The sequence below is a fragment of the Eubalaena glacialis genome, chromosome X, assembly GCF_028564815.1.
Source record: "Eubalaena glacialis isolate mEubGla1 chromosome X, mEubGla1.1.hap2.+ XY, whole genome shotgun sequence".
In the NCBI taxonomy this organism is placed as follows: domain Eukaryota; kingdom Metazoa; phylum Chordata; class Mammalia; order Artiodactyla; family Balaenidae; genus Eubalaena; species Eubalaena glacialis.
Window position 1 is genome coordinate 106,178,249 of NC_083736.1, and position 144,179 is coordinate 106,322,427.

The 144,179-nt window shown below is 38.6% G+C and overlaps 2 protein-coding genes, 1 long non-coding RNA gene and 1 pseudogene across 8 annotated transcripts in view; 2 read left to right on the plus strand and 2 right to left on the minus strand.

Annotated features, from left to right (window-relative positions):
• The first annotated feature begins 6,169 nt into the window (after positions 1-6,169).
• Positions 6,170-96,768, plus strand: PLS3 (plastin 3). 6 transcript variants are annotated; one of them, XM_061177689.1, is made up of 17 exons: positions 6,195-6,277; positions 10,693-10,738; positions 51,180-51,260; positions 68,542-68,705; positions 75,611-75,740; positions 76,543-76,675; positions 78,891-78,972; positions 80,007-80,172; positions 82,042-82,184; positions 84,648-84,743; positions 90,391-90,586; positions 91,663-91,741; positions 92,550-92,664; positions 92,853-92,986; positions 93,638-93,761; positions 93,982-94,106; positions 95,535-96,768. In XM_061177689.1, the coding sequence occupies exons 3-17, from the start codon at positions 51,188-51,190 to the stop codon at positions 95,665-95,667; spliced, it is 1,893 nt and encodes a 630-aa protein (XP_061033672.1). In that variant the 5' UTR covers positions 6,195-6,277; positions 10,693-10,738; positions 51,180-51,187; the 3' UTR covers positions 95,668-96,768. The 6 variants fall into 6 exon arrangements, with proteins under 6 accessions (XP_061033669.1, XP_061033672.1, XP_061033673.1 ...); XM_061177686.1 differs by lacking the exon at positions 10,693-10,738 and having other exon boundaries at positions 6,170-6,277; XM_061177690.1 differs by lacking the exons at positions 6,195-6,277; positions 10,693-10,738 and adding an exon at positions 6,810-6,933.
• LOC133081882 (ferritin light chain-like) lies at positions 30,951-31,377 on the minus strand (annotated as a pseudogene).
• Positions 96,769-128,827: 32,059 nt separating the features above from the next.
• LOC133082526 (uncharacterized) lies at positions 128,828-143,869 on the minus strand. The gene is made up of 3 exons (XR_009698961.1): positions 143,686-143,869; positions 138,196-138,311; positions 128,828-129,034 (listed from the first exon to the last, which is right to left on the minus strand). It is a non-coding gene; the product is annotated as an uncharacterized LOC133082526 (long non-coding RNA).
• An 18-nt stretch (positions 143,870-143,887) lies between these two features.
• LOC133081883 (uncharacterized) overlaps positions 143,888-144,179 on the plus strand; it is a 16,405-nt gene continuing 16,113 nt past the window's right edge. The window contains exon 1 of the mRNA XM_061178207.1: positions 143,888-144,172. Within this exon, the coding sequence (XP_061034190.1) occupies positions 143,888-144,172 (285 nt within the window). The remainder of the gene's footprint in view (positions 144,173-144,179) is intronic.

Genomic DNA, 144,179 nt, shown 5'->3' on the forward strand with positions numbered 1-144,179 from the left:
AGGTGACCCTATGACATTGACGAAGAAACAAACCAGTGGATGCATTCTTGGTTCTAAATTATCAAAGAGATGTTTGTTGGTTCAAAATGAAACTTCTTGTCCTCAGCCCTTCTGTGACATTTTATAAGGAAACTCTTGGTTATTTAGACCAAATGTCCAATTATCTTTCTGACTGCAATTAGTTATGAAAATATTGGCATGATATAATCCCTAAACCAGTATAGTCACATGATTACTTAAACCTTTCTAAAAGTATCAGAGAAGAAATATATCTTTTTTTTTTTTTTTTTTTTTTTTTGCTATCCAGCTTCTGTTTCTGGCTTATTTGATTTGTTGAAATCAAATGTTTTTGCAATGTTGAAATCTCTTTTGTGGTAAATTGAAGCACTTTGTCCTTCTTGCAATGACAGTGGCAAACAAGGGATCATGCTGAAAAAGAGGTAGATGACTTCATCTTCCAAGGCCCTTTTGATTTCTGAGTTTAGTTTGTCTCTTGCAATACAGATCCTTTCTATACTTGTTTCCTGCCGTCACATGCCATATCTTCACTAGTGTGGTTTTCCTGTGCTTAAGCAGCCTAATTGTGTCAATCTCTTTTTTAATACCAGCTTTATTGAGATATAATTCACAACACCATACAATTCACCTGCTTAAATGGTACAATTCAATGGTTTTTAGTGTATTTACAGAGTTGTGCAACCATCAGTTTATTTTAGAACATTTTCATGGCCCCAAAAGGGAACCCCATCAGCAGTAACTCCCCATTTTCCTTCAAATCCACCCCTTCCCACCCCAGCTCCGAGCAACAATGAATCTACTTTCTGTCTCTATGGATTTTCCCTTTTTGTACATTTCAGATAAATAGAATCATACAATATGTGGTCTTTTGTAACTGGCTCCTTTCACTTAGCATAATATTTTCAAAGTTCATCTATGTTATAACTCTGTCAACCTCTTTTTAAAGTCACATTTTGTTTGTTTAGTAGACACAGACTCAAATATTTATGGTAGTTAACCAATGACCTATGTGGTGAAAGCTCCTTTTTCAGTCTCTTGATCCATCCATCTGCCTTCAAATACTTACAGCATTTAAAAATCATATTATATTCTCTCTCTCTCTCTCTCTCTCTCTCACACACACACACACACACACACACACTCTTATGCACACAGACACTTTTAAATACACTAAAATCTGGCCTAACATATTTGAGAATCAAACAATCAAGAATAATAGGCTAAATATTATTCACCATAGTTTTGGAAGTTTTAGCCACAGCAATCAGAGAAGAAAAAGAAATAAAAGGAATCCAAATCAGAAAAGAAGAAGTAAAACTATCACCGTTTGCAGATGACATGATACTATACATAGAGAATTCTAAAGATGCTACCAGAAAACTGCTAGACCTAATCAATGAATTTGGTAGAGTAGCAGGATACAAAATTAATGCACAGAAATCTCTTGCATTCCTATACACTAATGATGAAAAATCTGAAAGAGAAATTGAGGAAACACTCCCATTTACCATTGCAAGAAAAAGAATAAAATACCTAGGAATAAACCTACCTAAGGAGACAAAAGACCTGGACGCAGAAAACTATAAGACACTGATGAAAGAAATTAAAGATGATACAAACAGATGGAGAGATATACCATGTTCTTGGATGGGAAGAATCAACATTGTGAAAATGACTAACTATACTACCCAAAGCAATCTACAGATTCAATGCAATCCTTATCAAACTACCAATGGCATTTTTCACAGAACTAGAACAAAAAATTTCACAGTTTGTATGGAAACACAAAAGACCCCAAATAGCCAAAACAATCTTGAGAAAGAAAAACGGAGCTGGAGTAATCTGGCTCCTGGACTTCAGACTATACTACAAAGCTATAGTAATCAAAACAATATGGTACTGGCACAAAAACAGAAATATAGATCAATGGAACAGGGTAGAAAGCCCAGAGATAAACCCACACACATATGGTCACCTTATCTTTGATAAAGGAGGCAAGAATATACAATGGAGAAAAGACAGCCTCTTCAATAAGTGGTGCTGGGAAAACTGGACAGCTACATGTAAAAGAATGAAATTAGAACACTCCCTAACACCATACATAAAAATAAACTCAAAATGGATTAAAGACCTAAATGTAAAGCCAGACACTATAAAACTCTTAGAGGAAAACATAGAACACTCTATGACATAAATCACAGCAAGATCCTTTTTGACCCACCTCCCACAGAAATGGAAATAAAAACAAAAATAAACAAATGGGACCTAATGAAACTTAAAAGCTTTTGCACAGCTAAGGAAACCATAAAAAAGATGAAAAGACAACCCTCAGAATGGGAGAAAATAATTGCAAATGAAGCAACTGGCAAAGGATTAATCTCCAAAATATACAAGCAGCTCATGCAGCTCAATATCAAAAAAACAAACAACCCAATACAAAAATGAGCAGAAGACCTAAATAGACATTTCTCCAAAGAAGATATACAGATTGCCAACAAACACATGAAAGGATGCTCAACATCACTAATCATTAGAGAAATGCAAATCAAAACTACAATGAGGTATCACCTCACAGGGTCAGAATGGGCATCATCAGAACATCTACAAACAACAAGTGCTGGAAAGGGTGTGGAGAAAAGGGAACCCTCTTGCACTGTTGGTGGGAATGTAAATTGATACAGCCACTATGGAGAACAATATGGAGGTGCCTCAAAAAACTAAAAATAGAACTAACATACAATCCAGCAATTCCACTTCTGGGTATTTATTCAAAGAAAACAAAAACACTAATTTGAAAAGATATATGCATTCCTATGTTTACTGCAGCATTATTTACAATAGCCAAGATATGGAAGCAACCCAAGTACCCATTAATAGAGGGATGGATAAAGAAGATGTGATGTACATACATACAGTGGAATATTACTCAGCCATAAAAAAATAATGAAATCTTGCCATCTGTGGCAACATGGATGGACCTGGAGGGTATTATGCTAAGAGAAATAAGCCAGATAGAGAAAAACAAATACCGTATGATTTCGCTTATATGTGGAATCTAAAAAGCAGAACAAACGAACAAACAAAACAAAACAGAAACAGACTCAGAGATACAGAGAACAAACTGGTGGTTGCCAGAATGGAGGGGGCATGGGGGAATGAGTGAAATAGGCGAAGGGGAATAAAAGGTACAAACTTCCAGCTATAAAATAAATGTCACAGGGATGTAATGTACACGTACGGAATATAGTCAATAATATTATAACAACTTGTATGGTGATTGATGGTAACTGGACTTATTGTGGTGATCATCTCATATAAAAATATCAAATCAACATGTTGTACACCTGAAACTAACATAATATTGTATGTTAATTATAACTCAATTTTTAAAAGATGAATTAGGCCCTATGATCTGCCTTTGAGCTTCTGAAAGGGACCCTGAAGACCAGCTGTGCAAGCCTCTTTTTTTAAAAAATATTTATTTATTTATTTTAGCTGCGCTGGGTCTTAGTTGCGGCATGCGGGATCTTTTAGTTCTGGCATACAGGATCTTTTAGTTGCCGCATGCAGCCTTCTTAGTTGCGGCATGTAAACTCCTAGCTGTGGCATGCATGCAGGATCCAGTTCCCCCACCAGGGATCGAACCCGGGTCCCCTGCATTGGGAGCGCAGAGTCCTACCCACTGGACCACCAGGGAAGTCCCTGCAAGCCTCTTTATATAGATAGGAAAACTACCAACTTTGGGTTACTTTGTGAATGATCCTATATGGCTTAAATTGATGGTGTGAAAGATCAGAAAGAAATGCAGTTTGAATAGAGCTTTGAGTCTGAGGCTCCTTTCTTAGAGCAAAATGTTAGCCTCTGAAAAGGACTTTTAGATTTTGGGTAACACAGAAGTAGCTTAGTTACATCAAGATGGCTATCATAGCAGTATTCATTAAAATGGAGTTCTACCTTGTTGAGCTTGTTAAACAGGAATCTCAACCAGCATCCAAATAGGGCAAGTTTTATCCGTTGGAAACTACCGAGGCACTGAGACACAGTGCCATTACCTGGGCACCCTGTGGCTTTGAAACTGTGACCACTGTACTTCCATTAAAGTGACATTTCTTGACCACAAACTCTTACTGAATTCTGACATCCTCAGTGTTAGTAAATAAAGTAAAGCTTCCAGGTAAGCTTTTTTGAAAAAAAAAAAAAAACAACAGGAAAGTGTAAATAGCATATGCATAGGATTCTTAATATTTTGACTTATTCTAAATTCTAACACTTGAAAAATAAACTAAAATAGAATACTAAGTTAAGTAATTGAGACAAATATATCCATACTCGAAAATTTAGCTTGCACAGTCCCTTCATACAGACATTCTAAGTCTGTAAATTTAAGTTTTAAAGCAGGTGGAAGCTCTTCAGTGGCGACTTAACAGACGCCATAAAATGTAGAAAACTGAAGTACTGTATTAGTGTATCTAGAAATTTTGTGTAAAGAATTCCAGAAACCATACCAAACCTTGGGCCAATTACTGAAAGCCAGAAATCTCACTGTGGATCCTCTTGTAAATGTGTGTGGCGGTACACTTCACAGTCCACACAACACGAACATGTTGAAATCAGTATTTTTGTGCTGACCCAAACCTGACCCAGTACAAAATCTCTCATACCAGAAATTTAATATTTCCGATAGCCAGATTGCTCTCTCATTTCTTTTTCACCTTTCTGTGCCTTTCATATGTTCTTCCAGTTGGTTAATCATTAATTAATATTTAATGAGCCTTTTTCCCCGTGCCAATTCCTTCTCTGCTAGTGTAGCCTTTAGGCAGTATATGAACTCCCCTCTTCTGCCCATTCAAGAAGCGCCGGCACTCAATATAGGTTAATTTCTCTAAGGAAATTCATAATAGCAGATGAAGTGAGGGTTCCTTGACAAGATCATTCGATTTTCAGACCACTCTTTTTTTTGGCCGCGCCCTGAGGCATGCGGGATCTTAGTTCCCTGACCAGGGATGGAACTCGTGCCTCCTGCATTGGGAGCGCTGAGTCTTAACCACTGGACTGCCAGGGAAGTCCCAGGCCACTCTTAATTTAGCAATTTTCGTAGTGCATATAAAATGAGAAGTAATTGAACCAATTTTTAATTCTTAAAAAACTTTCCAAGCACACATTTCCTGAACAAAACGGTTGTGACTGAAACAGGAAAGGGCTTAGCCTTTCTCTTCTACAGCTGTGCCACAAGCCAGTCTCTTGACCTGACCCTGGAGAATCCGTCAAACTCTGGTCCTTGGAGCTGATTTTGGACCTGGAGTGAGCCAAAGGATTGGAATGCACAATAAGGAGGGGAAACCTCCGCGCGTATTAAAGAAAGAGGTCAATTATGACACAGAGGCCAAGAAGAAGAAAGGGTCCTCTGGGAAGCAGGAGCATGTCTCCAAGTTTTCTCTGGTGAAAGGAGACTGATGAAAATTGACATCCATTTCCAGTCAAACGAATGGGAACCACGTTATTTCCACCTTCCCTTCCCACCTCCACCTCTCATTCCTTTCCGCATGGACAAACAGACCAGACAGGTGATTTTGGTCAACAATTTACTTGGGCACGAAGCCAAAAACATGAGAGCCTCGTCCTGTCCATATATCTGCTCCCTAGACCTCGTTGGAAAGGGAAGATTGCTGAGGTTTTCCCTCTGCGTTGTTCCGCACGCAGGCTGATTGGAGCAGAAGAAACCAAGTACTAGTATTACTAGTCCCTTCCCATGCCGAGATTCTCTTTACGATTCTGGGTTGAAACTGTACTCTCCAGAGTCTTAAATAGGGGCTTGGTGACGTTCAAACTCTCGCTCCAACATTCTCATCTCTTCGTTTATTCCACACGATTTTTTGGAACGTGGTCCCCGAGCCAGGCTCTGAGGACTTCTAATCTCTTCATAGCCAGGGAGGGGAAGAAACAAGAGCGGAGGACCAATCTCCGCTCCCAGCCGCAGACTTACAGTCCCCATCCCTCCAGGGCGCCCGTCCCGGTGCCTATTCTCCCAACTCCCCACCCAGTTGATGTGACAGGCTCGTGGCCCAATCCCCTTCCTGGTTCCCAGCCGACTGCTAGCACCACCGGAGCCAATGGCGGCGGCCGAGGGGCGGAGGGGGCTGGCAGGAGGGGCGGGAGCGCTGGCTTTAGAACCACAGCCGCAAAAATTCCGAGCGGCAGAAGTTGTCTGAGTGCGTCGGTTGGAGGCTGTCTGGCCAGATCCGGTACTCTGCGACTTTATGTAAGTGCTCTGCAGGCGCGGGAGGGCACGAGGGGAGCGGGATCCCTGGGCGTGGGCATGAGTGGGTCCAGGAGAGAGCATCTCCGGGAACCTCGGCAGGAACGTGCCTGGCACGGGAGGCGGGGGACTGAGAGGGAGGCTGCAGAAATTTCTGTCCTAGACCTTGGGCGCCAAAGCGATCGTTCGCATCAAGGACGGGTGGGAGTGACCGAGTGTTCCCCACGACCACCGCCCGCCGCAAACACGTTTTCTGCTCTTCACTGGAGAGATGGTGCTTTCTCACTAGTTGCTCTTAACTTGTTGCCAGACTTGGGCTGGAGTCCTTGACGCCAGCCCTTGCCCTTCTCCCCTTCCGTGGCGGCGGCCCCGAAGTGGAAACCAAGCGCCTAACTTCCCTCTGTCGTCCTTCTTCAGCTACTGCCACCCTCCTCCCCCCCTCCTCCGCCGGCTCCGGACTCAGGAAATCCCGGAGCCGGTCGCCGGCGACGCCTCCAGCCCCGCTCGCCCTCCTCGGGTGACCTCACGGGCTCACCCCGGCCCCCGGGCTCCACGGGGTGCGGTGGCCCAGGGAAGGAACGAGGCTCCGGTTGCCTGCCTGCCGCCTGCTTCCCTTGCCATTAGCGAGCGAATCGCTATCGCACCGCGTCTCCCTATGAGTAAGCACTTTTTTCCTTTCTGTAGCAGGACATCTCCGGGCCATTAGGGCAGTACCTTTCCGTTCTCCTCTCCCCAGATCCCGCGCCGCCCGTCTTCTCCCTTCTCAGCTCCTCTGGCTCTGCAGCCTCGAGCGCGCGGTCGGGGCAGCGGCCGCCCGGCACCTCCCGGGGCTCCTCGGGAGGCAGAGCCGAAGGGGCGGGGGGCGAGGGCAACATCCCCCTCCTCCCACAGAGCTGCACTTGCCGGTGTTTACTTTTCCCCACTCGCAGTACTTAGCGGTCTAATGAGAGGCCGGGGGACGCCGACCACCCCCGCCCGGGCTTCTCGCCAGTCCCAGAGTTGCCGCCGCCGCTGCTGCTACTTGCTCTAATGTGCTGGCGGCTCCAACGGCCAGGCTCCAGGGCAGAAGATCCCAACCTGGGAGGTGGAGTGGGCTTAATGCATTCTGACATTTCCTGTACGCGACGCAAATTCTTGCTCCACACCCAATCTGCACAACGTGCCGGGTGGTACTCAAGGTTGAGTTTAGAACTAACTGGGTTGGAGAGCCTCGCCGTTTAGGATCAGATAGACGGGATGCTCTGGGTGCCCGACCTGTCACCAGGGATGGGGGGTGGGGAAGAGAGCCTGGCTGGCTGCACAGTAGGTAGAAAACCTAGGTGAAATTAAAAACTACTGAGAGGTAAGCGCACACTCCGCTTTACAAGATGTCACAGTGTATTTGGGAGCTTAAACTTGATCCTGAAGATCCAATTTACAGTGAATTCCAACATAGTGGCCGAAGCCCCACATATGTCAATTGGCATCACGTGCCCCAAGTCTCTGATGCCCCTAGGGTAATGGTCACATGACTTCTTTTGACTTTAAAACTGGAATGTAATGGCTGAAGTTCATTTTCCCAAAACTACCGTGACAAAAAAGGGGAGGGGGCGGTGTGAACTAGCCTCTACTCAAGGGAGTTCTACTTGGATTTGGATGAGGGGAACAGAAAGGGAATTTGGTGCTCAGATTTTATCCAAAATAAAAAACAGAAGCTGTTTTTAAAATAAGGGCTTGAAATATGTTTGTGCTGGGATATATATCTCCCCTGTGGCCCTTCAATCTAGTTATGGCTTTTCTAAATTTTAAAAATATCTTACTAATTATTTTCTAGAAAAATCGTCCATTTATTCATGCCCTATTTCATTCCTAAATGATAGATTTAAAGCCATATCCCATAAGATAGTGTTTTTAAAAAATTAGGCTTTGTCCATGTCCCTGGGTCTGGCCTATATTCCAGTTGAACTGTTCTCTATATTAGGCATCTGCTTGAAGGTGGTGGATAATCTCTTGGCTAAAATTAACCATCAGTTATTGTGGTTTGGAATTAATTGGATCAGAAATCAGGCAGGAAAACAGTGGACACTAAATTTAAGAAACCGAGCTAGTTGGGTTTTTACCTGCCAGTACTTTAGTAGAATGAGAGGCCACAGAAACAACTCCCATAATGACCAATACCCACCCAAGTGGCCCAAGTTAAGGTTGCTGTTGGAAAAACGTGGCAGTTTTTGCTATTCAGATTATATATTGCAGAGTGTAGAAATGGGCAGAGGAATCTCTGAGGTTGAGAGTTTAAAAGCTTTACTTATTTACAAAAATGGATCCAGTTGATACGTATTCAGTCTTGAAAACAGCTAGGGCAGCTAAAAAGGAAACTGGGAATATTTAAGAGATTTTGGCTTTTGTATGCTTCAGCCAAAAATCCTTGTCTACTTACTGCAGCAACCTCTGAATGACTTGAGCACGACATTTTCATGCTGTGCATGGGTTTCTGAGCCTAAAAACTAGAACAACTTTAAAGCACATAGTTCTGACCACAAGGCTAGCCTTGCGGCACAGATTAGCTGGAAGTGGACTCGAACTGCACCTGAGTTAATTGGAGTTAACTACACTGGTAGATAGACCCCCCTAGTGGAAGAGAGGTGATAATATAATTTTAGATGGAACTCCTAACAAATATTTAACCTTAAAAAAAGAAGAGCACAACTATCCAACTAGGTTAAAGTGGTAGGGAGATAAGTTCTTTTTAAGATAGTATTAACTCATGTCAAAACAGGATCCTCGCTAGGCTCTCCAACCACAGTCTTTCATTGTCTCGGTGTGTCCACTCATTTACAACTACTGACTTCATTTTTTAGTCATATGATCTAATGAACCCAGGCTTTCATTAAAATTAGAGGATTATGAGTCTACTTCTTAATTTCTACAATTAGATCTAGAAAGTTATCAAGCTCTTTACCTGGGGTGGGAGAGCCAAATAAATTATGCTCTGCCTTGATTTAACACAGACAATCAACACTGAGGTCCAAGGTCTCTAGTCTAGTCTGAGGCCATCATTTAGAGTCAATTGCTAAAAATGTCTAGGCTTAATGCATTTTGGGTAGAAGGATTAATTATAACTAGTGAGTAATATTTGGGTTGAGATTAAGTCTCTTCTACAAATGGTTACAAGCACATTAGACTTGACTGTGACTGTTTATACTGGCAGAATGTCTATATCCAGGGCACTATTAGGAACCCCATGAAATTTTGCTCCTAGGCAAACAATGTGACTGTTACAGAAAAGAAGGGGGTAGAAACTTGCCCGTGGTGCTTGAGCACTAAGGAGATTCTTTATGGTGAAACTGATGACAAAAGGAAGAAAATTCACTTGCAATTTTTCCATATTCTGTTTTAAGCATTTCTACTTACCTTTCCAAGAAATTTACTGACATAATATTCTTAGCACATATGATAAATTCATGAATTTGCTATTGCTATAATCTAGGTGGAATGAATATGCCAAACTGTTTGTTTTTGCTGTTTAGTACAGATTCCAAAAGTAGCTGGTATAAAATTGAAAACGAACATCTATCAATACATGAAAACTTGGGTAACTGTTTTTGGAATCATTTTGTACTTGCTTATGCTCTTTTGGTGAAAAGTAATCCAGAGGGGGAAAGTTTAATCTGTGAAAATAATAAAACTCAGTTTAGAAGAAAACAGCTAGATCATGTTTTGAGTCTATAATTATTCTAGAGAGTGATGCACCATATGATGTATGTTCATTGTGTTGGAGGTTTCAAAAGTTTTTTGGATACATTATACTGTTGGAAGGTCTTTTAGATACCAGTGGTCACGACTAGCTGTTTTTAGTGATGAGAGAGCTTTGGTTAAAATTATGACCTAGAAATATAAAAAACTGTCTGATCATGAAATGTCAGTCTCAGGAGAAGATCTGATAATACTTGGGCCAATGGTAGTTATGGAGGTGAGACAGTTTCCAAAAATTCAATATGCTTAATTAATAACATTGAATTTGCCCTATTCTTAGCACTTGAAAGACAAATATTGGTGAGTATAAACTGTTTTAGGGATGAAAAAGCATTGCTGTTAAATGAAAATTACAATGCTAAGGGGGACATATGTTGGACTTGCTTCAGAAGAACTAGATTCTAGACATGGCTCTGCCACTGACTCATAGTTTGACCTTGAGAAAGTCACTTAAGATTATTATATTGATAACTAACATTGAGTACATACATGTGCCAGACACCACGCATTTTCTTATTTATAAAATGAGGGCATGGCTCAAGGATTTTGGTCTGCTGGGATTTTTTTTTCTTTTACAAGATATATCTTTTATATAGATATAGTCTGGCTTATTTCAGTTATATTTATCAGTTGATTTTTTTCCAATTTTAATGCAACTATATTGAACCAAGCTAAATACCTTGTAGGCAAATTGGTGACTATCCAGGAAGATGATCACCAGTGGCTTATTCCGTGAGTAATGTTATTTCTTTAAAATATAGAGGTACCATTTATATCATTCTTTATCAAGGATTTTTGGTGCATTAAACTTACTGATTTTATATTATGACAAAGCTTAATTTCTCTTAACAGTCTAGAAATTTGTTTGATGATAAGGAGGTAGTGTTGTTTATTGGAAAAGGCATTGAGTGTGGACTCCAGGATCTTTTAGGCCTCTACAGTTTGCACAGACAGGCCATCTTCAGTAAATCATGGAAGTTCTCTGTTTTCATATCTGGATTTTACTTTATTTGTAAGCCATCTGTTTTCAATCTGTATATTTCACAGGCATGCTGAAAGGATAAATGAGCTATGTAAGCCTTGGCTCTTCAGCAGACAGGTGCTATATAAATTCAAAGTACTGTAGTAGTATATCATAGAAACACTAAAGCTTTAATAAGAGTTTACAGAAATGGTAGAATTCTCATCACTTAAGTCTTGCCACATTTTTACTTGTCTGTAAATGTTCTCCAGCCATCCACTTTTACAAGCTAAGAAGAAATAAAGCCAGACATAATGTAATGAAAAATAAGAGAAATGGTTGATAACAAGAGAATAAAAACCTATATGTGTAATACTTTCTTATATTTTTTTCCCTCAAATATTGTGCCAAGTAGCCTGTAAAAGCCATTAATGTGGTGGTGGTTTTTTTTTTAACCTTTCCCAAGTAACTACTGAGCGGTATTTTGGCGTTCATTGGTAATGGTTACAAAATACTTTGGCTTATCATACTTCATTCTTAGTTTTGTGATTGCCTGTAATAGGAGGTTTTGTGTAAAATTACGCATGAAAAATCAAATGTTTCTCCTTATAATTGCACTCTAAATTGCATATGCAGGTATGGAAAAGTGCATAATGGAGGAGATAAACTTATGTTTAAGTGGTGTGCCATCATTAACACAGAAAAGGTGAGAAGTTAATGCAGGTCTTCATCTGAAAAACAAACATGTTGGGCTAGATGACTTCTGAGGGGTCATTTACTTTTTTTTCTTTTTTTTTTTTTTGGCTGCATCGGGTCTTCGTTGCTGTGCGCAGGCTTTCTCTAGTTGCAGCGAGCAGGGGCTACTCTTCGTTGCAGTGCGCAGGCTTCAGTAGTTGTGGCACGCAGGCTCAGTAGTGGTGGCTCGCAGGCTCTAGAGCGCAGGCTCAGTAGTTGTGGCGCACGGGCTCAGTTGCTCCGTGGCATGTGGGATCTTCCCGGACCAGGGCTCGAACCCGTGTCCTCTGCATTGGCAGGCGGATTCTTAACCACTGCGCCACCAGGGAAGCCCCTGAGGGTCATTTTCAACCCCCACCCTCAAAACTATTAACCTGGAATTAATTTTCACTGTCTGTTGTCATCTTGACAGTTACATGATAGTTCTTTAACTCTGTCATTCTTTGTGTTATTATGTATTTTTATTTTGTTAAAATTATGTTTGCTAACATTTGTTAAAATAGCATTTGTGAAGTGAGAGTACTTAATGAAAATGGAATAAGCAGAAAGCCTTGAGTTAAAGGACTTTTGAAATAACCTGATATCCTATGACTAGTTCTGAAGAGAAGTTTCTCTTTGCTAAAATCATTTTCTTTTATAAAATCTGATCTCTTATTTCTACCATCTCTGTTTTAAAAGATTAAATAGCAAATCATTTTTTTGTAATCTTGTAACCCATATATTGAAAATACAACTCTGATTCTCTTAAGCTGTTTTAAATTTATATGTATATATAATACTTGTTTACATAAAAAGTATATATATAAAATTTTTACTTTCTATAAAATAGAATTTGAAAGGGCAGCATAATAGCTTTGAATATTCATATTATTGCATTCTACATTATATGCTCTAATTACATAGTGTTGCTCTCAGATTGACATTCTGCTATTGACACTGAATAATACATTGTCCTTTATAGACGAATGTAATTTTTAAGCTTTTTTTCCTGTATTTCTTTACTTGCTTGCATATTCCCATTTTTGCCATTTCTTATTGTTGTTTTTGACATCTTGGTGCTTGTATTTCAGGTGAGGGAGAATTACCATTTAAGATTGTTTTCTCAGAGGTGAAAATGATAAGACATAATTCCTAGGGTATATCCTATTGCTATAATAGTCAATAGGTATATTTAGTTAATCTGCTGGAAAAGTGTCTTAAGTAGTGTGTACTTAGGATATTTTTTAATCAGTTTACTTTGGAATAAAAAAATACAAGACCACTTTAAAAATATGAGAAGAAAACAAAAGGGTTTATAAAGAAGAAAAATAAAAATTACTCATAATTGTACCACCTGTTCATATTTTTTCATGTTTCCTGTGTAGAACATTAGATATTTTTAAAATTGGGATCATACTGTATATACTGTTTGTATCCCATTCTTCTAACTTATATTATGAACATGTTTTCGTGTAATCAGGTATTTTTGAAAATATTTAAAATTACTGCATGATATTCTATATAATGGATATTTCATAATTTATTTCACTAATTCCAGGTTGTTGGAAGTTTTTGTTCTTTCCATATCTTATAGATAATGCTTCAGTGAACACCCTGGGGCAAAAACCATTTCATGACTGATTATTTCTTTGAGATAAATATTTAGAAGAGAAATTGCAAAGATTTTTGTTTTAAAGATGAATTCCTTTGACAATCTCTGAAATTTAAACATTGGTGTAAGCAAAAAGAGCCTTGACTTCAAACAGCGGCACTCAAAAAAAAAAAAAAAGCCGTTCTTTATATAGTGTTTCGTATGGAGCTGGTTTAGGTAAAGTATATGTCTTGGAAATATTTTGGTTTCCTCTGATCTAGTTAGCAGGTGCAAAGGAGGATGAAGTAGAATCCTGTGGGGTGTACAATCATAGGAAGTTCTATTTTTTGAAACAGAACTGTTAATTGGGGAAGGGAGACAGGTTTGTATTTAATTAGCCTTTAGATTTCAGATTGCTGTAAAACTCAGTTCAAGTACAGAAAGCTTACTTGTGACCATAAACTTTCAGTATCATGAAGAGACTTTTAATCCTGAAGTTGGTTAAATGGCTGTATATATATAAAGATATATATTTATATATTCTTTTTCAGCTTCTTTGCCATTATAGGTTATTACAAGATATTGAGTGTAGTTCCCTGTGCTATACAGTAGGTCCTTGTTGGTTATCTATTTTATATATAGAGTGTGTATATGTTAATCCCAAGCTTCTAATTTAACCCCCCTTCCCCTTTGGTAACCATAAGTTTTTTTTCTATATCTGTGGAGTTACCATATTACCCAGCAATCCCACTCCTGGGCATATATCCGGAAAAGATGAAAACCCTAATTTGAAAAGATACATGCACCCCAATGTTCATAGCAGCTCTATATACAATAGCCAAGGCATGGAAGCTACCTAAATGTCCATCGACAGATGAATGGATAAAGAAGATGTGGTACATATACACAAGGGAATATTACTCAGCCATAAAAAAGAATGAAATAATGCCATTTGCAGCAATATGGATGGACCTAGAGGTTATCATACTGAGTGAAGTAAGTCAGACAAAGACAAATGTCATATATCACTTATATGTGCAATCTAAAAAAATGATACAAATGAATTTATTTACAAAACAGAAATAGACTCACGGACATAGAAATGGCTGTGTTTGTTGATAGGCTTTTTTATCTCAGGCTGTCAGTCTCTTGAAGTACAGCCACGCCTCGGAGATATACTTCAGTTGGTTCCAGACTATCGCAATAAAGTAAGTCACATCAATTTTTTTGGCTTCCCAGTGCATATAAAAGTTATGTTTACACTATACTGTAGTCTATTAAGTGTGTGATAGCATTACATCTAAAAAAATGTACATAATTAAAAATACTTTATTGTTTAAAAAATGCCAATTATCATCTGAGGCTCCAGTGTGTCCTAGTAACGTCGAAGATCACTGATCACCAATCATTATAACAAATATAATGATAATGAAAAAGTTTGAAATGTGGTGAGAATTACCAAAATGTGACACAGACACAAAGTGAGAAAATGCTATTGGAAAATGGTGCCAGTAGACTCACTTGATGCAGCGTTAGCACAAACCTTCAATTTGTAGAAAGTGCAATATCTGGAAAGCGCAATAAAATGATGTGTGCCTGTATGTTGACAATGCTCAATAAACTCAAAGTTTTATGTTTCATTCAGGTTGCTTAAATAACTAAACGGAGATCCAGTAGTGGTAAAACTGGTGCCACCAGTTAATTTGTGCCTGGTTTCAGTATATGGTGAATCCCCAAATTACAACACTTGACTTAACAAATATTTTGTATATTTAAATGGCTCATTGTACACTGCATATCTCTCTCTAAACTTATCCCATGCTGCTTCACAGACCCTTCCTGGATGTCCATCTCCTTACCCCAGTTCACTGGTGGCACTAAGGACCATGTTGGTCCGGGCATCCCATGATGACGCGGAAGTGATGTGGAAAGTTTTGTCTGACTGGACAACTCGTTCTTACCACCTCCTTTTTCTGTTCTCAGAGGGATCATGTACATGCTATATTTCATAGTCAGAATGGATTTTAGCATAAAATATGGGTTCCCATGGTTTTGCTATTTTATATCTCCGTGACATTGGGGAAGTTCCTTAATTCCTCTAAACCTCAATTTCACTATCTATAAAATGGGGATAATATCACTTGTTTTCAGTGTTGTCTTTAAAATTAAAGGAGAACATTTATAAAGAAACTGGCGTATATTAGGTGCTCAATCAGTGTTCCCATTTACAGGTCAATTAATGTTGCCTTAGGTGATCTTTATCAGGTATCTGTAGCTACCTCTTCATTTTCCTCTAATTTAAACTTTTTTTTCCTTAAGTATCACCATTGAAGATAAATAAGATAGTTTATTTTTTCTGTTTTATTTAATGGTATTGTGAAAATATGACTTTCCAATGCTTTTCATTATGAATGTGGAGGATTTTAACAATGTTCCAGGTTGAAGAAGCCTCTTGGCTTAGCTAAGAAACCCCTTTACCATTAATGTATCCTTTTATGAGGATATGCCATCCAACAGTCTAAATTCACCCTCAAAGGAAAATTGGAAACGTGACTCTTTTAATACATGACAGACACCTTTATAAAGTCATTGCCACTAACAAATTTAGCTTAGAGCAGGGTGAAAGGTAATAGGTAATGTTGATGCCTGTTTTTGGGGGGAGGAAAAAAAAGCTTCAAGTTCTTCAGTGTTTCTACAATAGTAGAAATAGTATAAACATGAATGTTTAAAAGTTTACCTTTGAAAAAATAGGAGAAAAGAGAAAATAAGTTAGTGAAAACTTAAAATGCTGGGGAAGGCAGAGAGTTATAAATTAAATCAGTATCTTTCCAAGATGACATGTAGCCTTTAGATGTGGGTGAATCCAAAACATATTAATTTTAAATTTACGATGCCCATTATTTCCTCTAGTGGAAGTTTTCAAAAGCAAAAACCAGGAAATGATGAAGGACATTGACACATTCAACAAATATTTTGAGCAGTTTGTGGGTCTCCAGTTTAAAGCTACAGTTGAATCAGTTTTGCAAGTGGTTATGAATAATTAAAATTTTATATTTTGTCTTATGATAATTAAAAAACAAATATAGCCAAATTACGATGCAGTATAGATAACCAAAAAGTAATACTGATAGATTTACATGTTTAAAGATATAAGCCAACCCATACATTTGGTATCTTATCCTAAATCAAAGTTTTCCAGCATTAGTTGGGCCCCCAGCCCTGCGAAAAATAAAAGCAAACTAGAATATATTTATAGGTGCAAGCAGAAGGTGGCAAACTTCTCTAACCAGAGAAGGTTTGTGTAAAGATGAAGGGAGGATTGCTGTGTCAAGTACCTTGAAATGTGTAAAGATTATATAAAAGGTGGCCTATAAGGCATTTATAAAGAGATGTAACCCTCAGGAAAACTTTAAAATGTGCCCAGAGTTCTCAAGTATATATTGAGATAGTACAAACTATAGATGGAGTAATAGCCAAAGATAGTAACATGGACAATGCCTTAATTAGTCTATTTGTGGAATGGCTTCATCATTCAACTAAAATAAGTTTAATGAAGACTGTTAGGTGCTAGGCCTACAAAGATGGTAAGATACTCCTGCAGTCTGGAAGAAAAAACATAATATTGGATTTCATGAAACCTAAAAATATTCTTACATGTAGAAAAGGAACTTAAATATGGCCTTTTTTCTCAACATAAAATAATTTCTAAATTTAAACCTTGTGTGAACAAAGACATTCATGTATAACCCAATATAATCAAATCTAAACTAAGAACAAATCAAATTTAAACATTGTTATTTCTTTGCAATAATTATTGCATCCTAAAAAAGTGCCCACCATGAGTTAATTTTACTTAAATAGAACATTGCTCAGCCTATAAATGAAGGTCAGCAGACACCAGTGTCTTGGAATAAAATAGCCCTTTGGCAAGAAAATGAGCCACACCCCATTTAGTTTTTACAAAAATAAAATTCTTTCCAGCTTTACTAAATTGTAGATGTTGTGCACAGCGTGTACTTCTGCAGTAGTTGGTTCTGCAGCTGTGGAAATATCCATGTATGTAGAAGCCCTAAAAAACATTGATTCGCCATTACTTGCACATGCAGCTCTCATACTTTCTGTAGTACAGCATTCTGTTAAGTTTTATCTGACTCAAGGATAATAGCGAGTAACTACAGGTATAGCTGACACCTTAATTTTCTGCCTTGAACTTCTTGATTGTCCCAGACTTTAAAATGAGCTGGAAAACCCAGGATTCCAAATCTGGTCATCATTTCATTTGGTGGGAGGGGATCAAATGAACGCAGTATATCTGGATGTACTATGTCTGCTTTACATGGTTTTCTTCAAAGACGGTACTAAATTCCTGCCATGTACCATGGAAAACACTGTTCTTCTAGGGAGAAAAGAAAATAAACCCATTCTCCTGGTTCTTTCACAGTACACCTGGCACACAGCAGGTCTCCATAAATATAATACATTTGAAAGAGGGTATAAATGGCCATGGATGGCCCTTGCTGATAAAGATTAAATTGTGAAAACCTAATCAGCAAATGGGTAACTTATGAATCATATTGAATAAAATACATATTGATGTGAACCTGTCAGAAAACTAAACAAAGGCTTCCTTGGTTTTCTTCCTCTTTTACTTGTCTTAAGTGAATGGTCAGGAGTGAATGTTATGTACGGATAGCACTTTCATTGTGAGAACTGCTTAACTTTAGAATCAACGGGGACATTGGGACATATTAATATTTTTTCACTTTTTAAAGCAGTGTTATTGAGATAGAATTCACATTCTGTACCAACCATGTAAATTGTACAGTTCAACGGATTTTAGTATATTCACAGATATGCACAACCATCAGCAAGTATTTTGTTTTTGTTTTTGTTTTTTTTTAATTAATTAATTTATTTATTTATTATTTTTGGCTGTGTTGTGTCTTCGTTTCTATGCGAGGGCTTCCTCTAGTTGCGGCGAGCAGGGGCCACTCTTCATCGCGGTGCGCGGGCCTCTCACTGTCGCGGCCTCTCTTGTTGCGGAGCACAGGCTCCAGACGCGCAGGCTCAGTAGTTGTGGCTCACGGGCCCAGTTGCTCCGCGGCATGTGGGATCTTCCCGGACCAGGGCTCGAACCCGTGTCCCCTGCATTGGCAGGCAGACTCTCAACCACTGCGCCACCAGGGAAGCCCCATCAGCAAGTTTTGAACATTTTCATCGCCTTGGAAGGATGAAGGAGGCTTAAAACTCCAGAGTTTTAAGCTATGCCTCCCCCCAACCCTCCACCTCCCCATCCCTAAGCAATCACTAATCTACTTTCTGTCTCTATAGATTTCCCAGTTCTGGACTTTTATGTATAAATGGAACATACGGTCTTTTGTGACTGACTTCTTTCACTTAAGCATATTGTTTTCAAGGTTCATTCACATTATAGCATGTATCAATACTTCATTCCTTTTTATGGCTGAATAATAGTCCATTGTATGGATATGCCACATTTTGTTTATCCATTCATCCATTGATAGACATTTGGGTTGTTTCCACTTTTTATGGGATATGTTAACATTAAATGTCTAACCACAGGTCAGCTAATGAGTTAGAAGTGGTACTGACAAGATAACATTTCATTTATCACTGGTCTGCTGTTAATGTAGATCCTTGCTTTGACTCTGAGCAATATTGATTTCTACATCTAAGTGTAGCTAATTTTTTCCTGTTTCTTTTTTTAAAAAATTTATTTATTTTTAAAATTTTATTTATTATTATTATTATTTATTTTTGGCTGTGTTGGGTCTCCGTTGCTGTGCGCGGGCTTTCTCTAGTTGCGGCGAGCGGGGGCTACTCTTTGTTACGGTGCGTGGGCTTCTCATTGTGGTGGCTTCTCTTGTTGTGGACCACAGGCTCTGGGCATGCGGGCTTCAGTAGTTGCAGCACGTGGGCTCAGTAGTTGTGGCTTGCGGGCTCTAGAGCGCAGGCTCAGTAGTTGTGGCGCACGGGCTTAGTTGCTCTGTGGCATGTGGGATTTTCCCGGACCAGGGCTCGAACCTGTGTCCCCTGCATTAGCAGGCGGATTCTTAACAACTGCACCACCAGGGAAGCCCCTTTTCCTGTTTCTTGATGCTTAGTAGCTTATTATCATCAACTTGTTCCCAACACTGCCTTATTCCTTAGTAATATTTCTGCTTGAATAATGGAAAGCCTGTAAAAGTTGTATAATCACCTTTTTAAAAACTTGTATAACAGATTTATCCAAAATTCCTTGTTTATACACATTTATTGAATACCTAGTATAAGGAACAAAAGTAAGCAGTATTAAGTATTGCAGAAGTAAATGACAAATGCTTTGAAACACAATGGTTTTCAGTCAACCTAAAGCATTATTGAGCACATCTAATATTTATTTTTTAAATTTACGCTTCAAATATGAAATACATACACAGAACAAAATTCAAAAGCTATAAAGGGACATAAAGAAAATAAACCTCCTGCCCCTGACTCCGATCCCCCATTTCCCTTCCCAGGAGGTGACCATTAGTACTAGTTTCTTGTCTATCCATCCAGAAATAATATTGAGTACATTTGACACTTGACATTTTCAGAAGAGCTTGGTGTTTTACATTTAGAAAGTGCAGCAGTAAGTTTGAGGGAGTCTTTACCTTTTGACTCTTCAGGGATGAACATGGGAAGGAGGGATTATCCAAGGATGATAAAAAGAATCAGTTACAGATCAGAGTTTTTCTTTCAAGAACCCTTCAGGCCAATATAGCTAATGACACCTAGAACCGATCTCTGTCATTATCTTCTGTATTCAACCCACAGAGAAGTTCCTGGACCTAGTTGCCTTATTCTGGGCAGGCCAACTAGGCAAGGATAGGCCTCCCTGAGAGAGGAGGGCTGCAGTTCAGTCAAGAAAAGATACAATTTCCCAGAGACCCATTTAGAACTTCCTATTTAATTACTTAATTCATTTAACAGGCCTTTATTAATTATCAACAGTGTGCTAGGCACTGTTATCACTAAGATAAATAACATAATGTGCCATCGTTTGAAGAGCTCAGAGTCTAATCCAGCCACTGAATTTTGCAGATGAGGCGACACAGGTCTAATGCAGTGGTGGAGGACAGTGGTGGGGGATGGGGTCTCCTGATACCTAATCCATCACTCTTCTTGCCATAAATTTAAATACCACATCCAGAGTCCAGCGTGGTTCACTAGGAATGCCTCTTCCATCCTGAATCAGTTTATACAAACTGGAGTTTTCTTTCAGATGTTAACAAAGTGGCAGATGCCATGTCTTTAAAGTTGACATAAACTCTCTGAAACTCACTTCACCTATAACTTAAGCAACATTATTTAACTCGACCAACTCTTCCATAGCTAATGAAAATTCAAGTAATAGCTTTAAAGTGGTAAATTATTTTCTAGGTTGTATCTTCAACCAAAGTACTCTTATGCTTACAAAGCTGCAGTCCTAATCATTGATCTTAAAGAGCTTCCTACATTGTATTGCATCCAAAGGATTTTGAAAACTCTAATGCCAATATATTGGATATACATTGTAGGATTTATCACTTTTTTTTTTTTGCCACACCGCGTGGCTTGCAGGATCTTAGTTCCCCGACCAGGGATTGAACCCGTGCCCTCTGCAATGGAAGCGCAGAGTCCTAACCACTGGACCTCCAGGGAATTCCCGGATTTATCACTCTTGGTTTCTTCCAAACTGGATTTTCTCTCTCAGAGAGCCAGTATTTCCCCCTTTGTATTACTCCTCACCAAGAAAAAAAAATCCATTTTATTCATTGATTCATTCACTTATTCAGATATTTACTGAGTGCCTCTATAGGTCAGGTTATTTTCTAGGCACTGGGGATTATACCTGTGACTGAAACAAATGAAAATTACCATCCTTATGAAGCTTACATCCTACTAGGGGAAGATAAAAAATGAACAACGATATAGTATATTCGATGGTAATGTATTATGGAGAAAATTAAAGTTGAGGGTATAGGGAGTGGGAAGAGGGCATTGCCATTTCAAATCATGTGGTCACAGGAGGCCTCACTGAAAGGAAGATATTTGACGCAAGACATGAAGGAGATCAAGGAGTGACTATCTGGGGAGAAGTGTCACTTAAGTAAATATTTCTAATAACAGATACCAAAATTGTCATGCATTGGTGGGTTCTTGCCCTGAAATTCTCCTTTATATCAGCTTGTTATTTTGGTATTGAACAGAAAAATATCATTTACCCAGATCAAATACTCTAGTGGAGTCATGAATTGACCATACAAGCTAAGACTATAGTGTCAGTAGTTATGTCTATCGTATTTTGGAAAAATTCGTGGGAATAATGTTTAAAATAGGATATGAAATTATTGCATATAAATTTTCTTCCCTTTTCCCTATCCATTTAATTATACTATATTCTGTGTTTAATTCTGAGTTAGATTTTTTAATTGAACTTTTTACTTTGTAGAAATTGTAGACATGTACCTGTAAGAAATAACACAGAGAGATCCTGGGTACCCTTTACTCAGTTTCCCCCAGTAGTAACCTCTTCAAGACCATAGTACAATACCCAAGCCAAGATGTTGACATTGATACAGTCAAGATGCCAAACAGTTCCGTCACCACTAGAATCCCTTTTGTTACCCTTTTGTAACAGCACACACTTTCTTCCACCCTCCCCTGCACCTGCCCCATCTCTACCCCTGGAAACCACTAATCTGTTTCCCATTTCTATAATTTTGTCATTTCAAAAATATTATGTAAATGAAATCAGAGTATGCAATCTTTTGGCTTTTTTCATTCAGCGTAATTCTCTAGAGATTCATCCAAGTTGTGTATATCAATACCTTCCTCCTTTTTATTGCTGAGTAGTATTCCATGGTGTAAATGTACCATAGTTTTTTTTTTTTAATAAATACATATACTCAAGGATGCTTGCTCATTGCTTTGTTTCTTTTAATTTTATTTATTTATTTATTTATTTATTTTTGGCTGTGTTGGGTCTTCGTTTCTGTGCGAGGGCTTCCTCTAGTTGCGGTGAGCGGGGGCCACTCTTCATCGCCGTGCGCGGGCCTCTCACTATCGCGGCCTCTCTTGTTGCGGAGCACAGGCTCCAGACGCGCAGGCTCAGTAGTTGTGGCGCACGGGCTTAGTTGCTCCGCGGCATGTGGGATCTTCCCAGACCAGGGCTTGAACCCGTGTCCCCTGCATTAGCAGGCAGATTCTCAACCACTGCGCCACCAGGGAAGCCCCTACCATAGTTTTTTTACCCATTCACACATTGAAGGACATCTGGGCCATTTCTCGTTTTGGCTGCTACAAATAAAGCTGCTACAAATATTTGTGTACAGGTTTTTCTGTGATTGTAAATTTTCATTTCTCTGGGATTAATGCCCAAAAAATGCAATCTCTGGGTCATATGAGAGTTGCATATTTAATTTTATAAGAAACTATCAAAATGTTTTTCTGTAGTGACTTGTACCGTTTAATCTCCTACCAGCAATGTATGAGCGACCCAGTTTTTCTACATCCTTGATAGCACTTAGTATTGTCACATTTTTATTTTAGCTATTCTGATAGGTGTGTAGTGATATCCCATTTTTGTTTCATTTTGCATTTCCCAGTGGTTAATGATGCTGAGCATCTTTTTATGTGTTTGTTTCCCATCTGTATATCCTCTTTGGTGAAATATCTATTCATGTCTTTTGCCTATTTTCCAATTGGATTGTTTTTTAATGTTGAGTTTTGGGAGGTCTTTATATATTCTAGATAACAATCCTTTGTCAGATATGTGGTATACAGCTATTTTCTCCTAGTCTGTAGCTTGTCTTTCCATCCTCCAAGCAAGGTCTTTCACAGAACAAAAGTATTATTTTGACAAGGCCAAGTTGATCAATGTTTCCTTTTATGGATTGTCTTTTTGGTGTCATGTCCAAGGCCCCTTCACGAAACATGGTTCCTGATGAATTTTTCAAAAAATTTTTTCTAAAGTTTTATGGTGTTATGTTTCACATTTAAGTCTGTGGCCCATTTTGAGTTAATTTTGGTGTAAATCTTTATACAAAATTACACAAAATGAGGTCTAGGTCAGAGTTCTTTTTTTTTTTCCCCTATGGTTGTCCAGTTGCTGTAGCACCATTCCTCCACTGATGAGCTTTTGCACGCTTATCAAAAATCAGTTGAGCTTATTTGTGTAGGTCTATTTCTGGGTTCTCTGGCCTGTTCCATTGTTCTGCATGTGTTGCTCTGTAACCACACTACCTTGATTGCTGCAGTTACAAGGAATGACTTAACACCAGGCAGAATGAGTCCACCCAGTCTATTTTTCAATAAATTTTACCTGTTCTAAGACCTGTTTCTTTTCACATAAATTTTTAGAATAAGCTGGTCTCTGACCACAAAAAACTGTGCTGTCAATAGGAATTACATTAATAAATAAGAATTTTGAGATTGCATATGTAATGTTAATTAAGTTAAAAATGGTAATTCCATTAAGGAAGACAATTTAATTTCTTCTATAGTCTCATGCTAGGTCTTATTTTCTAAAGTGGTGCCTACTTTTATGATTTTTAAATCACTGAACAAATATTAATTGGTCATTTCTCTTCAGATATAACTTGGATATCTTTTTTTTAGTTGCCAATATTGAAACTTTTTCAAAGGAATGACACATTCTTGATTTAGGTATATAACTTTCAAGTTCTAAATCACTGATATGTTTTTGAATTTTAAAATTATTTGAAGAGTTCTTTCCAGAATTTTTAAAGACTCCCCCCCACCCCGCACCTTAGATTTCTCTTTGCAAGACTCCTAAACCTACTGCCTTAAGTATGGTTTACCTCTTCTGTTGTTTCAAACAAATGCATTAACCCACATAGCAAAACAGAATATGCCACTAAATCATTGGGATTTAGGGTATTGGAGTTTAGGATGTGTTTGTTAGTCATGAATAGTAAATCAGAACATTTTAAATGAAAACTTTTGTGCATTCTCATGCTTTGATCTTTGATTCTGAAAAATAAAATCTTAAAAATTACAAAAAGAATCTGGTAAACCTCTTAATTTAAAAAGGGCACTTGGAAACTTACTATTAGGGATTAAAAAAAGAGAAGAGGACTGTTAAACTGATTAGGGCTGAAGAAGAAAGGAACAGAAAATGTCACCTTGTTTGGGTGCGGGAAAAGTGAATGAGATCATGCTTTCATTTCTGTCTTGCTTTCTCAAGATAAAGCTTTTCCACCCTTCTTTCTGCTTCATGATTCAGGGTGGAAGCACCAAAAAAACTTGGCTCTCTTTCCCATCCTGTTTATATTCTAAATTGGCTTTTATTGTTTTAATAAATATGTCACTGGCAGCCTATAACATTCTGAATATGGCATTAAGTGGTTACACTCAGAAAGCAGGAATTTGAAAATCACAGTCCAGTTATACTACCTTAAACACAATTAACAGAATTACTTCTCAATAAGGAAAACTTACCTAAGTTATAGCATGTGGCTCATATAATTTTAGTATAATTATTACAGTGAAATTTACTACCACTAAGCATTGTGTACAGAGTTCTGAAAGGACAAAAGTGTGATCCAAGAATAGTAAGCCAAGATGTCATTCAAAAATAAAGGTACTAGGCAGTTCCCATGAATATAAAAGAACTCGTAGAAAAGAGAAATACTCGAAAGTGAAATTCAGCCAATTAAAAAATAGGACAAAATTAAGATTTTAAGAATAGAGGAGCCTTGGTAAAAGGATGTATGATGATCATTGAATCCATTTAAATACAGAATTAATACTGAAAAAAAATTTACTACCACTAATATCAGTGATTTGTTTCTTCCCCATCTACTCCTAACTTTGTTTAGGTTAATAGTCACAGCTACAGCAAAACCTATCCTGTGATGGAAAAAAAGTGTAACTTAAGGAAGAATGCAGTATAATGGTACTCATCAAACAGATATTCCAACTTCTTTCTTCACATATAGCTTATCTGCATTTTTGTATTTGGTCTAATGAGAGACTTTTAAAAGCTCATTCTCTAAAGCAGTGAATTCTCAGAGCCAGTGAGCCTACCATAGTCTACCCCATCAAAAGAACCCTGCTAATGGCTTAGCCAATTTCTGAGGTAAGAGTACCAGGGAGAGGGATAAACTGGGAGAAGGAAGAAGTTGCTCTTGCATGGATGACTTTTTGCTAACAATATGATTTTTAGCAAGCGAAGGCCACAAAAGTTGTTTGATTTGTGGCAGAATTAATTATGAGACTTTTTAGCTGTACCAGGTTAACAGATTGCCAAATAAAATACTGAGCAAGCAAGACTGGTCAGTTACAATTCAGTGTCTAGAAATCTGAGCCAGCATTAGTGTTATGTTTATGGATTCAACTCCATCCTCAGAGAAATACAATCAGGGTATCAGCAAAAATAAGAGTTATGGGGTATCTCCCAGACATTTGAATAGAAAGGGCACATAACACTGTGTGAGACCACAGTATTTTTGCAGCCAATCTTAAGGATAAATCTACATTGTATTCAGGATGCTGTGTTGGGCCAAAACTTAACAATGACCATTATGTGTAGAAAATAGCAACCATTGTTGTTGCGTTAAACTCTCTCTGGAGATTAAAAAACATTTTTAATTAACCTAATAAAACCCCAATGGCAACATAACCAAAGAAATTAACATAACCAGAGAAGAATGGGTAGAAGCGGAAAACCTAGTGCAATTGTTGAGTTATCCTGGCAAAGGAACCCTGAACTATGTGAAGCTGTTGACTGTTTACTGTTTGTCTAAAAAAGCAACTCCAAAAGTATACACATACACACAAACACACACACATTTGGATTTTTCAGCTAGATCTTTAAGTGGGCTGTTTCATGACAAGCTCCCAAAGAAATGGAATTAATTTGTGGTGTGTTTTTTTTTTGTTTTTTTAAATTTATTTATTTATTTTTGGCTGCGTTGGGTCTTCGTTGATGCACGTGGGCTTTCTCTAGTTGCGGCGAGCGGGGGCTACTCTTTGTCGCGGTGCACGGGCTTCTCATTGTGGTGGCTTCTCTTGTTGGGGAGCACGGGCTCTAGGCGCGTGGGCTTCAGTAGTTGTGGCTCGCGGGCTCAGTAGTTGTGGCTCGCGGGCTCTAGAGCGCAGGCTCAGTAGTTGTAGCGCACGGGCTTAGTTGCTCTGCGGCAGGTGGGATCTTCCCGGACCAGGGCTCGAACCCGTGTCCCCTGCATTGGCAGGCAGATTCTTAACCACCGCGCCGCCAGGGAAGTCCCTGGGGTGTGTTTTGAAAGTGTTTATATATATATGTGCTTGCAAGAATTACACGGAAGAATTAGACCGACAGAGTACTTGGTGATTCTTGAAGTGAATATTGGCAACCTTAAAGATGTTTTATTAGACAACAAGGCAACAGTTTTCCTCTGTCTTCACAATAATAGCAGAAGTCAGAAAATATTCCACATGCAAATATATCTGAACCTCTTCATGAATGCATTTAACACTTTGAAGTGATGGCAACATCTGGTAACAAGTAGAAACCAGCGTCTTATAAAAACTGTGGCTTCATGTTACTACTTCATCTGAATTAGTCATTTAAGGGAGTTTTATAAGTCTTCCTAAAAACTGACAAGGTTAATCTTGGACTAGGGCAGACAGGCAGGAAATGCTGAAGCGGCTGTTTCTTTTGAAGGTTTTGTGATTCCTTGTGAGGTCAAAAAGTAGTCGTTTTAAAGTTAAGAAAGCTAAAGCATTGAGATCTTGACAGCTTAAGTGCGATTTTTCTTTTTTGTGTGTGTGGCAATTTTGAAGGAAAACTTGATAAAATTCAGAGTTCTTTATACCTTCCATTCCACTTTTCTCTGAAATGCCTTTATTTTCGGAAAGTGGAGAATTAGAAAATCATTCAGCTGCCAAATATGATCATGGATTCGGTGCCACTAGAAAGATATAACCTACCGTTTCTTTGTCTGGATTACCTCTTAGGAATCACCCTATTTTGTAGGGTTACCCAATGGGACAAGAGTAGATGTCTTTTATGTTTATTTATGTGATTTGCATTAAAAGTGCTAAAAGTTTATTCTTTATTATGTAATAAACCACTATAGCACATGACAGTGAGTTTAATTCCTTTAGCATGCAATGTTATTATCACAAATTTATTTAACAGATACTTTTTTTCATTTGAAAGTAAATATTTGTTCCTGAATTTTTTTCTTCCATTTTGTTGAGACATAATTGACGTACAGCATTAAGGTGTACAGTATAATGATTAGACTTACATACATCATGAAATGATTATCACAGTAAGTTTAGTGAATATCCATCATCTCATATAGATACAAAATAAAAGAGAAAGAAAAAAATTTTTTTCCTTGTGATGAGGACTCTTAGGATTTGCTCTCTTAACTTTCATATATAACATACAGCAGTGTTAATTTCTCATATTGTACATTACATCCCTAGTACTTATTTATCTTACAGCTGGAAGTTTGTACCTTTTGATTGCTTTCATCCAATCCCCCCGCCCCCACCCTCCTTAACAGATACTTATTGCCTGCCTACTGTGTGCCAGGCACTGTTCTAGATGCTTGAGATAGATTGGTGAAAAGACAAATCACTGCCCTCATAGAGCTTAATAAATATTAAAGATGAAAACAATGGAGCAATTTTAAATCCTTTAATCTATCACTCAGCTTTTAAAGACCTACATTGAATGAGTTTTGAGAACTCTTGCACATTTTACCTGCAGTTTGAATAGGGAAAAATTGATAATTTGTTTGGAATATATGGCAATAAGCTGGAAGATGATAGTTAAAGTAAATGTTTGATTTTTTTGATTCTCACTTTTATTTTTCATTTATCAGTGTTATAATTAGACCCCTTGAGTAACTGAGGAATGTTACTGATTTAACTTATGGATTTATTCTCTAGGATGGTCTTAATTTATATGGGGGGGGGCGGGCGGTGTGAATGGACATAGTAGCCCTGAAAATTAAAATATGGAATCTGTAACTGCTGTCTTCTTTCATTGGAAGAATTATAGAATACTTAATGTATTTAATGTTCACCATGGAAAGTGAATGTATTGCTCAGTTATTTTTGCCTATGTGAGTAGTACAAGAGCTGACTCAAAGGAGATGACATGATGGTTCCTGTCCTGAAGTAAAATAAGATGATGGGGTTGTGGTGGAAAAATGATGTGGTCATGCCCATATTTGCTCACATCTTTTGTTGGTTTCCTTTTATAGAGGAAAACCAAAGAGAGTCTCCTTTCTTATTTTTTAAGTTTCCTTTTTGTATTTTCTTTTCATGCCATTTTCCTTTTTTTTTCCTTAAAATTGCATTATCCTGATTTGCAGTTCAGTTGGCTCAAGCTGTGCTTTGTAATAGTATAAGTACCCCTTAGAATGGTCATAGTGGAGGCATTATACCCATTTTAGGGAATCAATTACATATATGGACACAGACACTCTGAGCTCCTTGAATGTAAAAGGCATATTTCATAAATCTTTCTATTTCCTGATGCCATCTAAGTACAGTGCCTTTTACAGAGTGGATGTTCATTCAGTGTTCGTGTAATGAATGAATATGAGCCAGGAATTTTATTTTTGCTTTCCAAAATACAAAATACTTTTTTCTAAGCTCATGGAATTTTTAAAAGCTTATTTTTATGGAAAATTTCAAACATACAAAGTAAAATAGCATAAGGAACCCCCCACAGTTTCAACAGTTTATCAGTATTTGATGTTCTTATATTTCATCTTTCCTCTCCCCTTTTTTGTTGTTTGGGATTTGCTTTCAAATAACCCGCATATTATTTTACACATAAATACTATAGTTCACTTCATTTTTAATATTTTAAAATAGTAATAATTCTGCATTTCATACAGAGTCTAACTTTCAAAGCCTTTCTTTTCTAGTATCAGAGAAGGAAACTCTTACTGATTATCAGAAGAAAAATCTGATTTGCTACATATGAACTGGATATTTTTAAGTAGTTTTATAACAAATATATTGTCTTTCTTAATCTTTTAAAAAATGTATTAAAAGTTTCTAAAAACTACACTATCATGATAAATTCCCATCTCATGGACATGAACCTGATTCTGCAAAATGTTCTTTGGAGTAAATAACCTGTAGATTGGTCCCCTCAGAATTGATATTAATCAATTAATTTTTCTTTTCACAGTTCAACAGAACAGAACTCACGTTAAAACCTATTCTGGTAATTGCATTCTCAGTTTTGAAATTTCTTGTTAAAAACCTGTGGACCTTATGTTTTTTGTCTCTCTAAAATTAGATGACTCCATCATAAATATTACCACATAGTCCCTTGGAGATCAAAATTACTTGTATAATAACACTAAGATGTTCTTTGCTTTTTCACTGTACTGACAGAAGCAATGGTGGGTAAAACTGCTAGTGCCTTAGCCCCACACTGTATTAGTAGTCTTTGTATTCAACACCATACCCTTCCTGTTAGAAAAAGACCTATAACATGCAGTTCATTAATGAATGTCCTTGATTAAGTAGGAAAAATTAATTTTATTAAATCTCAACTCTTGGGTATACATCTTTTCAATATTCTGTGTGATGAAATGGGAAGTACATAACAAACATTTCTGCTGCATATGGATTTACAGTGATTGTCTTGAGGAAAAGCACTTGTGCAGTTTTTTGATTTGCAAGCTAAACTAGCTGCACTTTTAGAAAATAGAAAACCATTTTTACTCGAAAGAGCAAATGACGTATTAACTGATAATTCAGACCTGAATATTTGGCAGATATGTTATCAAAAGTGAATCAAGTGTGCTAGTCACTGCAAGGAAAACGGCTGAGAGTATTTGTTGCCAATGATAAAGTTAGAGATTTCAAGCAAAAATTCAAATTCTTGAAAACTTGCGTCAGCCACCATGCATCAATACTTAGACTTTTCTACTGAGGTTGGTGGTGTTTTTAATGGAAGTGATTTGTTAGATATTGTAAAATGAAGTGTGACAACAGATCTGTACTAGTCAAACAATATTGTTCCATATGATCAGTGCATGATGTTCTGAAATCAAGCATGGGTAAAAGGTCCATTTAAAGTGCAAGATAGACCAATGGATTTTAACGTAACAGAGTATGAAAACGTCATTGATCTGATATCAGATTCCACACTGCAACAACTATTTAAGAAACTAGCACTTACCCAGTTTTGGCGTGGTATTTTAAAGAAGAATATCCATAATTATCCGAAAAGGCTCCTAAAATACTTCCTTTTTCCAAACAACGTATCTGTGGGAGGCCATGTTTTCTTCATATACTTGAATCAAAACAACATATTGCAACAGACAATGCAGAAGCAGATATGAAAATCCAGCTGTCACTGTATTTAGTTAAACAAAGATGTAAACAATATACTCTTCTATTTTTTTTTTTTCTGCAAAAACCTTTGTTTCCATTTGGCCCACGGCTCAGGTGAGGGCCCCAGGGTGGTCAAAAAGCTGCCTAGTGGCTGCAGAGAGGGGCTCAGGCAGAAGCCCTGACACCAGAGGGATGCAGAGGGGCCCCTCAAAGGCCGCTGGGCTCCAGAGGCCCCCGTCGTACTTGAGGGTGAGCCTTTGGAAGAGCTACTGGCTCAGCCCCCCACTCCAACCCCGGCGGCAGCCTGCGCCAGTGGGAGGTGGGGTCAGTCAGGTGGTCGCCATCTGCTTGATGAGTTTCAGCTGCTCCTCCAGGAAGCGGGTCTCCAGGAAGTCACGGGTGGGTGTCTGCGCGGCCAGAGCCCAGGGGTGCAGGTCCACAAGGGCCTGGCTCAGGTTCTTCTCCAGGGCCGTGGCAGCTTCCTTATTGTCCAGAGTTTTACCCCATTCATCTTGGGACGGCTTCTGCGCTCCTGGAAGAGGGCACAGCCGCTTTGCTGGTTTTGCATCTTCAAGAGACGCTGGGCGCCCTTGCCCTTCTCCATGGTGGACTCACAAAAGAAGTGGCCCACGTCCTCCAGAGCCACATCATCGCGGTAGAAATAGAAGCCCAGAGAGAGGTAGGTGTAGGAGGACCCCTGTGGTTGACAGCTGCCTCCACCTGGGTGGAATAATAATGACGAATCTGGGAGCTCATGGTTGATCAGCAGTAAGGAGCTAAGCTCCAAAAAAACGGTGTTGGCTGGTTTCGGAGGCCGAGGACGGCAGAGTGGTTGGTTCCTAAGGATGCGACTGGAAAAGAGGTTCCAGGGTGATTGGAGGCTGGAAAAGGGGGCGTCCCTGGGTCTGTTCCATTCAAACACTGTTGAAGCAAGAGACATCCGGAGGACCGAGGCGTGCCCTGCCTCTTCCCACTAAATTTTTTTAAAATATAGTTTTCATTTTTAAATGTTACTTATATTAGCATGAGGTGGGTTTAGTTTTTTTTTTAAATAAATATCTTTAAAATGTCCTAGTTGTAATTTCTAATATTATAAAGACACTGATCTAACCCACATATCAAAAAGCTTTTTGGGGTCCTCAGGTCCTGAGGCCAAAAAGTTTAGGAGCTGCTGGTTTGTTGGGTTTTTTTGTTTGTTTCTTTTCCTTCCCTATCCTTTTTTTGAATGAGAGACCCTCAGGATAGGAAGGTGTAGAGCATATGAGTTATTTCTTTGTATGATTTTATTAGCTATGAACAGAACACAGATGTCTCCCTCCCAGTTTCATTGAGATATAATTGACATATAACATTGTATTAGTTTAAGGTGTACGAGGTGATTTAATATATGTATGTATTATGAAATGATTACTACAATAAGTCTAGTTAACATCCACCACCCCACAGTTACTTTTTTATTCTTGTGATGAGAACTTTTAAGATTTACTCTCTTAGCAACTTTGAAATATGCAGTTCAGTGTTGTTAACTGTATATAGTCACCACAGATGTCTTCCAAATCACTTCCTTATCCCATGTGTAGTTCAACTGATAATTTTTGGAGGGCCCATGCTTTAAATCCTTCTATTTATTTCAGCCTTTTGTTTTAGGGCATTAGGACAAGGTATATAATTTAATATATAATAAGACATCCTGTTTTAAAAGGTTGATTACTTTGTTATGTAAAAACAGAGCTCACAAATATTTACTGTTGGGGAGACAGCCCTTGGAATATTGAAATTAAAATGTTCTTGTGGCTTATTTACCCACCCCCCCAATCATCACGTAAACCAGATCTACTTGATTGTTAAAACTGACACAGCCACGCAACAGGAAGTTTGTGCACCTAATACTGTTCCTGGCATAAATTTCCTAAACTTTCCAATATAGCCCAAAATTACAGTAGCAATATCCTCTGCGTGAATTTGGTACCTGTTTTATGTTAGATCCCTTTGCTTTGATGTTTCACTCACTGTGAGTGTTATTTGTTTGTTTACTTTATAAGTCATGAAGATGGGTAAAATCCTGTTCCATTAAAGGATGATAGATCAGTGTTATTGAGGTGTGGCATTAAGCACAGTGGGAGAGGCCTCCATTGTACGTGTCACACATGGAAAGAATATAACCCGTACTGGGTGTGGTGGGGAGAGGATGATGTTTGAATGAAAGTTGCAAGAGACTTTAAAAATACTATGCCTAGGTCTTGTGTCCTAACTGCAGATTACACCCATACGTCTATGAAATTCTCATGCAGCTTTGGGTGTGCCTCTTTCCTTCCTTCCCACCCTGAAGGGTGTATGTGTCCACAGGTGCGTGTGTGAATTTTTAACTTTATGGATTTGTTTGTAACATTTGAGAGAGAGTGAGAGCTTGTGCGCTTTACGTGTACAGATAAAACATAGGTTGGTTTCTATTGACTTTCCCCAGCATTCATCATGATGAATTTGGAATGTAAAAGTTGTTTTCATTCCGTGGCCTGCTTATAAAAATGTGCAATGGATTACATAACCCTTGCCACCATCTTCTGTTCCCAAAGCAATTTTCATTACCCGTAGTAAAAACAGAGATGCTGTTCACACACATACTCGCACACATGCACATACACAAACGCCAATACCCCCCCCTTGGCCCTGCACACCTGCACATACGTCATATGATGAGACATTTAGAAGGTTACAGAATGGGCCGCAGGCCAAAACTGGCTGAACTACTGATGTGATACAACAGTCTTTTAGGAAATGTCCTGGTATTTACTAGGTAGAAGATGTCCATTTTTAAAGGGAGTATCCATTCCTAGAACTTTCACCACAATATTTTGCAGTTGAAGTGAATTCTATCATGTTATGGTGAATAGACTTTAAAATCAACAACTGGGTGTTGACAGATTTCACTGTGATCAAAGATTAGCCTTAGAGTTCAGAAAGCTAGAAAGCATATACATTCCAGATGACCAAGAAAGGGAAAGACAAGGAAGCTGTTTCTGGGTAGCATGATCATTGAGGAAGTTAATTTTTGGCTGCATTGGGTCTTCGTTGCGGCGAGCGGGGGCTACCCTTTGTTGCGGTGTATGGGCTTCTCACTGCCGTGGCTTCTCTTGTTGCAGAGCACAGGCTCTAGGCACGCGGGCTTCAGTAGTTGTGGCACGCGGGCTCAGTAGTTGTGGCTCGTGGGCTCTAGAGTGCAGGATCAGTAGTTGTGGCACACGGGCTTAGTTGCTCCACGGCATGTGGGATCTTTCCGGACCAGGGCTCAAACCCGTGTCCCCCGCATTGGCAGGCGGATTCTTAACCACTGTGCCACCAGGGAAGCGCGAGGAAGTTAATTTAATAGCACTTGGGACAGACCCATCTAAGTGTTGTGAAGTGACAAGTGTGGCTAAAGAAAAGTAAGGCTGGGGAAACTCAACATTGCTGGCCTGTCGCTGATACTGTCTTCTTACCGGAGGCAATTGCCTGTGCCCCAGTTTTCCCTGGAAATGCATGATAATACATACACATATACCCTTTCTTCCAGTTAGCTCAAGGTGCTTGAGTGTTCCTTACTACCCCACATATTCCCTGACTGGCCACAGGCAGCTAGTGCTATGCTTGTTTCACAGATGGTGAAACTGAGACTCGGGAAAGTTGAAGAGGCTTCACATAGTGAGTCAGCAATGAAAACAGGTGGAAAAACACGTCCTCTGACTCCTGACGCTCTATTCCTTCTGTTCGGGATTGTGTTGCCTTTTGATGGTTCATGCAGTTTTTGTGATTGATGAAATAAAGTGCTTCCATTAAGGAGACAAAATGTAATCCAGCGTCTGCTAATGGTGGTTAGTGATGAGGACAGGAGAACACTCTGCCTCCTGATGTGGGCTGTCCTGATCCTTTTTACAGGTGACTGCAATGTGAGTCGCCTCCTTATTCTGAGATTTCAATGTTAGCATAAAATGCTTCACTTTGTTTTATATTATTTATAAAGAACTGGAGGATCTATTATCTCACTTTCATACTTATTAGGTAGGTAGAGCAGATTAGGTGGGTAGAGCAGATGGTATTATGCATATTATATCCCAGACAGATTATAACAATGGCCGCCACTTACTGAGCACCTTGCTGGAGCCAGACCCTTTTATGCATTTATCTCACTTAATCATCATCGCAACCCTCTGAAGTATGTGGAATTAGTTCCACTTTTATAGATAGGAACCTGGGGCTCAGAGAAGCTAAGTGATGTGTTCAAGGTCACACAGACTTGGAAGTCAGTCAGATTCCTAAGACCCTGATGCTCCCATTGCACTCCATTTCCTTTCAAATGATTGACTTGCCCTATGTCAGTATTAGAAATGGTCTCCTGAGCCTAGCACAGTACTCCTATTGATTTATTGTTCTCTCCCATAAAGGGCGAGAACTCAGCTAACCAGTTGCTTCATTTAACAATTAACTGATTAGAATTGCTAGACCAGTTAAAAAACAAATTTCAATAATAAGAATATAGCATAACATTGTTGTGATGCTTAAATGATTTAATGTGCATTCAAATTTTAGATCATAGCCTGGCAAATTGTAAGCACTAAGTATGTGTTAACTGCTATATTCTTATTATTGAAAATTTGTGTGATGTAGTTACTATTATCATCCCTGGATGAGAAAACAGGCACAAGAGCTTAAGCAGTTTGTCCAAAGACAACCTAGAAAATTGTGGAGACAGGATTTGAACCCAGTCTGGCTCCAGAACTCTAAACTACTCAGCAGTACTGCCTCTCAATAGAAAATTCAGTTCAGCAAGTATTGGCTTCGTTCCTGTATGCTAGGCTGGTAGAAAATATAGTTCCTACACTTAACAGCTTATGTATTCAACAGAAAACAAGATATAGATACTCAGTTAATGCTCTGACACCTAGCACATGGAGTGTAAGTGTTGTATGAAGACGTGAGTAAGTATGGATCGAGATGAATAATAGAACTTAAGTGGTCTGGGACAGTTAATTTGCCTTTCTAAGTAATGCACTTTCCTATGGACGAGTGACTTGGCCTCTGGGGAGAAGCTGGTTCCATGTGTTCTAAAATAAGCAGGTTACTTGGCTAATGTTCAAACTTTAAATAGGTATGTGGGTTGTAGCTATTTGACCTGAACCAACTTTAAATTCCCTTGTGTTCTTGCATGATTTCAGTGGAGCTGGAATGAAAAAATTCACTTTTCTCTAAATGTTGTGAAGTTCGAATTTGTTAATACTTGGCAAAATACTGTGAGGCTGACAGGAAGGGGATTCGTAAGTATTGTATCATTGCTGTGTCAGGGTGCTCTCTCTCTCTAGCAGGAAGTGTTATGACTTGCTCTCTAAAGTTGCAATTGTAAGAAGAATGTTGGGTTTCCAGATTGGCGTTCTGGGCGTGGGAGGTTCCTTCTGTTTAGTGCTGCGAGAAAGAAACAACAGGTTTGCTCTCATCCCAGAAGGGTAACGATTTTAATATTATTTCGTTAGGCTCTAACTTTTATATTATGGAATATTTAAGCAGAAATTTACTTTAAACATCTCGAAATCCTTATTATGTGTTTGGGTAGTTACACATTTGGAGACGCTTTCTAAATCTTATGTATTCAAGTAGAAGCAAATTTGTTTTAAGAGAAAATTTTGAAGCTTAGAATCTGACTTGTACTCTCTCTATATATTGTCTTTTCTTTATTTGGGGAATATTTTAGGGACTTTGTACTTTTTAAAAATTGGTTTTGTAATCCTAATTATATAGCTGTATCTATCAAGTCAGGTGCCAAAGGTTTAAATGACAGAAACTCTTACTTTATATCTGGGGGATGGGGCGAAGGGGAATGGAATTTCAAATACTTTTGATCCCTGTTAAATGGTTTTTCAAAATTCTGTGAAATAGAAGTTGAGGGTAGCTGTATGACAGAATATGGCAAACCGATTGATATTCTACTCTTACAAAATAACTTATGACAAAGAGTTGTCCTGATGTTTATTCATACTTTCCAAAATACATGAAAATCATTGGTGATGAGATTTTGGTGGTGTTAGTATAATATGGTAGTGATAGTGATTTCTGATGCTCACAAACTCACCAGAGTTTTCTATCACATAGTGATCGTATGTTTTATTTCTCCTATTTCAATATAGCTGATTATATAAATCTCGACTCCGAATCAAGGGTAACCTCTCAAATTAGTTGTACTTAACTACACCCGTATGAGGTAAAAAGTGAAGTATGAAACAAAGGAGTCTAGTTTTCTCAATTAACAAGTACCGTATTTGAGAACATATAAGCAGGGTATGTTACACTGCAGGAGGCCATTTTAGTGACTAATAGATAAACTTCCAGCTTAGCTCAAAGTCTAAGCTGAAATTTTATCTCTAGTGATTTCTGAGTTGTACATCATAATATTTTGTCTTGAGTTAACTGGCCTGATCTTGCCTTGTGAGAGATATGTACCTGAAGGTTGCCCTTGGCTTCCGTGTTATTTTTCACAGGAAAGGAGAATGGAAATACTCCTCAGGTGTGAAGGTTAATTAATTTCATTAGCAGCAGATATGTTTTTTTCATAAATTATTCAGATATTTTTGGAAAGTGTCAGAGTTTACTTAGGAAATAAAGGGATTGGACCTTTTAAAAGAAGAATGTGCTATTTCAATCCAAGGAGTTAATACTTCTTAGCTTTGTAAAGATGGGGAAGTAGAGGTATAACTTTGTTGTGTCTTTGGGTTTGATATAGTATTCTTCATAACAGGAAAGGGGGCTTTTAGAATATGGTTAAGATGTATATTAAATATCTACAAAACTCTTGTCTAGCAAGAATTTAAAGAATGTCTTCAATCTGACTTAATTGATGTGAATGTTTCTATGGGAAAAATTATTAACTTATTTTAAAATAGCCATTGCTTAAAGATCTTATCTTTATTAAGACAAAAAGAGGAAAGTAAACTTTTACTTAAAATGGAAGTATTTGATATTCCTCCAGGAAATGACACAGGATTGGACACCCTTTGGGGTTTAAGTGACTCATAGATATTGGTACTTGAAAAAAAGATCAATTAGAATCTAGCTTATGCTAGATCCTAGAACAGAATAGAGGTGTTTCCAGGAAATGAACTCATTTAATAGCTAAGTAGGGTGAAATCACTCATGGGATGTCTGGGGTTTGCTTTACAATAATTCAGGAGGTGGGGGGGAGAGAGAGGGGTGGGGGAGAGGGAGAGGGGGAAGGGGGGTCGAGAAGGGAGGGAGGGAGGAAGCAGGGGAAAAGAAGAAAGAGGACAGGAAGAGAGAATCAGTGGGGAAATCCTGATAAATCTGATAAATGTAGAATCTGGATGATGGGATTATGGGTGTTTGCTGTACCATTTTCTCTTTTGTATACATTGAAAATTTTCATAATAAAAAGTTTAAGTACAGCTTTAGTTTGCAGCAATTTACATTTATTTCTAAATGATACATTTATCTATAAATTGCAGGTTTGTCAAAACATGATGTGTGCGTGATGTATATTATTGTAAAGGTGAAATGTGCTGCTTGATTGCCAAAATTGTTGCCAAGTAAAAACTGTTTCTTAAAGAAAAAAAAAAAACTTTGTTTGACCTTCAGCTAAATTCAAAGAACAGGTTGCAAACATCTTGAAGAGTTTTGTAGTATCTTGAAGTATTAAAGAACAGTAGATAGTTAAAGCATGCTAACAGGCCAAGTGCCTGTGAAGAATGTGGGAACATTATTATGTCTTGACTATTTTGTTCCCAGCTTTCTCTATAGAGTATGCATGTTGAAAACCACGCGTGACAACTACTTAGCCTGCAGTATGTTTAAGTCTGTTCACTTTCCCTACTTACGAACATCAGTTCATTCAACAAACATTTAGTAGGGGCTTATTGTGAGCCAAGATACAAAGTCAAATAAGGTACCAGCCCTGCTTTCAAGGAGCTCACAGCCTAGTGGAGGAGATAGAGAAGTAGATGGTCGGACACGCTGGGGGGTGGGGAGCTACCGGAATTGGGGAAGGGGCGTCACTGGTTAGCAGCCAGAACCCTATGCTGCATCTCCTTTAAAACAACACAGACAGAACATCTGAGGTGGTTTAATTGGTTGTAGGTATTAGGGAAGTAGGAAGAGGGCTAAGATAGCTTAGTTTAACTCTGTGCGCATTACTTGGCAAATAACAGCCGCCTCTGCTCCCTTGCCCTTCTTAATAAACCTTCACCCTCTCTCATGCATCCATGGGCATTGTTGGAGCAGCATACACGCAGGAGATAGCAATCCCTTCTTCACATTAAATATAGTGAGCTAATGTTTAAGTCTCCTTAATGTTTTGGGGTACATCCAAAGCAAAATTGCACTTATAGGCAGGCAGCTACTTGGGGTTGGATAAAAGGGAGAGTTAGCCTTCAGTCACTGATAGAACCTTCCAGAGTTCATTGCTCAATTGATTTGGAATTTGAAACGTATTTTGTCATGTAAATAGTAAGTAAGGTTTTTTAGGTCATTTCACAAATGTCCCTGAAATGGTATGCCATGTTACCAAAATGATATGTTTTTGTGTTCCTATTATTTTCATCTAAATGAATTGTAGAAGCATAGTTGCTAAATGTATCCAGATGTGTGTTCCATCAGCCAGCTGCTTTATTCTCTAGTCCCGAATCCTGTACAGCCTAACAGCATATATAACAATGCCTCATGGGAAAATACTGTCTGTTCTATTGGGGGTTATCTATCAATGTCCTCTGTGTAGTTTTACCAATTTGCGGCTGAAATGTCAAGTAGAATTACCAGAGGATCTAGGCCTGAAAAACAACCTCGTTAAGTAAAGTGTGTTCTACGTGTTGAATGTTGCTTTCATCACAGAAGTCTGCTCTCCACGTTGACTATAACGAACAATTTTTAATAATGCTGAGGTGCTGGAATAATAAACAGTAAAATCCTTCACCACTTCTTCTGTCTGCTTTTACCTTTCCTAAACTTTCAGGACTAGAAACCTGTGACACAGGTGAGACCAGTTAGAGTTTGACTCACTTGTGACTTTCAGAGCAACAGATCATTAAATTGAGAAAGAGGCATATAACCTCTTAAACTATTACAGTTGCTCCTTTACCAAGATTCCATGAAAGTTTTCTAAAAGTAAGCAAACAAAACTCCAAGCCGCTTGCCCCTGGAGAAAAATCAGCTGTAAGGTAAAAAACTAATCACTAAAAAAACTAGGAGTACCACAGTGATGGCTTATGTATGAAAAAAGAAATCCTAAACTCAAAATCAAATCGTCACATTGCTACTTGAGTGTTTGCTTACATTTGTACTAAGTTATTAGCACTGATACAATGGGAATGGTTGTTTACAGTAGTTAGCATGTAAGAGGCTGAAATTAAGGGATATTAAATACAGGGAAGCAGAAACATGTCATATATAGGAATGAATGTGCCACAAGAGAAGGTCAGCATTCATGTCCTTCTTTTTAAAAAGTATGGCCTGTTTTATTGTCAGTACTCACTTAACACCAGTATTTTGAAGAAAGAACTTTTAGAACTCTATAATATATAGTATCTACTGAACCCGTTGCCAATATTCTATATATTTTACACAGTTACAATTTTGGTGATTTCAGTTCAAGGATTAAGTGAATCCCTCCTTTAAGTAATAAAAACGAATTAGCTGAAAGGAACTGCATTTTCTGGCACCCGTTCATATTTCTCAATATGATGGTCACATTTGTTAGGAGGTTTTTTTGTTTTTGTTTTGTTTTGTTTTGTTTTTTGGCTGTGCCATGCAGCATGCGGGATCTTAGTTCCCTGATTAGGGATCGAACCGGTGCCCCCTGCAGTGGAAGCACAGAGTCCTAACCACTGGACTGCCAGGGAATTCCTGGTTAGGAGTTTTTAAATTATCTTCCATAGGGTATAATAGGCATGGGCCTTCTTTCCACAAAGCAGTGTGTAGCCTCTTTGTTTTTATTTTTACGGTAAGAGTAGTTAATTACCTTCTCTCTCACATACTCTTTTTTTTTTTTAATTTTACATTTGCTGCACAGCTCTGTGTCTTGGGCAAAGTCACTCAACTACCCTAGGCTCTTGTTTCTTCCCTAATATAATTTCAGTAATCATTGAATATTGGGCATGTTGCAGATTATCACCACCCTCAAAACATTGCAGTCAACTGGAATATTTTTTGAGCCATACCCCTGTACCCAGCATCCAGCAATGGATTATCATTGTGGGAGTATCCGAGAGGAAGATGAAGTTTAGACTCTGTTCTTGAGAAACAAACAATCTTGAAATAAGACTTGCAGAGCAAGTAATTAGACAAGTATTTGTGTGATGTTGGTGAAAGAATGGTTGTCTTTGGTTGGGGAAGATTATTCTCTTGGACCAAGTTTGAGGATCTGTGTGGAGGAGGCAGATGAACTGAATCTAGTAGGATGATGGATGTCCCAGCCAGGCTGTACTCACATCCACTTATATAACTATAGGAGGAAGTCTATAATTAAATTGCTAAATTTTGTGGCAAGATTCTAAATCCTGTGGGAGTTGAAGAGAAAGATCAGCAGGGGTGTGGAGTCACTGGGAAATGTGGTTTGGGAGAGGATGAGGCTTCTGCTGAAACTTGAAGGATGAGTTTGGATTTGGATAAGAAGATAAGAGGAATAAAGCGGAGGGCATTATAAGTGTGAACGGTAGATACAGAGAGAGGGAGTTCTTACTAGCAGGGAGGGAAAGAGGTAGTGGGGGCAGGGTAAAAGATGCTGATGTAGGAGTTCATAGGACGGGTATCGTTCAGGAGGATGGTTGTGATCAAAAAGCTAATTCTGAGTGTTGTTGAAAGGTTAAACTGGTTAGATGTGACTAGGAGGAACACTAGAGGACCAGGAATACCAGGCAAAGTTTAGACCAGCTGTTTAGGCATAAGAAATTATAGCTTCCTGAAATGGGACTGACATGATCAAAATGGTTGTGGGTACTAGATGTGGACCTTTTTTGATTCAAGATATTTACTGAGAATGCATTGTGTCTCTGCGTAAAGTGCTGTGGTGAATACAGAGATGAGTAAGCTGTGTTTCTACTTTAATAAGTTTATAGTCTGTGGGGAGATAAATTCATTCCCTAAGCCGTGGTTGAGGAAGCTATGCAGTACAGCTTAGCGATTGAGAATGCTGACTTTGGTGTCAGGTGGAGTTGGGTTTGAGACCTGGCTCTACCCCTCTCTAGCCGTGTGACTTTGGGCAAGTTACTCAACTTCTCTAATCCTGTTTGCTTTTCTGTAAAATGGAAATAACAATATTACGTGGTTCATAGAGTTTTGCTGAGAAATAACTTACATAATGTATATAAAGCATTTAGCACAGTCCATGTAAACAATTGGTCCTCCAAGAATGTTAGCTGCTATAGTATAAACTTACAATGATATGTTATTATATTAATTAGTTATATTACCTACTCTGTAGGCACAGTGAGAGGGGCTGGGAATATGAAGATGAATGGGAAACGGTCCCTTCCATCCCATCAAAGAGCTTATGTATAGTAGTATTAAATGCTATCCTTGTGGTGACTATACTTTCCCATTCAAAAATTAGTACATATGGTCTGACAGTAAGATATTTAAAATTGGAGCTGTCTGAAAGGATCCAGCACTGGCTGTAACAGAAGAAAGCATGCAGTTCTGTGAGAGTCCTGGGAACAGAGAATTTTTCTCTCAGGTGGGGACACTCCAAAGAGACTTTCTCAAAGATGCTTTTGAAAAGTACATAGGAGACAGGTGAAGAGCATTCCACTGGAGAGAAGCACAGAGGAGAAGGAACAGAGGTGGGAAAATACATGGCCTGTTTGGGGAATAGGGTGTGAAAAGAGTGTGATTCCAGGTTGTGCAGTGTGTGTAATGGGAAGAAACATTGGAAAGATAGACAGGTATCAATACAGAAAAGTGTAGGGCTTAGGATGTTGTGCTTAAAAGTTGGGACTTGCTTTCGTAGGAAATATACCTTAGATCTGCTCTTCAGGAAGTTAGCAGCGTAGAGATTACATTGGAGGGAGACAGGACCATAGATAGATCAGCTAAAAGACCTTTGGAAAAGGCCAGACATGAGGTGATAAAGGGGTATGATGGAAGAATCCAGAGAGCTTAGTGATTTATTTCAATCTCCCTTTGTTTCTTGTGGCCAAACTTCTCAAATTTGTAAACCTGGAGACTGAGGAAAGTAGGGAAGTTGAAAAGGAGACCTGATTTGACAGGAGAGATATTTGAAAAGGGGAGAAATAATGTGGCAATAAGTTCAAATGTAGACACTTAGACTCTCCTGACTGGAATTTTCCTCACTGACCTTCCTTCTCCCTTGGCCAGAGGGTCAAGTCCAGATTTTGAGTGTGGCCCTTCTAAATTAGACCCTGACCTTCTGCTCCAATTGTGTCTCTCTCAAACCCTAGGCACAGTGCTCCAACCACACTATCTTTCTACAGCTCTAGAATATCATCTTCCTTTAGAATATCATCTTCTCTCTGCCTGGAATGCCTTTACCAGTGATATCTGTCTGAGGAAGCCCTACTTATGTTTTAAGATAAAGTTCAAAAGTCACCTTCTCTGGAAAACTTTTCCTGAAGCCCACCACTGTCACCCCACCACTCAGTGAATAGCATGATGGCATTAATATTATGTCTTTGTTTTTCCATCTTTCTCCCCGCTGGACAGTAAGGTCTTTGAGAGGAGACTTTGGGTCCTAAATCTCTATATCTGCAGCACCCAACACAGTGCCTGGTACATATTAAGCCTTCAATTAAGGCTTAAATGTAAATGAATAAGTGGGTGAATATGATAGGCATTCAAGTTGAAATCTTCTCAAGTCATTTGGAAACGCGGCACTAGAGCTTGGGTAATCATAGTGAGAGTGGGTGAGCTTTAGCTCAGAGTGTTGCACGCCCATCTGACCTGGAGACTAGTGCTGTTGACTTACCTACTAGTGACGAGGCAGGGTGGCAGTTTCTGTTGGTACAGGTAGGTATGTGAAGTGTGGCTGCTCCAGAGCGCTGCCTGTTTTGGACAGAGGAAGGTGACAAATACACAAATACAAATAATGTATTCTTCCATGTTTTGTCCACCCTCTCTTCTTCATGATTCGAGTCTACCAGCTTAAGTGTGTGTGGCCAAATCTCTGATTTTAAGTCATCAGCTTCACTTTACCAATTCTGTTTACCTGGCATACAAGTGGCTGGATAATGTCTATGGTGAATATGCCCTGCTTTTATCTTTTAGTTCCTCTCAACTTCAAGAAAAAAATATAAAATTCGTAATCAACTCTTGATTATCCATGGTTAAGTTTCCCATTGTGTGCCCTGCTTCCTGACCCGCGTGGTTCTGAATGACACAGATTAGTAAATAGATTATTTAGTCAGCAGCATTCCTAAAGTGAATCGCCTTAGGGGATGAAAACAGGCACCCCCCCCCCCTTTCCTCATCTCCATCAAATACCTTTTAGAATTTGAGTAATAGTTTCTGGTAGGTAGTTGTAGGTACACCTTTCTCAGCAAAGATTTGTGTTGAGGGTTTAAGTATAGTTAAAGGAGCCAGTGGAGTGGTTTCATAATTGCTGTATTGTTAGTCAAACTCTGTAATTAGGGATGACTTCATAGGCATAAGATTCCTCTATGGGTGACGCCCTGAATTCAGACCCAGTTGTACACCATATCCTTTTATGACAAAACAAACAAACAAGGTTTTGTTTGCTTTTCTTTCATTCCCTTATTTGAAAATCTGTTTTCCTGTGTCTCAGATGTTTAGGGAGAGGGTTTGCTTTTCTCCTGATGCTTTCCCTTTATAGCGAAGGCAGGCATAGGAGCTAGGGAGGAAACAATTTGGGACGGATCAAAGTGCTCTGCAGATGAGAGAATTCAGAAAAATGCAGAGACCCTGGAAGCTTTTACTTTTGATTGGTATTTCATTTGGCTAAATTTAAATGGAGGGAAAATATATTTCTTTTCTTTCTTTCTTTTTCTTTTTTTTTTTTTTTTAATATCGGCGCCTGCTCTCTCCATGTAAATAAAGTTCACTTTTGTGGGAAGACAGACTGGGGAAAAGGACACATTTCAACATATTTCAAAAGTCAGACTTTCTTTTTACCTACCAATCACATACTGTGAAATTGAGGTTAAACTTTTATTCAGCAATAATATTTACTTTTTACCTCTTCACCTTTTATTTTGCATTGCTTATAAAAAAATGTGCAAAGTAGGAGGAATGTGACAATATTGACAAGCTGTTAGCTGTTTTTTTAAGTGGTCCTGATAAAAAGTAAAAATTGTATTTAAAAAAAAAATCTCCTGGCCGTTCTTCAAGTTGTGTTTAGAAACTGGTCTTAGGCAGGAGCCAAACTGAGTCATGGGTAAAAAATGGCTGACAGATTTTTGTTAGTCCCATCCTTCTTAAATTACTTCGACTTAAAGGCTTATAATTTTTATATATGAAGGAGATCTATTATACTCTGTAGTCAATAATTATAGGGCAAATGACATAACTTTTCGTACATTCCATTTAAAAGGTTCTTAGTAGAACTTATGCCTTATATTTATATAGCCTCTCACAATTACTTAGGCATTGATTTGTTCACCATTTTCTTTCATTAAGGATTTGAAGTTGCTGTATAATACTTTATATAGTTTACAGAGTGCCTTCACATGCCATCTTTAATCTTCACGAGGACCCTAGGGAAGTAGTTATTATCGCTATTTTCAAAAGAGGAAACTGAGACTTAGCAGGATTAAATAAACTCGCTCATAGACACACTGCTAGGAAGTAGCAGAGCCGGGGCACTAATTGATGTCTTCTGATTCCACATCTCACAGTCTTCCTATCATAACATACTGCATTTTGGGTGGGGAACAGCAGTTTGCCGCAAGTGTTCAGGATTGAATCAACATGTCTTTAGGGCAATAATGATGTCAGATCATCTATTTTGCTTCCTAAACCCCAGTCTGGGATGTTTTACTTGCTTTGAGAGAAAAAATTCAATGAATGCCCGATGAAGAGGGATAGAGCTTTCAGTAATTTTAATTTGCAAGTTTTCTAAAAATCTGATGTTCCTGGGAGTCTTCCCTAAAGTATTTAAATGTGATATTTTCTCCCAAGATAGTATTTAATTGCTTGATTTCCTTAAAGATTCCATCAAGTACCTTTGAGTAGTCTTAAGGACAAAGTTTTTTTATTCATAGTGGGAAAAAAAAGTCTGCATTAAATAGCTAATTTAAATATTGTGATTTTTGTCGACTGAAGTGTATATTGTGAGCCTTTTAAACTTTATGTTGGATTTCTTAGTTTTAGCTCAGGTGCTTCAGGGTAGCATTTATTTATTTACTTTCAAATAATTGTAAATAAATGAAATTGAATTTATTCAAGTGAGAGACTCCTAAATTAAACTATTTTGTTATCCTGGATCAAACAAATGTTGTTTTGGGAATATATGTGTGTTGCAATTCTTTTTACTCTTACTCAGTTGTGCCTCTTCATGTCTCCTGTAGATGAAAAATCTGAGTTATAGGTGTAAAAGGGGACACTTTAAGCTTTCATTATGATAATTAGACAGGAAAAAGAAATTAGAAAACTTGAAAGTATATTTTGGGGACTTCCCTAGTGGTCCAGTGGTTAAGACTCCACGCTCCCAATGCAGGGGGCCCAGGTTTGATCCCTGGTCGGGGAACTAGAGCCCGCATGCTGCAACTAAGACCCAGTGCAGATATATAAATAAAGAAAGAAAGAACAGAAAGTATATTTTGGGTTTTTTAAATGCTGCATTGTGTTAATATTTTTTTAAGTAAACAAGTGCCTCGAAATCATTTCTGTGAGATCTGTGTATTTCCTAATTTTGCACGAAGAACAAAAGTACTACTTTCTTGGCCTGCCTGAGATGGAATTAATAATCCTTAAGGTCTCCAGAGTCTTTCTCCTTCTCTACCTTTTATTACAACCACTAATTCACTTTATGTCAAATTATAATTATCTACATTTTTTTGTCTTCCCCAGATTGTAGATTCCTTGAGGGCAGGAACTAGGCATATAACAGACGCCTGGGTAAATTGTGTGAGGGTAGACGTGTGTGTTGGGGGAGGTGTATAAAAAGAGGGAAGAGATTTCTACCCTGTTCAGCCCCGCTGCTTGCAAAGGGGAGAAGTGGGAGGGAAGGATTGAGTCAGAACCCACTGTTCAGCAGGGATAAAGGGTGCGGTGGGGCGGGGGTTATGTCCAGAACCATCTTTGTCTAATTTTCTCTTTTATAGAAGTGATATAGTAGTATGAGAATAAAATCGTCTTTAAAAAAAAAAAAAAAAGACTAACTACTTTATATTATTACTGACTCACGAATTGCCCAAACTGGAAAGGACCTTTAGAAGTAAAGGAGAGGGGCTTCCCTGGTGGCGCAGTGGTTAAGAATCTGCCTGCCAATGCAGGAGACACGGGTTCGAGCCCTGGACTGGGAAGATCCCACGTGCCGCGGAGCAACTAAGCCCGTGCGCCACAGCTACTGAGCCTGCGCTCTAGAGCCTTCGAGCCACAGCTACTGAAGCCCGCGAGCCTAGAGCCCATGCTCCGCAATAAGAGAAGCCACTGCAATGAGAAGCCCGTACACCGCAACGAAGAGTGGCCCCCGATCGCCGACAACGAGAGGAAGTCTGCGCACAGCAACGAAGACCCAACGCAGCCAAAAATAAATAAATAAATTTATTTAAAAAAAAAAAAGAAGTAAAGGAGAGGCCACATGTTTTGGATTTTCTGAGACAGTCTCACTTTCAAACTTTCTGTGCCATTGTTCTGTGTGGTATTATTACGGGAGATGGGCAATAATTTCGTATTGAAAACATCATTACTTAAAATATACATGAAGAAAATTGGAGTAAATCCTATATAGTATTTTTGTAATGAGAGGTGTTGAACACCATGTTAATAAAATATAGAATATTTTTTTTTGGCCGTGCCGCGGGGCATGTGGGATCTTAGTTCCCCAACCAGGGATCAAACCTGCAGCCCCTGCCGTGGAAGCGCAGAGTCTTAACCACTGGACCGCCAGGGAAGTCCCTAGAATACTTTTTAAAAGTACTGTCATCACGTTGCAGCTTAACTTATGCAAAATCACTCTTTACTCTTAATCTTTAAAATGTCTGCCTTCGTATCCAACTGAAGGTCTTTACCTTATAAATCCCGAGACTGCTCTGAAAGGTGTTTTTATTCAACTTTCTACTGAGAAGTTGTCCCTCTTTAGTGACATTTTAACACCATAAGTAAGAAAAGTTTATGAACAGGCAAGTTCTGTTTTATGTTTTTAAAAAGTCTGTTTTTATTTAATTTTTTAAAAATATGAGTCATTATAAATGTGTGTTACATTATGGTGGAAACTTAGCTAATAGTACCATATGGTCATTTTAAAACTTCCCAGGGATTTGAGAAACCTGAGTTTGAATTCCAGGTCCATGGTCTCTCTGAGCCTAGGTTATCTCTAATAAGAAAAAAGGGAGTAAGAATATTTACCTCAAAAGGCTGTTATGAGGGTTCAGGGAATTAGTAGGAATATGAATTTGTCTAATGTAGGGCTTGACACAAGTTGTTGAATGGATGAATTTATGAAAATACTATTTTATTGAGTGCCTTACTACCTGCCTGGGACTGTGATAAGTTCTAGAAGTGACAACTGTGGGTGTGCAGAAGACAGATGTGGCCCAGGTCTCTCTTGAGCATCTCTGTACTAAGTATTAGTCATCATGGCAAAAAAGATGAGTTGGCGAGTAATTTTTTAACTTTTAATAAAGATGTCTAAAAGGGGGAATTCCTTGGTGGTCCAGTGGTTAGGGCTCCATGCTTCCACTGCAGGGGGCACGGGTTCAATTCCTGGTCTGGAAACTAAGATCCCGCATGCCGCGGTGCGGCCATAAATAAAGAAGTAAATAAATAAATCCCACAAATACATATGAAAGGCTATTCAAAAATTATTTTTGAAATGTCTAAAAGGGGTAAATATAAGATCTCTAATTTGCATTTTACATAGTTTGTGAAATTTTACACATAGACTACTTTTTTGAAAAGGCGACACATTCAGAACAGTGAAGCTATTCTGTATGATACTATAATGGTGTCAAAATGCGTAATATGTATTACAATGGCAAGAGTGAGCCTAATGTAAACTATGGACTTTAGGTAACAATGATGTATCAAAGAAGGTTCATCAATTGTAACAAATGTACCCCTCTGATGGAGGATGTTCATAATGAGGGAGGCGGTGCGAGTGTGAGGGCAGGGGGTATATGGGAACTGAATTCTCTGTGCTTTTTGCTCAATTTTGCCGTGAACTGTTCTAAAAAGTAAAGTTCTTTAAAAAGATTTAAAAGACAGAAAAAAACAAAGCCAAAAAAAAAAAGGACAACACATAATCATTTTCATTTCCTTCTGTCTAAAACTTGTTAATAGGTTGGTATGTGGGAATTTTCCATTGTGGTACAGACCTCCTTTCTCTGTTGCAGGGCTCAGTCAAGTTTTTCTGTAAAGGTCCACATCATGAATATTGTACGCCAAGAGGCAAAATAAGAATATTATATTATTAATATCAAGGGTTTAAATATTATTTCCACAAATTTTTACTGACAAAAGTCAAAATATAATAAATATTTGAGTACTTTTTTTGGTAATACAACTCTACTGATGAGAAGAATGGAATTTTTTTTTCCTCCCTGGGGTAACATTTCACTTAATTGAGGTTCAAACATTTGACGGCAAATGTTTATCTGTAAAAACCATACTTAGCTTGGGGACCATACAGAAATAAGCAGTGGTCCAGATTTGGCCAACAGGCCATAGTTTGCCAAGCCCTGACTATTGGTTAAATAGGTAAAATAGGACCAAATCAGAAAGAGTATAAACTCAAATAATATTAATAAGTTGTGTACACAAAGATGTGTTGATTAGCCTGCTCTTGTGTGTGTTTCTGTATCAAAGCCAAAAATAATTTGTTTTAGTTGACTCCTCCTTTAATGGGGATGATTGATAGCTGTTTTTATGCTATCTGAAAATCAGTTTTTTCACAGTGAAAGATTTTTAAATGGCTTAACGGGAAAAAAATGCTGATATATGGAAATGGTGATATATAAATGGAAAAAATGGTGATAACTATGTGAGGTGATAGATGTGTTAACTTTTATTGTGGTAATCATTTTGCTATATATATGTATATCAAATCATTATGATATACACCTTAAACTTACACAGTATTATATGTCACATATCTCAATAAAGATGGGAAAAATGGAAATAGCCAGTAAGATAGATAAATACGTAAATGCTAAATGAAAAAGTTAGGTTTTTTTTAACATTTATTCATTCATTTATTTATTTACTGGCCACACCACATGGCATTCAGGATATTAGTTCCCCAATCAGGGATCGAACCCGTGCCCCCTGAAGTGGAAGCGTGGAGTCCTAACTACTGGACCGCCAGGGAAGCCCCCAAAAAGTTATATTTTACACAAATCTTTGGTCACATAATTTTGACTTAGTTTTGGCACATATAACCAAGAATTTCTGTCATTGCTCGGTACCTTCCCCTTCCTTACATTCTTTGAACGTAATGTAAGATTTTGTCCTTGAAAGGAAGATTCACAAGTATTTTTTTCTGAATAACTTTTGGTAAATGATAACTTCTCATTTGTTTGTTTTCTTTATTATGGCTGTAGCTAGAAATATGGGGACCTATTCAGATGTTTTTAGTAGTTTGCATTTCTAGAAAGTCTAAATTATCCCTAAAATCAGAGTTTGCAGGAGTGCTTAAAATCATCACAAAATTTTTTTAAGTCTTAAAAAATGTTTTTCTTCCAGTTTCATTGAGATATAATTGACATACAGCACTGTATAAAGTTTAAGGTGAACAGCAAAATGATTTGATTTCTATACATCATGAAATAATTATCATAATAAATTTAGTAAACATGCATTATCTCATATAGATACAAAATAAAAGAAATAGAAAAAAATTGTTTTCCTTGTGATGAGAACTCTTAGGATTTCCTCTCTTAACTTTCATATATAACACACAGCAGTTTTAATTATATTTATCGTGTTGTACATTACATCCCTAGTACTTATTTATCTTATCGCTGGAAGTTTGTACCTTTTGATCACCTTCCTCCAATTCCCCCTCCCCTTACCTCTGCCTCTGGTAACCGCAAATCTGATCTCTTTTTCTATGAGTTTGTTTTTGAAGTATAATTGACCCACAACACTGTTAGTTCCTGTTACTCAACATAGTGATTCGATATTTCTGTACATTTCAAACTGATCACCATGATAAGTCTAGTTGTCATGTGTCACCACACAAAGATATTACATAGTTATTAACTATGTTCCCCACACTGTACATTTCATACCTGTGACTTATTTATTTTCCAATTTATAATTGGAAGTTTGTACCTCTTAAGCTCCCTCACATTTCTTTCCTCCCCCTCCCCCCTCCCCTCTGGCAACTACCTGTTTGTTCTCTGTATCTATGACTCTGTTTCTGTTTAAAGTCTTAAACCCTTCTGGTTTCTCTTTAGATCTTTAAATGGATGAGATGGCTACCACTCAGATTTCCAAAGATGAGCTTGATGAACTCCAAGAGGCCTTTGCAAAAGTCGGTAAGTGTTTTTTGTAGAGTAACTATAGTAAAGCAATCTTTATTTGGTACTAATCAAAGTTATTTCTCTGAAAAGTTACATGAATGGTTAATCATGAAACTTAGGGCAAGGTAGTTAAAACCAATGGAATAAAGTTTTAGAAGCTACACTTTAAACTGTGTTATTGCTAATTATATCTAGTATCTAATATGGTCAAAGGTTTTTAGTCCAGGGTCCCAGTCTTTAACTGGGGGCTGCTGTGGCTCCTGAAATTTTTAGGCAAATTTTGTGTTGTTATCGTATTTTGTGTATCATATTTTTCTGAGGAGAGGATTTGGAGCTTTCACCATATTCTTAAAGGGCCAGGTGACCCCTGAAGATGTTAAGAACCATTAGATGATGTTTTACCTTTCCCTAATTAGCGTGGCTTTCCTGCCTTTTTCATGGATCTTATGTGCCTTTGGAGAATGCACACTGTTCGACCTTCTTAAATTGAATTAGCATCAGTATAAGATGGGAAGGATTAGCATGCCACTTGGTTTATCCTTAAACATCACATAACATGTCTTCGAATTCAGCAGCTATGGAAGCAATTTATAGTATTTACATTCCAAATTTCAGTGCTCAGGTCAAGTCAGTGAACATAATGAGAAAACAGGGTAAGACCTGATTATTGATGTGTGTGCTCACATGAGTCAACATGTGCTTTGAGAGGGAGACTAATACTATTTGGTATCTCCTTGATTAAAGGGTATGAAGTTAAATCAAAATGATTTGCTATTTAAATCAGAATCTACTCTTTGACCTGTGTTGGGAACCCCATCAGTGAAAAGTGAGGAAATACACATCCCTATTCCCATACATTTATGAGCAACATTTTCTATGAAGTCATTTAGTAATAACAACATGCCTTGGGAAAAATAATGACTCCCGCAGCCAGCGTGACTATTCATAATCCCATCAGAATTCTAACTAGGAAATAATAAGTCCTGGATCTAACACTATATTGTGTGTGTGTGTGTGTGTGTGTGTGTGTGTGTGTGTACGAAAAAAAGGCAGTCAATTAACTTGCCATAGATATCACTTACTGGAAGAAGTGTACTACTCAGTTTAATATAGATTGATCATGAAAAAACAGCAGGTGAATTCTTGGCTGCAAGACTTTTTAAATCGCATTATTCTGTAGAAATTGTTCTTATCATAATTGTTTCCTTCAAGCCTTCTGTTTTATTTATATTCATCTTTCAGTGTTTGGGACAGCCTGATTTGTTTTTTTTATGAATAGGATTTTGGGGTGGGGACCTTATTGCTATTGCTTAACCTGCAAGGCCTCACCTCCTCAAATCAATGTTTATTGTTGAATACAAGCCTTGTTCTCATGTGCAGCATCTTGGAAATATTTGTGTGCAATATTTTTTAAAAATTAAAGCTAATTTGAATATGGTTTACCTGATGGCACTGGGATACTTTTATCAGTAAAAGAACTTAATTGCTCTTTTAAAGCTTAATGATATAAAGAGGGTTGACCAGTTATCTCCAAGGAGGAAACAGGGCTAAATTGAACTGAGAGATCAATTAGAGTTTGGACTGCAAGAAAGGGTCATTGTGGAACTACTGTCTTACTTTAAATCATACATCTTGGAGGGTTTAGGGTAGGCAAACACCTTCCCAAAGGCGGGAGATTGAGCCCTGTGTCTTATCAACGCCCTACCAGGCATGTATTTCTATGATATGTAGACTCTTATTACTCTATATGCTGTAAATAGGGATTCTGGAGTCCAAAATTTCTGTCTGTTCCACATATTATTATTTTGTATTCCCCCTCAGTATCTAGCTTACTGTTGCACACGTTAGGTTTTCAATACATAAATAGTTAATTGATTGAATTCCAAGGAATTATAGGTAGTCTTTTCATGTACTGGGACTTTGTCATTATCACAAGCGGTCTTTGTTATGAAGATTTTCATCATGGCTGAATTTATTCTGAAGGCTTTGGCCATTACAATGTAACACATAAAATTTATATTTTTCAGCATATTTTTAATATGCTTGTGTATAGTCTGTCTTTTAGAAAAGTGTTTAAAGACCCAGCTGAATCTTTTGATTTTCCTTTAAAATATTTGTAGTTTTTAGTTATTCTTATTTGCAGAGCCCTTAGGCAACTGTCAAAGGTGTTATGGAAATCCTTTTTATTTTTTTCATTCAGGGAAACTTGATTTTAAAAACAAGCTCTATAACCTATTTTCCTGACAATTCTTTCTTATGGGGAGGGGAGGGGAGGGAGGACTACTTTGTCTCAGTTCAGTTGTGACACAATATGGAAATCATTATATGATTTTTCCCATCTATTAAAAATAATAGCCTTGATTATCTCTTTAGAAATTCAGCAAAATAATAGTGTGTGGAGAAAATCTCTGTAATTACCACTAATCATGGGTTTTGTTCAATCAATTAATAGTGCTTTGAAACTCTCTTTACTAGCAATAAAAATCGAGTATTAAGATTTACAATTCTCCTTTCACTCACTTTCTGCACCTGCTTAGTGTTAAGTTCCAAGCAGTATATTTTCATTTAATTATTTTCGTTTTCTCAACATTTGTTTCCAGTATTTTCCACTGGGATAGCAGAAGCCTTGGCTCTCATTTTTTCCTACTTCATAATGTTTCTGTTTTAATTGAAAATGCTGCAATGCTGTATAAGTTCATTCTAAAGAAGAATAAATAAAACTTTTCAGAACACTTAGGAAGTAAATACTTTACCGAGGAGAAAATGTCTTTTACACTCTGGGACTTTAATCTTGTTATGGAAGCTAAAGGTCATTTGAATGATGCCTTGTCATAAAGATAAATTCATGTAATGTAGATCTTCTCAGATTGTCTTTAGTCCTGCAAACGCTTTTTTCTCTCCTAAGCAATAGCCGCTCAGGTTTTTTTTCCAAACAGGAATTCAGCACTTTTGAAATAAAATAATGGGGTTTCATAAATGACTAGGAAGAGTGTGGGTATATTCCTTTGAGGCTGCCCACCAAACTAAGACAAAAATTTTTGGTTATGGTGATTGTAGCTGTACCAGATTTTCTCATCTCAGGAAGTTGAGTTATTTCAAATTACTTGATATTCTCTAGTATATAAAAACCACATCAGGATGATGCCGCAAAAAGCACGGTGGTTTCTTTTAATTTACTTTTGGTATTCAATAAGACGGCACCAGTGCATATTTGTTTAATTATGGCTTAAAAAATTAAAACTACAGCCCAACCAAAAAAAGAATAAACCAGTGCTCTTTCACTGTGCCATCTGGTTAATTATCGATGGAATATTAGAAATGAAGGTCTCAGGATCGTCTGAAAACCATGTTTTGACTGTGTGGAAGATAGGAGCACAGATTGGGGGTGTGCGAGAATGCGCTCGTGTGGGTGTGTGTATTTTTTAAGTGGGGAAGTGGCAGCAGGTGGAAAATGATGGCCAAACTGCTGGAAATTTTGAGTTGGAAAACAATTGATAGACAGCATTTTTGATTGCCTGGTCTCAGACCTCTAACCTTGTCCAGCCTTCAGCTGTAATTGACCTCCACCTTTGGGGATCCACTATTAGGATGAACTCTTTGGTAGCGACCTCTACTCTATCCTTAGCTGGGATTCATTAAACTGCCTCTTATATGTATTCGCTGGAATGAGCTACCTCAAAAGGTATAAGCTGTGAAAGGCAAAACCTGTGTTTAAGCATCTGGAGATGTTTAGCAGCTGCCTTTTCTAAAGTTTTAATGCCTAATGAAAGCTCGACTTTATTGCTTAGATCTGAGGGTGGAATATAATCTAAATTCTTCTGCACAAGTCTTTTGGCTGAGTCTTTTAAATTAATATTTTGTGTGCTTTCATAGGCAATCAGGATCGTGTGTGTGTGTGTGTGTGTGTTTAAATCCATTATTGTTAAATATATATATTCCTTTTGTCATTTTTTTAGTGCAAAAAATTTGTGGAATATATTGGTTAAACTAAATGGAACTTTTAAACACAGCTTTTCTGAAAGGATGTGCATCTGCACTTGATTGGTTTTCTTCTTTAAGTCCTAATGAGTACTGTCCGTAGTGGGTTTGTAAAGAGGTTGCATATGTGTTGCAGATGAGGACACACATACGTGACCTGTTTATAAAGAAAGACACTAGATTTAACAGATTCAAGGATGAATAAAGCAACACACAGTTACACACAAAACCCAGGGGTCAAGGGAAATCCCGGTCTTTCTCACTGTCAGATTTATAAGACAAAGTAGCACCCCAAAAGATGCATTTGAAGTGATAGATTGTACCACATACCACCTGGACATGGGCAGTGTAAAACAGCAGCTAAAATCAAAACCACTTGAATTCTGGCTCAGCTTTCTCCAGACAAGTACTTAAAATAGCTTAAATAACAGGATGCAAGGGGAGGGAAAACATTTCCTTTTAAGGATATGCATTCTTGGTGTGATTCAAACTTCTGCAGGAACATGGCTGTATAATAAGTTTATTTACTTTAAGGTTACTTGGGGGGAGGGTTTTGGGAGAGTTAACTGGCATCTAAAATAATACTTGGTAAGAGAGCATAATGAGGTTTCTTTCAAAACAATGCAGATGTGAACCTACACGTGTCATCATAGAGACAGACAGACAGAGAGGATCTGTTGTTAAAAACATTTGGTTCCTTTCTGATGAATTCAGCAGCCAGTTTGAAAGATACTGAGACACTGGCCTCTCTGGTACAGCACTGGGAGTGTCTTAGTGATTTTTTTTTTCAAGTATAGCGATCTTTCTTTAAAAATAGGACACTTGATCCATTTCTTGAAGTTCAGCTCTGGACTCCATGTGGGAACTTTGTTCATTGGGTAGGTGGAGTTTCTTCTTTTTCCCTGCAGCCCGTCAGTGTCTGCCCACACTGACCATATTTTCTGAACCGGACAGTTGAGACCTGTGTTTGCAGAAACATTGAGAATGCTGTAGATAATACAGGCTGTATGATAATATCTACTTTATCGGGTGGTCGAAAATATGATGCTGGAACAGAAGAGTCTTCGAAATGCAGAACCTGTTCCACCCCACACCAATCTGTAGTTAACGAGGAAGGGGCAAATGAGCCAGAAAGGGCCTTCAGAATACTGGCAGCTTTAATGAGAAAATAAAGGACTGCCATCATGCCAGGAGGTTGTGATTTCCAGCTGTTAAAACTGCTTTCAATCTAGAGCTGTGTTTTGGGGTCCATTTGTTATTAAATTCTCATGTTTATGTCAAAACTCAGAATAGGAAAAGTTCACCATCAAACATAGTCTCGAGCTCCTGGTTAATAACGTCACTGAAGAGGGGGAAGCTTTCTAAAATGCCTTTGTGCTGTCACATATTCTAGCCTTCCGAAGCGCAGCACATTAGATCTCTGATATTGTTCAAGGGTGTGTGTGTGTGTGTGTGTGTGTGTGTGTGTGTGTGTGTTTTGGCTGGGGATTGGAAATAAAATTAGCATAAAACTCTTTTAAAATAATTGCACCCTGTTTTGTCTTTCAAGTACTTTAGCAGCTGGGAGGTTTTCCAAAATTAATTGCAAGCTGCCTTTTTAGGCTCCCTCTGCCTTATTGAAATTAAAATTGTTTTCTTCAAAAGGTATGATTTAGGGACTCTAAGAAAACCTTGCAGTAATTTACTAGTGCTAACACTAAAATGCCTTTGATCTCGGGAGGTATTACAAGCCAGATCTGCTGTTAAAAATATGGAGAAACAGAGTAGATAAAACTTTACAAATATGTAAAAGTAGATGACACATGGTCAATGATTCTTTTCCCATATCAGGAAAGATACAGGAAAGAGATTCAAAGTGACTCCAAATTTTTATAAGTATTTTGAAGCCACAATTTCAAGTAAGAGCCACAGATTCTGTCTGATTAATTCTGTATCTTTGGTGTCTAGCGCTGTGCCTGCCACAGAGTAGGTACTCAGTTTGCTCTGGAGGTTGACTCCTGCTATACAAATGCACAGGTATTTCTTAATAAAGTCAAAGCAGGTTTCTACATTTAGAACGAGAGAGAGGTCCTGACCTGACAGCCATCACTGGTAGTCTACTTGGAGACTCCTTGGTGGGTGTGTTCACTTAGAAAACCAAATTACAGATGTGAAGGCTGCTGGGTGGGGACAGAATTAGAACAAAGGGAATGAGATTGAATGTTATTTAAGGGATATTTCTGTCCTCAGGGTTTCCTGATGAATTGCCATTCAGTTTTTCAGTGCTATTTCTGCATTTGTTGGTCATTGTTGTTTGCTTAGTTCTGTTTTTTAAATGCTCATTAGATTAGAGCATTCTTTTCCTGGTTTAATACTTGAGGATCCTAATAAGAACCTACTGTATGGCACAGGGAACTCTACTCAATACTCTGTAATGAGTACTGTGACCTATATGGGAACAGAATCTTAAAAAGGGTGGATATATGTACATGTATAACTGATTCACTTTGCTGTACAGCAGAAACTAATACATCATTGTAAAGCAACTGTACTCCAATAAAAATTAACTAAAAAATACTTGAGGATCAATGATTCTACAAAAATTATTTTTCCCTCTGCTTATTCTATGCAAGGTACTGTGCTACATCTTGGGGTGGGAGATAAAAAGGTTTAGAAGAATCTTCATCAAGAGATTTACAGTCTCATAAGATTGTCAGGTAATGACAAATTCTTATTCCTCCAACCGCCCTTTAAAACGTTCCTGTCCATTACTAAAAGCATCTGTTACTACTACACTTACTTCAAAATGGTATTTCCACATGTGGTTATTTTATGTTAGTTATATTTTAGGGTGGCTACTTCCTGGCATCTTTTAATCACATCAGTGAGCTTCTAATTAATGCTCAAGAGAGGTTATTTCAGAGAGGGTGCACACAAGTGGTAGTTCCCCCATTGCCTGTACCTCTCTTCTACCTAAAGCGAAGAAACTGCCAGATAGACTAGACTCTCAGGGCCTTTGTCAGTTTCATGTAGCCCTGAATTCATTATAGTTCTCCAATATTTATTTTTAAACATCTCTACCTTCCACTTCTGTTGTATCCCTGAGAATACAAAAAGAACAACACTCTAGCTCTAAACTGGAGTAAATAACATGCTTAAATTTTGCTCAGATATGTCATTTCAGAAGTCAGAGAAAAGTAGAATACATTTAAAAATATCTTTCTATCAGAAATTGCTGGCGTGGAAACAGTTTTTTTTTTTTAATTTAATTTTCTTCTTGGTAACTCATTTTTTTTTAACATCTTTATTGGAGTATAATTGCTTTACAATGGTGTGTTAGTTTCTGCTTGATAACAAAGTGAATCAGCTATACATATACATATGTTCCCCTATCTCTTCCATCTTGCATCTCCCTCCCACCCTCCCTATGCCACCCCTCTAGGTGGTCGCAAAGCACCGAGCTGATCTCCCTGTGCTATGCGGCTGCTTCCCACTAGCTATCTATTTTACATTTGGTAGTATATATAAGTCCGTGCCACTCTCTCACTTCATCCCAGCTTACTCTTCGCCCTCCCCGTGTCCTCAAGTCCATTCTCTACGTCTGCGTCTTTATTCCTGTCCTGCCCCTAGGTTCTTCAGAACCATTTTTTTTTTTTAGATTCCATATATATGTGTTAGCATACAGGACTTGTTTTTCTCCTTCTGACTTACTTCACTCAGTATGACAGTCTCTACGTCCATCCACCTCACTACAAATAACTCAATTTCGTTTCTTTTTATGGCTGAGTAATATTCCATTGTATATATGTGCCACATCTTCTTTATCCATTCATCTGTCGATGGACACTTAGGTTGCTTCCATGTCCTGGCTGTTGTAAATAGAGCTGCAGTGAACATTGTGGTACATGACTCTTTTTGAATTATGGTTTTCTCAGGATATATGCCCAGTAGTGAGATTGCTGGGTCGTATGGTAGTTCTATTTTTAGTTTTTTAAGGAACCTCCATACTGTTCTCCATAGTGGCTGTATCAATTTACATTCCCACCAACAGTGCAAGAGGGTTCCCTTTTCTCCACACGCTTTCCAGCATTTGTTGTTTGTAGATTTTCTGATGATGCCCATTCTAACTGGTGTGAGGTGATACCTCATTGTAGTTTTGATTTGCATTTCTCTAATGATTAATGATGTTGAGCATTCCTTCATGTGTTTGTTGGCAATCTGTATATCTTCCTTGGAGAAATGTCTATTTAGGTCTTCTGCCCATTTTTGGATTGGGTTGTTGGTTTTTTTGATATGGAGCTGCATGAGTTGCTTGGAAATTTTGGAGATTAATCCTTTGTCAGTTACTTCATTTGCAAATATTTTCTCCCATTCTGTGGGTTGTCTTTTCGTCTTGTTTATGGTTTCCTTTGCTGTGCAAAAGCTTTTAAGTTTCATTAGGTCCCGTTGATTTATTTTTGTTTTTATTTCCATTTCTCTAGGAGGTGGGTCAAAAAGGATCTTGCTGTGATTTATGTCATAGAGTGTTCTGCCTATGTTTTCCTCTAAGAGTTTGATAGTGTCTGGCTTTACATTTAGGTCTTTAATCCATTTTGAGTTTATTTTTGTGTGTGGTGTTAGGGAGTGTCTAATTTCATTCTTTTACATGTACCTGTCCAGTTTTCCCAGCACCACTTATTGAAGAGGCTGTCTTTTCTCCATTGTATATTCTTGCCTCCTTTCTCAAAGATAAGATGACCATATGTGCATGGGTTTATCTCTGAGCTTTCTGTCCTGTTCCATTGATCTATATTTCTGTTTTTGTGCCAGTACCATACTGTCTTGATTACTGTAGCTTTGTAGTACAGTCCGAAGTCCGGAAGCCTGATTCCTCCAGCTCCATTTTTCTTTCTCAAGATTGCTTTGGCTATTTGGGGTCTTTTGTGTTTCCATACAAATTGTGCGATTTTTTCTTCTAGTTCTGTGAAAAATGCCATTGGTAGTTTGATAGGGATTGCATAGAATCTGTAGATTGTTTTGGGTAGTATAGTCATTTTCACAATGTTGGTTCTTCTAATCCAAGAACATGGTGTATCTCTCCATCTGTTTGTATCATCTTTAATTTCTTTCATCAGTGTCTTATAGTTTTCTGCATACAGGTCTTTTGTCTCCTTAGGTAGGTTTATTCCTAGGTATTTTATTCTTTTTGTTGCAGTGGTAAATGGCAGTGTTTCCTTAATTTCTCTTTCAGATTTTTCATCATTAGTGTATAGGAATGCAAGAGATTTCTGTGCCTTAATTTTGTATCCTGCTACTTTACCAAATTCATTGATTTGCTCTAATAGTTTTCTGGTAGCATCTTTAGGATTCTCTATGTATACTATCATGTCATCTGCAAACAGTGACAGCTTTACTTCTTCTTTTCCAATTTGGATTCCCTTTATTTCTTTTTCTTCTCTGATTGCTGTGACTAAAACTTCCAAAACTATGTTGAATAATAGTGGTGAGAGTGGGCAACCTTGTCTTGTTCCTGATCTTAGTAGAAAAGTTTTCAGTTTTTCACCATTGAGAATGATGTTGGCTGTGGGTTTGTCATATATGCCCTTTATTATGTTGAGGAAAGTTCCCTCTATGCCTACTTTCTGGAGGGTTTTTATCATAAATGGGTGTTGAATTTTGTCGAAAGCTTTTTCTGCATCTATTGAGATGATCATATGCTTTTTATCCTTCAATTTATTAATATGGTATATCACATTGATTGATTTGCGTATATTGAAGAATCCTTGCATTCCTGGGATAAAACCCACTTGATCATGGTGTATGATCCTTTTAATGTGCTGTTGGATTCTGTTTGCTAGTATTTTGTTGAGGATTTTTGCATCTGTGTTCAACAGTGATATTGGCCTGTAGTTTTCTTTCTTTGTGACATCTTTGTCTGGTTTTGGTATCAGACTGATGGTGGCCTCGTAGAATGAGTTTAGGAGTGTTCCTCCCTCTGCCATGTTTTGGGCGATTTTGAGAAGAATAGGTGTTAGCTCTTCTCTAAATTTTTGATAGAATTCACCTGTGAAGCCGTCTGGTCCTGGGCTTTTGTTTGTTGGAAGATTTTTAATCACAGTCTCAATTTCAGTGCTTGTGATTGGTCTGTTCATATTTTCTATTTCTTTCTGGTTCAGTCTCAGAAGGTTGTGCTTTTCTAAGAATTTGTCCATTTCTTCCAGGTTGTCCATTTTATTGGTATAGAGTTGCTTGTAGTAATCTCTCATGATCCTTTGTATTTCTGCAGTGTCAGTTGTTACTTCTCCTTTTCACTTCTAATTCTGTTGATTTGAGTCTTCTCCCTTTTTTTCTTGATGAGTCTGGCTAATGGTTTATCAATTTTGTTTATCTTCTCAAAGAACCAGCTTTTAGTTTTATTGATATTTGCTATTGTTTCCTTCATTTCTTTTTCATTTATTTCTGATCTGATCTTTATGATTTCATTCCTTATGCTAACTTTCGTATTTTTTTGTTCTTCTTTCTCTAATTGCTTTAGCTGTAAGGTTAGGTTGTTTATTTGAGATGTTTTTTGTTTCGAGGTAGGATTGTATTGCTATAACCTTCCCTCTTAGAACTGCTTTTGCTGCATCTCATAGGTTTTGGGTCGTCGTGTTTTCATTGTCATTTGTTTCTAGGTATTTTTTCATTTCCTCTTTGATTTCTTCAGTGATCTCTTGGTTATTAAGTAGTGTATTGTTTAGCTTTCATGTGTTTGTATTTTTTACAGATTTTCTCCTGCAATTGATATCTAGTCTCATAGCATTGTGGTTGGAAAAGATGCTTGATACGATTTCAGTTTTCTTAAATTTACCAAGACTTGATTTGTGACCCAAGTTATGATCTATCCTGGAGAATGTTCCCTGAGCACTTGAGAAGAAAGTGTATTCTGTTGTTTTTGGATGGAATGTCCTATAAATATCAATTAAGTCCATCTTGTTTAATGTACCATTTAAAGCTTGTGTTTCCTTATTTATTTTCATTTTGGATGATCTGTCCACTGGTGAAAGTGGGGTATTAAAATCCCCCACTATGATTGTGTTAATGTCAATTTCCCCTTTTATGGATGTTAGTATTTGCCTTATGTATTGAGGTGCTCCTATGTTGGGTGCATAAATATTTACAATTGTTATATCTTCTTCTTGGATTGATCCCTTGATCATTATGTAGTGTCCTTCTTTGTCTCTTGTAATAGTCTTTATTTTAAAGTCTATTTTGTCTGATATGAGAATTGCTGCTCCAGCTTCCTTTTGATTTCCATTTGCATGGAATATCTTTTTCCATCCCCTCACTTTCAGTCTCTATGTGTCCCTAGGTCTGAAGTGGGTCTCTTGTAGACAGCATATATACGGGTCTTGTTTTTGTATCCAATCAGCCAGTCTATGTCTTTTAGTGGGAGCATTTAATCCATTTACATTTAAGGTAATTATCAATACATATGTTCCTATTACCATTTTCTTAATTGTTTTGGGTTTGTTATTGTAGGTCTTTTCCTTCTCCTGTGTTTCCTGCCTAGAGAAGTTCCTTTAGCATTTGTTGTAAAGCTGGTTTGGTGGTGCTGAATTCTCTTAGTTTTTGCTTGTCTGTAAAGGTTTTAATTTCTCCATTGAATCTGAATGAGATCCTTGATGCGTAGAGTAATCTTGGTTGTAGGTTTTTCCCTTTCATCACTTTAAATATGCCCTGCCACTCCCTTCTGGCTTGCAGAGTTTCTGCTGAAAGATCAGCTGTTAACCTTATGGGGATTCCCTTGTATGTTATTTGTTGTTTTTCCCTTGCTGCTTTGAATATTTTTTCTTTGTATTGAATTTTTCGTAGTTTAATTAATACGTGTCTTGGCGTGTTTCTCCTTGGATTTATCCTGTATGGGACTCCCTGTGCTTCCAGGACTTGATTAACTATTTCCTTTCCCATATTAGGGAAGTTTTCAATATAATCTCTTCAAATATTTTCTCAGTCCCTTTCTTTTTCTCTTCTTCTTCTGGGACCCCTATAATTCGAATGTTGGTGCGTTTAATGTTGTCCCAGAGGTCTCTGAGACTGTCCTCTATTCTTTTCATTCTTTTTTCTTTATTCTGCTCTGCAGTAGTTATTTTCACTATTTTATCTTCCAGGTTACTTATCCATTCTTCTGCCTCAGTTATTCTGCTATTGATTCCTTCTAGAGAATTTTTCATTTCACTTATTGTGCTGGTCATCATTGTTTGTTTGCTCTTTAGTTCTTCTAGGTCCTTGTTAAACGTTTCTTGTATTTTCTCCATTCTATTTCCAAGATTTTGGATCATCTTTACTATCATTACTCTGAATTCTTTTTCAGTAGACTGCCTACTTCCTCTTCATTAGTTTGGTCTGGTGGGTTTTTACCTTGCTCCTTCATCTGCTGTGTGTTTCTCTGTCTTCTCATTTTGCTTAACTTACTGTTTGGGGTCTCCTTTTCGCAGGCTGCAGGTTTGTAGTTCCCATTGTTTTTGGTGTCTGTCCCCAGTGGCTAAGGTTGGTTCAGTGGGTTGTGTAGGCTTCCTGCTGGAGGGGACTAGTGCCTGTGTTCTGGTGGATGAGGCTGGATCTTGTCTTTTTGGTGGGCAGGACCACGTTTGCTGGTGTGTTTTGGGGTGTCTGTGACCTTATTATGATTTTAGGCAGCCTCTCTGCTAATGGGTGAGGTTGTGTTCCTGTCTTGCTAGTTGTTTGGCATAGGGTGTCCAGCACTGTAGCTTACTGGTCGTTGAGTGGAGCTGGGTCTTAGCATTGATATGGAGATCTCTGGGAGGGCTTTCGCCTTTTGATATTACATGGAGCCGGGAGGTCTCTGGTGGACCAATGTCCTGAACTCAGCTCTCCCACCTCAGAGGCATAGGCCTGACACCTGGTCGGAGCACCAAGACCCTGTCAGCCACACGGCTCAGAAAAAAAGGCAGAAAAAAAGAAAGAAAAAAATAAAATAAAATTATTAAAATAAAAATAAAAAATAATTATTAAAAATTTTAAAAAATTAAAAAGTAATAAAAAAAGAAAAAAAAAGAAAGAAGAGAGCACCCAAACCAAAAAACAAATCCACCAATGATAACAAGTGCTAAAAGCTATACTTAAAAAAAAAAAAAAACGGACATACAGTACCCTAGGACAAATGGTAAAAGCAAAGCTATACAGACAAAATCACACAAAGAAGCATACACATACACACTCACAAAAAGAGAAAATATAAATAAACACACACATATATATATATATGTAAAGGAAGAGAGCAACCAAATCAATAAATAAATATATATATTTCACTGCTCTCAAAGTCCACCGACTCAATTTTGGGATGATTCGTTGTCTATTCAGGTATGCCGCAGATGCAGGGTACATCAAGTTGACTGTGGAGATTTAATCCGCTGCTCCTGAGGCTGCTGGGAGAGATTTCCCTTTCTCTTCTTTGTTCACACAGCTCCTGAGGTTCAGCTTTGGATTTGGCCCTGCCTCTGCGTGTAGGTGGCCTGAGGGCGTCTGTTCTTCGCTCAGACAGGACGGGGTTAAAGTAGCAGCTGATTAGGGGGCTCTGGCTCACTCAGGCCGGGGGGAGGGAGGGGTACGGAATGCAGGGAGAGCCTGCGGCGGCAGAGACCAGCGTGACATTGCAACAGCCTGAAGCACGCGGTGTGTTCTCCCGGGGAAGTTGTTCCTGGATCACGGGACCCTGGCAGTGGCGGGCTGCACAGGCTCCCGGGAGGGGAGGTGTGGATAGTGACCTGTGCTTGTTCATAGGCTTCTTGGTGGCTGCAGGAGCAGCCTTAGCGCCTCACGCCCATCTCTGGGGTCCACGCTGATAGCTGCGGCTCGCGCCCGTCTCTGGAGCTCATTTTGGTGGCGCTCTGTATCCCCTCTCCTCGCGCACCCCGACACAATGGTCTCTTGCCTCTTAGGCAGGTCCAGACTTTTTCCCGGACTCCCTCCCGGCTAGCTGTGGCGCACTAGCCCCCTTCAGGCTGTGTTCACGCAGCCAACCCCAGTCCTCTCCCTGGGATCTGACCTCCGAAGCCCGAGCCTCAGCTCCCAGCCCCCACCCGTCCCGGCGGGTGAGCAGACAGGCCTCTCAGGCTGGTGAGTGCTGGTCGGCACCGATCCTCTGCGCGGGAATCTCTCTGCTTTGCCCTCCACACTCCTGTTGCTGCGCTCTCCTCCGTGGCTCCAAAGCTCCCCCGCTCCCATCCCTGCCAGTGAGGGGGCTTCCTAGTGTGCAGAAATTTTTCCTCCTTCACAGCTCCCTCCCCGTGGTGCAGGTCCCGTACCTATTCTCTTGTCTCTGTTTTTTATTTTTTCTTTTGCCCTACCCAGGTACGTGGGGAGTTTCTTGCCTTTTGGGAAGTCTGAGGTCTTCTGCCAGTGTTCAGTAGGTGTTCTGTAGGAGTTGTTCCACATGTAGATGTATTTCTGATGTATTTGTGGGGAGGAAGGTGATCTCCATGGCTTACTCTTCTGCCATCTTGAAGGTCTCTCAGAAAGAGTTTTGATAGTTGCAAGGAATAAGCTATCTCCTTTTCTAAAGATATCATAAAATGAAGGAATATAGTATTTAGATACTGAGGTATAGTAGTGATCAGAATGTTATTACTCTGTATTTTTCCTGTGTATGATGGTTTTTATCTCCAGTTTTTTGAGCTAAAAGGGGACCTTAGAGATCATTTGATCCAAAGCCCTCCTTTTACAGATGAGAAAACTAAGATCTGGAGAGATGACTTGGGCAAATTAGTAGCCAAGATGAAATTAGATCCGGTGTCCTATTAATCTCTCTTGTGTCCCTTCATCTATGCTATGTATCTTTCACTTTGTCACACTTAACTCTGTAGTACTGAGCTCTCTTTTAACCTTTTTAAAGAAAATGGGAGAAATAGACTGGTATATGCATAGGAGAAGGTGTATTGAAACCCAAGAATTTCACTCATCAAAAATTGCTAAAATCCTGCCACAGTGCCACGTGGATTACTTTGTTCTTTTTAGCAGCTGCAGATGTTGTTGCTGGATTGATTTCTGCATATAAACACTTTACTAATCAAGTGTTTGATGTATGGCCCTTTATAAGTTCAAAGCAAAAAAACTTGAAGATGTGCCCTAGGGGAATCAAGTGCTTTACCTCAAAGGAAATATTAGTGGTTTTCAGAAGTGTTGGGTAGTTTGGTGATGATGCTTTAAAAGTATAGATATTTTAATTGATAGATTAAAAATATGGTAATCTATGTTTAAGAATATTTGACTCTAAAATCATATACTTCATTAAAAGTAAACATAACAATATCATCAGCTTTCAATGTATTGGTTTCATACAGGGGATTTAATATTTTGATAAGAGCTTTTATGATCAGTTCCCTGACCTCATCTCTCATTTTCTCCTTGGCTCACTCTGCTGAAGTCATACTGGATCTTTGCTGTCCCCAAAACACACCAGACACTCTTCCACATCAGAGACTTGGCATTTGCTGTTTGCTCTACCTAAAATTTTCCCCCCCTGATAGCCATATGATGTGCTTTCTTACCTCACATAAGTCTTCATTCAAATATAACCTCATCAAAGTGGCTGTCCTTGAGCATTCTATCTAAATAGCACCCCCACCACCACCCACATCCCCACCTGTCACTATAATGCAGGGTTCCTCAACTTCAACGTTGACATATTGGGCCGCACAGTTCTGTGGAAGGGGGGTCATATGCATTGTAGGATATTTAGCAGCATCCCTGGCATCTATGTACTGGATGCGAGGAGCATCTTCCCCACCCCCAGCTGTGTGTGCTAATCAAAAATGTCTCCAGACATTTCTGAATATTCCCTGGGGGGCAAAATAGCCCCTAGTCTAACCCCTAACCCCTCTTTATTTTTCTTCATAGCACTTACGCCATATTACATTATGTTTATAATCATACCTTATGTTATATGTTATTTGCTTATTAGTTGTCATTAGAATGTGAGCTTTTGTACAGCAAGACTTTCTTTCATTGATTGCAGTATCCCCAATCCCAGGAACAGTATCTGGTACAGTTTTTGTTTTTTTTTTAAATAATTTTGCTTGTGGCCTTTTTTTTCAAGTTTATTTATTTTATTTATTTATTTTTGGCTGTGTTGGGTCTTCGTTTCTGTGCGAGGACTTTCTCTAGTTGCGGCAAGCGGGGGCCACTCTTCATCGCGGTGCGCGGGCCTCTCACTATCGCGGCTTCTCTTGTTGTGGAGCACAGGCTCCAGACGCGCAGGCTCAGTAGTTGTGGCTCACGGGCCTAGTTGCTCCGCGGCATGTGGGATCTTCCCAGACCGGGGCTCGAACCCGTGTCCCCTGCATTGGCAGGCAGATTCTCAACCACTGCGCCACCAGGGAAGCCCTCTGGTACAGTTTTTAAGCAGTAATATATCAAATAGATTAACTTCATAGTACATTTTCTTGAATGGTGGTGTGGTCATCTTGAGTCATTTCTCTATTCAGATTGCTTCCCTTTATTATAATTAAATTTATATATGAAAATCAGTGGAGGACCTAAGGAATAAAAAGCATTTTTGAACAATAAGTATTTGAAATTGCTGTTGAAAGTCCAACTTTCTTTACTAAAAAAATATACCCAAGTGATTATAACCCTCAGGACATTAGCCCTCTTTTCCAATAAATTAACTTTTCATCATTGATCAGGTTTTTTTCCCATTTTTAACAGTTTCAGAATAAGCCTCATTAGCACTTAGATACAGTGTTAAGTTATGAAAGCACAAAAATTTGGAAGTTATTTATACATTTGCATTACTCATGACTGCATTTATTTTTATGAACTCTATATTTGTTTTGGCTTAACGTTTATTTACATTAACTCTTGAAAAAATTGGCACTGAAGATGGTATTGTAATTTCAGGTGTGCTGTGTAATATAATCAGCATTAATTCATAAACTGTTCTATTAGACTAAGGGGAGAATAAGGGGCATAAAACTTCTAAATAGCTACAGTAGAAATTGTTTTATACCATGGCAGTGTTTTATTGGTGTATAATCTATTAATTCTTTAATTTTTAAAGTCCTGTCAGCTTTATGATTTAATAATAATTTTGTTAAACAACTATGCTTTCTGAATATTAGGGACGCTATTTTTAAGTAAAGCTACTTATACACTGTTTAGAACATAAAAAACATGATGTAAACCATGCCCTTTTCAGTTAAAATTTGCATTTCCCTTTCAAACAGCCTTAGGTACCAAACAATAAGAAAGAAAAACATTGTATTTAGGCGAGCTTATGAACTGAGCCTAAAATGAAGAAAAATACTCTAATAGGTTAATTTGTTTCCATTTTTGCTTGGTCTCCCTTTTTACAAAGATCTCAACAGCAATGGATTCATCTGTGACTATGAACTTCATGAGCTTTTCAAGGAAGCTAATATGCCATTACCGGGATATAAAGTGAGAGAAATTATTCAAAAACTCATGCTGGATGGTGACAGGTATAAAGATGGGAAGATAAGTTTTGACGAATTTGTTTATGTAAGTATATGAAAACCTACCATTATTAGAAGTGATGATTGCTCCTTTGTCTTGTGGGGTCTTTTAGTAGTAAGTCCTATTAAGTTCCTAAATATATCATAGTAGTACTGTTATAACTAATAAAATTTCTCTCATCCCACCCACTACATTTAGTTCATTCTTTTAGCCATTAGAATATCTTAACAAAAGAATCAAGAAAAGAACACTGACAGAATCAAAGATATAACGCTCTGCTCACTGTGTAAGGTGAACAGTCTCCTTTGGGGGCATCAATAAAGGGCATTTTTCAAGGTGTGAAATGACATCCTCGAAGTGCTTTTTCTATCGGGAACAGTGTACTCCCAAATTTTAATGATACACCCTGACTCACAGTCTTGGACGCTTCCTGAGTTGAACTTTCTGATTAAAAAGATGTTTGCTACTCTTGTGGTAGTAGTATTTAACTGTACCGTTTTCCCTAGGATGATGATTTTGATAATTAAAAGTTAGAAGCACATCTTTTCGGTCCATTGGAAGAGGCACTTAAAATTCTTCTTGCTTCTCTAGTATCATCAAATACTCTTCAAGGTTAGGGGCTGATTTCTTAATTCTTCTACCCCCAAGCACCTAGTGTTCCATACTCAGTGCTTAGAGAGTGTATGTGTGGTACTCACTATTGAAGCCTAATGCTTTTAGCTGCTAGCTAGCAGGGTCAAGATTTTTCTAGACATATGGCATTTTCCATCCATATTCATTAACAAAGTATTTGAGATATATATTAAAGAATAGCTGTTGCCTCTCCCCTCAATTAAGAACACTTAAGATTTTATTGTTTTTATTTATTATTCATTTAAGGCTGAGTTTGACTAGATCGAATTTGACATTCCTTACATATATTGCAGATAGGTAATTAGTGCCTAATACTTATCACCAACTTCCTAGCGCTCCTATCCTTTTCCACGGTTTGTTTTTGCCCCAAGACACCTGAAATGATAGCATATACTCCCATCAGTAACCATAGCTCAGTAAAGGAGGTGAAATTCTGATATGTTTTTTCCGATTAGAATTAACCCCTTTAGAACACCTTGAGAGTTCCAGAAGCAAATTGACTAAGTAACGGTGTCTACTCAACTGATAGCATTTGCCTGGGGGTGGGGCGGGGCAGGGCGTGGCTGGGAGGAGGGGAGTGTTACTTTTTTTAAAATGTAGACATATTTCATAACTATAATGCTATAGTTCTTGCCATCTTCTCTTGAAATACTGATCTCCTCCCCACCATTTTTTGTCTCCAGTTATTGCCAAAGCCTTTTGTTTCGAATCCTATATGTTCAATAGTAAGTTGCAATTGACTTGCAATATGAGCGCTTGCATGTCCTCTGATGTATAACTTGCCTCCCTTGTAACTGCATGTTTAATTGTGAGTTTAAAGCAGCTTAGAGTGGTAGATAACTATGATCACTTATTTTTGATATAATTTTCTGCTCAGAATTTTTTAATCTACTAGGAAGAACAGACTTAAATAATCAAGATTTGCAGTGTGCCAGTATTTTTAAGGACACAGTTATGAAATTGTCTTTGAGAAAAATCATCTTAGGGAAATATTTAATTTTGTATATTTTGAAACGTTGCTGATTCCACACAGCTGTTTGTGGCTTTTAAGTGAAGGCTGTGATTACCCTAGTATTTTCTTAAAAAGTGAATAACAGGCATAATAATTTTGGCATCACCAGGGATTTTTTTAAAAAATAAAATACTAATGAGGACCTTGTTGGTTAAAATGTATATTTTAGAATTGGAAGAAATCAATATGTTTATACTCCTTCATTTTTCAAATTAAAAAAAAAAGCCTGGGTTCCTGAAAAAGGAAGTGACTTGCCCAACATTACACAGGGGACTAGTGGCTTTTTCCGGTTACCTCCCTTCTATTCAAGAAATTTGAAATCTGAAGGACAGTAAAATAACCCAGCTGAAGTTTCAGAATGATACCACCATGACTGTACTGAAAGAAAGATGGGTATGTAACCAACCAAATGTCTGTCCGCTCCCATCTGCCTTGTCATCAATGAAACATCTTACAAATTGTCAGACAAAATATGGGTAGATCCTAGTTATCTGAGAAAGAGGAAGCACATTATTCTTGTCAGAGATTAACATAAGGAAATAGAAATAAACATGTTCTTGCATGTTAGATTTTTGGTTTTTATTTTAAATTGCTACTTAAGAGGTGTTAATTGCAAACCAGGCTACAAACAACATGTTTATATTAATTTTGGAGAATATATATATATGGCAGAAAAGAGCCCCCAAATTATATGTAAACTTCACGTGTTAAAATTAAATATATTAACTGATCTTATTTCTTCTAAGTATTTCAAAACTAAATTACTGGATTTTTATACTTCCGCGGTAATAGTGGGGTTTTTTACTTCATCTGTAAGAAGACTGGTATGGCGATAAGTTCTTTCAGCAGAGAAATCTGCATTAAACTCTTATTTTCACAGTGAGAACCTTGCTCTTACATAATGGGAATAAGTTATTGACCTGTTTTAGAACTTTTTACTAATATTACCGACCTCATAGGATTAAGTAACTTCATATAAGTAAAGTGCTTAGAACCATACCAGGTATATAGCAAATGCTATACAGGTGTTAGTTGTTGGTAGTTATTTCTATTTATTACAAAGGCAGTGTTCTTTTCCTATTATTACTAAGTTTAGGCCTACAGCAGATTCCCCGAAAAGTAAAAATTCAAACCTGCTGCGTTGGAAACAAGCCTCAAACACTGGAAGCCAGTCAGTATTTTTTTGCAATTCATTCTAAAATCTTTCCTTCTTAAGTCCTGTGCCTCTGCATTGCTTTGGTTTGGCCACTAGTGCTGATCTAGGAAGGTGATGACACTTTTGAAAGGAATAAGAAACATAAACGTTTCATAAAAGAGACTGGAAAAGATGTATAGAACCAGAGTGAGCAGTGTACATCAGGAGTTTGTTCACACATGATAAAAGCAAGTCCCTCCTCATGGAGGGAAAACAGCATGAAACAGCGAGCTCATTAGTATCACCACGGGCAGCTTTGAAAAGATTCATTGACAACTCTCCAGCACAGTAGTTGGCCTGGTGCTATCTCTGATTTCAGAGATTCTTGTTAAGCCAAGGCTTATACTCAAATTGCTTTATCATCCACTCGAGTGATTTCTTTACTAAAGTAGAAAATAAAATGCAAATTCTCACGTAGTGAATCAATTTAACAGATACATAAATCTTCAACTATCACTTATCTTTTAACATTTTTTTAAATCTAAAGAACAGAGGAAAATACTAGGAAACTGAAAATTTGAGCCTGGCTGGAAGAATTTATTTTAAAATATTTAGAAAAGGAAGGTCATGTAACTTTTGTAAGACAATTGAAAATTAACTCATTTAATTGCAACTTTGCATTCAACATGTCATTCCCAAGCATCAAGAGTTTAAGTAGAGCTATGTAAGTAATTGCGTTAGAATATTGTACAGTAGACATTCTTCTTTAAAAGTTATTATTATTTGTATTATTCCTCTTTTCCGTGATGTTTACAAAGTTTTTCAGCTGAAATAGTGATCATGGAAACAACCTAATTTTTAGAAGCTAATGATCCTTAAGGCAAAAATAGTCGTGATAAGAAAAATAACTTTTCATATGTCATTCTGAGGGCAGTAGCTTTGAGGCAATCACATTTTGGAGATTTTTGTCGTTCCAGTGATTTATGGTATCTCAGTCAGGAGAAGCACACATTTTATATTTTAATTTACTACACAGTGTTATCTAAATGAAGTAAAGTTCAGAGTGAGGTAGAATAGTCAATATTGTTTTTTCACTGAGCAGATACATATAGTTATCAAAGAGGGAGCTGTGGGAACAAAATGCATCACAGTTAAGATTGCTACATTCCCAAGTAACCATTTTGTTGTCTAATCTTGGCTTGGAAGGTAAGGTAAATTAAATGAAATTACAGGTGGAATCAGAGTGTGAGTAAAAATAATTTTAATAATTTGAAATTACCCAGGGTACATGAGTCAGTTCCACACTATTGATACTTAACAGGAGTCAGTATAATGGCCAGAGAGGAGGAAGAGTGATTTCCTTGGTTGTGTGTAATATTTAGAGTAGTCAGTGTGTGTGTGTCTATATACATATACAGACATGGACGCGCGCACACACGTTCTGAGTCTACCTCTGAAATTACAGGTATAGCACAAAATCACAGCTATGGAAATTGAGTAAGCTTGATTTTGTAAAACTTACTGCTTACTAACTATTTTCCTAAATAAAATTGGGTTTATAAGTCCAAGGAAGACCAGGATTTCAGGACGGTAACAGGAAAAGATGACTTTGTGATGGGGCTACAGCAACTTTCCTACCAGTTAGAAAGAGTCTGTCTCGACAACCCTCAGAACGGGAGAAAATATTTGCAAATGAAGCAACTGACAAAGGATTAATCTCCAAAATTTACAAGCAACTCATGCAGCTCAATAACAAAAAAACAAACAACCCAATCCAAAAATGGGCAGAAGACCTAAATAGACATTTCTCCAAAGAAGATATACAGATTGCCAACAGACACATGAAAGAATGCTCAACATCATTAATCATTAGAGAAATGCAAATCAAAACTACAATGAGATATCATCTCACACTGGTCAGAATGGCCATCATCAAAAAATCTAGAAACAATAAATGCTGGAGAGGGTGTGGAGAAAAGGGAACCCTCTTGCACTGTTGGTGGGAATGTATATTGATACAGCCACTATGGAGAACTGTATGGAGGTTCCTTAAAAAACTAAAAATAGGACTACCATACGACCCAGCAATCCCACTACTGGGCATATACCCTGAGAAAACCAGAATTCAAAAAGAGTCATGTACCACAATGTTCATTGCAGCTCTATTTACAATAGCCAGGACATGGAAGCAACCTAAGTGTCCATCATCAGATGAATGGATAAAGAAGATGTGGCACATATGTACAATGGAATATTACTCAGCCATAAAAAGAAACGAAATGGAGTTATTTGTAGTGAGGTGGATGGAGTTAGAGTCTGTCATACAGGGTGAAGTAGGTCAGAAAGAGAAAAACAAATACAGTATGCTAACATATATATGGAATCTAAGGAAAAAAAAAAAAGGTCATGAAGAACCTAGTGGTAAGACGGGAATAAAGACACAGACCTACTAGAGAATGGACTTGAGGATATGGGGAGGGGGAAGGGTAAGATGTGACAAAGTGAGAGAGTGGCATGGACATATATACACTACCAAACGTAAAATAGATAGCCAGTGGGAAGCAACCGCATAGCACAGGGGGATCAGCTCTGTGCTTTGTGACCACCTAGAGGGGTGGGATACGGAGGGTGGGAGGGAGGGATATGCAAGAGGGAAGAGATATGGTAACATATGTATATGTATAACTGATTCACTTTGTTATAAAGCAGAAACTAACACACTATTGTAAAGCAATTATACTCCAATAAAGATGTTAAAAAAAAAAAAAGTCTGTCTCAGTTGATTAATTTCAAAAAGATGCTCTCCTGGAGAGACTAAATGTAAAAAGGCACTCTTCTTTCTGCCTGCCACAGTCTTGCACAAGACACCAGGCCTGCTTAGGGGAGCATGGGCTGGATTTCAGCTTCTACTCATGCCTGCTCTCATAGACACAGCCTGAACTGCTAAATACGGTGACCCTGTTCTATGACCTTCAAACATAGGCTACCCCTCCTGAGGTGTGTTTGTGAGTATGTACTTGTCAGTAATGCTAAAGGCCTTTGGGTTATCTTCTGTTTGCTCAGCAACTTTTCCATTAGGGCCGTAAGTTTCTTTCGATAAGTCTATTGTGTTCTAAACACCTTTTAAAGAAGTTTTTATGAAAATACTACATCTTGCTCTTGTTTTTCTGGCGGTGGCTAATTTAGCCATGCACATTGGTAGCTCAGGAACAAATTGGAGGTTAGGTAAGTTCCAGTATTTCAGACATGTATAGGCAGACCTTTGGAATGTCCAGTAATTCAGTCAAGCGGTTAGAGTAGGGTATGAAATTTGCTTTGTTACCACCTGCTTTTGTACCATTAGAATGTACAGGTTAATTTCATTAGCCATGTGCCTTATTGTGAAGAAGCTCGATCACTGAAAAGCCTCTTTTCTGGGTTTATTCTTTTTTTTTTTTTTTTTTTTTGTCTGCGTTGGGTCTTAGTTGCTGCGCACAGGCTTTCTCTAGATGCAGCGAGTGGGGGCTACTCTTCGCCACAGTGCGCGGGCTTCTCATTGCAGTGGCTTCTCTTGTTGCGGAGCACGGGCTCTGGGCACACAGGCTTCAGTAGTTGTGGCTCTCAGGCTCAGTAGTTGTGGCTTGTGGGCTCTAGAGTGCAGGCTCAGTAGTTGTGGCGCACGGGCTTAGTTGCTCCGCGGCATGTGTGATCTTCCCAGACCAGGGCTCAAACCCGTGTCCCCTGCATTGGCAGGCGGATTCTTAACCACTGTGCCACCAGGGAAGTCCCAACATTTTCATCTTTCTTTGCACTATGAATCGTGCTTAAGGAAGGGGGGAATCCTTCAGTCTTTTCTCTCCAGGAAAGGAACAAAGCCTTCCTTGTTCTAGAAAATTAACAGATTTACCTGTGCCTTTGAACTACACTAGTTTTTGGCTTAAAACGGATTCAACGCATGTGGCACTTGATGTTTTTGACAAGTGTGTGCAGTTGACTTCTGGCACTTCATTTTTGGTAGCAGTATTGAAGTACTTGTTCAGCATTTTAAAACTCAAGCCTAGTTTGCCTTATCTTTTAACACTCATCACCTATGGGGGAAAATGTAGGTTACCAGAGTATAAAAGAAGATAAATATGCTTATGGTTGTGACTGATTGAAAATTGTGAATCAACAACATATTTTCATTAATAGATTTTCCAAGAGGTAAAAAGCAGCGATATTGCCAAAACCTTCCGCAAAGCAATCAACAGGAAAGAAGGGATCTGTGCTCTGGGAGGAACTTCAGAGCTGTCCAGTGAAGGAACGCAGCATTCTTACTCAGGTAAATAGTTTCACATGTGTTAGGTGAACACAGTGAACTAAGTAGGTTGCCTGCTATAATGTCAAGGAGAGGCTCTAGAAACACATTGCCTCCTAATTAAGAATACAGTCGAAGTCATTGTGACCTATATTTGGACTTGGGACTTAATACTTCCCATAAAGGCATTACAGGTATTTATTGTACGGCTTTATTAGCTTGTAAGAGCCATGATACAATACGTGCACAGATAGGCTTTATTACAGCAGAGCCCTACAGTAATATAAATAGAATTTTTTTTTAAAGATTTATTTATTGATTGATTGATTGATTGATTGCTATGTTGGGTCTTCGTTTCTGTGCTAGGGCTTTCTCTAGTTGCGGCAAGCGGGGGCCACTCTTCATCGTGGTGCACGGGCCTCTCACTGTCGCGGCCTCTCTTGTTGGGGAGCACAGGCTCCAGACGCGCAGGCTCAGTAGTTGTGGCTCACGGGCCTAGTTGCTCCGCGGCATGTGGGATCTTCCCAGACCAGGGCTCGAACCCGTGTCCCCTGCATTAGCAGGCAGATTCTCAACTATAAATAGAATTTTTAAAGAATTTTGTAACTAACTTCTAAGGATCAGTTAACCCTGCTCTATTCTTTTTGTTTATTTTATATAGCTCCTAACAGCCACTGTGTTGCATTCACTTGTCTGGGTTTCCAAAGAGGATAACAGGCTTGTGATACATTAACGTACAGCTCTCTTGAACAACTATTTCAGGCTTTAGAGTCAAATATTTAACCTAGAGTATGAACTAATGTCTTCTTATTCCACATAATTTTAGAGGAAGAAAAATATGCTTTCGTTAACTGGATAAACAAAGCTTTGGAAAATGATCCAGATTGCCGACATGTCATACCAATGAACCCAAATACTGATGACCTGTTCAAAGCTGTTGGTGATGGAATTGTGCTTTGGTAAGATTTCCAAAAATAGTCTTCCATGTAATTGACATAGTTGTTTCTGGATGCTTGACGGATTCATCTCGGGGAATAGCTAGAATTGAAAATTGTCTAGGTTCTGCCCATTTCATCTCTAGGTCTGTCCGTGAAAGTACCACTAAAGGTGAATCTAAAACTCAGTCATTTAGACCAGAGACCTCTTCCTAGAGAAGCTCTCAGCTTCCAATTTCTTCTCATCACTGAGTAAGCTAAACATTACAACTTAGTTGAACTTTTTATGTCAGCATCTCTTTATTCTCAAGTACCATCGGTCCCAAAAGAGAAAAACAGGCCACTCGTCACTTTTCACTCTCCAATTACTTATTTCTGAAAAATGCATTCGTCACTCCTGCTGCCCCAGACCCAACAGTGTCTTGGCAGAAATGATATAAGATTATCAACAGTTTGTCAGTGAATGCAACTCTTTTTTGAGGCAGTGGCGTACAGTGGTTAAGAGCATGCTCCATAATCAGTCTGCCCGGTTCCTATTCAGGCTCTGCCACTCAGTAGCTATGTATCAATAGCTGCAATCAAGATACTGACCCCTTTGAACCTTCCTACACTGTTGGTGGGAATGTAAATTGGTACAGCCACTATGGAAAATACTATGGAGGTTCCTTAAAAAACTAAAAATAGAGTTGCCATATGATCCAGCAGCCCCACTCCTGGGCATATGTCTGGAGAAAACTGTAAGTCAAAAAGATAGATGCGCCCCAATGTTCACAGCAGCACTATTTACAATAGCCAAGACATGGAAGCAACCTAAATGTCCATCAACAGAGGAATGGATACAGAAGATGTGGTACATATACACAATGGAATACTACTCAGCCATAAAAAAGAATGAAATTATGCCATTTGCAGCAACATGGATGGACCTAGAGATTGTCATACTGAGTGAAGTAAGTCAGACAGAGAAAGTCAAATACCGCATGATATCACTTATATGTGGAATCTTAAAAAAAATGATACAAATGAACTTATTTACAAAATAGAAACAGACTCACAGACATAGAAAATAAACTTATGGTTACCAAAGGGGAAAGGGGGAGAAAGAGATAAATTAGGAGTTTTGTATTAGCAGATACACACTGTATATAAAATATACTATATATAAAATAGATAAACAATAAGGTCCTACCATATAGCACAGGGAACTATATTTAATATCCTGTAATAAACCATAATAGGGAAGAATTTTTTTAAATAAATAAAAGGTACTTGACCACTTTGCATTTCAGGATCCATCCATTATGATCCCCATATTATTGTACTTGCCTCACAGGGCTGTTGTGAGCTTTAAGTGACTATATATAGAGCACTTAGAACAGTGCAATGGGTATATTTCTGATGACAGTGTACAATATATAAAATTCTTTTTTCTTTCAATAAGGTCATTTTGGTTGTTTGAAAAGCTGATTTTAAAAATGTGAAATATCCCCTTACTTGCCACTTATAGGCTGTAAAGAGATATTCCCGATATGTTTTAATATAGAGACTCATACGGTACTATTTATTTAATATTTAAATTTTGCATGGAAAGAAGCATGGTTTTCCCTATGCAGAATAACTTGTTTTAGGGCAGTATTATAAACATCTAAAATGTTAGAGTCTAACTCCAAATTTTACCAAATGAGATTCTTCCTAAGTCAGATTCTAACCTAATTAATATAACTTTTCTTTCTCTCTGTATTATCACTGTATTTCCAGCACCAAATATAGTACCTGGTACATCATCTAGGCACTCAATAAGTATTTGGTGAATGAAAGAATCTCATGCTCAACTAATTTTACCTCTTTGTAGATAAATGGTCATTTTAATTGTGCATTGTATAATCTAGAAGAGAGATTCAGTTTCAATGTGCGATATTATCTGTTTTTAACATTTATTCAATAAAGTTTTTTTTAATATCCGAGTAATTCATTCTTCTAAAAGAATGTGGAAGTTACAAAAAATTAAATAAGACAGTATGCCCTAATGCCCAACTCAGAAATACTCAAACTGTAAATACTTTGGTCTTTTTTATTTGCATTTTTATGTGTATAGTTTTTTGAGATCAACATGATAAAAGTCATATGTTGCATTTTTTTTTCAGATTACATGAGAGACATGTTATAATAAGCCTTACAGTATTTGTGTATATTAAAGGTTATTTTAAAATAAGTCAACTCATTTCAAAATTTGTTTCAGTAAAATGATCAACCTTTCAGTTCCTGATACAATTGATGAGAGAGCAATCAACAAGAAGAAACTTACACCCTTCATCATTCAGGTATGTACAGTCTCCCCTCCTTCCATGAAACTACTATTTGAGGACCTGTTCTACAGACCATAGGCTCTGCACTTTTCATCTTCTCATTTAATTCTTATAACAAGTTTGAGTTGAGGATTATTTTCCAGATTTCATAGAAAAGAGAAACTGAGACTCAGAAAGGTTTCTGAGCTGTACTGACGTTACTGCTGGAAGTAAAGTTCAAATCCAGGTCTAACTGCAAAGCCCTGTGTTCTTTTCATTACATTTTGTGTTCAAACATACAGAAATAAGCAAAAACATTTAAGCTCTTAATTAATTAGCATGCTTAAAGAACAAAGGGCTTTTATTTTCCATTTAGTGAGTATTAGACTGTTAGATAGCAAAATTCCCTCAAGCAAGAGCATCTCTTGGGATGTGGAGATTGAGAACTTCTAGAACTCTCAGGTGTATTCAATAGACCTCTCATTTAGGCATTTTTAGAAATACGACACTTAACCCATATGGATATACTTACTGTAGTAACTCAGCCTTTCCCTTTAGTGTCAGTGTCCTTAAGAAGGGACCAAATAAAAATACTGAGTTAACTTCCCCTGTAAATCTGAAAAAGACAATGACAATGAGGCTAGATTTGTTTTAGCTATGCTTTTTTTTAAAAAAATATTTATTTATTTATTTATTTATTTAGGCGGCGCCAGGTCTTAGTTGCGGCACGTAGGATCTTCATTGAGGCATGTTTAGTTGTGGCACGTGGGCTTCCTAGTTGTGGCATGCGGACTCGTAGTTGTGGCATGCATGTGGGATCTAGTTCCCCAACCAGGGATCAAACCCGGGCCCCCTACATTGGGAGTGCGGAGTCTTACCCACTGGACCACCAGGGGAGTCCCTAGCTATGCTTTTAACACCAAAGCCTGGATATTGCTTTTTGTGCATCACGTATGGGTAAAATTAAGACATAATTTCCTTGCTGAGTGTTATTTTCAGTGAAGGGAGAAATAGACTGCAAAAAAACAGAAAGGTCAAGAAGCAAGTGTTGTAAATTGGCTGTCTTGCAGGAAAACTTGAACTTGGCACTGAACTCTGCTTCTGCCATTGGGTGTCACGTTGTGAACATTGGTGCAGAAGATTTGCGGGCTGGGAAACCTCATCTGGTTTTGGGACTGCTTTGGCAGATCATTAAGATCGGTTTGTTTGCTGACATTGAATTAAGCAGGAATGAAGGTAATGGAACACAGTCATAATTTTGAAAGTCGTTTATTGGTTATTTTTTCTAGTCATGCAGACTGTCATGCTTTCACTTAATTGAGGTGATTAGATGATAACTAGAATTAAACATAAGGTAATGTTATAGTGTTATTCAGGAAAACAGCCTAATTATAACTTTCTTCTTTAGTAGTAATTAACATTTGTCTGGCACTTTAGAATTCATTTCACAATAAAGGCACGGAAGCACAGAGAGTTTAAGGAACTTGCCCAAAGTCCCCAAACTTGACATGTATTCTTTTCTGCTCTGACCACACAGTCCCCACCCCATCACCACCCTCAGCTCCACTGCTGCACACCACCTCCTATTATTTTCCATACCTTTTCTATTCTATCATAGATTTAGGCCTCTTCAAAACTATTCTAAATTGCCCCTGGTGGTCTCATGTTTCCTGAATTAGCAGAAGCATCATTCTTATAGGATAGGTTTTGATATCACATCATAGACTTCTAGGATGTGTAAGCATATGCAATACAATTGTCCTGGGGTGCTCGGAAGTACTACATTATCCTCTCCTCTTGAAGTTTAAAATATTAAGCATCACTCCAAATATTCACATTTTCTTCTGGAACTCACCATATCAATCGTCAGTTACTTTGGGGGAAGAATATATACTGGGGGTTCTCAGTATTTCAGGGTCTCACAATGCCTGTCAACAGTCTTATTTTGCACATTTATCCAAGACTTTATTACACTTACACTTTCAATCCACTCAAAGGGGCCCATATTTAAACAAATAAAATTTTTCTAATTGCTGGCCTCTTCAGAGCAGTGTTTGTCATGTTAAAGGAGTTGAAGTCCATTGAAAAGGAAAGGAAGACAACAAAATTAAATTACATTGGCTCATGTAATAAATCAAATGATTTATCTTTGACAAGGTCTCAGGTGCATAGATACCAGGCTGTTTAATCCTTTCCAGCCTTTGACTTGGAGATGGGGAGCAGGAGGAGGGTTCTGTACAAGTAAGAATGTTGCCTCTGCCCTTGCTTAAATCCCTCAGTGCCAGAGTGACATGGCATGAAGCAGAGTCCATGAAAGATGAAATTTGCCTGTTAGAGGTATCGCTTAGACCTCTTTGGAAGTCAGGCAGTTTCAGTTTTCTTGTTCAATATAAATCTCCTTTTATCTTATGGGAGGTAATTATTGCATAAGGACTACACAACTTCTTCATAAAACAGTGCTTGAATTTAGACAGTGCTCTGTACAGACACCCAAGCTTCTACCTCTTACCTCTGGGAATATTTATCAAAAAACCCTTGGCTTCTTCTAGGCATTCAGTTCAACAACAAAAAATTATTGAGCAGCCTTTACATGTTAGATGCTATAGAAAATGTAAAGTAGAATTCTATTCCTTTAAAAATAGGTTTAACACTTCAAGAGTTAATTAGTTATACTTAAATATATATACCATGGGGTTTGTATACTCGTTTAATCAAAAGGTTAAGTAAAAGGCTCCAAAATTTTAAACACACTCCCCCAAGTCTCTGATTTTCATATTATTTAAGAACAATTTATGTAAATATATGACATAATGTGAAAATGTTCAACTTAAAAGCTAGAACTTAATTGGTATTTGGAATGTGAAGAATAATAAAGAATATGTTATAATATATATTTGCTGCGTATTCTCATAATACAATGTTTCTATCTGTATCATAATTATCTACTTTTATTTATCTTTGTTATTAGACTGTGAGTACCTGAAAACCAGGCACTAGGTCACAGTACTTTTAGTACCTCTATTACTTAATAGAGTGTCAAAAGACTCAATAAACTTGTAATAACTGTTACATGGAATATATTGGTTGTGGGTTTTATCCTTGTAGCCTTGGCTGCTTTACTTCGAGACGGTGAGACCTTGGAGGAGCTTATGAAATTATCTCCAGAAGAGCTTCTGCTTAGATGGGCAAACTTTCATTTGGAAAACTCAGGCTGGCAGAAAATCAACAATTTTAGTGCTGACATCAAGGTAACTGTGCAGTTATCGACACTTTGGGGGATATAATGACTCGGGAGATTTCATGCCAGCTTAAAGGAGGGGTCATTCCTATGAGTTTATCACCCAGCCTTGTTGCCTCTTGGCCCTGATGGTAGATTTCAGTAGAGAGATGTAGCCAAGTAAGAAGCACTAGCACCAAGTCTAGCTTTCATTTTGCAGAAAGGGGTAAAAAGTATCATATTATAGTCCTAACATTTTCTATTCTGCCTACTGTTCGACATGGAGTATGAAAGGACAGGCAGTCATGACTCTTCTGTTGCTAACTGCCTTTCCCAGGCCTCAGTGTACCTGTTAGTAAAGACCTAGAAGAGAAAGGGCCTCAGGATTCCCTGTCCCCTTTCTTATTTGGCTCCTCTTCTGTCATGTGCTCCCTCCTTCAGGCGCTGAGTTCTTGAGGGTAGTTACATACTTTTATTTATGTCTGTGTCTCCTACCTCAGCCCCCGCCCTTGCATTACTGCCCTCCTACTAAAGCCCACCTCTAACACAACACCTGGCACATAAAAGACCCACAAAGATTTCTTGCGTTGAGTTGAATTTTGGCACTCACTGCTCACCATGAGCACTAGGGAAGACTCGCAAGGGCGGGAGACATCGGTAGCATTCATTTACCACACGTTGCCTTTGGCATCTCGGGGAGAGAGGGCCAAAATCACCACAGCAGATATCTTGGCATTCTCATTAACCAACTCGACTCTCCAAAATCCAGATGTTGGAACACAGGGAACAAACTCAAGGATCTTCATCAGATGTCACTGGCCAATAGGGCTATGAAAATAGTCTGTGACCACATCAGTTTATTCAGTGGTGAGAGAACGTAATGGGATATATTTGCATTACTGATTTCATCAGTGAAAATTAAGGATGGCCCCAAAATTATAAAACCAACTGACCCCACCTCTTCTTTTAATTTATGCAACATGCTTAGCCAGCTATATTTTGCTTTACACATTAGATACGTTCCCGAAAACCATTCATAAATGTATTTTATGTTCGGAGCACATAATTTAAATGTATAAAAGGGAATCTTAGTTACAAATGAATATTTTTTAAAAAAATATTCTGCTTTGAATATTTTTAAAAAGCAGAGGATTGTTAGGTAATGTATGTTCAAGTTCAAATTTTCACCTGTACAGCCCCTTTTCAGGGTAGTAAGTACAGACTCTGTGGGGTCTGCTCTTTACCTGTCTTTCTCAAGTACATAGGGTTAGATTACGAATTGTTTCTGCACCTTTAGTAGGTAATTGTAAGCGAAAGCACTTTCACAACTGTAATGCACTACTCCTTGGAAGGAGATAACCCCTATGCCCACTAATGGTATGATCTGGGCTTGCATTCCATGAATTGCTCTGAAGTGGCTTTCACTCACCTGATTCTCCCCAGTCTTAGAATCGTTTCTGGCGAGTGTATCAAACTTATTGGGGTGGCTCATTTAAGATGCAGCTCTCTGGGCAGCTCCCAGAGATCTGTGCTTGGTAGGTCTGAGGTTGGATCCAGCAATCTCCATATTGAACAACTTCTCCAGGGGATTAGGGTGCACATAATCCATAGGGTTTACACAAGAAACATTCCTTTTTAATCTGTCTGGACTGTCAAGGCCCAGTAATGGAAAACTATCATGGCTGGGAAGGTGATCTTCAAATATAACATGATTAAGGAATCTTCGCTCCAGTTCCTGTCCTCTGGTACAATTTGACATGTGTGTTGAAGACCCTCATAAGTGTTTGCACTTGGTACAGTGGTTTTCACGTTTTGTTCTGTGCAGTGTCCACACAGCCTGAATTCACCCAGCCCACACCCCGTATGAGCAATGCCATTTTGTTTTAGGTATTGGGATTCCAAGTGAAAGTGTTCAAGTGATGAAAGAGTTCAGGGGCTTAAAACAAAGAGAAGCTTGTTTGGTTAAATATATTCAGATAATTAAGGGTTTAATGTTATTTCACCACCTCAAGTGTTACTCGTTGTAAAATTTTTGTCATTTAAATACATCTTTAACACAGCTAATCTCTTCTCCATACGTTATGGTATATACATATTGTGCTTTGTAATGATGTAACCTGTTTATTTTTTCTTTCCCTATGCTTCCTGGATTTCTCCTGTCCTACTTTTCTCCTGCTTGTTTTATCTATCAAGCTTATTGACTTCAGTAACTCAGTGAAGGTACAGAACTAGTTATGTGTTTACTAGCATTATTGTATTGATGACTTCAATAAATTGTAAAGTCATGACAAAATCCAGTTCATCCATATTCAAGGCAGACCTAAGGCCAGATAAGTGGACTTTTCTGGGGAAAGGAGCCGTTAAATTAGAAGATAGAGATTTATGTCGTACATTCTCACAAAATCCAACGCAAGTATCCTTCCAAACATGGGACAATAGGATACATTCATTCTTTGTAAATGTGATCTCACTGACATTTTCAATTCATTTGTAGGATTCCAAAGCCTATTTTCATCTTCTCAATCAAATTGCACCAAAAGGACAAAAGGAAGGTGAACCACGGATAGATATTAACATGTCAGGTTTCAATGTAAGTATAGGTGTTCTTTTGAATTCTACAAGCTTACAAAGTTGTTGTCAATTTCTTATAAATAACAAGAATTTTTATAATTGCATGTTGTGGTGTTGGCAATTTTAAGCATTATTTTAAAATTTATTACTGTAGGTGTAATTCAGAGGCAGAAAGATGCTTTGATTTATGTTAATAGTGTGTTAGTGAGTTCTGTAATTATGGTGGCATTGGTTCATATGGATGGCATAAAATATTCAAAGCAAGTGTGGGGAAATAAGCACTAGAGACTAACCTTTTCCAGGTATTTGGATTACAATCACAGTGATAGATTTAATGACTACATATTCATATATGCATCTGTAATATTCCTGTGTTGAGAGTCATGTGAATATGTTTACAAACTCCTGATCCCTGAAATCCAGTTTGGGGAATTACTGTCACGGAACATGTTCCCTGATTACATCACTTATTTGTTCAATGACCTTGGACAAGTTCCTTCCCGAAATTGGATTTCACTTTGTTCATACATGAAGTAAAGAGTTGGCCTAGACTATTTAGTCCCAACTTTCTAGGATCCTGTTGTTGTTAGTACTCATTGGATATGGAATGTATTCTACTGGTTTTTAAAAATCCACATTTCTAGCATATTTCACAGTAGGATTGAGTGGATTACACTGGCTAAACCATTTATGCTGTCCTTATCAGAACTGAATTTGTAACTGACTTGTAGTGCTTATATTTCTGTCTGTTTTTAACTGTGAAATTCTTCAGTTCAGGTCACTCTTGGCACGAATGAGGGGCCTTCTTGTGCACCAAGGGAGCTGTCTGGGGTGGCTAGCCAGGTGATTTTATGCCTGGGTAGATGGCACCAGTATACTGATTCTGATTCTGGTACAGCTCTTCTCTAGTCACTCCTCCCTAGTTGATCTTAAAGCACTCCCTTCATTGTCTCTTACCTCCTCAGAATCCTTCAAGGTTTCCCCATTGGCTCTAGAGTTCAATCCGAAATGTTCTGCTGATCATGTAAGGCCCTGCTGTACCATCTTGCTCCATCTCTTCCGGCCAGTGCAATTTCCCACTACTCTGTACCCACCACACACACACTCATTTTACCTCTGAGCCTTTCCTCTTGCTTTTCCCCTTGTTTTTCAGTGTCCTTCATCTTTTTCAGTCTTACATCTTCTTTAGGGATATATATATATATATATATCCATCACCACATCAAGTTTCCTCATGATCCTTTGTAATTCCTCCCTGCCCCCATACTCCTCCATCCCAGGCAACCACTGATTTGCTTCCTTTCAGTTTAGTTTGAATTTTTGAGAATTTTATGGAATCATACAGTATGTATTCTTATTTTATCTAGCTTCTTTCACTCAGCGTAATTATTTTGAGATTCATCCATGTTGTTGCATGTATCGTAAATTCATTCCTATTTTATTGCTGAATAATAGTCCAGTGAATGGATATACTATAATTTGTTATCCATTCACCTGTTGATGAACATTTGGATTGTTTCCAGTTTGGGGCTATTACAAATACAGCTGCTCTGAACATTCATATACAAGTCTTTGTATGCATATACGCATTCATTTATTTTGGGTAAATACCTAGGAGTGGAATGGCTGGGTAGTATGGTATGTGTGTGTTTAACTTTTTTAAGCAGCTGCCAAGTTGTTTTCCAAAGTGGTTGTACCTTTGCACATTGCCGCCAGCAGTGCGTGAAAGTACCAGTACGTCCACATGCTCACTGACACCTTAGTGTGGTTAAACATGAATCATTTTAACAGGTGTAGAGGTGTCTCATTGTGATTTTAATTTGCATTTCCCTAATGGCAAATGATGTTGAACATCTTTTCACGTAGTTACTTGCCATCCATATATCTTTGTTTAAACACTTTATCCATTTTTTTTAAACATCTTTATTGGAGTATAATTGCTTTACAATGGTGTGTTAGTTTCTGCTTTATAACAAAGTGAATCAGTTATACATATACATATGTTCCCATATCTCTTCCCTCTTGCATCTCCCTCCCTCCCACCCTCCCTATCCCACCCCTCTAGGTGGTCACAAAGCAATGAGCTGATCTCCCTGTGCTATGTGGCTGCTTCCCACTAGTTATCTATTTTACATTTGGTAGTGTATATATGTCCATGCCACTCTCTCACCCTGTCACATCTCACCCCTCCCCCTCCCCATATCCTCAAGTCCATTCTCTAGTAGGTCTGTGTCTTTATTCCCGTCTTGCCACTAGGTTCTTCATGACCTTTTTTTTTCCCTTAGATTCCATATATATGTGTTAGCATACTGTATTTGTTTTTCTCTTTCTGACTTACTTCACTCTGTATGACAGACTCTAACTCCATCCACCTCACTACAAATACCTCCATTTCATTTCTTTTTATGGCTGAGTAACATTCCATTGTATATATGTTCCACATCTTCTTTATCCATTCATCCGATGATGGACACTTAGGTTGCTTCCATGTCCTGGCTATTGTAAATAGAGCTGCAATGAACATTTTGGTACATGACTCTTTTTGAATTATGGTTTTCTCAGGGTATATGCCCAGTAGTGGTATTGCTGGGTCGTATGGTAGTTCTATTTTTAGTTTTTTAAGGAACCTCCATACTGTTCTCCATAGTGGCTGTATCAATTTACATTCCCACCAACAGTGCAAGAGGGTTCCCTTTTCTCCACACCCTCTCCAGCATTTATTGTTTCTAGATTTTTTGATGATGGCCATTCTGACTGGTGTGAGATGATATCTCATTGTAGTTTTGATTTGCATTTCTCTAATGATTAATGATGTTGAGCATTCTTTCATGTGTCTGTTGGCAATCTGTATATCTTCTTTGGAGAAATGTCTATTGAGGTCTTCTGCCCATTTTTGGATTGGGTTGTTTGTTTTTTTGTTATTGAGCTGCATGAGCTGTTTGTAAATCTTGGAGATTAATCCTTTGTCAGTTGCTTCATTTGCAAATATTTTCTCCCATTCTGAGGGTTGTCTTTTGGTCTTGTTTATGGTTTCCTTTGCTGTGCAAAAGCTTTTAAGTTTCATTAGGTCCCATTTGTTTATTTGTGTTTTTATTTCCATTTCTCTAGGAGGTGGGTCAAAAAGGATCTTGCTGTGATTTATGTCATAGAGTGTTCTGCCTATGTTTTCCTCTAAGAGTTTGATAGTGTCTGGCCTTACACTTAGGTCTTTAATCCATTTTGAGTTTATTTTTGTGTATGGTGTCAGGGAGTGTTCTAATTTCATACTTTTACATGTACCTGTCCAATTTTCCCAGCACCACTTATTGAAGAGGCTGTCTTTTCTCCACTGTATATGCTTGCCTCCTTTATCAAAGATAAGGTGACCATATGTGCATGGGTTTATCTCAGGGCTTTCTATCCTGTTCCATTGATCTATATTTCTGTTTTTGTGCCAGTACCAAACTGTCTTGATTACTGTAGCTTTGTAATATAGTCTGAAGTCAGGGAGCCTGATTCCTCCAGCTCCGTTTTTCTTTCTCAAGATTGCTTTGGCTATTTGGGGTCTTTTGTGTTTCCATACAAATTGTGAAATTTTTTGTTCTAGTTCTGTGAAAAATGCCAGTGGTAGTTTGATAGGGATTGCATTGAATCTGTAGATTGCTTTGGGTAGTAGAGTCATTTTCACAATGTTGATTCTTCCAATCCAAGAACATGGTATATCTCTCCATCTATTTGTATCATCTTTAATTTCTTTCATCAGTGTCCTATAATTTTCTGCATACAGGTCTTTTGTCTCCTTAGGTAGGTTTATTCCTAGATATTTTATTCTTTTTGTTGCAGTGGTAAACGGGAGTAAACACTTTACCCATTTTAATTGCATTGTTTGTTTTCTTCTTGTCAAGTTTTGAGTATTTTATATATTTTGATTGAATACAAGTCCTTTATTGGATATGTGATTTGCAAATATTTAGTCCCGGTGTTTTTCAAAGAACAGACATTGTTAATTTTGACAAAGTCAGATTTAGTTATTTTTTTCTCTTACGAATCATGCTTTCGGTGTTGTATCTAAGAACTTTTAGCCTAACACAAGGTCACAAGCATTTCTCCTTATGTTTTCTCCTAGAGGTTTTATAGTTTGGGGTTTTACATTTAGTTTTACATTTGGGTTTTAGATTTATAGTGTTGGGTTTATACATTTGTGTGTGTGTGTTTGGGGTTAATTTTGAATATGATGTGAGGTATGGGCTGAAGTTCTTTTTTGCATATGTATATTTTTTATTTGATTATTTTTTGTTTCACTATTCTACAGTATATTTATTTGAATTTTTTAAATTTTTGACTTTTAAAGCTTCCTTCTATTCCAATATTATCAGTGCTTTTTGTTTAGGAATGCCAAGATGATCAATAAATAAGGGATTTTAAAATAAAGATGGTAAATAGCATAAACCAGAGGCATTGAAGTAACAACTGATAGGTTACAAGAAATGAAATAGGCTCTATGAGAGGAAGTCACTAAGCTCACAGAGAGTCCTGAAGAAAGGCTGAATCCCACTCAATTGCCCATCTGCTCATGGTTACTGATTGCTCTGCAGATGGTAACAGAGAAGGGTAACACAATAAATACACATTGTCCTGGAGTCCCAGACAGTCAAGGCACCTCACTGGAGATTAAAAAACTAAAGATACCATCACCCATTAAAGACAGAGTTAAGACTCTCAAAGTATACAATCTGCATGCACCATGTTGGTTTAGAAGTAACATTCCTCAAGTTCCCTTTCTCTCTTTTTTCCTCCCAGTTATAAAATCCCTTTTCACATGACACTGTTTTCCAGAAGAGCTACTTTTGCCCTGGGGTAGACTGGGGTGGAGATGTCTGTTGTAGCTGCCAAGAGCAGTCTGGAGGGCAGGTCACTAGAAACGAATAATCCAAAAGCAACTGTTTCTCCTGCAGCTCCAGGAGGAGGAACTTTTATTGGTGGGAGGTGGGAATGGTGAGCACCTGGGAAACTATTTTTACATTGGTCTGAAATCATCGGATCTATAACTTAAAAATCTTCACCAAACCGTACGTTAGTCAAGAGATCAGCGTGCACCTTTCCAGAAGAAAAAAAAGGCAAAATGGAGAAGAAAAGTTAGGAGTCCTAGGAATTAGTTGAAAGTAAGTATTTTTTTACAGAAATGGAAAACTTTGCTTCCCGGGTGGAAAAGTAAAATAAAACAAACAAAAAATAGTTGAAGAGAAAAACTACAATTTAAAATATGCAATTTAAACCTGAAATAAAATTATCGGAACCTGGTATCCCTGATTATTATTTTTAAAATATTTTCTCATAATTCCATCATCTTTTTCAGCCTTACACCTTCTTTAGGGCTTAATTTAAAAATCTGAACAGGTTTTGCTTTTTTCTTGATGAATTTTGCCATGAGAGATGTAATCTCAATTGAGTTAAATGTATTCTGTCCTTAGATATATGATCTGGTGCCATCTAGGGTATTTTCAAGGTACGGCATATCCAGCACAGCCAACTTTTTTTTTTTTTTTTGCATTCAAAACGATAATATAAGTACCATATATTGACTAAGAGAAAACAGAATTGTATACCCAACCTATCATTGTAGGAAAACATTTCTGTATTTTTAGTATGGTCTTTTAAAAAAATGTCTTCTTATTTTACTTCAACAGGAAACAGATGATTTGAAGAGAGCTGAGAGCATGCTTCAACAAGCAGACAAATTAGGTTGCAGACAGTTTGTTACCCCTGCTGATGTTGTCAGTGGAAACCCCAAACTGAACTTAGCCTTTGTGGCTAACCTGTTTAATAAATACCCAGCACTAACTAAGCCAGAGAACCAGGATATTGACTGGACTCTATTAGAAGGTAACTAAAGGTTTCTTAAATTATGTTTGGGACTACAGAGTAGAAATACATAGGCCACAGTGATTTCATAATCTTGACTTTAATAAGTTTCCTTATCCCCCTTAGCAACTGTCTGCTAGAAGTAGTCCCAAGGGCTGAGTAAAAAGTGGCAGCTGATAGAAAGGAATGATACAAGGGAACTTTTAAAGTAAGCTAGCCTAGGGTCACTTAGTTTAAGGCCACTTAGTAAACCAATGTTTTATTTTAATATTTTAGAATTAGGTCACTTTTTAAACCTCTCACCAGAAAAATGCCTATATGCATAAAATTTACACACATTTCCATAAAATTTATAAATTTACAATATTTATGTTTCATTCTTCCAGTCAGACTAACTGGCCCCAGTTCCTTTCACACTTAACCTACTCAAAAAATAATAATAATGCATGGTAATTATTCGTTTAAGTTCGGGAAAGGCAGAGTTTACCTTTGCCAGATTATATATGCATGAAGTATAGTACTTAAAAATTAACAAATGTAAATAGTAGTTCATTGCATGTCTACTATCATTACTATAAAATCTTTAAATTTTATGCTTTTGAAGTTTCAAATAATTTGTTGCTCTAATACAGGCATGTAAAAGGAGTACATATATGTAGCTTAGTATTTGTTAAATGGGTGGAGGGAAGATGTAGATTAATATGAGTATAGAGGTTTATATGATACGACCCTAGCAAAATTTTAAAATAAAAACTAAACTGATAACATCAGTTACTTTAGAGGTATGGGGATTTGGGGAGATACTGGAGAAGGATTAGACAGAGGAGGAGATTATAAAAACTTCATACACCTCTAAATTGCTTAACTGGTTATTAATAAGGTTGTATTCTTTACTTTTAAAATAAATTCATCCAGTTTAAAAAAGCAGCATGTATCTAGAGAGAATGTATTTAGAGAGGCTGCTTAGAGACTCACAATGGAGAAAAAGCTCTAGATCTGTAAAGAAGAAATAAAATAATCTTATATGTGGGTTGATGTTATATGCACATATACAAGGTATTTAATGAATATATAAACATTGTGAATATTTTTAATAGGAGAAACTCGTGAAGAAAGAACCTTCCGTAACTGGATGAACTCTCTTGGTGTTAATCCCCATGTAAACCATCTCTATGCGTAAGCCTTCCTACTGCTATTGTAAACAGTTATGAACATCATGAATGGACGCTACACAAATAATTACAGCTCTAAACCTTTCCTAAATGTTAGTTTGTAGCATTTACTTATATTGGAAAATGTTGAGTGGTGACTCCCATTTTCATTTCCAAATACACAAAAGCTCAGATTATTTCTTTACACGATCATTAACATTAAGTGAAAGAATGTATAAATGTCTTTCTAACACCGTAGGGAACAGATACTTTATATTTTGAAACAGAGACCAGAGAGTGCCTTAAGCAGACCATCCATGATGCCTTGAAGCCTTTGTACTCACTGTTCTCTCAGCCCGGAATGTTCTTTTCCACATCTAATGCCTTATTCCCTTGCTATATTCAAGCCACTGATTCAGATCTTGACCACCACCTACCACTACCTAACCCCTAACCTCGTTCTTTTTTTTTTTTTCCATAGCAATTAAATACACCCCAAATCATATTATCCATATACTTGTTTATTCCCTCTCTCTTTCTCCCTCTCTCTCTTTCTCTCTCTCTCTCTCTCTGACTTTAAAGGCCAGGGATTTTTGTCCTATGTGCCCAGCTTCTAGAACAGTACTTTTCAAACAATAAGCTCTCAATAAATATTTTTAAGAGAATTGGATGGTGTTAGCTCTATTTTCAGCACAGATTGATTAAAAATACAGGAGTCTTGGGTATTATCTATGGTTTTATGTATCTTGTTTGACAGTGTAGTGTTATTGTTTTTAAGGAAACATAGGCCCAGCTGTCTGAAAGCATTGATCAAATTCTTTTTAAATCATTAGTGACCTGCAAGATGCCCTGGTAATCTTACAGTTATACGAACGAATTAAAGTTCCTGTTGACTGGAGTAAGGTGAATAAACCTCCATACCCGAAACTTGGAGCCAACATGAAAAAGGTAGATAATTAGGTTGCTGCACATACTTCTTACAGACTTTTAATTCTCAATTTGTTTCTTTTGTTTGGGAAACTCGTTGGCTCTGAGCTTCTTAAGGAAAGGAACTGTGTCCTAGTTTTGTGCACATGTGCATATACAGATTAAACAAGTGAAAAATCTTTTAAGCATTTGCTTTTGTGTGTTTGCAGCTAGAAAACTGCAACTATGCTGTTGAATTAGGGAAGCATCCTGCCAAATTCTCCCTGGTTGGCATTGGAGGGCAAGACCTGAATGATGGGAACCAAACCCTGACTTTAGCTTTAGTCTGGCAGCTGATGAGAAGGTATGGTGCACAATTTTAGCTGTTTAAGCTTCACTATAATACAGGTCTGTGATCTAGTCATTATTTTTAAGCAAATGTATCAATGACTACATCTTTGAAATTTCTGTGTTTAGACTCTGAAGTGAGCTTAAGTAATGAATATATGTTGGATGGCCAATGAGAGATGGCTTCTTGAAAGTGAGGCAGCAGAACTGTGACTATTTCCCTTTTTTCATAGGAAGCCTGACAGACAGACTTGAGCCTCATTTAGTGTCGGTGAATAAAAATAGCAAAAATTATGACTATCCCATGTATATATTTGAGAACGATCTCTTAACTGTAATGCTGAAAAGCATTCATTATAACTGGGTACCAGCCAAAGCACAGCTTATTTTAAGTCCTTACCATGGTTGGACTAGTACAAAATGAGACTGCAGTAGACGGTTGGGCTTACTCATTAAAGCACTGAGACTCTTCCCCCAACCAGTGCAAAAGGCAGCTCAGTGGCAAGCCACTACTACTTGAAATGTTGGTGTTCTTTTTTTCATACAGTGCAACTCTCTTTCCATGAAATCTAAACCTAAGGAGAAGAAATTAAAGATAAAGCATCTTTCTAATTGAATTTTTTCTCATGAAGTAGATCAGGACCTTTTCTTCTGCTTCTTCTTTTAGATATACCCTCAATGTCCTGGAAGATCTTGGAGACGGTCAGAAAGCTAATGACGACATCATTGTAAGCTGGGTGAACAGAACATTGAGTGAAGCTGGAAAATCAACTTCCATTCAGAGTTTTAAGGTAAGAATTCCATGTTTGACTATTAAACATTGTTTGCTCTAGAAAGTATCTATAATTTGGAAGGCTAGCTTTTGGTTTCTTTGTGAGTGAGAATCATTGTTGGGCTAATGGCGTGATTCTTTTTTAATTCACTGGACTTTGTTTCTGGCAGCTGTATATAGGTAATCCACGTTAATTTGTACACATTGAAATTCTCAGATGTATTGTCCTTTTACCCTAGGACAAGACGATCAGCTCCAGTTTGGCAGTTGTGGATTTAATTGATGCCATCCAGCCAGGCTGCATAAACTATGACCTTGTTAAGAGCGGCAATCTAACAGAAGATGACAAGCACAATAATGCCAAGTAAGGGATGCTGCATAATATCCTGGCAAGAGCACAGGTGTTACAGTCAGGCAGATCTGCATTCTCATTCAGGTTCTGCCACTTGAGAATGATGTCACCTGGGGGAAACCTCTTCTAGCCTCAGATTCCTCATCAGTAAAATGGGATCAATAATACTTACCTTGGAGATTTTGAAATGAATAAAATCTGTAAGAGCCTAGCGTTGCACCTGACCTAGTAGGTAGGTGCTCAGTCAGTCGTTGCTTTAATAGATTACAGAAATAATGTATGTTTTAATGCAACTTAGCTGCAAACTCACAAGGGAAAGATGAGCTAAGAATAACCATGCCTTTGATAAGAGTATTCTTCTGTCGCACTCTTTTAACACACATTATCTAGTGATGTCTCTCTTACTGTGCATAGACCACTTTACTATGTATGTTGAGTTTATTATCTTGGTCCCTTAAGTGGGTAGGATGCTAAACCCTCAGGTGGAACTGTGCCTTGAAAGTTTCCTGCATTTCAACAGTATTGAGAAGGTCTTTTCCACCTGTCTCTTCCCTTCTCCAAAGACCTAGACTGTGATCTGGTTTCACGGGTAACCCATGAAAACTTTCCCAGTACACACTGAAAATCAGCCCCCAGCAGGGCGTCACAGGATAGCTAAGAAACATTACTGCAAAACTTCGTGGTTAAGCACGTCACTTCTGCCCTCCTTAAAAAAATATTTGTAGTGTAATATGATAAAGATTTAATATCCATAATTTATATAGAACTCCTGAGGCTTCTTTTTCCAGATGCTTGATCATCTTTAAAGATTCCTGTTACAGAACACCTAGAAATGCCTTGTGTATTAATTGAGGAGAGCGCCTGCAAATTCCCCCGGCTGGACATGTCAGTTCTTTTCTCCCTTCCTTTCTCTACACTTTCCATTCCTTGCTTCGGCCACTCTGGCCATGTACCATGTAGACTCTCTCCCCTCCCTTGAATATTTGGAAGTATTCACTGCATCTACCAACTTGTATTTTGCATCTGGCATAATTTTTTCCACCCCAAATCTCTAAGATCTCATGAGAGTTACTATTATCTTATTACATGCTCAACGAGAATATCAATCTGGGTAATTATATATATATTCTAGAAAAATATTTTTTTATATCAAATCAGTGCTCCAAAATTATTTCTCATTTTATATTGTAGAAAAGGAGTGAATAAATATTATCAGCCCCAAATAGTAGAGCTTAAAAATCTGGTGTCACTTATGAGTGACCTCGCAAACAAAATAAAACAGAAAACAAAATAACGAAAAATGAAATCATTCTGATTTGAACTTCCACTATAGAAGTTTTGTGTCCCAGATAAATGATTATATAAGAGGAAATAGATGTCTCATGTTGTGCCCTTGACTGACCAGAATTTCACCTTAATTTTTGTTTCTTCCAAAAATAGGTACGCAGTGTCAATGGCTAGAAGAATTGGAGCCAGGGTGTACGCTCTCCCGGAAGACCTTGTGGAAGTAAAGCCCAAGATGGTCATGACCGTGTTTGCATGCTTGATGGGCAGGGGAATGAAGAGAGTGTAAAATAACCGATTTGAATAAAAACAACCTTGCTCCCAAGTGCATGATTAGCAGGTCAGCAATTTCCAGGTGAAGTGCTCATGGCTTAAGGAACCGTTGGTTACTTAAAGGACTTTTAACAAGACTAAGCTCATCATGGGAGCCCTCAGGGGAAAGAGTTTTAATAACAGCAACTCCTCTTTCCCTTAGTCAGGGTGGATTTGTCAGGCCCACCTGAAATGTGCTCATAGCCAGATCATTTACTCGCTCCTCCTAGATCGCTGCCCTTGACGTTTCCCATTGCTGTACGTATTTCTCTCTGTATCTGTTTCCCTCTTAGAATGTCCACCTCCTGGGACTTGCTTAGATGATTGGATATGACTATTATTAGACAATAATTCTGCTTTTCATTCAGTATGCTAGTTCTTATTCAAGAACTGTGGTCAGAGGGTATTTGGATATGAGTATCCTTTGCTTATCTCTCTAGTACTGAAAATTTACAGAAGTAACTGGCTGTGTAGAATGTAATAGAAGCTTTTCATATTCTTTTATTCTTAAAAATCAGTATCTTTTTACAGTATTCTTTCTACATGATCCTTTTTTGTACATTTAAGAATATTTTGATTACATTAAATAAGACTGCTGATTTTGCTACTTTTTTTAAGGGGTCTTCAAGTAAGTAAAAAACATACATTATAGGTAGAAGAAAAATGTACCTTGAATTTCCATCTTCCCTCTCACACCGAAGCTGTAAACATTTGACATATTTTGTCTTAAAACACTTGGTTCAATATATGCTTATTTGTTTTAAAACCTATATCATCAAACTCTCTCTTTCGATTTAAAATGCTGTTGAATATGACACTTTTGAGGAGAGAGTGGGCTCAGAATTTAGGCAGGGTACGGTAGGCCAAGTATGCTAAGTGTATAGTAAATTTTCTAATTTTACACCTAAGACAAGGAGATGTGGTCACTAAAAAATAAACATATATGTAGGACTTAATGTACTCTTGCTTTGTCAAGCTGTTTGCTATAGTTTTCAAGATCACAATGTTACTCTAACTCTGAAAAGTGATGTAATCTGGTAGCAATGTATTAGTTCAAATAAAGGCATTTACATAATAATTAGTCTCTTCATGCTTCTGTCCCTTAGTAGTATGCCAGTAATGTTTGCCAGGTTTTTTTCTCCAATATTCTAACTCTTTTTCTGGTGTACTTTATAAAATGATGTTTGTTAAATTTAAGCTTTTGGAGCTGAATTACAGGGGCTGACTGAGTTAAGGATACGATCAGTGGGGTAAGATGGTTTTCTCCAACTTACCAAAATTTCCTTATCCAATTTCTCCCTTTTTCTTTCTTTTCCATCTCATTCACTCTTTTCAATGTTTGATTTTATACAGAAGATCGGAACAGTGGGTATCAGAACAGCCAGGGAAGAGAGATGGTTTATGTTAGGTTTTCTCAACCTCATCACTATATGGACATTTTGAGCTGGATAATTCTTCGTTGGAGGTGGGAGGGAGCTGTCCTGTGCATTGCAGGGGTTTAGCTCTATCCCTGGCCTCTACCCACAGGTGTCAGTAGCACACCCCCAGTGTGTAGATCAAATATGTCTCCAGACCTGGCCAAATGTTCCATGGTGGGAGCAAAATCATCCCTAGTTGACAACCTGTTGTTTATGGTACCATTTCAAGGTTTTGTGTGAATGAGTAATATGAAATGTCCTTTGAGGCAGTGCATGGTGATACTATAAAATATTTTGTATTTATAGTCTAAGAATAAGAAAGACCTCTCTTAGTATGATACAAACCCCAGAGACATAAAATGAAAGAATGATAAATGTGACAATTCTGCTTTTGCAATAAATAAATAAATATAATAAACAAAGTCAAAATATAGGTGACCAAGGAAAAAAGTTTAGTCCCGTGTGTTAGTCCATTCATAGACTGGGTGACATAAATAACAGAAATTTATTTCTCACAGTTAGGCAGTCTGGAAGTCCAAGATCAAGGCACTGGCAGATTCACTGTCTGCTGAAGGCCCACTTCCTAGTTCATAGATGGCTGTCTTTTAGCTGTAACCTCACATGGTGGCAGGGGCAAGGAAGCTCTCTGGAGTCTCTTTAATAAGGGCACTAATTCCATTCATGACTCCACCCTTATAATTTAAGGCCCCACCTCCTAATACCATCACACTGGGGGATTAGGTTTCAATATATGAATTTTGGAGGAGACCCAAACATTTGGTCTATGGTGCCCATATCATGGATTTTCTTAATATAAGGACGCCTTTTATGAATAAATAAAAGACAAGTCTTCTGCAAACATATGCCAGGGTAACTGATGAGATAGGATGAGACTGTATCTTATGACCTATCTTCTACCTTATATTTCCTATGCTTATCTACATTGTTTCCTTCCAAGTACAAAAGTTCTTCTCTGTAAGTAACTATGTCCAAAATGCCTTGAAATGCCTTTGAAGCAAGAGAAAAGGCTTACTCCATCTTGCCCTTTATTCAAAAAAAGAGCTGGTTTCTTGGGTGGTTCACTGTACAAGGCCCACAGTCTGTAGGAATGCACCTTTGGTCTGTTAAGTGTTCACATAAAGCAATTGGCCTGAACACACCATTTCTTCTTTCCTCCAAATAAAGGGCTAAAATCACTAATATATTAAAAGGACTAACAAATCTATGAAAGAGAAAGTTCCTTTAGAAAAATGGGGAAAGGAGGTAAATATCCGACTTAAAACCTATAATTAACCAATGAACATAAAAAGCGAATGCTGATTCTCAAAAAGTAATGAAACCAACAAAGAATTGCCTTTTTTAGTAGACTTTCTTTTTTTTCTCTTTTTTTTTTGCCACACCGCACGGCTTGTGGGATTTTAGTTCCCTGACCGGGGCATGGTTCCCATGCCCTCAGCAGTGAGAGCGTGGACTCCTAACTACTGGACAGCCAGGGAATTCCTGTAGACTTTATTTTTAGAGCGATTTTAGGTTCATAGCGTGAGTTTATTTCTGGGCTTTCTGTCCTATTCCGTTGATCTGTATTTCTGCTTTTGTGCCAGTACCATACTGTTTTGATTACTGTAGCTTTGTAGTATAGTCTGAAGTCAGGGAGTGTGAATCCTCCAGCTCTGTTCTTCTTTCTCAAGATTGTTTTGGCTACTCAAGGTCTCTTTTGTTTCCATACAAAATTTTAAAAATTTTATGTTCCAGTTCTGTGAAAAATGCTGTTGGTAATTTCATAGGGATTGCCTTGAATCTATAGACTGCCTTGGGTAGTATAGTCATTTTAACAATATTGATTCTTCCAGTCCAAGAACACAGTATATCTTTCCATCTGTTTGTGTGGTCTTCAGTTTCTTTCATCAGCATCTTATATTGTTCAGACTACAGGTATTTTGCCGCCTTAGGTAGGTTTATTCCTAGGTATTTTATTCTTTTTGATATGATGGTAAATGGGATTGTTTCCTTAATTTCTCTTTCTGATCTTTCATTGTTAGTGTATAGGAATGCAAGAGATTTCTGTGTATTAATTTTGTATCCTGCAACTTTACCGAATTAATTGATGAGCTCTAGTAGTTTTCTGGTAGCATCTTTAGGATTTTCTTTTGTATAGTATCATGTCATCTGCAAACAGTGACAGTTTTACTTCTTCTTTTCCAATTTGGATTCCCTTTATTTCTTTTTCTTCTCTGATTGCCGTGGCTAGGACTTCCAAAGCTATGTTGAATAAAAGTGGTGACAATGGAATCCTTGCCTTGTTCCTTAGAGGGAATGCTTTCAGCTTTTGACCACTGAGAATGATGATACCTGTGGGTTTGTTATATGCAAAAGTATCTTTAAAGATGTTCTTTTTAATCCAGGATACAGTAAAATTTACACATTGCATTTGATTGTCAAGTCCCTGTTCTGCCTTTAAAATGTAAGACACAGGAACAATCTGCTGCTTTTTTCGTCTTTTGTGCCATTGACATTTGTTAAGAGTTTAGACCAGTTTTGTAGGAGGATGACCCACATCTGAATTTGATTGTGAAAAGAAGGAAAAAACATTATTTGCCATTTAGACAAAATAATATTTACAAAACCTGGTATAAATGAGCTTATGGTATGAGTTTGTAGCATTTGTTTTAGGTGGGTACAGCTGAATAAGTGACATGGCTTTTTTTGGGGAGCGGTCACTTAAAATTTTTATTTTGAAATGATTATAAGTTAAGAGGAAGTGTCAAAAAGTGAACAAGTGGTCCCATGCACCCTTCATCCAGTTTCACCCAGTAATAATGTCCTATATAGCAATAAAGCCATACCTTGGAGAGATTGTGGGTTCGGTTCCAGACCCCCGCAATAAAGTGAACTTTTTGGTTTCCCAGTACGTATAAAAGTTATGTTTACACTATACTGTAGTCAGTTAAGTTTGCATCAGCATTATGTCTAAAAAAAACTGTACATACCTTAATTAAAAAATACTTTATTGCCAAAAACCACTAACCATCATCTGAGCCTTCAGCAAGTCACGGTAGTGACATCATTGATCAGATATCATAACAAATATAATAATAATGGAAAAGTTTGAAATATTATGAGAACTACCAAAATGTGACACAGAGACCTGAAGTGAGTAAATGCTGTTGGACAAATGGTGCTGATAGACTTGCTTGATGCAGGGTTGCCACAAACCCTCAATTTGTAAAAAATGCACTATCTGCGAAGTGCAATAAAATGAGGTGTATATGTATATAGTACAATATCAAACACCAGGTCGGTGAAATGGGTAAAGGGGGTCAAAAGGTACAAACTTCCAGTTACAAAATAAACATGTCCTGGGGATGTAATGTACAGCACAGTGACTATAGTTAATAACACTGTATTGTATATTTGAAAGGTGCTAAGAGAGTAAATCCTGAAAGTTCTCATCACAAGAAAACAATTTGTAACTACGTGTGGTGACATGTTAATTAGATTTATTGTGGTGATTATTTTGCAATATATACGAATACTGAATCATTAGGCTGTACACCTAAAACAAACACAATGTTATATGTCAGTTATTACTGCAGTTTAAAGAATAAAAAACAGGAACTGGAAAAGAGTAAAAAAAAAAAAATGGAAATTGACTTCGATACAATCCATAGAGCTTATTCATATTTCACCAGTTTTACATGCACTCATTTGTATGTGTATGTGTATATATATATAGCTCTGTGCAATTGTATCTTGTAGAGTCATGGAACAACCACCACAATCAATGCTCCTTAGTGCTACCCCTTTAATAGCCACACCCACCAGCCTTCATCCTTAACCCTTGGGTCTATCTGTGGGTTCTCTATTAATTTCCACTGATCTATGTATCTAGCCCTTTGCCAATAAATACCACACCGTCTTTATGACTATAGCTGCATAATAAGCCTTAACATCAAGTCAAGTGATTCCTCCCACTTTTATTTTTCTTTTTCAAAATTGTTTTAGCCATCCTAGGTCCTTTGCTTTTCCACACACATTTTATTTTATTTTTTATTCTCTTTTTAAAAATCTTTTTTAAATTAATTAATTAATTAATTTATTTATTTGGCTATGCCGGGTCCTAGTTGCAGCACACGGGATTTTTAGTTGCGGCATGTGAACTCTTAGTTGCAGCATGTGGGATATAGTTCCCTGACCCGAGATTGAACCCAGGCCCCCTGCATTGGGAGTGCAGGGTCTTAGCCACTGGATCGCCAGGGAAGTCCCTCCACACACATTTTAGAATAAGCTTTTCTATGTCTACAAAAAAATTTTTTTGCTGGAATTTTGCTGGGAATTGTGTGAAATCTATAGATCAATTTGGGGGAGAACTGACATCTTTATTATAACTCTTCCAATCCATGAATATAGTGTATCTCATTTATTTAGGTCTTCTCTGATTTCTTTAATCAGCATTTAAAATTTCTTTGTATACAGTGTCTGTACAGTTTTTAAAGTTTAGACCTAAGTATTTCATTCTATTTTGAGTTTTTGGGTAAGTTCTTTGGGATTTTCTACATAGACAATCATGTCATCTTCAAAAATTTGTTAAGAGGGTAGATCCCCTGTTAAATGTTCTTAAAGATAAAAACAAATCATTTCGAATTTAATGGGAAGTGGTCCTCTGTCCTTCATATACCTTCCCAGAAACACTTCATGGGAAGGTGTATTTTAAGGATCAACAAGATGGGAGATGACAACGACTTACTGGGAAACAAATAGTATTGGTGAAAGGTTTTAAAACAAAACCATTGGGGCTTCCCTGCTGGCGCAGTGGCTGAGAGTCCGCCTGCCAATGCAGGGGACACAGGTTCTATCCCTGGTCTGGGAGGATCCCACATGCCACAGAGCAGCTAGGCCTGTGCGCCACGACTACTGAGCCTGCGCTCTAGAGCCCACGAGCCACAACTACTGAGCCCGCGAGCCACAATTACTGAAGCCTGCGCGCCTGGAGCCTGTGCTCCGCAGCAAGATAAGCCACCTGCAATGAGAAGCCCATGCATGGCAACGAAGAGTAGACCCCACTCGCCACAACTGGAGAGAGCCCGCGCACAGCAACGAAGACCCAATGCAGCCAAAAATAAATAAATAAAATTTTTTAAAAAATTAAAAACCAGGTAAAGGAACTTGCAGCGACTCCTGAGGAATTGATCAGATTTTGTCCACTTTGTGAAATGTCCCCAGGGAAGAACTTAGGACTTCAGTCTTCCCCTTTTGTTGCTTTTTACTCAACATACTTCCTGTGGATAGAGAAGTTTTCAAAGTTACATTTTATGTTGAGTCTTCTGTTAAAATGTTTTTCATTAATAATTCACTAATCGATTAAACAATATTGAGCACCTGCTTAATTTCAGGCTTTTTTGTCTAAGGCCTGAATAAGATGAATGAGAGACGTTCTTTTGCTTGAGCTGTATAGTTGCGGATCCGGGACATAAACACTTATCACTAAGTAAAGTGTCTATGGAAGTTTGTATCAGGAGCACAAAGTCCAAAATGGTAAATTTGGATGGGGGTAAACAAAATGTGTGTGGGTTGGGGTCGTGGTGGTCAGCAAAATCCCCAATGCAAAGTGATGCTTTAGCTGCTGATTTATTTCTTACAAATTTGACTGGAGATAAAGGGGCCCAGATGAGTTTTTAAAAACCCTGCAGGCTTCTTCTTGAGGTCCAGATTTGACCCATACTTACTCCCGGGTTTCAAAATCTTATTTCAAAACTGCTACACTCAGATTTCATGGAAGGGGCTCCTTGTAAGGCTTGACAGTTGACACTTAAAATATAGATAAGACAGTCCTCTCAGAGTCTATGTCACTGATGAGAAAGAGGAAAACAGCCCCTGGCATATGGAAGTTGGCCTGGCACTCAAGGCTCAGCCTGTTCTCCTGTGAGCATAGAGAAATTCACACACCAACGTCTGACAAGGCCCCTCTATGATGGTGACGAAGTGAGACAAAACCAAGACCACTGTGTAATCATGTCTGAACACAGACAAAATATGAATGTCGTCCAAGTCTCAGAAATGAACAAACATCCTCCTCTACTGGCTTATATGAGGCCCTGCTGCTGTCTTTTTTCCCCCAATACAGCTTTAGCCTTGGTATAATCTAGTGTAGTTTTACAGTGTTGATTATAAATATTTCATGTCTTTAGATACTTACGACTTACACCTTGTCTCCTCTGACAGCTAGCTTTGATTTCGCCTGTCCCAAATCTAGGCTCCAAGTTCAGAATAATAAAATTATTAAAATGTCTTTTATGCCTAAACTATCTTTGGGTTCCCTGAAATGGCCACTAGGGAATATGAAGATTTGCTTCTCAATTCTATACAAGAAAGAACAATAAGAATAAATTTTTCTACCTTTTAATTAAGTCCAAACTGTAAAAATAATGGTGATAAACTTAACAAATTAAGAGTTTATCTTCCTATGTTAGTTATGCATAATTAAATATGGTAATTATATCTTTCAATGATTGAATACATTTCAAGTTAAAAGAAACATACATTTAAGCACAAAGACTGATGCAATGACTCTCTTCAAAACATTTTTCCAGGATTCTGGATTCACAAACCATTTTTCTTTTTTGTTCAAAATATTTGTGGACAGGCACGTGGGGTACTGACTCAGTTACATAGGACTCATGAGAGGCCTATTGCTTAGATCCAATAACCAAAACATATCCACTTTGCAAGCTGTAACAGCAACAGCAAAATATGTAAAAACTTCATTAAGCTTAGTTCTAAGGTCTTCAGTAAACTTAATGGCTCTCATGCTGTATACACTCTTCTATGGAAGAAAAGCACTCACCACTTTTCAGCTGGTCACCTAAGAAATATTATTGCAATACTCCAAAGCCAGTCACGCTCCTTCCTTCACCTGAAACAGAAAACCCCCATGGTTGCTTATGCCTTTTAGGAGATTATCTATGCCCTGGACAGACCTTCTAGAGACTCTTAAATAACTATGATTTAGTTGTATTTGTTAATGGTTCAAACAGGAAAAGTAAAACTAAAAAATTGCTAAATAGGGTATGATATTACGGACTTAAATGTCCCCTTGAAATATAAGCTTCTCATAGAAATTAAATCAGTTCTGATAGCTAACTTAATTGCCCTTGCTCAGACTAACTGACAAAATATAAAGGAGGATATTTCATACTGATAGTAAATATGTGATTTTAGGTTAATTCCATGATGTCCTCATGGTTTAGAAGCAGATTTCCTGACCTCTCTAGGAACCTCTATAAAATAAATGGTGACTTAAAAGACCTTGAGATGCTTTGCCATTATCTAAGATAACCATGATAAAAACAGATTTTAGCAAAAACACTTCATGGTATCACCCTTAATAGCAGAGATGGTTTGGCCACAGCACTGAACCAACAGTAGTGGGGAAATGGTAAGAGGTATTGCTGAGGCATGTCCTACCTGTAATCTCACAAATCCTGAAAGTCTGTAAAGGTAGGAAATAGGAACCAGAGCCTCGAGGTCCCCTTAAACATCTCCAAATGGGCAATGAGTGTGTGCTGGTTATTGTCGTGTATTCTTAGGGTGGGTTGAGGCCTCTCCTTGCTGGAGAGCTGAGTGAAATGGTTTCCCACTCCTGATATGGGAAATCCCAAGGTATCTCTCCAGTAACAGGGACACACATTTTGCTGGTATTGCCATTTTAAAATCCTTTAAAATATTACATTTTACTCAGAAATCCCTCTGTACATACCATATTCAAACTCAGAAAAAAATAAAGAAAATTAACAGAATTCTAAAATTTTAATTATTAAAGCTCTCAAAAACCCTCAGACTTCCCAGGCCCAAAGTACTGCCATTAGCCCGATGATGATAAACCACTCAAGGATCCACAAGTTTCCTCCTTATGTGTTAATAAAAAACTGCCTCATGCATTTGGGAATTTCACTTCCAATCCCAGGTTCTACTCTTACAAGCTAATGTGACTGAATATTCCAGGAGATTTATAAAATATCTCCAACTTTATGACCAGTGGGTGTAAGGTACATCTTCAAAATATGCACCTAAACATCCTCCGTGTGATCTGCCACCTGGAGGTTTGGTCTTCTGAAATAAACAGAAATAAAACTTCCATTGACCCTTAGTGAAAACTTTCTTGTTGGTACTATTAACAACTGATATATCAGTAAAACTCCGAGGTATTGATACTTAGATTTTTTTTCAGTATATAAAATGTTTAACTTAAAAGATACACATCACTTCCTCCCACACTACTGGACATCTATTTCATCAGAAGACCTTAGACTGAGGATTGTTAGGAATCTTCCAGAAGCCGCTAACAGCAGAAGTGGGCAACTTCTCCCTGAGACAACAAATGCTGCTGTCTTCGGAAGGGGATAGGTTCCACCCAAGATGACAGAGTGAGATTAATTTTCTCATTTTTCAACACTTTTTCTGTCCCTTTGCCCTTCTACTAATATTACCTATTACAACACTTTTACACCCTCCAGAACGCTATGTGATCTCCCTTATCTTCATCCTATTATTTTTGAACCCCTATTGCCCTCTTCTGCCACTTCAGGGAAAAGAAAACTCTCCTATATGTTTTTCCCAGTCATAGCTGCTGCTCTGAATTTAACTGATTGCTGGATCTAGTATCCTCCACCAGACCCTGCTGACACTAATTTAATATCACTTCCTTTAAACATCTCGGAAGACAGATTCCCTTTTATAGGCCCCTTCGGGCACTTAAGCTTCCCTCATATCATTAATCCCAACCTTCAGCCTTATAAAAATGGACCTTGACGTCACATTATCAGAACGCTTTTGCTAAGGTTATTATAATACCATCAGCGAGACCTGCCAATCAGGAGTAGACAACAATATTGAGGCTTTCTTGACCACGACAGTCAGTTCATCCTCTTCAGAAAACACCCTGCTTTGCTGAACTATGTAGTTCCACTCAAAAATTTGTCTGCCTTGAAGGACACCAAACTGGCTTACCCCTGTTGTGATAAATGATACTTATACTTCCAGTACAGTTTACTTCCAACTAGAGTACTCCATTTTATGTGGATAGGCTTACACCGATCTGCCACACACTGATTTATCCTGTGTATTCGGGATAATTGTGAGACACTTTTACATATTTAGAGTTACCATCCCTCCTGTGGATCCTGTTTCTCTGGAAAAAATACGACCCAGAAACCTTCAAAACGCAGTGCACCCAAGCTTATTAAAAAACAAAACAAAACTCCCAGAAGGTATAAGTAACTCTGTTTTCATGCATACTATGTAACTGGCAATTCCCCCATTAGGGACAATATCACTGACAAGCACGGCCCAAAACTTGCCTTAGACCCTAACAAAAATCATAAGTAACACAAATTCAACTTCGAAAGACAAACTAGTCTAAACCCATTAGTTAGGCTTGTTATGGACAATCATGCAGTCCTTGATTCCCTCTTAACCAGCCAAAGGGGAAGTTATGCGATGGCAAACACTATTGCTGTACCTATTGATACAGGTGATTCAGATATCAGGACCCATATAGTGAAGCCCACCCCAGTGGCCAGGCCCACATCACAAACCTAAACCTAAATCAGCCAGCGCTTATAGGAAACACCTGTCAAGGAATTTTATCATACACCAATCACTATCCTCCAGCTCAGCTTTAGCGATTTACCTTAGAAAACAGGACTTGCTAGCCTTATAAGGAAATCCCCGACCTCGTAGCCAATCATGCCCTGTTTTGGCACTGCCTCTTCCAACTCTGTAAAACTCGCTCTTCCTAAAATCCCTCAGGAAGAGCGCTTCACTGCTTGTGAGGCATTGTACTCCCCCAATCCATGGATTGTTTTCCCGTAAATAAAGGACATCAAGCTCATTACTAAGTTGCTTTGTTTTGTCAACTGACGGTTTTGGCAATGAGTTGGGACCTGAAGACAGCTACTGAAGATCCCATGAACTGCTGCAAAACACAGGTGAAGTTACCCACAGAGCTCTTTTGGTTTGCTGCCTCTTCAGCCACTCTCCGGGATCTCTGGTAAGCTTCTCTTGGGTTTATCTCTGCTTATTTTGTGTTCTGAGCTCTTTGAGTTTGTTTGTCCTCATCCTTCTGAGTGGAAAATTGGGATGTGAAAGACTCCAGATTGTTCTGGGTGAGACTTACTGCACCACAACATTTGAGTTTGTTGCCAGCTTCATCTACAAGGTAAGCTGCCTTCAGGAGGTCCTCATAGGTCTCAAGAACTGGGCACAGGCAGCCAGAAACAGTAAGTCTCATTGAATTAGGGAGGATTATTTCAACAGGGGAAAATAATGGGTACTCTTCAATCTAAGAAAGCAAGATGGCAGCTGTTAGGGGAGTCACAAAGCCTCAAGGTAAGTCCACAGCATAAACCAGAGAGGGACTTGGGGGAACAAATTAAGACAAGAAATTCGACTGTTTTGACCAATTGCACATCAAAATCTAAGTAAGCACAAGTCAGACTATTAAAAACCATTAGGATGTCTGCTACTGTAAAGAAATCTTCTCATGAAAGGAATAATAGATCTATCGCTAACAGGAATCTCAGAAGCCACAGCCACAAAACTGGTGGGTACAGGTCAAGCACTTAAAAGCTGTTAGAGTGCTTGCCACCTAACTCTAACCTTACCCGCCAACCTCGAGAAGAGTTCTATGCAAACAGGTATGCTGTAAAACACCACAAAATCCCCAACCCAGTGGCACATTCCTCTTAGGTATTAATTTCGCTCTGAGAGACCCAAGACTTAGCTAAAGAAATGGGATCCTCAAGTTTCAAAGAATTAAGCACACCACCTTGTGGCACACCTGCTAATTCTGTGTCTAAGAACTGTGGTCCCAGAAGCTGTCGATATCTACAAAAATGGCAAAATCTTACTAAGACCATCTAGAATCACAGTGGTCACTATGTGGTACATTCCAATTAGACAAGATCATTCATTTAAGAAGTGTACTTGAGGGACTTCCCTGGTGGTGCAGTGGTTAAGAATCCGCCTGCCAATTCAGGGGACACGGGTTCGAGCCCTGGTCCAGGAAGATCCCACATGCGGCGGAGCAAAAAAGCCCGTGTGCCACAGCTACTGAGCCTGCGCTCTGGAGCCTGAGAGCCACGACTACTGAGCCCGCGTGCTACAACTACCGAAGCCCGCGCGCCTTGAGCCCGTGCTCGCAACAGGAGAAGCCCCCGCAACGAGAAGCCCGCGCACCGCAACGAAGACCCGATGCAGCCAATAAATAAATAAGCAAATAAAATTTATTTTAAAAAAAGTCTTCTTCACAAATATTGAGTACTAGTAAAAAGCTTTAGCCATCTGAGCAGGTAAACTTAACTTATTCCATCTGCGGGAAACACAATTTCGATCCAACTGTTCTTTTCATGAACTAGTGAATTTTACATGATCATACATTTCCCATGGCTAAAAATTTTTTAACAAAAGCTGTAAGATCTCTACTTGCATCTGTCTTTATGTGTATGTATGTCTATGTATTGTAAAACAAAGAATGTTTCCCCGCATCCAATTCTACAAGGATAAAGTCATTAGCTGCTGCAGACCCTGACATTCAGCATACCCTGAAAGGAATTCAGGATGAAAAACAGGATGAAGTATCTGTGTTTTGGATATATGGGCCCCTAGATAGTTAAGATGCATATCTCAGGAAGAATTTTAATGACCCCAGATTCTTGCATCTTCCCATACATAGATTAGCACCAAAATCATTAACTTGAGAGATCTGTTTTTGTGATTAGTGGTAATCTTTTACCAAGATATATACTTGACTACATGTATTCCCCAGCGCCTGAAATTCATATATATCCTGGTGCCCCCCCCCTACCGCTTCACAGCAGTTCCTAAGAGCTATCTGAGAGGCTGTCTCCTGGGCTCTAGTCTTCAGTAAATCCCTGAATAAAATTGAAACTCACAGCTTTCATGTTCTGCATTTTTTATTTCAGTTGACAGTTTTGGTGACCATGAGAGAACCCAGAGCAGACATCTCTCTTTTGCCTGAATTCTAGGAGGATCTGGAGCCTTGGTACCAGCAAGGGCACCTTGTGCCCATCCTCCTCCCCAGCAAGTCCACACAAATTTGGGTGACTTTCTCTTGGTCTTGGATCACCCATCTTGGTTGATGATCCTGAGTTTTTGGTGGTGCGTTAAAAAGGAACCAGACTTAACAGTTGAAAGATACTGAAATTTTGCTCGGTTGAAAGATACTTAGGGGTTCTCCAGTTGAAAGACACTGGGAAGATTTTGCTCAGTTGGAAGACGCTGAGTGCCCATGGTGGTTTTAGGCTGCTGGGGAGAGAAACTGAGACATGTGAAAGAGCTGAAACGACTCTGGGGTGACACCTAGAAGAGTTAATCTTACCAACAGCCCATCTACCCACCACACAGTTTTCAAAAGTGATTTTATCCCAGCAAAAAAACAACTTTAAATTGAGTACTATACTAGAGTCTCCCAAACAGAAGTAAAAGGAGCACCAGATAACCTCTGACTAATACCCCAGCCGGGTTTAGGTACACACAAAACGTATACTTGCAAGTACTTACTTAATTGGTTTCCATTTGCGTGGAATAACTTTTTCTATCGACTCATTTTCAGAATGTATGTGTCTCTAGATCTGAAGTGAGTCTCTTGTAGGCAGCATATATACGGGTCTTGTTTTTAATATCCAGTCAACCAGTCTATGTCTTTGGTCGGCGTTTACATATAAGGCAATTATCGATATGTATGTTCCTATTGCCATTTTGTTAATTGTTTTGGATTTGTTTTTATAGGTCTTTTTCCCCCCTTTCTTCTTTTGTTCTCTGGTGATCTGATAACTATCTTTAGTATTACGTTTGGATTTGTTTTTCTTTTTTGTGTGTACGTCTATTATAGAGTTTTGGTTTACAATTACCATGAGGTTTTTGTATAGCAGTCTATAAATACATATTAATATTATTGTTTTAAGCTGCTGAGCTCGATTTCAAATGCATTTTAGATACCCTGCATTTGTACTCTCCTCCCCTCATGATGACTGTTTTTGACATCATATTTTACATACACCTAATTGTATGTAAAATACAATACAATCATACATCTAATTGTTTTGTGTATCCCTTAACTGCTTATTGTGGATACAGATGATTTTACTACTTTTGTCTTTTATCCTCCATACTAGGTTTTTGTGTGCATGATTTCCTGCCTTAACTGTATGTTTGCCTTTACCAGTGAACTTTTTCATTTTGTAATTTTCTTGTTTCTAGTTATGGCCTTTTCTTTTTCACCTAGACAATTCCTTTAACATTTATTGTAAAGCTGGTTTGGTGGTGCTGAATTCTTTTAGCTTTTGCTTATCTGTAAAGCTTTTGATTTCTTCATCAAATCTGAATGAGAGCCTTGCTGGATGAGTATTCTTGGTCGTAGGTTTTTCCCTTTCATCACTTTAAATATATCATGACACTCCCTTCTGGCCTGCTGAGTTCCTGCTGAAAAATCAGCTGACAGCCTTATGGGAGTTCCCTTTTATGTTATTTGTTGCTTTTCCATTGCTGCTTTTAATATTCTCACTTTTTTTAATCCTTATACCTGGCATAAATTTTTAATAATTTAATATTTAAAAATTGAAGTATAGTTGATTTACAATGATTCAGGTATACAGCAAGTGATTCAGTAATACACACACACACATATATTCTTTTTCAGATAATTTTCCAATATAGGTTGTTACAAGATATTGGCTATAGTTCCATGTGCTATACAGTAGGTCCTTATTGTTTACCTATTTTATATATAATAGTGTGTATCTGTTAATCCCAAATTCCCAATTTATCCCTCTTGCCCTTTCCCCTTTGGTAACCATAAATTTGTTGTCTATGTCTGTGAATCTATTTCTGCTTTGTAAATAAGTTCATTTGTATCATTGTTTTAGATTCCACATACAAGTGATATCATATAATGTTTATCTTTCTCTGACTTACTTAGTCTGATAATCTCCAGGTCCATCCATGTTGCTGCAAATGGCATTATTTCATTCTTTTTAATGGCTGAGTAATATTCCACTGTATATATGTACCACATCTTCTTTATCCATCCATCTGTCAATGGACATTTAGGTTGCTTCCATGTCTTGGCTATTGTAAATAGTGCTGCAATGAACATTGGGGTGCATGTATCTATTTGAATTATAGTTTTGTCCATATATATGCCCAGGAGTAGGATTGCTGGATCATAAGGTAACTCTATTTTAGCTTTTTAAGAACCTCCATACTGTTCTCCACAGTGGCTGCACCAATTTACATTCCCACCAACAGTGTAGGATGGTTCTCCTTTCTCTACACCCTCTCCAGCATTTATTATTTGTAGACTTTTTGATGATGGCCATTCTGACTGGAGTGAGGTGATATCTCATTGTAGTTTTGATTTGCATTTCTCTAATAATTAGTGATGTTGAGCATCTTTTCATATGCCTGTTGACCATCTGTACGTCATCTTTGGAGAAGTGTCTACTTAGATCTTCTGCCCATTTTTTGATAGGGTTGTTTGTTTTATTGCTATTGAGCTGTATGAGTGGTTTGTATATTTTGGAAATTAAGCCCTTGTCAGTTGCATTGTTTGCAAATATTTTCTCCCATTCCGTAGGTTTTCTTTTTGTTTTATTTATGGTTTCCTTTGCTGTGCAAAAGCTTTTAAGTTTCATTAGACCCCATTTGTTTATTTTTGCTTTTGTTTCCATTAATCTAGGAAATGGATCAAAAAAAATATTGCTGTGATTTATGTCAAAGACTGTTCTGCCTATGCTTTCCTCTAGGAGTTTTATAGTATCTGGTCTTACATTTAGGTCTTTAATCCATTTTGCGTTTATTTTTGTATGTGGTATTAGAGAATGTTCTAATTTCATTTTTTACATGTAGCTGTCCAGTTTTCCCAGCACCACTTATTGCAGAGATAGTCTTTTCACCATTGTATATTCTTGCCTCCTTTGCAGTAGATTAATTGACCATAAGTGCATGAGTTTGTTTCTGGGATTTCTGTTCTGTTCCACTGATCTATAGTTCTATTTTTGTGCCAGTACCATACTGTTTTGATTACTGTAGCTTTGTAGTATAGTCTGAAGTCAGGGAGCGTGATTTCTCCAGCTCTGTTCTTTCTCAAGATTGTTTTGGCTATTTGTGGTCTTTTGTGGTTCCATAAAAAATTTTAAAAATTCTTTTGTTCCAGTTCTGTGAAAAATGCCATTGGTAATTTGATAGGGATTGCTTTGAATCTATAGATTGCCTTGGGTGGTATAGTCATTTTAACAATATTGATTCTTCCAATCCAAAAACACAGTATACCTTTCCATCTGCTTGTGTGGTCTTTCATCAGCATCTTATATTTTTCAGAGTACAGGTCTTTTGCCTCCTTAGGTAGGTTTATTCCTAGGTATTTTATTCTTTTGGATGCGATGGTAAATGGGATTGTTTAATCAGTTTCTCTTTCTGATAGTTCATTGTTAGTGCATAGAAATGCAGCAGATTTCTGTATATTAATTTTGTATCCTGCAACTTTTCCAATTTCATTGATGAGCTCTAGTACTTGTCTGGTAGCATCTTTAGGATTTTCTATGTGTAGTATCATGTCATCTGCAAACAGTGACAGTTTTACTACTTTCTTTCCAATTTTGATTCCTTTTGTTTCTTTTTTCTTCTCTGATTGCTGTGGCTAGGACTTCCAAAACTATGTTGATTAAAAGTGGAGAGAGTGGGAATTCTTGTCTTGTTCCTGATCTTAGAGGGGATGCTTTCAGCTTTTCACCCTTGAGTATGATATCAGCTGTGGGTTTGTCATATATGGCCTTTATTATGTTGAGGTATGTTCCCTCTATGCCCACTTTCTGGAGAGTTTGTTTTGTTTTGTTTTGTTTTTTACCATAAGTGGATGTTGAATTTTATCAAAAGATTTTACTGCATCTATTGAGATGATCATATGATTTTTAGTCTTCAATTTGTTAATGTGGTGTATCACATTGATTGATTTGTGGATATTAAAAAATCCTTGCATCCCTGGGAAAAATTCCACTTGATCATTGTGTGTGATCCTTTTAATGTATTGTTGGATTCGGTTTGCTAGTATTTTGTTGAGGATTTTTGCATCTATATTCACCAGTAATATTGGCCTGTAATTTTCTTTTTTAGTGGTACCTTTGTCTGGTTTTGGTATCAGGGTGGTGCTGGCCTCATAGAATGAGTTTGAAAGTATTCCTTTCTCTAAAATTTTTTGGAATAGTTTCAGAAGAATAGGTGTTAACCCTTCTCTAAGTGTTTGATAGAATTCACCTGTGAAGCCATCTGGTCCTAGACTTTTGTTTGTTGGGGGTTCTAAAATTACTGATTTCAGTATTGGTAATTGGTCTGTTCATATTTTCTATTTCTTCCTGGTTCAGTCTTGGGAGATTATACCTTTCTAAGAATTTGTCCATTTCTTCTAGGTTGTCCATTTTATTGGCATATAGTTGCTCATAGTAGTCTCTTATGATCCTTTGTATTTCTGTGGTGTCGGTTGTAACTCCTCCATTTTCATTTCTGATTTTATTGATTTGGGCCCTCTCCCTTTTTTTCTTGATGAGTGTAGCTTAAGGTTTATCAATTTTGTTTATCTTTTGAAAGGACCAGCTTTTAGTTTCATTGTTCTTTTCTGTTATTTTTTTAGTGTCTTTCATTTATTTCTTCTCTGATCTTTATGATTTCTTTCCTTCTACTAACTTTGGGTTTTGTTCGTTTTTCTTTCTCTAGCTCCTTCACATGCAAGGTTAGGTTGTTTATTTGAGATTTTTCTTGTTTCCTGAGGTAATCTTGCATAGCTATAAACTTCTCTCTTAGCACTGCTTTTGCTGCATCCTATAGGTTTTGGGTTGTTGTGTTTTTGTTTTCATTTGTCTCTAGGTATTTTTTATTTCCATTTGTCTCTAGGTATTTTTTATTTCCATTTGTCTCTAGACATTTTTTAATTTCCTCTTTGATTTCTTCAGTGATCCACTGTTGTTTAGTAGCGTATTGTTTAGCCTCCACATGTTTGTGTTTTTTGCAGTTTTTTTCTTGTAGTTGATTTCTAGTCTCATAGTGTTGTGGTCTGAAAAGATGCTTGATATGATTTCAATTTTCTTAAATTTACTGAGGCTTGCTTTGTGGCCCAGCATGTGATCTATCCTGGAGAATGTTCCATGTGCACTTGAGAAGAATGTGTTTTCTGCTTTCAGGTGGAATGCTCTATAAATATCAATTAAGTCTATTTGTTCTAATGTGTTATTTAAGGCCCGTGTTTCCTCATTGATTTTCTGTCTGGATGATCTGTCCATTGATGTAAGTGTGGTGTTAAAGTCCCCCACTATTACTGTGTTACTGTTGATTTCTCCTTTTATGTCTGTTAATATTTGCCTTGTATGTTGAGGTGCTCCTATGTTGGGTGCATATATATTTACAGTTACTAGTTAATATTCTCTCTTTATCTTTAATTTTGTCATTTTGATTACAATGTGTCTTGGTGTGTTCCTCTTTGGGTTAATCCTGTATGGGACTCTCTGTGCTTCCTGGACTTGTGTGACTGTTCTCTTTCCCAGGTTAAGGAAGTTTTCAGCTATTATCTATTCCAATATTTTCTCAGGCCCTTTCTCTCTTCTCCTTCTTGGACCTCCATAATGTGAATATTAGTGTGCTTGAGGTTGTCCCAGAGGTCTCTTAAACTATCCTCATTTCTTTTCATTCTTTTTTGTGTTCAGTGGCAATGATTTTAACTACTGTCTTCCAGCTCACTGATCTATTCTTCTGTATCTTTTATTCCACTATTTGATTACTTGTAGTGTGTTTTTTATTTCAGTTATTGTATTCTTCATCTCTGATTGTTCTCTAACTCTTTGTTAAAAACTTCTAACTTCTCACTCCCAATGCATTCTCCTCCCGATTTCTTGGACCATCTTTATGAGCACTACTCTGAACTCTTTCTTGGGTAGACTGCCTATCTCCATTTCACTTAGTTGTTCTGGGGTTTTGCTCCTTCGTCTGGAACATATTCCTCTGCTGCCTCATTTTTTCTAAGTTGCTATTTGTACTTTTATGTATGTGGTAGGTTAGTTACATTTCTTGACCTTGGAGAAGTGACCCTCTGTAGGAGATGTCCTGTGCATACCAGCAGTACACTCCCTCTCGTCACCCAAGCCATATGCCCTAGGGACTCCCCCAAGAGGGCTGCGTGGGCCCTTCTCTTGTGGCTGGCTGACCATGTGGATGGTCTGGTAGGCTTGGTTGGCCTCTAGTCTGGTTGGTTGCCAGGCTCTACCTTGTGCAGATGCTGCTGGCTGTATAGTGGGGCCTCGTCCGGAGGTGGCTGATTGCAGAACCCTAGGGGACCCCAGGGTTAGAGCTGGCTCACTGGTGGTCAGGTTCAGGGTCCTGAAGACTCTGGGGCTGTTGCCCACCCACTAGCAGGTGAAGCCAGATCCTGGGGTTAGTGCTGGATTACTGGCAGGCAGAGCTTATTCCTGGAGTCTGGCTGCAGGGCCCAGAGATCCCAGAGCTTGTTTCAGACTGTTGGGGTGGGGGCCGGTTCCTTACACAATTGATTATGGGGCGTGGGGTGTCCCAAAAATTGCATTGGCCTGCTAGTGGGCAGGGCCAGGTCCCAGCTGGTCCTAGGGTAGGGTCTAACCTGCTGTTAGCAGACTCATTCCACAGTCTGTGGGGTCATAGTTTTCTGGCTTCTGGTATCTGCCCCCTGGTAGGTGAGGCTGGTTTAGAGGCTTATACAGGCTTCATGGTGGGAAAGGTCGGTGCCTGCCCACTGGTGGGTGGACCTGGGTCTTAGCCCTCTGGTGGGCAGGGCCATGTCTTGGGGCATGTCTAGAGGTGGCTGTGGGCTCAGGAAGTCTTTAGGAAGCCTGTCTGCTGATGGGTGGGGCCGTGTCCCCTTCCAGTTAGTTGTTTGGCCTGAGGCGTCCCAGTACTAGAGCCTTCAGACTATTAGGTGGGGCCACATCTTGGTGCTAATGAGCCAAGATGGCAGCAACCAGGAGTGTTCATGCAGTTGAATGTTCCCAAATATGTCTGACACTCATGTCTATGTCCCCATTGTGAGCTACAGCCACCACCACCACCCCTGCCTCTCCAAGAGAGTCTCCAAAACCAGCAGATAGGTCTGCCCCAGGCTCCTATCAAATTACTGCTTTTTCCCTGGGACCCAGTGCACATGAGATTTTATGTATGCCCTTTAGGAGTGAAGTCTCTATTTCCCCCAGTCCTGTGGGGCTCCTGCAATTAAGCCCCACTAGCCTTCAAAGCCAAATGCTCTGGGGGCTCCTCTTCCCCGTGCTGGACCCACAGGCTGGGGAGCCTGATGTGGGGCTCAGAACTTTCACTCCTGTGGGAGAACCTCTGCAATATAATTATTCTCCAGTTTGTGGGTCCCCACACAGGGGGGTATGGGATTTGATTACATCGTGAGTCCACCCCTCCTACCCATCTTACTGTGATTCCTTCTTTATGTCTTTAGTTGTAGAAGCTCTTTTCCTGTAGGTTCCAGTCTTTTTCACTGATGGTTGTTCTGCAGATAGTTGTGATTTTGGTGTGCTCGTGAGAGGAGGTGAGCTCAGGTTCTTTACTCAACCATCTTGGCCACTCTCCACAAGTACATACTTAGTTGGGAACTAAGGAAATTCTGCCCTGAAATGGCCAAGATGAGGCTCTTTTTTGACATTCCAAAACTGGTTTTTGCATATGCAATTAGAGAAAGCCAGCTTGATAAAACATCTTTTCGAAATTCTGACCCTAAAGGAACAAAGCCCTGCTAGGAGGAGCTCAAATTTCTCTCCCTGTGCCTTTGAGATGTAAATGTTCTACCAAGGCTCTCAGGAACCCTTATCTTACTCTTATCTAGACCATCTCTAATTCCTGAGAGTGAGGGGAAAAAAGGGAGAAACTTTTTAAACTCAAGCAAGTAAACTTAACTTATTTCAACTGTTATTTATAAACTAGTGAGTTTTATATTGTAATATCTGATTTATGACTAAGTTTCAAAACAAAGCTATGAGATCTCTAGTTGTGTCTGTCTATATGTCTGTGTGTACATTATAGATATGATATGTCTCTATCCCCAAATGGTATTGACAAAATTAATTTGTAAATGAGCTCTATTTAATTGGCTTAAAGGAAATTAAGTGCTTAAGTAAGTTCTCAGAAATATAAAAGAAACTAACCCAAATGAATTTCAGGTTCACGTGATCTTGGAAATATTTAGTATTAAAGTAATATTTGGTATTAAATTTAGTTAAAGTTTGTTGGTTTAATTAGTACAGACATGTCTTTAGAGTCATCAACATTAAATATAATACTTTTATTACACCTAGGTTTAATAGAAGTCAAATAAGATATTATTTCTATTATGTAATTTGTCAGCAAGAAAAATAACTTGGTAGGATATTTTCATAAGTAAATTAAATGTAAATGAGATAAGAGTTTTTAGGTGAACTCTTTAAGAATAATTATGTTTTATGGTATGTCTATTTAAAAATAGTTTCTCCAGATTTTTTAGTAACTTGAAACTTTAGAGTTTTGCTAAATTAAGTTAAATGATGGAAGTTTATTGAATATCTAGATCATTCCAGAATAAAATAAGATACTGAAACATTAAATACTGAACATAGGCTTCCTTTTACAGAGAAAGTAAAGATATTTAGGACCCTTAATAAATATGTTGCATGCCACGTTACATTTTCTATAAGAAAACACACATGTTTTAGGAATTGTAAATAGTATTTATAAGTTTGTCAATCTACAGAATGCTAATGTAAAAGACAGAATGCTAATGTAAAAGACTGCCCCTAATTCAGACACCAGTCACGAGTCCCAGATTGCCACTTGTACTTTTGACCAATTGGCTATAAATCAGGGGTTCCCATGACCCCCTCCTCAGGTTTGGTGATTTACTAGAACAGGTCACAGAACTCTGTGAAATGCTTATACTTACCAGTTTAGTATAAAGGATACAACTCAGGAATAGCCAAATGGAAGACATGCATTTGGGGGGAGGGAGGTGCAGACCTTCCATGACCTCTCCAAGCATGCCACCCTCCCAGCACCCTGATGTGTTCACCAACCCAGAAGCTCTCTGAACCCCACTGTTGAGGGATTTTTATGAAGATTTTATTATGTAGGCACAATTGATTAAATCATTGGCCATTGGTGATTATATTACTCAGGGTTCTCCAGAGAAACAGAACCAATGGGAAATATATATATGTATATATATTATAATGAATTGGTGGTGGCTCATGTGATTATGGAGACCAAGAAATCCCACTAATTACCATCTGCAGGCTGGAGACCCAGGAAAGCCATTGGTGGTACAATTCAGTCAAAGTCTGAAGGCCTGAGGACCAGGGGAGGCAATAGTGTAACTCCTAGTCCAAAGGCCTGAGAAACCAGGGTGGGGGTTGTTACTGAAAATCATGCTCTGCACGCTGGCACCAAACTGAATCTTGGAGACAGAGTGTGGGTGAAGTAGAAAAGAATAGCTTTATTGCTTTGCCAGGCAAAGGGGGCCACAGTGGGCTAATGCCTTCAAAACTGTGTCTCAACCTGGGGTGGGGGCTGGGGGGTTGTGAGGAGTCTTATAGTCAAGGGATTGGGTTGCTGATAAGGGTCAGGGTGCATGCAGGGCCTGCATTTCTTCAATCCAGAGATCATCTGGTATCAGATGGTCTCGTGATGGGCTTCTGTGGTTATCGAGGTTATTGAACTGTGACCTTCTCTCTGGAATAAAGAATGCTCCATCAAGTAGTTAACATCTTCTATTCGGTGGGGATTTTTAGTTCTGCAGAAGAGCTCAAGGATATTGTTATGTGTATCCCTTGAGGAGAACCCTGCCCCAAGGCTGCACTGTTGTTTCTTGGCTTCTCCTCCCTTGTCTCTGCATCCCCCTCCCTTCCCTGATTAGCAACTCTTTGAACCTGCCCTTTGGAACTCAGGGAAGGTCGTGGAGGCTGAATGAAGCCTATTTCCTACAAACAAGAAACGGAGGACACAGAAAGATTTTTGTGCCTGGGACCCCACAGGGTCCTGCTCGGTTTCAGTGTGAGAGGTGGTTTACTGGTGTAAGTCCTGGAGTCCAAAGTCCCAAGAAACAGGAGCTCTGATGTCTGATGGCAGGATTAGATGGATGTCCTACCTCAAGAAGAGAGAGAGAGAATTCACCATTTCTCTTCCTTTTTGTTCTATTTGGGCCCTCAACAGACTGGATGATGCCAGCTTACACTGGTGAGGGTGATTGAACTCAATCTCCAGTCCCTTTCCCCTCCCTGGAGGTCAGAGGATGGGGCTGAAAGTTTAACCTTTTAATCATGCCTTGGTCCTTCTGGGAGCAGCCCCAAGGCACCAGTCATCTAGTTAGCATACAAAACACACTCTTATTATCTGGGAGAGTCCAAGGGTTTTAGAATCTGTGTGCCAGCAACCAGGGACAAAGACTAAATATTTATTTCTTATTATATCACAGCATCCAATCTAGACCAAAGCACTAATTCTTTAAACCCTCTCTAAAACCACCTAATACAAATTAAAACCCCAAGTTAAGTACTTTCTTCAACCTTTTATGGAGACAATCCATGGTTCATTCAGTAAGCCATAAATCCCACTTGTTTCACTACAGGGATGGATGGTCCTAGTGTTCTTTAATGCTGGAAACAACAGCCTCCATCTTCAGGTTGTTTGCAAGGAGAGTGAGAAAATACATTCAAGTTTCACCTCTACTCACATGCCCAGAACTGGTCTCCTTGCCTCCAGTTTTCCTTCAGCCCACTCTCTCGTCTCCTCTGGCTTTATTTTCTTTCCTTTTTTTTTTTTTTATAGGGGTGTGTATATGTTTTTGAAATAGTGTTTTGTTTTCCTTGGATAAATACCCAGCAATGTAATTGCTGGATCATATGGTAGTTTTATTTGTAAATGTTTGAGGAGTCTCCATACTGTTTTCTGTAGTGGTTGCACCAATTTACATTCCCACCAACAGTGCATGAGGGTTCTGTTTTCTCTATATCCTCACCAATACTTGTTATTTATTGTCTTTGATATTGGCCTTCTGACAGGTGTAAGATGGTATCTCATTGTGGTTTAGATTTGCATTTCCCTTCTGATTAGTGATGTTGAGCATCTTTTCATGTTCCTGTTAGCTATCTGTATGTCTTCTTTGTAAAAATGTCATTCAGGTCCTCCTTTTTTTTTTTTTTAATTTCTTTCTTTCCCTATTTTTTGGCTACGTTGGGTTTTTGTTGGTGGGCGCGGGCTTTCTCTAGTTGTGGCGAGCTGGGTCTACTCTTCGTTGCAGTGCATGGGCTTCTCTTTGCGGTGGCTTCTCTTGTTGCGGAGCACGGACTCTAGGCATGTGGGCTTCAGTAGTTGTGGCATGCGGGCTGAGTAGTTGTGGCTCGCGGGCTCTAGAGCGCAGGCTCAGTAGTTGTGGTGCACAGGCTTAGTTGCTCCAAGGCATGTGGGATCTTCCCGGACCAGGGCTCAAACCCATGTCCCCCTGCATTGGCAGGCAGATTCTTAACCACTGTGCCACCAGGGAAGTCCCTCTGCCCATTTTTTAATTGGGTTGTTTGTTTGTTTTTGATATTGACTTGCATGAGTTCTTTATGTATTTCGGATATTAACCCCTTATCAGATATTTTGCTTGCAAATATCTTCTCCCATTCAGTAAGAGGTCTTTTTGTTTTGTTGATAGTTTCCTTTGCTGTGCAAAAATTTTTTAGTTTGATATAGTCCCGTTTGTTTATTTTTGCTTTTGTTTCCCTGGCCTGAAGAGACATCCGAAAAAATATTGCTAAGACCACTGTCAAAGAGTGTACTGCCTATGTATTCTTCTAGAAGTTTTATGGTTTCAAGTCATATTTATTTTATTTTTTTGGCTGCGCTGCGTGGCATGTGGGATCTTAATTCCCTAACCAGGGATCGAACCCGTGCCCCCTGCATTGGAAGTGCAGAGTCTTAACCATTGGACTGCCAGGGAAGTCCCTCAAGTCTTATATTTAAATCTTTAATCCATTTTGAGTTTATTTTTGTATATGGTGTGAGAAACCTTGTTAAATTCTTAATCTGTAGTTTTTAGAATCTGGTCTTTTGTTTATCATTTGAAATTGAGAAAATTGCAATAGAATTTTCTTGTTTCTAGTCTTTTAGTGTCTCTTGTATTTTCCGTGAGATATCATGGAGATCTCAATGTCTTAGGCTATAATTTATCTGGTCATAGAGATTTGAACACTAAAAAGCTACTAGATGCTCTTTTATTATCTTTTCTTCTATCTCAGGCTTCAGTTTCCTCTTAACCATATGTGTTCTGCTCTTTCCAATATGGAGGATTATTCTTGATAAAGAAAATGGAAGCAAAATAAGAGTGGAATAGATTAGATTTTTTGTATTATCTTTTAACATGGTAGAAGGGCCTGTCTCATCTTTTTGTATACAACTTTGCTGGAAAAAGACTGTATGTTAGCACTTTTCATAAACTTATATTGATCCTCTATTATGTGCCAAGCACTGCATTAGATTCTTGGACTCCAAAGATGAATAAGACAAGGTCTTTTCTTTCAAGAAAAGTTGGAAAGATAAATGTAAATTTTTACAGAATAGCAAGGTAAGGGCTGCTAGAGGATGTTCAAAATCCTGTGGTGCAGGAAAGAGCAACCAATTGTGTTTAATGGAGGCAGGTTTATATGAGCCTCCACAGAGCAAATTCTGTTTAAGTGGATTCTTGAAGGAAGTATAGACATTTTGGGTTGATTGGGGTGGGATAGGAAGAATAACATTCTTTTTATGAAGACCAGCATGTACAAATACATGAAGTTAAAGGCCAACATTATGTGTTGAGAAATCTTAAAATAGGCCAGTATGGTTAGAATATGGAATATAAAGGGGAGTCCCAGGAACTGAGGCTGGAGAGTCAAGTAGGACCATATCAGAAAGGACCTTTATAACTACTGTATGCTGGAATTTCGACTCCAGTAGGCACATGAGTGTCCTTGAAGGGTTTTAAGCAGAGCATGTCATCAAAACCAGGCCAGAGTCCTTCCTATGATATACTGTATAAATCAGTTTAGGCTAGATTATGTTGTGGTAACAAATAATTCCCCAATTTCAGTGGCTTATAATAACAAGAGATTAGTTTTTGCTCATGCTGCGTATCTGTCATGTGGCTCTGTTCCAGGACCAAGGCTAGAGATGCAGCTCTTATCTGAGACGCTGCCCTTGTGGTAGAGGAAAATGAGACTTGGTAGAACCATACCATTGCTCTGAAAGCTTCTGTCCAGAGCTGGCTTTATTTTCTAAAAAGAGGAAAATAATTTTGCAACACACCTACTTCACCCTTGGAAAGAGCTCAAAGTACTTAGCATGAAACTAATTTTAAAGATCTGTGAATAATTGAGTGAAATTTGGATCAGTTTTTCTGTGTTTGAAAGGATCTGTGCTCAGAGCAAGCTTGCTGAGGATTCCTAGAGACTTCCTTTGAAATACATTTTCAACAAAAGTGGAGCCTCTGCGTGTGCCCTGTATTTCCATAAAAAGTCTCAGATTTTCTTTCCTGATTAAAGTGGTTTTTCTTAAAAGAGTTCCTAAATGTGGAGAGAGGATGTAAAGAGGAGAGATTTATCAATGTGGAAACAAAGTAGGTGATCAAAATTATACTTGCTAACATCATTATCAAGATAAAGATACGCTTGGAAAGAGCTTCTTTCACCAAAACCTGGTAAATTCCTCTTGCTTTGTCTGGGGCTCCCCCTTGTGACCACCTGGAGATGTTCTGAGCAGTTAGTGTTATACTCAGGTTGAAGAGGTCCTGCCATCTAGTGGCTAAATTGCATAATGCAACGTGCTTATTTAAAATTGAACTGAAGGCAAGGAACGCTTTAAACTTTTGGGAAATGGTCTGCCTTTAGTAGGAAAATAAAAGTCTTCATCTGGGAAGGATTTTGACTTGATCTTGAAGCTGAGGTTCCCTTTAATCCTAACGACATATGACCATGTGTGTCGGTATTTGTCTTGAAATCGTGATTGGATACATTTCAGGCAGCAGGATTCTGAGAGCAGAATTGGTGAGCACGTAGATTTCAGGAACAGTATTTGTCAGCCTAGGCCTCCCCTGCCTCCTACAAGGGTGCAGCAAAGCATGAAGGGGCCAGGATTTGTATCCCAGTGATTTCGGGGAGACAGCAATGAGCAGCAACTTGGAGTGAGACCTTAGTTCCCTGACCAGAGATAGAACTCTAGTCGTGACGGTGAGAGTGCTGAATCCTAACCACTAGACCACGACGGCCAAGGGCTAGGGTCTGTGCCCCAGTTCTTGTCTGCCTTGAAAAAAATTTTTACAAAGAGACAGAAGGTAGAGAGGAAAGTAAGGTATTTATTACAAAAGTAGAGTACATGCTGACAGACACACAGGTGAGCTCAGAGAAAGTCGCGCCTTTGGGAAGTTTAAATCGTTTATAAGGGGGCAGTCTTCCAGGTCTTTGTTTTCCTCTGGCCATTCGTCTTGTTTTGACCCAATAGCTGATTTGTCTCAGGGCCCTCCCTTATGTGCACGTGCATCCTTTAGCCAAGATGGATTTCAGCCCGAGGACCTTTGGGAAGTTAGCAAAACTTATTATTGATCTGGTGTCCCCTCCCTTTTTGACCCCCGAGGAGCCTTTCTGTGCATGCGCAGTCAAGGTCTCCCTGACCCCAAGGATGAGAAATATGTGACCTCTTGACCTTTTGCCCAAGCAGGGCTTAGCCCCTCTCTGCCCCTGCCATTACTGTTATCTTAAAGTGTCCACAGGAGACACAGTCTAGCTATTTACCCTGTTCCTGTTGTTATTTCTATCTTGAAGTATAAACAGGAGGCTGATTACAAATGTCTAACCTGGAGCCCATCTCTCTCCTGCCTTACCAGAAGGCCAGAGAGAATTGTGGAGTTCCAGGAGATGTAGGGGCCAAGGGAGTGAGCTTGATGCACTGAGTGTTTGATCTCGGGTGGCCTCAGCCTGCAGCGGCTTGAAGCGGGGTTTTGGTTCCCAGCCAGAGATTGGGCCCATTGGTTGGGCCACGGCAGAGAGCACTGAATCCTAGCCGCTAGACCAGTGGCCAGTGACAAGGCCCTGGCCCTTCGGCTTTGCCGAAAAGAATTCCCACAAAGATGGAAAGTAGTGAAACAAAGTGTTTAATAGGAGGAAAAAGAGTACTGTACATGTGGATAGACACACGGGTGGACTCAGAGAGAATCGTGCCCTCGTGATAGTTTAAATCACTTATATGGGGTATTTCTTCCGGGTTTCCTTTGGCCCATCATTTTGATTTGTCTGGTTCTGAGTCCATATTTGGTATATCTCAGGATCCTCCCGTGTGTGCATGCATCTCTTAGCCAAGATGGATTCCAGCGAAGAGGCCTATGGGTAGCTTGACATCACTCCCCTTTTGACCTCCAAGGAGCTTCATAGTCAGGAAGGTCTCCTTGACTTCGAGAATGAGAAATATGTGGTCTTTTATCTCTTATCTGGGCTCAGCCTCTCTTCATCTTGGCCGGTCCACAGGGAACGAATTCCAGCTGCTCACCCTGCGGCCCATCTATCTCCTGCCTCATATTGAGCTTGTAAATCAAAATCCATCCACAGGCAGGGGTGGAGACACTGAGTGGAAGTAATCTTCAAGAACCTGAGCCAAACACTTTTCCTTCCTCATCAGGTACATGCAATCTGCATATCCTATTATCTGCTTATCAACCAGAGTGTCTTGTAACAATGGCAGATTGTGAAATGGGCACACACGGGCAGTTGAACACAAGCTCTGAGGGGTTCATCCTGCGATTACATCCCTGTAATGAAGAGGCAAAAGGTGAGGATGCGACAATGGGATATTCGGTAACGTAATAAAATCAGGATTTGATCTAATGCAACATGACTTGCTCACAGCACAGGTAGAATATCAAATGATCCATGTGAAATTCAATCCTTGTATAATTTTCTTATTATATCCATTGTTCTCCTATTAATCTGAATGCCATACAGAACAGTATGTAAATTAGGTTTTCATTAACTTGATGCTTCCTTTTATCTTCAAAAAAAAGAAGAAAAGAACCTGAGCCAAGGCAAAACTGGAGAGAACAGAAGCAAGTCAGAAAGCAGGTCATGATGGTCCTGGCCTGTGGCTGAGAAAGGAATTAGAGTATACTGAGCTCGCCTTTATTGGCATTGAAACTGGCCCAGCCCAGAGAAGGGTAATTGGAGCTGGAGCTGAGGCTGGGAGTCTAGAAGCATCAAGTGTTATGAAGGTTTGCAGGTCAAGTTGGTCTCCGCTCTGTAGGGGAACAAAATTTGTCACCCCAAAATGTCTCTTTGGCATGCAGATTATTTCGAGCTGAAAACAATCAAGACGAAAAGACTCAGGAAGAAGCTTTGACCTTCCCCTAAAGAATGTGGATAGAGGACCTATTCCAGGAAGGGAGCTATCACCATAGATAACTATAATATGAACTAGGTGTGTAGACAGGGAGGAACCTAGCAAAGTCTGTTTGTTACAATTCCTCTCTGTCTCCCACTGTCTCTGCCTGGCCCAGCATACATTTGTTTATCAAACATTTGCTTTTCCATCTCCATGTGAATTGCCTTCCTCTCCTTTGAAGTCCCAAACCACTACCCCTAACACCCTCTTTTGTCTTTAGCTGAAGATGGTATTAAAGGTGAGTGTTTCAGCCATTTTTGTGAATTACTCAGTTTTCCTGGGTCCCTCCCATGAATACGTTATTAAACTTTGTTTGATTTTCTCCTATTAATCTGTCTCATGCCAATTGAATTCTTAGACCAGCCAGAAGAACCTAGAAGAGTAGAAGAAAATGTCTTCCTCCCTGACAACCCTAAGATGAAATCAGAAAGTCCATGTATAGCAAGGAGAGAGCAATGGATTTGTAACATGAGAGCCCCATGTGTGTGAATTTGTCATGTGAAACCCTGGCTCATAACGGCAAAAGCAATTAGGCTCTTTGGACCTTGGTTTCCTGGCACACTTGCTTATATCACCTTTCACACTGTCCACTGCTGTCCCTTTTATCAAGGAAGTCTTTCTTCTGATGCAGGTCAACCCCTTGTTCATTACCTTGTCTCTTGGTTTGTTTCTACTCTCAATGGGCCACATTCATTGCCCCCTTTCTGTTTCGACACATACACTGACCACCATGTACAGGCCAATGGCTACATGAAGTTCCAGATGAATACTTTTTGCTGTTTTGGGGTTCCTATATTTGAGCATTTCCTTATCACCAAGCCTATATCCTTTGGTAGGCTCTCGAAACAAAGGCAGCTGTCTTTTGTTGGTACGACATTTGATCTTGGATATGGTCTTTCCACTGTCTATTTGGAACCTTATTGACCATAAGTGATTTCTCTATCTCTGGCTTCATATCCAAATATTTACTTGTAGTCTGGTTTCATTTTATTGATTACTAGTTTAGAAGGTCCATGTGGCTGTTTGATTAATTGTATCCTCTAGAAGTTGACACTTTTTAAAAAAATTTTATTTATTTTTGGCTGCGGTGGGTCTTCATCGCTGCACGCAGGCTTTCTCTAGTTGTGGTGAGCAGGGGCTACTCTTTGTTGCGGTGCGCGGGCTTCTCATTGCAGTGGCTTCTCTTGTTGTGGAGCACGGGCTCTAGGTGTGCGGGCTTCAGTAGTTGCAGCACGCGGGCTCAGTAGTTGTGGCTCAGGGGCTTCTAGAGTGCAGGCTCAGTAGTTGTGGTGCATGGGCTCAGTTGCTCTGCGGCATGTGGGATCTTCCTGGACCAGAGCTCGAACCTGTGTCCCCTGCATTGGCAGGTGGATTCTTAACCACTGCGCCACCAGGGAAGTCCCCTAGAAGTTGACTCTTAAGTTGGTTTGTTAGTGTTATGGCTCAGAGTCAAATGATATCCAGTCCTCATGTAGCACCTAGCCCTGGGCTTGAACAAGTACTTATGCTAAGTGAAATAAGCCAGACAAAAAGGACAAACATTATTAAATATTATCTGATTCCACTTATATGAGGTACTTAGAATAGGCAAATTCATAGAGACAGAAAGTAGAATGGTGGTTACCAGGGGCTTGAGGGGAGGAGTAAATGGGGAGTTACTGTTTAATGAGTAAAGAGTTTCTGTTCAGGATGATGAACATGTTCAGAAAATGGATAGTGGTGATGGTTGCACAATATTGTGAAAGTATTCAATGCCACTGAATTGTACACTTAAAAACTGGTTAAAATGGTAAATTTTGTTATATTATTTGATGATGATTAAGTAAAATAATATTCAGGAGAAAGATAGTTCCAATTACCATATCTAAAAGCAATTAGGGGGCTTCCCTGGTGGCGCAGTGGTTAGGAATCCACCTGCCAATGCAGGGGACACGGGTTCGATCCCTGGCCCGAGAAGATCCCACATGCCACGGAGCAACTAAGCCCGAGTGCCACAACTACTGAGCCCGCATACCTAGAGCCCGTGCTCCACAATAAGAGAAGCCAGGACAATGAGAAGCCTGCGCACCACAACGAAGAGTAGCCCCCGCTCGCCACAACTAGAGAAAGCCCACGCACAGCAACAAAGTCCCAACACAGCCAAAAATAAAAACAAATAAATAAATAAATGTATAAAAATAAATAAATAAAAGCAATTAGGTTTTTGTCACCACAGAATGTTGTCACCTACTCCACACTATCTGAAAGTTTAAAAATAAATAGAAACATTCTCTAAGTACAAAAATAACTAAGATAATAAGGCTCAATTACAAAAAATATTTATGTTCATATCTAAGAATGTTATACCATTTGAAGTTAAAGATGGTAAAAAGAAACAAAATTGCTCTTAATTTGAGAATGTATTTCCTGTATTATTGTAGTGGGATGAATGGTGGTCTCCAAAAGGACATGGCCATGTCCTAATCCATAGAACCTGTGAATATTACCTTATATGGCAAAAGATGTGATTAACTTAAGGATCTTAAGAGGAGGGGCTTATCCTTGATTATCTGAGTGGGCTCTAAGTGCAGTCACATGTATCCTTATAAAAGAGAGGAAGAAGAAGTGTACAGACACACAGAGAGGATTGTCATGTGAATATGAAGCAGAGAGAGATGTGGCCACAGGCCAAGGAATGCCAACAGCCATCAGAAGCTGGAAGAGGCAAGGAACAGAGCCTCTAGAGGGAGTGTGGCCCTGCCAACACCTTGATTTTGGACTACTGGCCTTCAGAATTGACAGAAAACTTTGTTTTTTGAAGCCATCTAGTTTGTAGGAATTTATTATGGCAGGCTTAGGAAACTAATACAATTATCTTTACATCACTTTATTAATTCTACTTTGCCTTCTAGATGAATTTCATATTCTCTATGGAGTTTTCAATTATTGAGAGACTGTACTGAAAGAGGAACATAAGATGCTGAGCTCACAAAGGAGAGTTAAAGAGTCAAGAGTCATATTCTCTAAAATTATACCATACTTGTACACAGCTATGCAGTTTTCACACACTAATGACCACCAATGGCCAGAAGATACTGAAAAACTCTAGTTAAAAGTTTTCCCTTTGACGAGTTGATTTCTCTCAAAGGAGAATCAAGTCATGCAGTTCAAGACTCAATATATAGAGTTCAAGTTTATACATTTATTTCTGCTTCATTCCATGAGACAGAGCAGGTGGTAATCCTGGAGGAAGAGATCCTCCAACAAAAGTGATGGTGGTGGTGATGGTTTACTACTTATTCTAGGTAAAGTAGTTGGAGGAGGAGGAGCAACTCTTCTAGGTAGAGGTGGCGCTGGTAGAGCTGTTGATGAGGATGACCCTCTACCCGCCTGTGGATGCAGGAGAAGAGGTCCTGAAATTTACGAGCAAGCTGAGGGCTCATGCTCCTGTAATATAAATAATTCAGTGTTTAAGTGCCTGTAATAAAATATACAGTAAACAATTCGTAACAGTAGACATTTGTGTTTTCTTATAGATTATACATTGCTTATTTATCAACATTCAAAGGCTTAATAGTACATGCATAAGTCAGATATTTGATAAGTCAGATATTTCATAAGCATTTTAAACTCTACACAATGACTACTTCTGTTAAGACCCTAATGTGAGGACAGTAGGCACCCTCATCAAAGGCTTTCTGAAATACTTCCCCAAAATGATGAAAAATTATATTTCATGATAAACATATGCAAAGAAGAATTATTCTATATGGCTAGCCAACTATCCTATAAGTTGGTTCAAACATGGATAATTAATACAAGGTCATGGGTTTGAGGTCCTTGAGGGTCAATTAGCTTTATACAGAGAGTCTGTCTCACAGTGCCAATGACCTACCTGTCTTCTAATAACATAATTAATATTCATTTGCATAGTAATATATTATCAAAGTTTTTACATGTATTATCCTTTTTGATTTTTATTATCACCTTGTAATATAGATAGGGCAAGTTTTATCTCACTTCTTGTGAACAAGGAAAATGAAACTCCAAGATTTAAGTGACTGAACAAAGCTTATGCAGGTAGTGTGAAACATGAGTAAGATTTTAATGCAGTTCCCACACCTAATTTAGTTCCCTTACTACTATAGCAGACTATCTCCTCATGAATGCATATTATTTGTCATGAGCTGAGGACAGAACCTTGGAGAATGCCGCACTGGGAAGTAAAAGGGAGAGTAAATGACTTCTCAGAGATGTCAAAAGGGAAGTAGGAGGATAGGAAAAAATGAAACCTTTATTAAAATTATAAAATATTATAAATACAATGAAACAGAAAAAGGCTAGGAAAAGGCCACTAGATTGGGTCATTTGGGGTTCACTGGTGACTTTTGACATAACTTTTTTTTTTTGACATAACTTTTAAGTCGAATGTGGAAACAGACCAATTTAAGAAACAAATATGTATTGAGGACAGTACTTAATCAGCTGTAAAATTTAGACACTGATGAAAATTTTAAGTATACATGGGAGCTTTTGTCAAAGGTGGATATATAAAGTTTATAGGTTATTAAATTATGGTAGTCCAGATTCTCAGAGGTCTACAGAGAGTTTTGGGAAATCATTAAAATGGGGATTTTCTTCTTGAAAGGAAATACCATGGCTCAATTATTCACACCATCATGAAAACTTCCTCTCAAAAGTTTTGCTTGTGTAATACGTTCTATCACAAAACATTCAGGGTAGTTTAAGAAAATAATGCCTGAGTCTTTTGCACATATGAATGTTTATTGTCTTAGAAAATAAAATCTGTAGAGTTATTTAAACTAAAGTGTTAATTTGCCAGAAAGTCTGCTACTGGTCACATTTTTCTTCCATCTAACAAAATAATTTTCTACCATAGAACTTACTGTAACATGACACAATATATAGTTTCATCACCTGGGTTCAGTGCTTAAGCTTAGGATTGGGCTCTGAGTTCTTCATTTCCCTGCAGTGATCACCACCATAGATGTTCACTTAATAATATCATTTCACGAAAGCTCAAAACAATATTATATATGAAATAGAGCATTAAATCTCAGACCCTCAGTCATGATTATTTTCATGACAATTGGGGGTAGAGCTAGTACTAGTGGTGGTAATAATGAAGAAATATGTCACCAACCAAAGGCAAACAAACCCATTTTCACTCCTGGGAAAAAAAAGAAAAAGAAAAAATGGGTGGACCAAGGAGTTTTTCTTGATTTATCATGGACATTTTTAATGTTTTTCTGTTGAAATGTAGATCTTAGAAATTAGTATGGTTTTTTAATATTTCATACCATACATTTAAATTTAATGAATAAAAAAATGGGACCTAAAAAAATGTCCTCCAATAGGTGCATGGATAAACTGTGGCACATCCATACAGTAGAGTAAAAGAAATCACTGATTAAAAGAAATGAGCTATGAAGCCAAGAAAAGATATGGAGAAAACTTAAATGCATATTGCTAAGTGAAAGAAACCAAACTGAAAAAGCTACATACTGTAGGATTCCAAGTATATAACATTCTGGAAAAGGCAAACCTATTCAGATTGTTCAAAGGCCAGTGGTTGTGAGGGGTTCAGGGTTGGGGAGAGAGGGGTGAATAAGTGGAGCACAGAGGATTTTTAGGGAAGTAAAACTATTGTGTGTGAGTCTAAAATGGTAGATACATGCCATCGTGTATTTGTTAAAACCCATAGAATGTACAACATGAAGAGTGAACCTAATGCACACTATGGACTTTAGTTAAAAATAATGTATTTAAATTGGCTCATCAACTGTAACAAATGAATCATACTAATTCAATATATTAATTGGGAGCAGGGTGAGAGAGTATATCAGAAATCTCTGTACTTTTTTTAAAAAAAATCATAAAGTTCTCAAGCAATTCAACTTCTTAACTATATTTAACCTTGAAAAGAGATTGCACTTGTAGACTGTTCAAATTGATGCATATTAATACAAATTAGAATCTTTCTACCACACCGCGAATTGTCTAGCATGCAAAAAGAGGTGTTCTGCAAAATTGGACACCAAAAATGCATTCTTCTTAAGATGGCTAACCAAAACACTTATATAAAATGTTAAAAGTAGGAATGTGAGAAGTTAAACTGTAGTGCTAAGTCAGAGAGATCATCTGAATGGTGGACATCCTTCCATTGTATCTTGTCCCAGCCCCTGCCTCAGTCAGGACTCTAAACAGATTCAAACAAGCCTGAAGTTGTAGAATGTACACTGCTCAAGTCCAGCTATAGAAAAGGTAATATTTATCTTACTTGACCTTTGTTGCCAATGTCACTTCAGGTCATTTTAGAAGGTTGCACGCTCATCCAAATGATGCTAATTCTGTTTCCAAAAGTGGTTTATCTTCTTATCTAGAATTGTCTTTAGAGTTCGTAGAACAATAAAAACTACTTTCACTATTACTAAATATTAATCCACAGAGTATATTTGACTTTTGGAAATTATAAAAAGTCATTCATATCCAAGTTTGAGGAAAGAGCAGGTGAGCAATCTGGATAATGATAGTGTTTGGGGGTCAAACCTGAAATACTACTTAATAATTTTTTTATTCATCCCTACCTGAGTCCTGGACCCCACAGAGGCTGATCCAAAACTTTTCTAGTCTATTTAAATTTCAAAACTACCAAAGAGCCTTCATGGACAGTAAATAAACTTATTTGCTAGTTCACTTAGAAGATGGAGGTCCTCCAATGTGAGCTTGTTCAACTTGATTATTATCCACGTTTTCTCTGAATCCACACTCTCATCTCCCCTCCTGAAGTTTTCTCCACATTATTTTTTAGTTTGGTAACTGCACAAACACACTGTCCACAATTTCCTTTTGTAAATGTTTCATTGGTACATTTGCAGAGAGGCACTCAATCTTCCTGCTTGAAATTTAAATTAGCTGAACAATCTGTAACCACACATAGAATCAGAATCACGCAGATCTGAAATATATGAACTGGAAGCAGTCTTCTTAGAAGTCCACTAATCTTATCCTCCCCTGTTAATAATGAAGAAACTAAGATCCAAGGAGTATAAATGACATACTTAAAGCTATAGCCAATTAATGACAAAACTGAGACTTTTAAAAAAAATTCATTTATTCTATTTATTATTTTTGGCTGCATTGGGTCTTCATTGCTGCATGCGGGCTTCCTCTAGTTGCAGTGAGCAGGGGCTACTCTTCGTTGCGGGTCGCGGGCTTCTCACTGCGGTGGCTTCTCCTGTTGCAGAGCACGGGCTCTAGGCTCATGGGTTTCAGTAGTTGTGGCATGCAGGCTTCAGTAGTTGTGGCTCGCGGGCTCTGGAGTGCAGGCTCAGTAGTTGTGGCGCATGGGTTTAGTTGCTCCACAGCATGTGGGCTCTTCCCGGACCAGTGATCGAACCCGTGTCCCCTGCATTGGCAGGCAGATTCTTAACCACTGCGCCACCAGGGAAGCCCAAAACTGAAACTTTTTAATGACTTCTTTTAACTATTTTATACTACTACTTTAAATGGCTCACAAAAAGAGAAGGCATGCAGGCAGCCACTGGGAGAACATACATGCTTTCATTTTAATTTTAAACGTTGGTTATCAGAATAAAACATCAAGCACTGAAATTTCTTTGTTATTTTTCAGTGCTCCTTTTCCCAAAATACACAAATACAGAAATCTAGGGCAGATACATAGTCATCATTTGCTCCATTCTTGTGGTATCTGCTAACAATGCAAGCCCCAAACTAAGTGCATTCTAAGATTCTCAAAGGGAATTTTGAATGTGCTACTTAAAACAAGAATGCACAGTATATGCAAGAATGCATATATTAGATGCATAAAGATCTATTAACCAAAAAGCATGAAATTTCTTTCATCAATAAACTTGACAACTTCATGCAAACATTATATACTCATGCTCTTAGAATTTTCTCTAGCAGAGAAAAAAGCAAAAAAAAAAAAAAATCCTGAAGTTACTTCAACGATACTCTATAATTTATGGAATGATAGAAAACTTGGTTATCTCCAAGACAAGGCAAACTCTAGAGAGACAGAATATGTAAGCACTTTACCTTACTATCAGAGGCTGAAAACCAGAGAGCTTTTAGTCTTGTGCTTCTCTCTTCCACCAGCAGGAGAGAAATACTATACTAAGGTTTCATAGGATCTAGGAGAAAAAGGAATGAAACTTTTGGTAGAACCTAATATAATTGCAGCTACGCTTTCATGAAAGTGAAAGAAAATCTAGATATAAACGTTAAGATATTAATAAAGCTGGCATTTGTTCAAAAGCATTTGTGTAAGTCATTCACATGGAAAGAAAAAGCAAACTCAAATTTCAGCAAGTCTGCATGAAGTAGCAGTATCATTTGAAATTTTCTAATTAGAAAATTGAAAGAAGCCAAGTGGGGTCACTCTAAGCAGAGAGAGAGAAAGGAGGAGAGGTTATACCATTTTGTTGCTATCAAAAAGAGTGATTTTAGAGACCATAGCAGATAGAACTAGGTAACTATCTCACAGTTCTACAAGGAACTACCTATTGAAGAAAGAGAAATGTGAAGGAATGAAATGGAAATTATTTAGGTTGCTTATTTCTAAACATATCCTTTGAGCAATCTAATTTCCTTTCATTTATCACTTTAATATAAAAAGGCTAGTGTTTTTCTTCTACATCTGTTAAAGGTGATAAGGAAGGAACAGTAGATTATAGTAACCTTATTTTATTAGGAAAAACAAATGACAGAATCTGAGGAATAGAAAGAAAAAGGAATAAAGAAAAGTAAACAGAGCTTAAATGACTTATCAGACATCATTAAGTAGACCAATATATGCATTATGGCAGTCCCAGAAAAATAGCAAGCTAAAAGGGCAGAGAGATTATTTGAAGAAATAATGGCTGAAAATTTCCAAAATTTGATAAAAGATTTTAGCCTACAAATCCAACAAGTTTAATGAACTTTGAAGTAGGATAAAACAAAAGAAAATCATATTGAGACACACTGTAATCAAACTGTCTAAAGTCAATGACAGAATCTTGAAAGCAGCAAGAGTAAAGCAACTTGTCACTTAAAAGGGACATGATTATCAGCAGATTTGCCAGCAGAAATCTAGCAAGCCGAAAGGAAGTGGGATGATATGTTTAAGTTGTTGAAAGAAAAAAACTGTCAACCGAGATTTCTATATCTGGTAAAAATTGTCCTTCAAAAATGAGAGAGAAATTAACACATTCCAAGACAAACGACAGCTGAGAGAGTTCATTACCACTAAATCTGCCCTACAAGAAATGTTAAAAGGAATCCTTTAGGTTGAAATAGATGGATTCTAGACTGTAACTCAAATCCATATGAAGATATAAAATTTTCCTGTAACGATTTTCAAAAACACCAAATCCTTCAAACAATCCAAATGTCCAGCAACTGATGAATAAACAAATTGTCATATATCAGTACATTAGAATACTTCTCAACAATAAAAATGAATGAACCACTGATATATGCAATGCCATGGATGAATCTCAAAAGCATTGTGCTAAGTGAAAGAAGCCAGAAACAAAAGGATCATTACGTTATGATTCTATGTATATTATTTAAAAAAAAGACAGAACTACATGAAATTAGATCAGTAGTTCCAAGGGATGGAAGTAGAGTGAGATCACTGACTAGAAAGGAACCAGAGAACTTTCTGGGGTCATAGAAATATTTCATATCTTGATTGTGATAGTGGTTACATGACTATATACATTTATCAAAACTCAATTTTGTACACTTTGAAAGTGAGTTTTAAAATAGTAAATTATACGTCAATAGAAATGAAGGCATATGTTCACAAAGAAACCCACACACATATTTCACAGTTTGTCAGGCTGTATAATATATTTCTTTAACCACTTCCCAATTGATAGACATTTCACTTGTTTACAGTGCTTCACTATTGCACTACCAAAAAATCAATATCTACCAATAATTCAATATATGTGGTTATGGATCCAGAAACGTAAAGCACTGTATAACTGAAAAAACATTTTGAAAGTCTCACAAAAGATAGAGGAGAGTATATGTAATGTGATTAAATTGAGTAAAATAATCATATCAATATTTAATAAGCCTTAAACATTTTTGGAAATTTCCATTGCTGTTGTTAACAACTTTCCTCAACTTTTGCCCAGTCCACAAAACAATCAATTAAGGTTAAACACAAGCAATTAGAGATTATTATGTCAGTTCCCTCAGGCAAAAGGTGGCAAGCCTATAATTTTACTATGCCGACTATCATTTTTACGTCAATTGACACTAAACAGAAATTGACATGTACACATATAGAGCATAAGCTACTACATACACTTTGCTTAGCTAACTGAATGAATTTAACACTAGGTTTGTCGAGGACCATAACCAAGTATTCATGAATATATTTTGACCGCATTCTCACCATTTTTAAAGGATTCCAAATACTTTTTAACTTTTATGATTACAGAAATTAAAATTTGTTTCATGATTCATTATGGGTGGAAATGTGCCAATGAATCCACATTTATAATGACGAAGACTCAAAATGACCCTTAAACCAAAAGCAGCAATGGGAGGATATACAATAACACCCATTAACTCAAGATTTCTGTGAAAACTTTCACTTCAGTAACATTTGATCTACGGCAGAAAATATCAACTACATAAAGAAAGGAACTTCTCAGGAACATTCAAACACTTTGGGTACATGTTTCTTAATATATATGAAATTGTCTTAATAATAAATTACCCCTAGTTAAGGATGAAATAAATAACTAAACAAACTCTTTGGAGCAACAACGTAGTTTTCATTACACATAAGCTGAGGGAGCAAGAAACACAGTGTAATAGATGTGTTCATTATTCTGAGTGTGGTGATCATCTCTCAGGGGGAACATATGTCAATAGTTATCAAGGTGTACACTGTAAACAGGGCAGTTTATCTTCTGCCTACTATACTCCTATTAATAAAGCTGAGAAGGAACATACCTGTGTGTCTAGGGCAAAGTAACCAAGCAGAAAAGAGGTTGAGTGATCAGGGCAAAGAGTAGCCTGATCTTGTTCATTGCTGGCCATGCTTGGTAAATATTTTCATTCTAATTTCAATGGGAAATTATTGGAGAGCTTCAGGCAGGGGCCTGATATGATTTGAATGGTGGAAGGCACTAGAACCACAGATGTGTGAAATTGGAAGAGACAGTGAACTCCCTAAGTCTAGGGGCTCTTAAGAGAGGTCCATAGGTTTCCTTAAACTTCCTGAAGTAGCTGCTAATTTGTGTATGTATGTACAGATATGCATTTTAAAAAAATTAATTTCCACAGTATTCATCAGCTTCTCGAAAAGGTCCTTGACCATAAAAATGTAGGAACTTTTCATGGATTTACCCAGAAATTAGTTAGAGATATCAAAACCTGGAGAAGTACAAGGATGTGTTCAAGATCAGAGGTGGCAGGTTGATGAGGTCATAAGGGGATTATGATGCTGACTACCCTCTCTGGTCCCCTCATCTCTCCCTGCCCCAAATGCTGATTCACAGAACACAGTCGTCATAAAAAGTTGGCATACAGCACACGAAGCCAATGTCTGCTGAACCCTGACCCGCTCACCCACATCAACAGGAGAGCGTGCCAATGGTATGGTCCATAAGAGGTGATCAGCCAGCACAACTACTGGAAACAGTCCCTTACGACTCCCCCATCAAACCTGTATAACTTTCTAAATCACCTATGGGTGTATTACTGTTAAAATCACAAAAGAACAATACATCATAAACAATAATAAGCTATTCCTCTTTCATTATTACTGAGCCTGCCCTGTGCTGTAGACCAGAAGAATACTATAGAATTGGCATTTGACAGCTCTAGTTTTCCTCCTGTAAAGAAATGACAAATGAGTGTATGCTGGATCCTTACCAATGGAGATTTCAATAAGGTATAAAAAAAACTTCTTAAACTAGGAGGCGCTATATAGCAAGGTACATTTCACATGAGAAGCTTCACATCATCCTTCTCAGAGATTCCAGTGTAGGATGACAGAAGGTCCTTTTCTCAGCAATCCAGGGGACAAACAGGATCCCCTCAAATTCTTTCCTAGCTCTAGGGTTTATGAAAATGTCCGGCTATTTTTTATAGCTTTAAAAGGTCCCAGGTTACTGAAATAACCCTGCCTTTGCTCAGTCTTGAGCGTGAAGAACGTGCCTCCATGGCACCAGCATAAACTGGATTAAAACATTTCAGAAAGTCACCTTTGTAAAAAGCAAGGGGGTAAAACACAAAGTACACCTGGGAGTTATGTTCCATACCTATCAGATGTGTGAAATCGGCTCTAGTAAAATAATGGCCTTTTCTGGGCTTCGAGTTTAAACTGAGTTCAGGGGTGTTGGAACTTACCAGATAGGTTGATATTTGAATCGCACAGGCAGAACTCTCCTGATCGTCCCGATGAACAATTGCAGGGACTGAGTATACCTGGACGTGGTGCTAGCCAGACACTAACAAGAGGAAGTTCGGTGAGAGACCTGCCTTGAGAGGGGAGCCTATTGTACAGAAGGGGGAAACAGAATCAAAGCACAACTGAGGGCTGTACTGCGTACCTATCAGAAGTGTGAAGTCAGTGTCTGATCTTCGTCTGTGCTTGAACTCTGGGTCCACACCAAGGCAGTGCACGAGCTGTTGATCGTGCCCTTTGATCTTCTTACCAAACTGTGACCTGAAAAGGAAAGAAAGTATTGTTGAATACCTTGGCCACAGATACAGATTAATTTCCCTAAGTAAGAATTCAGCATGAAAAAAGTAAAAAACAAAAGAACAAAACAAAACAAAAACACACCAGCCTTTTCCTAGTTCTGCAAAAGAAACCCATCCAGCCACTGCCTACCCTTAGGAGAAATAAGCCTACAGCTACAGATGGTCTGGACTTTATACTGCAAACCCACTGTGATGTAATCCACTGTGACCATTTGGTCACTTCATATGGTAATTTGCTGGCATTGAGGCTTGTGGTCAGAGATACCGATCAGCCTGTCTGCTTCCCTAACCTACTGTCCCTGAGGTTAGTGAAATAAACAAATAAACTGTCAGCCCTACATCCACAGATACAGAAATGTTCTCCCACTTATAACTGATTGATTTCCACGAGGGATGAGCGTCCTGGCCCAAGGGGCAAATGACAGTTTGGGTTTTGTTCAGCACTGTCAGTCACGTAGCTATAAACAACTTACAGAAGTGGACCCAGCCACTTCAGCAAGATGCTCTGTAGGGACCAATCTCTACACGTATTCCAAAAAGATCCATTTTATAGGAGCACACACTTAGTATGCATGGCTAGAACCTCGATTTATTCAAAGTGGCTAAGGTCTTCAACCATATCCTCATCAAGGTAATTGTGGCCCTAACCCTGACCAATTCCAAACGGACAGAATACACCACAGCGCCTCCTGCTTCAAAACGGGAGGGTCAATGACTATTTGTAAGTGTCTAAATGATTTAACAGCATAACATTAGTAAGAGGCACACAGGATATGATCCTCAGAGGATCATCCCCCAGATCTCCACAGGGTCCCCCCCACCCCACCCCGTCTCTTCCTTCAGGTCTTTATGTCCCCTTCTCAGTGAGGCCTTCTCCATACAACCTACCTGCAGGTGCAGATCCCTCCCCCGGACCTATTCCCCTTCCCTGCCTTCGTGTGCTGCACAGCACGCGTCATTATAATACACGTGGATCTTACTGAGCTTACCTTTCAGTCTCCCCCACTAGAATGTGAGCCCCATGTGAGCAAGGACTTTAGGTCTCTTTCGTGTCTGTATTTCCAGCACGAAGAACAGTAGTATCTGGCACACAGTAGGTGCTCAGCAAATGATGAAGGTCACCTTTGGCCACCAGCCCTAATGTTCATGCCATTCCCAGAGCTGACCCTGTTACCTGTACAGTGTGCGTCTTTCAGAATCTCCTCCCCGTATTTACATTCTCACACAAGAGATCATTAAAAATAGATACCCTAGGCTTTAATGAAGTGGTTGGATAATTCTACAATACTTAAAACAAAAACCACCTGTTTCCAGTCCTAACTGGAGACACAACCAATTACAGCTCTGTAAATGCAACCAGAATCAACTCTTTTAGGTTGGTGTTTTCACCCATATTACTCAATAACATACTCAAAACACGATTACTTTATCAGTTTTGGTTGGCACAGTTGCTTTTGTGGATATTTTTAGCTCTGTATCATGGATCATTTCAAACAAAGCCGACAGAACAATATAACCAGAATTCTGTATGTCAGTCAAGGAGCTTCAACAATCAACGTTTTGCCACTTAAGATTTATTTGTTTTTTTTTCTAGCATATTCCAAAGCATATTCCAGATATCCTACGACTTCGTGTGTAAACCCAAAGAAGTTATTTCCTCCACATACTCTGCAGTAACATAAACTATAACAAACAGGGCTTTAAAAAAACATAACCAAAATACCGTCATTACATCTAAGAAAAATTACAATTATTCCCTAATGCCACAGGAAACCATCCATGTCCAATGTACCGATTTGACCTAAATATCTCTCTTAAATTTGATTTGTTCTTATTAGGATCCAAACAAGTATCTTACATAGCATTCGCTGAAATAGGACTTAGTCCTCTTTTCATCTATAACAGCCCCTCCCCGTTTTTTCTTTGCTATTCCTTTGATGAAAAGACTAGATTATTTGTCCTGTAGAATTACTCACATTCAGTGTTACTCTATATGCATCCTGTCCTGAACATGTTCCAATAGAAACAGAATAACCCGCAGTGAGATCTCTGGATGTGGTTAGATTCAGGCTCAGTTATTTTAGCAGGAACATTTTATAAATTTATTTATTTATCTATTTATTGGCTGCGTTGGGTCTTCGCCGCTGCGCGCAGGCTTCGGTAGTTGTGGCACGCGGGCTCAGCAGTTGTGGCTCGCGGGCTTAGCTGCTCCGCGGCATGTGCGATCTTCCCGGACCAGGGCTCGAACCCGTGTCCCCTGGGTTGGCAGGCGGATTCTTAACCCACTGCGCCACCAGGGAAATGTCCCTTAGCAGGCACATTTTAGACTTGATGCTTTGTACTCCTATATGATACAATAGGAGTATCAGATTGTACTGTACTGTACATTGTCAATTGTATCACATCAGAACACCCGCGCTGTTTCCCACACTTTTGATGGGAAACAAAGTTTCCCCTGGCCGGGGAGACGGAGGTTGATAAGTGGGTTGTACTATTCTCACCTTGATTCACCCACATTATAAAATGTACCATCTACCTTTTACTGAAATTTTATTAAATGTATGTGTTGGCCTGCTTTTTAAATTTTTGATATGCTGTTCATGTACCATATACTCCACAATGTTAAAATGTACTAGTCACTGATTTTTACTATATTCAGACAGTTGTGGGCCCGTGACCACAATAAATTTTAGGACATTTTCATCACCCCCAAAAGGAAGTCCATACTTATTATCTGCCGTTCCCTATTCTCGGGATGGGACTGAAACCGGCCTGAATGGTACAAAGATTACTTCAAATTGAAAACATCTGAGCTACAACAGAGGCAGAAATAAGTCTTCTCTGAACTGCCCTTATCCGGCTAAAGCAGAACTTTATAAGAGACAGCTGCCACAACCCCACCCACATTGGGGGGGGCGTGTCTCTAATCAGGGAGGCCTGATCTTGGACATGAGAACATTCCAGAAGATGGTGTAAATAAGCCTCATCAGACCCTTCCATCCTTTGAAGTCCTGATCCACCAAGCCCCCTCGCGAAGTTGGTATATAAACCCCTATCTCTAGCCGTCTAGGGAGCCTCTTCATCTGAAAGCTCCTTCATGGTAAATAAACGTTTCTCCTATTAATTTACCGTTAATTAACTTTCAGGCCCCTAGCCAGTTGAACCTAAGACGGTAGAGAAAAAGTTTTCCTCCTAACATTCCCTTCTTACTAGCCCTATGGCAACCACGAGTGGATTTTTTCTCTCTGTAGATCTGCCTGTTCTGGGTACTTCACGTGAATCAGATCTTACAATGTGTGTTCTTTGGTGTCTAGCTTTTTTCATGTATCGTAATGTTTTCAAGATTCATCCGTATTTCAGCACGTATCACTACTTCATTCCATATTATGGCTAAATAAAAACTCATGGTAAGGGTATAGCATATTTTGTTTAAAAATTCATCAGTCGATGGACATTTGGGTTGCTTCCCCCATTTTGGCTTTGTGAATAAGGCTGCCGTAAACATTGACGTACAAGTTTTTGTTTGAATGTTTTCAGTTCTCTGGGATACGTGTCTAGGAGTGGACTTGCTGGTCATGTGGTCACTCTATGTTTAACTTTTGGTGGAAGTGCCGAACTGCTTTACACGGTGTCCGCACCATTTTACATTCCCACCAGCCAGTGTATGAGGGGTTCAATTCCTGCACATCCTTATTACACTTCTTATTTTCCATTTTTAAAATTACGTGAAGTGGTATCTCTTGTGATTTTGATGTTGGTTTCCCTAATGACTAACGACGTTGCACATCTTCTCTTGCCCTCAGTGGCCATTTGCATGGAGAGAGCAATGGATTTGCAGCATGAGACGCCCCCCACCCCACCCCCGCCTCCCCCCGCCTCCCCCCGCCCCTTGTGTGTGTGAACCACTCCTGGTTCACATTGGCAAAGCCACGTAGCCTCTTTGGACCTCGATTTCCTGGCACAATGAGTAGTTATTGCATCTGTGTTCATCCAGGGAATGGAGACAGAGAAAAGACTTTGACTTGGATCTCTGCATGGAGATACAGCCACTACTCCCTAGAGTGAAGGAAAAGAAACTCACAGAGGAATCCAGAGGGGCAGCTGAGATCCAGAGCCCGGGGACTGGTCAGGTAATTCCGCGTGGGGAGGAGGTGGAAGCTCTCTTCACTTTCCACCCTCAACAAGGCGGGCAAGTTGTAGCAGAGCATGAAGCCCTCCCTTCACTCCCTAGGAGCTGAAGGCAGCTGCGCTTTGTGAGATTTCCTGTGTTGACCTGAAATGCAAAAAGGCAGCTGCCTGGCCAGAACTAAGCACCTCAGGGTCCTCACTGTCCTCCTCCCTTCTGCCCTGGAAATTCCCACCAGCTCTGCCCAAACAGCAGGGAATGGGTGAGAAAAGGCGCTGTGAGTCAGAGCCTGAGCCAAGGCTGGGACTAGCCGCACAGCAGGCGGTCTTGGGGGGCCTGGGCCTGTGCAGGTGCTCAGTGGGGGAGCAGAATGGAGGCAGGAAATCCTGAGGAGTTAGGGGCAGTCAGCAGGCCAGTTGTGCTGCCCTGGGGTCGTTGCAGAGCCCATGGATTTCTTTTAAGTGTTTCTTGGAAGGGTGGTTACACTGGGGAGTGGATAGGGGCAGGGGTGACTTCAGTTCTCCCTCGAAAAACTTCTGTATTTCTGGAGATGGTTTTTCTTAAGAAATAACCAAGCAAGAATTACATTTGTCAATGGAAAGAAAGAGTTAACAAAAACATCTTCACAGTCTCGACTGTTTTAGTCACCAGAAAGCTGCCGGTTACCCACGATCCTAGAGACAGTTGTTTCTAAAGGTCTGTCTTTGAATCTCTCTCCCGTGCTCTCTCTCCTCCGCTGCACCCCTCTGCAGGGAACAAGCTACTGGGTGGATACAAGCCCCAGTTTAACACCCCTCATCTCTGAGTGGCGGCATCACCTGTCATCTTCCTTTTCCTCTCTATGCTACATGTGTCTCCTTGATGTGAAGGTTATTTCTCTAGAGGAGCGTGTTCCTTTTCTCAACAGGAAAAAACAAGTCAAGGCGCCCGCCAGGCAGGAGAAACCTGCGAGTCGCTGCGACTCCTTCGGACGCAGCACATCCCCACCCACCTAGGCGGTGTGGACACCACCTGCAGCAGCCCCGGGAAAACCGCTTCAGAGGCGCTGGCTCCCTAGCAGGTCCTTGGCAAAGAGCGGGAGGTGACGGGGCGCAGGGAGTGCCTGCTCTTGGGACTCTGCCTGTCACCTGAGGAGGGAGCAATTCAAGTATTAGTAACCTCAAGCATATGAAGGATACAAACTCGTCACACCGTTTGCAAGTGTACTTACACTTTTTTCCTCTAAATACTCTTGCGACTGTTGAACGGTAAAATTTCCGTTTTACTGTTCCTTCGCATACATCGTTGGCGGCAGGGCCCCTACAAGGGGGACAAGTTGGTCCTCCCGAGCAGAGAGCGAAACACGGGAGGTTTCCTCTCAGACTTTCCCAAGCTCACCTCTCCCACCTCTCGGCACCTGGGACCAATTGAGGATGTCCCACCCCTCCCCTGGGCGGGGCCAACACCGAGGAACCCGGATTCCCAACCCCTCCTCTCCCCCTCCCCCTCCCCCCCGCCGCGCCCCACCTCCCGGGCTTCTCCGAGGAGACGCCGACGACAGGGGGCGGGGTGGGGGTGGGGGTGGGGTCGTCTACGCGGGGCCACGCAGGCGCCGCTTTACGGCAGGGGTGGGCGTGGGGCGCCGTCGAGTCCCGCCGGCCCCCGCGCAAGGTTCAGAGCTGACCGGGTTTTTCCCGCCGGAGCGTGGCCTCAGCCAGGTGGGTC

Coding starts and splice junctions, on each gene's coding strand:
- PLS3 (XM_061177686.1), top strand. CDS start 51,188: ATGGATGAGATGGCTACCACTCAGATTTCCAAAGATGAGCTTGATGAA. Junction 92,665..92,852: donor TTGGAGCCAACATGAAAAAG/GTAGATAATTAG, acceptor GTGTGTTTGCAG/CTAGAAAACTGCAACTATGC. Junction 94,107..95,534: donor GACAAGCACAATAATGCCAA/GTAAGGGATGCT, acceptor TTCCAAAAATAG/GTACGCAGTGTCAATGGCTA.